The following is a 144,179-nucleotide window of genomic DNA, read 5'->3' on the forward strand; positions in this document are numbered from 1 at the left end:
CCATCCCTATCACACTCCACTCCCCTCCACCCTCTTCCCTCCCTCTTATCTTGGCACCTCCTGGGTGACAGGTCATCCCGGCATCTTGTCCACTGCCCTGGCTCAGAAGCAGTGTTGCAAGACACAGCACATCCACAGCAAGGCTGCTTCATTAAATTGGTGACTCCTCCCCCTGTCCATCCCCTCATGCAGAAAAGGAGAAGACAGGGAGAAATCCTTTCGGGCTGCATCAAATTTTACTCACACATACTCCCTCACCCCCCATCTCCCACAAAAATTCCATTTCATGCATCACAACATGCTCTATATACCACCATTCTCCATTCACCCCTGTCTTCTGTCCTCTCCCATCCTTCCTCAACAGACATTCCCCCTTTCCCGAAAGCCCTCCGCACCCCATCCATCTATCCCATCTTAGGTCGCCCCCTCATGTTCACTCCTTCCACATCTGCCCTCCACATCTCCCTTACCAGTCTTTCTTCACTCATTCTTTCCATGTGTCTAAAGCATCCCAATACTCCTTCATCCACCCTGTCTCCCAACTCCCTTTCCACCCTATCTCCTAACTCCCTTTCCACCCTATCTCCTAACTCCCTTTCCACCCCTGTTTGCCTCCTCACCTCCTCATTTCTCACTCCATCCATCCTAGTAACCCCTATCATACTTCTCAGACACTTCATCTCAAACACATTCAAACTCCTTCTCTCTTCATCTCTTATGTTCCATGTTTCTGCCCCATACAGTGCTGTTGGCACAATCACTCCATACAATCTCTTAGCATCCATTCCCAAATGTCTATTTCTCATTACACTTTTTAATCCACCAAGGCATTTACTTGCTTCTCTCAATCTACATTCTACCTCCACTCCACCCTTTCCTGCCACATTTGCACCCAAGTATCTTAAACTACCCACTTCCTCCAGTCTCTTTCCCTTAATACTCACTTCCCGTCTGCTGCCACTTTCACCCCTTGTACATCTTATCATCTCACTTTTAACCACATTTACTTCAGCTTCCATCTTTCACACACTTTCCCAAACTCTGTCACTAATTTCCTCAATCCCTCCTCTGATCCTGCTACAAGCGCAGTGTTGTCTGCAGACAACAGCTGGCTCACCTCCCACTTTTCTCCATTTTCTTTAACCATCTCCAATCCCTGACCCACCACCCCCGCATTTACCTTTTGTACCACCCCATCCATGTTTAAATTGAACAGCCAGGGTGACATAACACATCCTTGATGAAGTCCCACCTTTACCTCAAACCATTCACTCGCTCCATTTCTAATCCTGACACACGCTCTACTACTCTTGTAAAAACTCTTGACAGCTAAAAGCTTTCCTTCAATCCTGTACATCTGCAATACCTCCCACAGTGCCTTCCTGTCTACCCCGTCATAAGCCCTTTCCAAATCCATAAAAGCCCAAAAAACATCCTTACCTTTTCTTATAGCTTTCTTATGTATCTGTCTCACCACAAAAATCCGATCTATGCAACCTCTACCTGTCCTAAACCCACATTGTTCCTCACTGATTACTTCCTCTGTTCCTCTCCTAATCCTCTCAATCAAGACCCTCCCATAAGTCTTCCCAACCACACTCAACAAGCTAATTCCCCTGAAACCACCACACTCTTACTTGTTCTCTTTTCCCCTGTAAAGTGGAACCAGACAGGCATTCCTCCAGTCCTCTGGCACTCTACCCTCTCTGAAACAAACATTAAATAACCTCACCAGCCTGTCCACCATCACTGTACCTCCTTTTTTCAGACATTCTTCTTGACATCCATCCAGACCAGGTGCCTTACCTGCTATCATCATCTTAACAACTGCCTTCATCCTTCCTTATTTCTCCTCCCTTTTCCTTACCCACCATGGTCATTCTCTTAGCACTTCCCACTGCAACTACCTTTCCCTCCCTATCCTCCTTCACATTTAGCAACTCCCTAAAATACTCTGCCCATCTTCCTCTTACTGCCTTCTCTTCCATTATCATCTCTCCATGTGCACCTTTTACCTTTTCTTCTCTACTTGATTCGCCTCCCCTTCCTCTTTTAATTTCTTTCCAAAACATCTTTTCATTACTTTAAAAAATTTCTGTCATACTCTTACCCCATTTCACATCTGCTCTCCTCTTTGCATCCTTTATCTTATGCTTTAATTCTCTTTTCTTTGTACCTCTCATATGATTCCCTCATCCTATTTTGTAACCAATCTGTGAAATTTCGCTTCTTCTCTCTTCTTCTCTTTTACAATTTTCTTTACTTCCTCATCCCACCACTCTTCTATTTCCTCCTGTCCTCCTTGTTCCACATACCATCTTTGCACACCCTGTGACTCCCTCCTTGAACCATCCCCACTCCTCCACTCCTAGTTCTACTCTATCCATCACTTTCTTCCAATCCTCTCTCAGCTTCTTCTTATACTCCTTCTCCTTTTCTTTCTCATTTAAGCTGTTCACTCTAAGCACCTCCCTACCTTTTGTCCTTTTCATCTTTTTCCATCTATTCTCCACTCTCAACTTACCTTCCACCAAAAAATTATCTGATATTCTCCCACTCTCTCCCCTTAGAACATGTACAAGCTTAACTATTCTAATTATGCTCCTATCTATCACTACATAGTCCATTAACGCTCTATCTACCACCTTTCCATCCACCACCCTCTTTTATGTTTACTTATGCTTGACTTTTTTCCTAAACACTGAATTTGCTATCAACTCTCTAGACACATCACCATCAACTCTCCACTACAATTCCTAGAACTCCACATTTCCCAACCACTTCATCTATTGGTTCATTTCCTAGCCTAGCATTAAGGTCTCCCAATACTACTACATTGAAATTTCTCCCTAATCCCTCTATGCACTCATTTAAGTCTATCCAAAAAGCCTCCCTTTCTTCTACACTCTTCTCACTACCAGGACCATATGCACTTACAAACACCCACACCTCCTTTCCCAGTTTCACCTTCATCCACATTAACCTTGAAGAAACCTTCCACTCCACTACATGTTTACCTATCTCTTCACTTACTAGTATAGCCACCCCTTCTCTCCCTCATCCTCTCTTCACTCCTGAGAACCTCCCAACTACACTCCCAAACTCACACTCACCCCTCCCTTTTAACTTAGTTTCACTCAAAGCCAACACATCCATCTTCTCACAAACATACTGCCTATCTCTCCCCTTTTACTCTCATCTGTACTACATCCACACACATTAAAAGACCCAAACCTTAGGGTACTGGTTGGAAAACTCCTAGACTCTCTTATACCTTTACTTTTTTTTTTTAGGAATGTCCCCTGTGGGGCTACAGGGAGAAGGCTGCCTAGTCCTAATCCCCATCCCATTTTTCTTGTCTCTTATGATTCAAGTGGGAATTCTTGGTGGCAGCATTCTATCCACCACAGGGTATGCAAAAAAAAGGAAATGAATATTCAGGGAAATGGTACAGGACAGCAATAAGGGGTTGGGGGACAGCATAACGGAGGGACAGTCACAGTATAATAAAAGTGTCATCATTTCTCTGTGCACAGAGTCCTCCTCTAACACAGACAAAATGATGTGTGGCTCTGGTCCATAGGGGCATCCCATATAGACCCTAAAGTATCAACTGCATGCTACTTTGCTACAATAACATGCTGCCAATACCCCATATGGGGGTGTGCAATTTCTCGATTTCTTCACCCATATCCTGTCCCTCTTCATGAATCTTCTTCAGAATTGTTTTAGTAATCTCTTTCTCCTCTTTTTCTCTTAGATATCTAGGTACATCATGTTCCTCTTTAATACCATAAACTACAATGCACATTTTTTTATCCACTGTGTCCCTGACCAAATTTCCTTTTTCCTTAATTACTTTGATTACCATTTCTTTGGTATTTTCCTTCACTTGTTGCTCTACTATTTCTTTGATTTTTTTCCCCCCCACTTTCCATTGTTTCTTTATCTCTTGATCATGTCTTCCACTTTGTCAGTCACTGCCTGTATTTACTCCTTCAGCCCCTTTTTTTTAAGGCCTCTTTTTTGTTTATACCCTCATTTTTCATTCATTCTCTCCCCTGATCATATTCAGTTCCTTTTTCAGTTCATCAAGCTCCCTGTTGGTCTCTTCATTAGTTTTTTTTTTAGTTGAGCTATTTCTCTGTACATTGCTCTGTGCTCATTTTTCAATTCAATTATTTCATCTAACAAATCATTAATCTTCCTCTTTCTCAAAATACATTTGTACCTAGGCTCTCTATCCATTTGTACCCCTCTGTCCAAAATTCCACGTTCTCTTGCAAAACCGGAAAAAGCATAGTTCTCAAATCTTTGGTATGATTTTGGAGTTTTGTTCAAACATGCTCAGTTGAGAATTACCCCCAGTGGCAATTCCACCCTACTTATGACCAGACATCTCTTTGCTGGTTCGTTTTTCCATAATTCACTATTGTTTTCTTTCATTTTTATGTACATACATATACCAAAGGCTTTTTCCCCCATACAAGGGAGGTAGCCAAAAAACAAAGGCATAAAAACCATTCTCACCTATTCCATCCCTAATTACACTCTATTCCTCTCCACCCTCTACCCTCCCTCCTATCTTGGCACCTACTGCATCTTGTCTACTGCCCTGGGTCAGAAGCACTGTCGCAAGACACAGCACATCCACAGCAAGGCCGCTTCATTAAATTGGCAACCTCCCTCTCTGTCCCCTCATGTAGAAAAGGAGAAGATGGGGAGAAATCCCTTCGGGCTGCATCAAATTTTCTCACACATACTCCCTCACCCCCCATCCACCTCATGCATCACAACATTATCCATATACAACCATTTTCCATTCACCCCTGTCTTCTGTCCTCTCCTGTCCTTCCTCAACAGACATTCCCCTCTTCCCCAGAGCCTCTTTCACCCCATCCATCCATCTCATTCTAGGTCGCCCCCTCATGTTCACTCCCTCCACATCTGCATTTCATACCTCTTTTACTAATCTATCTTCACTCATTCTTTCCATGTGTCCAAAACGGGTTCCCAAACTTTTCAGTTCATTGACCCCCTAGTAAAGTTTAAGATTTTCTATAGACCTACAAACTATTAATTCACAAATTATGTCAGTTTATTATTAGTATTGGTGTTATTGTTATTAATGCTAGTAATATTATTATAGTTATTAGTTTTATTATTATTACTATTGCTATTATTACTACTATTATTACTATTATTATTATTACTATTGCTATTATTACTACTATTATTACTATTATTATTATTACTATTATTACTATTACTATTGTTATTATGACTATTATTATTATCACTATTATTATTATTACTATTATTATTATTACTATTATTATTATTACTATTCTTATTATTACTAATGTTATTAGTACTAATATTATTATTACTACATACATATACCAAGGCTTTTTCCCCCTTACAAGGGAGGTAGCCAAAAAGGAAAAGGCATAAAATCATTCCCACCCATTCCATCCCTAAATACACTCCACACCCCCTCCACCCTCCCTCTTATCTTAGCACCTCCTGGATGACGGGTCATCCCTGCACCTTGTCCACTGCCCTGGGTCAGAAACAGTGTCACAAGACACAGCACATCCACAGCAAGGCCGCTTCATTAAATCGGAGACCCCCCCCTCTCAGTCCCCCCATGCATGAAAGGAGAAGACGGGGAGAAATCCCTTTGGGCTGCGTCAAATTTTGCTCACACATACTACCTCATCCCCCATCCCCCCGTCCATTCCACCTCATGCATCACATCATCATCCATACACAACCATTCTCCATTCACTCCTGTCTCCTGTCCTCTCCCGTCCTTCCTCAACAGACATTCCCCTCTTCCCCAAAGCCCCCTTCACCCCATCCATCCATCTCATCCTAGGATGTCCCCTCATGTTCAGTCCCTCCACATCTGCCTTCCATACCTCTTTTACTAGTCTTTCTTCACTCATTCTTTCCATGTGTCCAAACCATCCTAATACCCTTTCATCAACCCTATCTCCCAACTCCCTTTCCACCCCTTTTCTCCTCCTCACTTCCTCATTTCTCACTCTATCTGGCCTAGTAACCCCCATCATACTTCTCAGACACCTCATCTCAAACACATTCAAACTCCTTCTCCCATCCTCTTATGTTCCATGTTTCTGCCCCATACAGTGCTGTTGGCACAATCACTCCTTCATATAGTCTCCTTAGCATCCATTCCCAAATGTCTATTCCTCATTACACTCTTCAATCCACCAAGGCATTTACTTGCTTCTCTCAATGTACATTCTACCTCCACCTTCACTCCACCTTTTCCTGCCATATTTGCACCCAAGTATCTAAAACTATCCACTTCCTCCAGTCTCTCTCCCTTAATGCTCACTTCCAGTCTACTGCCACCTTCACCCCTTGTACATTATTATTACTATTATTATTTATTATTACTATTATTATTTATTATTATTACTATTATTGTTTATTATTATTACATATACCAAGGCTTTTTCCCCCTTACAAGGGAGGTAGCCAAAAAGGAAAGGGCATAAAATCATTCCCACCCATTCCATCCCTGGATACACTCCACACCCCTCCACCCTCCCTCTTATCTTAGCACCTCCTGTGATGGGGGAAAAGAATACTGCCACCAAGTATTTCCACTTGGATCGTAAGAGGCGAGAAGAAAGGGACGGGGATTGGGACTAGGCATCCTTCTCCTTGTAGCCCCACAGGGGACATTCCTAAAAGAAAAAGTAAAAAAAGAAAAGAAAGTATTATTATTACTATTATTATTATTATTATTACTATTATTATTATTATTACAATTATTACTATTACTACTATTAATATTTCTATATTATCAGTTATTATTATTACTATAACTATTATTATTACTATTATGATTATTATTACTATTATTATTACTATTACTATCATTACTATTTTTATTACTATTATTATTAGTATTACTATTATTATTAATCATTATTGTTGTCATTACTATCGTTGTTATCATTATTATCATTATTATTATGATTTTAGTGTTACTATCATCATTATGATTGTTATAATTTTTGTTGATATTATTGTTTTAATTCTCTACTGTAGTTCTTGTTTAGTCTCAAATCACTTGTGGTAATTCTAAAGTACCATAGTCACAGTTTTTGTGTTTGTGAATTTTACTTATTCTATAAATTTATTTTTCTTTATTTTTTTATTATTTTGATCCGTTATAAAAGGGCCAAATGGCAACATTCATCAAGGCGAGGGCATTCCAATAATGATACATTTTCACATAAACATAATTTACCAATAGCTTTAAGAGTGATATTATATATTCTTTATTATATTACTATAAGTAATATTCAAGCCAATAATATTACACAAGCTCGTCATTTTGATGTTCATTCAGGATGTGGTTGTGTATGTGAGATTCTCCCTACATGCACAGAATGGGGAGGATTTTTGTCTCTGAGTGAACTGACATGGTTTTTCTTCAAGATTAGATATTGGTTGGTTGATTATTCTTGCTCTTTCAGTATGGGAAGAGAACTTTTCTTCAAGATTAGATATTGGTTGGTTGATTATTCTTGCTCTTTCAGTATGGGAAGAGAACAGGATCATTTCATGCTAACCATTTAATTTTAAAGACTGCATTTTGACCCCATAGTAATTTACTGACCCCTTTGACCCCTTGGATGGTCTCATTGACCCCTAGGGGGTCAATATTGACCCCCTAGCAATCTAATGACCCCTTTTCGACCCCTTGGATGGTCTCGTCGACCCCTGGGGGTCAATATCAATCACTTTGGGAACCCCTGGTCTAAACCATCCCAATACTATTTCATCCACCCTATCTCCCAACTCCCTTACCACTCTTGTTCTCCTCCTCACCTCCTCACCTCCTCACCTCCTCATTTCTCACTCTATCCATCCTAGTAACCCCCATCATACTTCTCAGACACTTCATCTCAAACACATTCAAACTCTTTCTCTCTTCCTCTCTTATGTTCCATGTTTCTGCCCCATACAGTGCTGTTGGCACAATCACTCCATACAATCTCCTGTTAGCATCCATTCCCAAATGTCTATTTCTCATTACACTTTTTAATCCACCAAGGCATTTACTCACTTCTCTCAATCTACATTCTACCTCCACCTCCAGTCCACCCTTTCCTGCTACATTCACACCCAAGTATCTAAAACTATCCACTCCTCCAGTCGCGCTCCCTTAATGCTCACTTCCAGTCTGCTGCCACTTTCATCCCTTGTACATCTCATCACCTTACATTTACCCACATTTATCTTTAACTTCTTTCACACACTCTCCCAAACTCTGTCACCAACTTCTTCAATCCTTACTCTGATCCTGCTACAAGTGCAGTATCGTCTGCAAACAACAGCTGGCTCACCTCCAACTTTTTTCCATTTTCTTTAACCATCTCCAATGCCTGACTCACCACCCTTGCATTTACCTCTCGCACCACCCCATCCATGTATAAGTTGAACAGCCAGGGCGACATAACACATCCCTGACGAAGTCCCACCTTTACTTCGAACCACTCACTCTCTCCATTTCTAATCCTGACACATGCTCTACTACTCTTGCGAAAACTCTTGACAGCTCCTAAAAGCTTTCCTCCTATCCTGTATATCTGCAAAACCTCCCACAGTACCTTCCTGTCTACCCTGTCATAAGCCTTTTCCAGATCTGTAAAAGCCAAAAAAAAACATCCTTACTTTTTCCTATAGCTTTCTCACATATCTGTCTTACCACAAAAATCTGATCTACGTAACCTCTACCTGTCCTAAATCCACACACTTCCTTGCCAATCCCTCTGTTCCTCTCCTAATCCTCTCAATCAAGATCCTCCCATAAGCCTTCCATACTACACTCACACTTGTCCCCTTTTCCATTGTAGAGTGGAACTATACAGGCACTCCTCCAGTCCTCCGGCACTCTACCGTTTCTCCAATAAACATTAAATAACCTCACTAGCCAGTCCACCATCACTGTACCTCCATTTTTTAGACATTCTGCATGGCATCCATCCAGACCAGGTGCCTTACCTGCTCTCATCATCTTAACAACTGCCTTCACTTCATCCTTCCTTATTTCTCCTCCATTTTCCTCACTCATCATGGTAATTTTCTTTGCACTTCCCACTACAACTATCTCTCCTTCTCTATCCTCCTTCAACTTTAGAAACTCCCTAAAATACTCTGCCCATCTTCCTCTTACTGCCTTCTCTTCCATTATCATCTCCCCAAGTGCACCTTTTAGCTTTTCTTCTCTACTTGATTCACCTCCTCTTCCTCTCTTCCTCTCTTTATTCTTTTTATTACTTTCAAAATTTTCTGTCATACTCTTACCCATTTTACATCTGTTCTCCTCTTTGCCTCCTTTACCTTGTACTTTACTTCTCTTCTCTTTTCTTTGTACCTCTCATACAACTCCCTCGTCCTATTTTGTAACCAATCTGTGAAAGCTTGCTTCTTCTCTTCTACAACCTTCTTTGTTTTCTCATCCCACCATTCACTACCCTTCCTTCTATTTTTAAGTAATCAGCACTATATTTTACAAAGATTACTCCATTTCAGTCACTCGAGATTCACAACTCCCTTTCCTATTGTAAACACAATTAGTGCTGTTCCAACATTTTCTAGCAACAAAGCACTGCTTAGCAACTGTGGAGCTCTTTCCAGACATCTGACTGTGACCGCTGCATGTGTGTGTATGGATGACGCTGTGATACATGGAAATGGGTGGGAAATGAGGGGGGTGAGAGAGTATGTGTGAAAAAATTTTGATGCAGCCTGAATGGATTTCTCTCCATTTTTTTTTTTTTTCTGCATGAGGGGACAGAAAGGGGGATGGGTAGTGAATTGAATGATGGATGTGCTGTGTCTTGCTGCATTGCTTCTGACCCAGAGCAGTGGGTGAGATGCAGGGATGACCTTTCATCCTGGAGGAGTCAAGAAATGAGGGATGGGTGGTGAATGGGAATGGAGTATGTGGGGATGAAATGGGTGGGAGTGGATTTATGTCTTTGACTTTGGCTACTTCCCTTATAAGGGGGAAAAAATTCTTGGTATATGTATATATTTCAGGTCTATCCATTTTAGGGCTGTTTCAGCTTGTATTCTTAGATTTTCCATAGCAATTCTTTATACCTTTTAAATTCCCCATTTCTTTGGGAATGTTGAGAATAGGGTATTGATTTGTGATTAGGTTACAGATGCGGATAGCCCGGAGAGGACTGGAAATGTTGACTGTTGGTGGAATGATGGTCTACTCCACTTGCTCTCTTAACCCCTTAGAGGATGAAGCAGTCATTCACCGTATTCTCGTTGAAGCCAGCGGTACATGTGAACTTGTCGATGTCACTGATAAATTGCCAGGACTGAAGGTAAAGGCAGGATTGTTTGGATTAAAGTTACTCTTTAGAAAAACAGTAAAAGAGCCTTTGGCATAAGATCAGGCTGGTCACTAGTCTTTTTTTCAGAATTATAAGGAGCAGGGGCTAGTAATATGTACCTGCATGATTGATTATGCAGGAAGCCCATTAACGCTCACTACCATATACATATATGGGATGCTTGCTGGTCAAAAGAGTATCACTATTTGGGTACAAGTTTGAGGTGAAGGTGATTTGAGGCTGCTTGAGTAGGCAAGGTAATAAGGGCATACTACATTAATTCTCTGCTTCACAAAGTTTTATATATAATATGAATGTGTGTGTGTGTGGAAGGCAGATGTGGAGGGAGTGAACATGAGGGGACGTCCTAGGATGAGGTGGATGGATGGGGTGAAGGGGGCTTTGGGGAAGAGGGGAATGTCTGTTGAGGAAGGACGGGAGAGGACAGAAGATGGGTGAATGGAGAATGGTTGTATATGGATGATGTGATTGCATGAGGTGGAATGGACGGGTGGATGGGGGATGAGGTAGTATGTGTGAGCAAAATTTGACGCAGCCCGCAGGGATTTCTCCCCGTTCTCTCATTTTATGCAATGGGGGGACGGAGAGGGGGGGTCGCCGATTTAATGAAGCGGCCTTGCTGTGTCTTGTGACACTGCTTCTGACCCAGGGCAGTGGACAGGCTGCAGGGGTGGCCCGTCGTTCGGGAGGTGCTGAGATGAGAGGGAGGGTGGAGGGGTGTGGAGTGTATTCAGGGATGGAATGGGTGGGAATGATTTTATGCCTTTTTCTTTTTGGCTACCCCCCTTGTGGGGGGGAGGGAGCCTTGGTATATGTGTATATATATATATATATATATATGTATATATATATATGTATATATGTATATATATATATACATATATATATATATATATACATATATATATACATATATATATACATATATATATACATATATATATACATATATATATACATATATATATATATATATATATATGTATATATATACATATATATATGTATATATATACATATATATTTATATATATATGACTTATTGACCCACTGTCGAAGAATGAGATAAGATGGACACAAAATCTGTATGTTTCGACCACTATCTGTGGTCCCCCCTCCACATAGTGTGGAGTATGGGAGTGTATATAGCTAAGAGGTGTACATTTGGGACTGGGAAAAGGTGGAACTCAGGTTATATGTCCCCTCTTAGCTATAAATACTCTCATACTCCACACTATGTATCATTCTGCTGAAGAGGACCACAGATAGTGGTCGAAATATACAGATTTTCTGTCCATCTTATCTCATTCTCTGACAGTGGGTCAATAAGTCTTAATTTACAAATGTGCTACTACATTGAACCTTCATATATGTATATATATATATATACATATATATGTATATATATATATATATATATATATATATATATATATATATATATATATATATATATATATATATGTATGTATATATATATATATATATATATATATATATATGTATATATATATATATATATATATGTATATATAAATATATATATATATATGTATATATATATATATATATATATATATATATATATATATATATATATATATATATATATATATATTTATGTACAAGGTCTGTCCAGAAAGTATCCATCCATTTACAGTTTCAAGAAATGCTTCTAATCTAGGACAATGGCACCCTACTCTCCTTCAAAATAGTCTCCTTCAGCCCTCACACTTCTCCCAGCATCCCTTCTATGTTTCAAAACATTTTGCAAAGTCCTCTTTTGGGATCTTCATGAGCTGGCTCATCACATTCTTCTTAATTTTGTCTGTGGACTGAAATCTCCTTCCTGGGTGATTTTAGCTTTGGGAAAACCCAGAAATCACAGGAGCTGGATCTGGGTTGTAGGGGGGGCTGAACACTGGGTGATGGAATATTTTGCCAAAAATCCCTGCCCAACACATGAAGAATGGGCAGGTGCATTATCATGATGAAGGATCCAGTCTCCACTAGTCCATTGCTGCAGCTGTTTTCTTCTCACTGCACCCCTCAAACGGTGAAGCACTTAGATGTAATACTCCTTCATTATTGCTTGGCCTTGAGGAGTGCACTTGTGGTGGACAACACCCTGATATTAAAAAAAAAAAATCAACATGACTTTGCTTCGACTTTGCTGTGCCTTTTTCGGATGTAGAGATGCAGGTGACATCTATTGACTAGACTGGGCTTTTGTTTCTAGGTCATAGCTGTAGACCCACAACTCATCTCTGGTTATTACTTGTTTTAGGAAATTTGAGTCATTTGTAGCAGCTTGAAGCATGTCCTGTGAATTTTTTAGCATGAAACTCCTCCTGGTCATGGGTCAGGAGATGTGGGACGAATTTTGCCGCCATGCATGTCATGCCAAGATCTGTAGGACCATGCTCATCTTCTAATTCTCTGGCTGTCAATTGCTGATTTTCATTGATTGCAGTCTTCACACATTCAACATTTTTGGGTGTTCTGCTTGTTGAAGGCCTACCAGAATGCAGATCACTTTCGAGAGATTCTCAGCCTTCTTTGAAGAGTTTGTACCACATCTTTATCTGTGTTTCGCATGTTGGATCATCCTGGAATGCCTTCCTAATAATTCAAATAGTTTCCACTGATGAATATTCAAGTTTGCAGCAAAACTTGACAGATTTGCTGATCTGCTCATTCAGTCATTGTCAATGCAACAGTCAAACAGTACACACCATCACTCAACTGTGGCTGTTAACTGAGTTGTCACATGGGACTATGGTTGCTCACACATACAGAGTAAGGTCTTCTGTCAGTGTCTGCCAACTTTTGTTAGGATTGCCAACCAATTCTGCAAATATTCATAATGGCTGGATACTTTCCAGACAGACATCATGTATTTACCTACTTGTATTTTATGGGATGAGAGCTGTGCTTGTAGTGACCCGTTTTCGTATCTCTCCGCATCCAGTATATTCTTAAAATCGTGTATAATTTTGGCATTCACTGTTTCTCCATTTAGTTTGTTCCAGACATCAATCACTCTATGTGGGAAGCTATTCTTTTTCAGGTCTCTTCTATAAGTGTCCTTTAGTTTTTTTTTCGTGTCCTTGTTTCTCTTCTGTCCCACTTTAACCCCTTCCATACGGTGCCGCACACGTAGGCGTCATGGACTTAGATCTCGGTGGCAGCAGCCAATGCCAGCCGTACGACGTGTCGTAATAATACTCGCATCATAAAATATAGTCACCGCTTATATCGATCGTTCTCTCTTCACCCGTGAATTTTGATAACCATAGAAAATGCGATTACAAAAGAATTAGAAAGAATGTCATTATGGAGGGGCGACTACAATAAATATAATAAAGACACCGATATGGCAGCCTCGCGAATACACTCGCTCCCCATGACGCCTACGTGTGCGGCACCGTATGGAAGGGGTTAATAAGTCATCTCTATCAAGAATTTCCATCCCTTTCATAATTCAGTAAATGGTCAATAAATCACCTCTTTCTCTTCTCTGTTCCAGTGATGACAGATGTAATTTCTCCAATCTTTGTTCGTATGTCAGATTTGACAGTGTAGGTGCCATCTTAGTCACTGCTCTTTGGATTCTTTTCAATTGTCTTCTGTTCTTCTTTGTGCTGGGTGCCCACAATGTTGCTGCATATTCTAGTTTTGGTCTTATCAATGTAACCACTATTTTTTTAACCATCTCCTCATCAGTGTAGTCAAAGGCCACTTTCATTGATCTTACTAAGTTAAAAGTCTCTCCAAATAATTTATTGACATGTTTATCAGGTATCAAGTCGCTTTAGATGATTACTCCCAGGTCCGTTTCTGAATTGACTTTTTTGACTTCTTTGTTTCCAATTTTATATTGACCCGATACTCTATTTTTGCTTTTTCCAAATTCTATTGTGCTACATTTCTTAATGTTGAAGTTCATCTCACATTTCTGATTCCATTCCCATATTTTGTCTAGGACTTCTTGTAGCGATCTACAATCTTCTTCTGTTTTTACTCTCTTGAGTAATTTGGCATTGTCAGCAAAGAAGTTCATGTAACAATTTACTCCCTCATCCATATGATTTATATATATGGCAAACATTAAAGGAGCCAATACAGAGCCTTGTGGGATGCCACTTTTCACATCTTCCCAGTTTGAATTATTGTCTCTAAGTACCACTCTCATTTTTCTTCCAATTAAGAAATCCTTCATCCATTCCAGCAGTTTACCTTGTATTCCTCCTATTATTTTAATTTTTCTTATTAATTTTTTATGTGGTACCTTATCTGCCTTCTGCAAATCTAAGAAGGTGCAATCTACCCAGCCATCTCTTTCTTGTATTATCTCAATTAATCTTGAGTAAAAGCAAATTAGGTTTGTGGTACACGATCTTCCACTTCTAAAGCCAAATTGTTTAGGGTTTACTATTTTCTTTTCTTCCAAGTGTTTGGTCCATTTTTTTCTGATGACTTTTTCACATATTTTTGCTACTGTGCTTGTAAGGAATAGCAGTCAGAAATTTGTAGGATCTTCCCTATTTCCTCCTTTGTATATTGGTATTATGTTTGCATCTTTCCAATCTTGCAGTACCTTTCCTTCTTTGAGGTCGAAGTCTATTATCTTGTATAGTTTGTCTGTCAGTTCATCTATACACTCTTTCAGTATCCAATTTGCAATTCCATCTGGTCCTTGTGATTTCCTGACATCTAGGTTTTTTATTTGATCTCTTATTTCTTTTTGTGTTACCTTTACTTCTTTCATTTTGGGTGATCTTTCTTGTTTTCTATCTTCCCAAAATTGTGAGCTCTCAATTGTAAAAACAGACCTGAAATGTCTGATCATGACTTCTGCCATTTCTGTGTCATCTATATATTCTTTATCTCCATGCAATTTCACTATTTCGTGTGTATGTATATATATATATATATATATATATATATACACTCACCCTTGATTTAGCAGACCTTGAATTTGCGGACTTTTGATTTACCGGACAAAAAAAGTGTGTCCGGTAGTAACAGTGAAAATCCGGACCAAGTCTGTAAAATGAAAATTTGTCCGATAGGTGTCCGGTATTAATAGTCAAATACCAGACAAAGTCCGTAAAATGAAAATTTGTCCGATGGGGATCCTGTACTGTGCATATGTAAATAGCAGCAACTAGATTTAAGGTAAGAAATGGTTCAATTTCTTCTTTATATGATATGTACATCATTATACATATGTACTGTAGCTTTTTATTACATATCTAATACATATGTGCACGCCAAATCCTAACGGACAATTTTCTACGTAACGGACCTTATGTCCAGTATCGGTAACAGATGGGCCCGATTTTCAAATAATGAACTTTTGCAAATAACGGACAAGGGTCTGCACACATTTGTCAGTTAAATCGAGGGTTAAGTGTGTATATATATAAATATTTATTTCTCCCCATCTTCTCCTTGTCTGCATGAGGAGATGGAGAGGGGGATCGCCAATATGAAGCACACTTGCTGTGAATATACTGTGTCTTATGACACTACTTCTGACCCAGGGCAGTGGACGAGATGCAGGGATGATCCGTCATCCAGATGGTGCCAAGAGGGTGGAATGGGGTGGAGTATGTTAGGGATGGAATAGGTAGGAGTGGTTTTTATGCCTTTGTTTTTTGGCTACCTCCCTTATAAGGGGGAAAAAAGCCTTTGGTATATGTATGTATATACTGGTATATATTGGGAAAAAGGGGAATGTCTGTTGAGGAAGAAAGGTAAAAGACAGGAGATAGTTGTGAGTGGAAAATGGTTGTGTGTGGATGATGCTGTGATGCATGGAAGGGAGTGGCTGGAGGATGGGGGTTGAGGGAGTACAGTCAAACCTTGCTGAACGAGTACCTTACATAATGAGTGATTTGCATAACAAGCAAATTACATATATATACCAAAGGCTTTCCTCCCCCTTACATGGGAGGTAGCCAAAAAACAAAGGCATAAAAACCATTCCCACCCATTCCATCCCCAATACACTCCATTCCCCTCCACCCTCTACCCTCCCTCTTGTCTTGGCACCTCCTAGATGACGGGTCATCCCTGCATATTGTCCACTGCTCTGGGTCAGAAGCAGTGTTGCAAGACAAGGAAATTAAAAAAAGAAATTTTTGACCCATTTAATGAGCAGTGTTTCATGATTCATATGCCCTGCACAAAGGTTCCTTTATGCCTAGCTAGTCATGAGGAGCATCTTCTTGTGATCCATGGCTAGCTTGTTCCCATCTGCTTCTTGGCCAATGTTGCCATTGCTTGAAATTTTCTACTAGATCTTGGATTTTTTACTTTGACCATGGAGCCTTGAATTTTTTTTCATAAAATCCAGTAAATCTTGTAGTTTTCAAGTAACTCATGTGATGAGTGCATGAAAAATATCCAGTATTACACCCGCTGCAAATTCATTTATAAAACCATGATCGTCTATTATTTTGGACTATTTTAACACACCCTTCTTCTATGGCATTTCCATAGTAAATGGCTTGTTTTTGAGTTATGCCTATTTTCTTTCTAGCCAGTCATATGTAACCATGTGTCCTGGGACTCTTTCTGCCAATCAACATTTACCCTGTGGGGCCGTGACTCCTGCCTTTAGTTTGAACACGGTGACTATAATGCTAGGTTATGTATATGTGGAATTGGGTAGGCTAGGTTAGGTTTGGTTTAGTTGGGTAGATTAAAATTAAACACTCATCTTTTTCTTCCCCACCGGAACCCCTGCCCCCAAAGAGTTTTAGAGTTGCCCACAATGTTATAAATCCCCGTTTCTATTTCCAAACTTAGAATATTTTACCGGTATAATTGTAGAGGTGGGTGGTGCATAACTCGAAAATGCAACATTTTCGACAAAAATATCATAGAAGAAAAGTGTCTTAGAATTGTCCAAAACAGTAGAAAACATGTTTTTATAGTAAAATTTTCTGCAGGTGCAATTCTGGATATTTTCCAACCATATTGTAATAATTGCATTGTGGTAACTAAGTGGATCATGAAACAAAATTGGAAACTAAACAAATGTTAATGTGGTGATTGATTAGTGATGAAATAATGTTTCATAGATTGGTTTGTTATATACATTCATTATGAAGCCAGTGATGGGAGCTGGTCATGTATTATATGTATAGGAAGTGACTATTCTGTTCATGTTACTGGGAAGCTCGTCTATCAGTCTGTGTTTAGCACTCATTCTGCCAGCATCTTAGTGTCATTTGTGATCATACATATTCCAAACTTGTGTTCAGACACATTATTTGTGATTTTTTTATTATTATTATTTTTTTGGAAAGGGAGTTGGGATATAGGATTGATGAAAGAGTATTAGGATGGTTTGGACACATGGAAAGAATGAGTGAAGAAAGATTAGTAAAAGAGGTGTGGAAGGCAGAGGTGGAAAGAGTGAATATGAGGGGGTGTCCTAGGATGAGATGGATGGATGGGGTAAAAGGGGCATTACAAAAGAGAGGAATGTCTGTTGAGGAAAGATGGGAGAGGACAGAAGATAGGGGTGAATGGAGAAGGATTTTGTATGGATGATGCTGTGATGCATGAGGGAGAGTGGGTGGGGGATGGGGGGTGAGTAAGTATGTATGAGAAATAATTTGACACAGCCCGAAGGGATTTCTCCCTGTCTTCTCCTTTTCTGCATGAGGGGACGGAGAGGGGTGGTCGCCGAACTAATGAAGCGGCCTTGCTGTAGATGTGCTGTGTCCTACAACACTGCTTCTGACCCAGGGCAGTGGACAGGATACAGGGATGACCTGTCATCCAGGTGCCAAGATGAGAGGGAGGGGAGTGGAATATGTAGGGGATGGAATAGGTGGGAGTGGTTTCTATGCCTTTTTCTTTTTGGCTACCCCCCGTGTAAGGGGGGAAAAAGCCTTTGGTATATGTATGTATGGTAGACTGGCTGGTGAGGTTATTTAATGTTTGCTGGAGAGAGGGTAGAGTGCCGAAGGACTGGAGGAGTGCCTGTATAGTTCTACTTTACAAGGGAAAAGGGGACAAGTGTGAATGTAGTAGTTTCAGAGGGATTAGCTTGTTAAGTGTAGTTGGGAAGGCGTATGGGAGGATCTTGATTGAGAGGATTAGGAGAGGAACAGAAGGAGTAATTGGTGAGGAACAGTGTGGATTTAGGACGGGTAGAGGTTGTGTAGATCAGATCTTTATGGTAAAACAAATATGTGAGAAAGCTATAGGAAAGGGTAAGGATGTTTTTTTGGCTTTTATGGATCTGGAAAAGGCATATGATAGGGTAGACAGAAAGGCACTGTGGGAAGTTATGCAGATATATGGGATAGGAGGAAAGCTAGGAGCTGTCAAGAGTTTTTATGAGAGTAGTAGAGCTTGTGTCAGGATTAGAAATGGAGAGAGTGAGTGGTTCGAGGTAAAGGTGGGACTTCGTCAAGGATGCATTATGTCGCCCTGGCTGTTCAACTTATACATGGATGGGGTAGTGCGAGAGGTAAATGCAAGGGTAGTGGGTCAGGGATTGGAGATGGTTAAAGAAAATGGAGAAAAGTGGGAGGTGAGCCAGCTGTTGTTTGCTGACGACACTGCGCTTGTGGCAGGATCGGAGGAGGGACTGAGGAAGTTGGTGACAGAGTTTGGGAGAGTATGTGATAGAAGAAAGCTAAAGATGAATGTGGGTAAAAATAAGGTGATGAGATGTACAAGGGGTGAAAGTGGCAGTAGACTGGAAGTGAGCATTAAGGGAGAGCGACTGGAAGAAGTGGATAGTTTTAGATACTTGGGTGCAAATGTGGCAGGGAAAGGTGGAGTGAAGGTGGAGGTAGAATGTAGATTGAGAGAAGTGAGTAAATGCCTTGGTGGATTGAAGAGTGTAATGAGGAATAGACATTTGGGAATGGATGCTAAGAGGAGACTGTATGAAGGAGTGATTGTGCCAATAGCACTGTATGGGGCAGAAACATGGAATATAAGAGAGAAGGAGTTTGAATGTGTTTGAGATGAGGTGTCTGAGAAGTATGATGGGTGTTACTAGGCTAGATAGAGTGAGAAATGAGGAGGTGAGGAGGAGAACGGGGGTGGAAAGGGTGTTGGGAGATAGGGTTGATGAAAGAGCATTAGGATGGTTTGGACACGTGGAAAGAATGAGTGAAGAAAGACTAGTAAAAGAGGTATGGAAGGCAGATGTGGAGGGACTGAACATGAGTGGATGTCCTAGGATGAGGTGGATGGATGGAGTAAAGGGGGCTTTGTGGAAGAGGGGAATGTCTGTTGAGGAAGGACGGGAGAGGACAGAAGACGGGTGAATGGAGAATGGTTGTATATGGATGATATTGTGATGCATGAGGTGGAATGGGTGGGGGGATGGGGGGTGAGGTAGTATGTGTGAGCAAAATTTGACGCAGCCCAAAGGGATTTCTCCCCGTCTTCTCCTTTTATGCATGGGGGGACGGAGAGGGGGGGTCGCCGATTTAATGAAGCGGCCTTGCTGTGGATGTGCTGTGTCTTGCGACACTGCTTCTGACCCAGGGCAGTGGACAAGGTGCAGGGATGACCCGTCATCCAGGAGGTGCTAAGATAAGAGGGAGGGTGGAGGGGTGTGGAGTGTATTCAGGGATGGAATGGATGGGAATGATTTTATGCCTTTTCCTTTTTGGCTACCTCCCTTGTAAGGGGGAAAAAGCCTTGGTATATGTATGTATGTATTATTTATTTATTTATTTTTTTTTATTTTTTTATTTTTGCAATGCTTAACCCTTGGAAGAATGTCCCTAAAGAAAAAACAGCAAGAAGACTGGGATAAGAGAAGACAAATCAGTGTAGAAGCCAAACATAAATCATGGAGAAGTGAGAATGAGGTGTGAGTGTGGCTGACCTGGCATGCACATACAATTGGAGTACATCAACAATTTGCGTTATCCTCAAGAATATGGGCAAGATTGAGGAGATAGGTGCTTCAAAGGGAGTGACAAGAATATCTGCAATGGCCACATATTCTTGACAATTTTGGAAGGTTGCTTCTCGTATAGATTGATGAGAAATAAATGCAAGGTGACACTATTAACAAGAGCATAATTTCTGAGAAGGCGAAAGTAATTTTCACCAATCTCGTTTAGAAAATGCCAGGAGCAGCAACAGACAAAGAAGAAGCGTTAAAGGCAAGTCGTGGGTGGTTTGAGAAGTTTAAAAAAAGAACTGGCATCCACAGCATTGTTAGGCATGGCGTAGTAGCAAGCTCTGACACAAAGGCAGCAGAGAACTTCGTCAGTGACTTTAGGGAGCTTGTGGATTCTGAGGGTTACCTGCCACAGCAAGTTATTGCGATGAGACAGGTCTTTTCTGGAAGATGCTAAAGTGAACCTGTATAACAGCAGAGGAGAAGGCATTGCCTGACCACAAGCCAGTGGAAGACTATCTCACACTGTAGTTTTGTGCCAATGCTCATTTATCATTCAGAAATCCATGAGCCTGAGCCTTCAAGAAGTGTAAAATCTAGAAGAGCATGCTAAGTGTGATGTGGAGGTCCAACAGCAAGGCTTGGGTAACATGTGACCTTTTTACTGATTGGATCAATGAGGTGTTTGGTCCTTCTGTGAAAAAATATTTGCTTGAGATGAATCTGCCACTTCATGTCTTGCTTGTTATGGACAACACTCCTGCCCATCTTCTAGGTCTAGAAAATGATCTTGATGAATTTCAATTCATCAAGATCCAGTGCCTCCCAACACCACTCCTTTACTCCAGCCCATGGACCAGTAGGTCATCTCAAACTTTAAGAAGCTCTACACTAAAGTGCTCTTTGAGTATTGTTTTGAGGTGACTAAGGGGACCAATCTCACTCACAGAGAGTTTAGGAAAGACCACTTCCACATAGTTGCATGCCTCAAAATGATCAACCAAGGCATGGGAGGGGGTCACCAAGAGAACCCTTATATTGGCTTGGAAGAAGCTTTGGTTGGACAGCGTTGTCGAATGTGACTTTGAGGGATTTGAGTCAGTGCTTGAGGAGCCTGTAGTTGATGAGATTGTGTCTTTGGCCAAGGCTGGAGGTGGATAACAACATTAACCCCTTCCATACGGTGCCGCACACGTAGGCGTCATGGGGAGCGAGTGTATTCGCGAGGCTGCCATATCGGCGTCTTGATTATATTTACTGTAGTCGCCCCTCCATAATGACATTCTTTCTAATTCTTTTGTAATCGCATTTTCTATGGTTATCAAAATTCACGGGTGAAGAGAGAACGATCGATATAAGCGGTGACTATATTTTATGATGCGAGTATTATTACGACACGTCGTACGGCTGGCATTGGCTGCTGCCACCGAGATCTAAGTCCATGACGCCTACGTGTGCGGCACCGTATGGAAGGGGTTAACAAGCTTCTGGAAGAGCATAGACAGGAGCTGACTACCGAAGAGCTTATGGAGTTGCCTTTCTCTTTCACAGCAAGAAGTTGTTGAGGAGATTTCATCTGGGGAAGAGGATGTAATAGTCTCAACAGAGCAACAACCATCCAGTGCAATAAGGGAGATCCTTAAAGCATGGGAAACTTTCATCGTACATTCAGAAGTATCACCTTAATAAGGGAGTGGCTATGTGCATTATTTTATAATAATTTTGTGTCACATTTTTGCCAAATTTTGAAGTGTTGGCAAAAACAGATGTCTAGACAACTTCATAGTTAAAAAGGCTTCTAAAGAAAGTGTCAATTGTGCCAATGTTTCTAAAATATTTCAAGCTAGTGAGTCAGTCGAGACTATTGTAGCAGCAAGTGAAGAGGAATCTGGATTATTGGAAGAATCTTCACCTTAACCACTTCCATATGGTGACGCCTACGTAGGCGTCATGAGGAGCAAGTGGGTACGCGATGATGCCGACATCGACGTCTTGATTACATTTATTGTAGTCGTACCTACGTAACCTCCATTCTATCTAAACTGGCTTCATCATATTTTCTATGGTTATCAAAATTCACGGGTGAAAGAGAACGACGATTGAGCACTGACTTTATTTTTTATAATGCGATTATTATGACGCAACATTGCACGTCGGGCAGCTAATGCTGCCAGACGTGCGATGTGCCCCGGAGTGAAGAGGTTAATAATCCTCCCTGTCTCCATCTCCCTTGCACTAGAAGCTACTTTTTTCCATAAATTGTAACAGTATTTGTATTTAGGTTATTTTATCTTACAAAAATAGGATGGGGATAGGACTAGGCATCCTTCTCCATGTAGCCCCACAGGGGACATACCTAAAAAAAGCAAAAGCATAAGAGGGTCTGGGAGTTTTCCAACCAGAACCCTAAGGTTTGGGTCTTTTAATGTGTGTGGATGTGGTACAGAGGAGAGTAAAAGGGAAGAGATAGGCAGTATATTTGTGAGAAGAAAGATGGATTTCTTGACATTGAGTGAAACTAAGTTGAAAGGGATTGGCGAGTTTGAGTTTGGGAGTGTAGTTGGGAGGGTGTCAGGAGTGAAGAGAGGACGAGAGAAGGGGTGGGTATACTAGTAAGTGAAGGGATAGGTAAATGTGTGGTGGAGTAGAAGAAGGTTTCTTCAAGGTTAATATGGATGAAGGTGAAACTGGGAAGGGAAATGTGGGTTTTTGTAAGTGTATATGGGCCTGGTAGTGAGAAGAGTGTAGAAGGGAGGGAGGCCTTTTACATTAATGCTAGGGTAGGAAAAGAACTAATAGACAAGAGTGGTTGGGAAGTGTAGAGTTCCATGAAAAATTCATAGTGGAGAGATGATGGTGATGTGTCCAGAGAGATGATGATAGCAAATATAGTATTTAGGAAGAAAGTCAAGGATAAGTACACATGGGAGAGGATGGTGGATGGAAGGGTGGTAGATAGAGTAATGGACTATATAGTGGTACAAACATACATACTTACATATACCAAAGGCATAGAAACTACTCCCACCCATTCCATCCCAATAACACTCCACCCCCTTCCACCCCCTTTCCTCCCTCTTGTCTTGGCACCTCCTGGGTGACGGGTCGTGCCTGCATCTTGTCCACTGCCCTGGGTCAGAAACAGTGTCGCAAGACACAGCACATCCACAGCAAGGCCACTTCAAATCGGCAACCCCCCTCTCCGTCCCCCTATGCAGAAAAGGAGAAGACAGGGAGAAATCCCTTTGGGCTGCATCAATTTTTTCTCACACATACTCCCTCTCCCCCCACCCCCCACCTATTCCATCTCATGCACCACAACATCATCCATACACAATCATTCTCCATTCACCCCTGTCTTTTGTCCTCTCCTGTCCTTCCTAAACAGACATTCCTCTCTACTCCAAAGCCCCTTTTACTCCATCCATCCATCTCGTCCTAGGTCGCCCTCTCATGTCTCCTTCCTCATCTGCCTTCCACACCTCTTTTTTACTAGCTTTCTTCACTCATTCTTTCCATGTGTCCAAATCATCCCAATACCCTTTCATCCACCCTATCTCCCAATTCCCTTTCCACCCCCATTCCCCTCCTCTATCTCCTCATTTTTCACTCTATCCAGCCTAGTAACCCCTATTATACTTCTCAGACACCTCATCTCAAACACATTCAAACTCCTTCTCTCTTCCTCTCTTATGTTCCATGTTTCTGCCCCATACAGTGCTGTTGGCACAATCACTCCTTCATATAACCTCTTCTTTGCATCCATTCCCAAATATCTATTCCTCATTACACTTTTTAATCCACCAAGTCATTTACTCGCTTCTTTCAATCTACATTTTACCTCCACCCCCACTCCCTTTCCTGCCACATTTGCACCCAAGTATCTAAAACTATCCACTTCCTTCAGTCTCTCTCCCTTAATGCTCACTTCCAGTCTGCTGTCACTTTCGTCCCTTGTACATCTCATCACCTTACTTTTACCCATATTTATCTTCAATTTCCTTTCACACACTTTCCCAAACTCTGTCACTAACTTCCTCAATCCCTCATCTGATCCTACTACAAGTACAGTGTTGTCCGCAAACAACAGCTGGCTTATCTCCCACTTTTCTCCATTTTCTTTAACCATCTCCAATCCCTAACCCACCACCCTTACATTTACCTCTTGCACCACCCCATCCATGTTTAAATTGAACAGCCAGGGTGACAACACATCCCTGATGAAGTCCCACCTTTACTTCAAACCACTCTCTCCATTTTTAATCCTGACACATGCTCTACCACTCTCGTAAAAACTCTTGATATAAGCCTTTTCCAAATCCATAAAAGCCCAAAACACATCCTTACCTTTTCCTACAGCTTTCTCACATATCTGTCTTACCACAAAAATCTGATCTACACAACCTCTACCTGTCCTAAAACCACACTGTCCTAAACCCTCTGTTCCTCTCCTAATCCTCTCAATCAAGACCCTCCCATAAATCTTCCCAACTACACATAACAAGATAATCCCCATGAAACTACTACACTCACAGTTGTCTCCTTTTCCTTTGTAGAGTGGAACTATACAGGCACTCCTCTAGTCTTCTGGTGCTCTACCCTCTCATAAACAAACATTAAATAACCTCACCAGCCAGTCCACCATCACTGTACCTCCTTTTTTCAGACATTCTGCATGACATCCATCCAGACCAGGTGCCTTACCTGCTCTCATCATCATAACAACTGTCTTCACTTCATCTTTCCTTATTTCTCCTCCATTTTCCTCACTCATCATGGTCATTTTCTTAGCATTTCCCACTGAAACTACCTTTCCCTTCCTATCCTCCTTCACATTTAGCAACTCCCTAAGATACTCTTCCCATCTTCCTCTTACTGCCTTCTCTTCCATTATCATCTCTCCATGTGCACCTTTTAGCTTTTTCTTCTCTACTTGATTTGCCCCCTCTTCATCTCTTTATTTCTTTCCAAATCATCTTTTCATTACTTTCAAAATTTTCTGTCATACTCTTACCCATTTCACATATGCTCGCCTCTTTGCCTCCTTTATCTTATGCTTTACTTCTCTTCTCTTTTCTTTGTACCTCTCATATGATTCCCTTGTTCTATTTTGTAACAAATCTGTGAAAGCTCGCTTCTTGTCTTCTACAACCTTCTTTAACTTCCTCATATATAGGTAACCAGGAGAATAGTAGGAAGAGTTAAGGATGTACATGTTCTAAAGGGAGAGAGTGGGGGAATATCAGATCATTTTTTGGTGGAAGGTAGAGAGTGGAGAAAGAGGAAAAGGATGAAAGGTAGGGAGGTGCTTAAAGTAAATTGCTTAAATGAGAAAGAAAAAGAGAAGGAGTATAAGAAGAAGCTGAGAACAGAGTGGGAGGGAGTGAAGGATAGAGTAGAACTATGAGTGGAGGAGGAATGGGGGTGTTTCTAGGAGGGAGTCACAAGGTGTGCAAAGATGGGCTGTGGAACAAGGAGGATGTGAGGAAATGGAAGAAAGAATAGTGTTGGGATAAGGAAGCAAAGGTTGTAGAAGATGTTAGTTAATGAATGGAATAAACTTCCTGCACAGGTAGTGCAATGTAGTTCAGTTCGAAGCAAGATGTTGTAATGATTATAATTTATTTTATATTATTTGTTTTTGTTTTGTTATCATTTGTCTGTTTGATTTTCATTTATTATTAGTTATATGTCAATTTGTTATTATTTACTATTTACCTGTTTGTTTATTATTTATCTTTGTTATTTACATTATTATAGTTTTTATTTATTATTTTATTATTATTATGATTTTTTTTTGCATCCAACCTAGATATGGACCAAAAGGTCTCCTGTCGGTATGCTCCGCCTTTGTAATCCTTTGTAATCCTTCACAGATTGGTTACAAAATAGGATGAGAGAATCATATGAGAGGTAGAAAAAAAGTTTCCCTGTTTTTGCTAAGATATTCTATGCTGTCGTTTGTGATCTGAATTTGATCTTAATTGGTCTGGTCTTATCTGTATTGTGTTTCCCTATTCTATATATTTCTTCAATTTCTTTCACTGTTTCTTGTTCATCCTCTTGAACTACTTCTAATATGTTGTTTACCTTTTCCTTCTCCTACTCTTGTGGTCCTAATTGGATTATATTTCTCTTCCATCCCTAATATAATTATACATTTCTTTTTGTCCGCTAAGTCACTATATTCTCCTTCTCTCTCATCACTTTAATGACTGTATCCTTAGTTCGTTCTTTCATCTGTTGTGTCACTATATCTCTAAATAATTTATTTTTGTTCTCTTGGACTTTTCTCCAACCCTGTGCTTCTTTTGCGATGGACTCTTTATTCTTCTTTAATTCCTCATTCTCATCTTTTACTTCTTTTAACTGTCTTTTTAATTCTTCTATTTCTTTAGTTAGGTTTTGGTTCTCCTTCTTTAGTTCTTTCAATTTATCACCTCCTTGCGTAATCTGTGTAAGCTGGCTGAACCTAAACTCCCAATGTTTGGTCATTTTCTTTAGTTTTTCCTCTAGACTTGCTAATCAGGGGAGATTGGCATCACCCCCCCTCATTAAATCCATGGAAATTATTATCTCCACTTTCTATATAGTTGCTCTTATCTGTATTTCTAAATTGAATGCTTTTACTGCTATTTTTTACTTTACCTGCATCGTCTGCAGCTCTCTTGTCGACATTTCTTCTGATGTCTGGGGGAGCCCGTTCGTCTCCTTCCTCATTTCCTTCCATTTCCTTCAGTAATCCCTCCCTTTCTCTTTTCTCTTCACCTTCCCACTACACCACGAGCTTTCCCCTTCCCTACCAATACAACAAAGGTACTGCCTCATCATTGAGATCCATGTAAATTGCACTTCTTTTCTGGAGTTCTAATCTTGATTGAGAAGATTAGAAGAACAGTGTGGGTTTAGGACAGGTAGGGTTGCTCATGGTAAGGCAGATATGAGAAAGCTTTAGGAAAAGATAAGGATGTTTTTTTGGGTCTTTATGGATTTGGAAAAGGCTTATGACAGGGTAGAAAAGAAGGCACTGTTGGAGGTTGCAGATATATGGGATAGGAGGAAAGCTGTTAAGAGCAGTCAAGAATTTTTACAATAGTAGAGCATGTATTATTAGAATTAGAAATGGAGAGAGTGGTTTGAGGTAAAAATAGGAATTAACCAGGGATGTATTATGTTGCCATGGCTGTTCAATATGTACATGGATGGGAAGGTAAATGCAAGGGTAATGGGTAGGGGACTGGAGATGGTTAACCTGTATGTCGCTGGGCGAATGGAGCCAAAATTGATTTTTTGTATTGTGTAAATCAACTCAGTGATGTAAAACCAACAAATCTTGCTTATTTTGATTCACCTTAGCCTAGAAGTGGAGAAACTGGGTCGATTTTGTCAAAGGATTACAAAGGCAGAGCATGCCGACAGGAGACCTTTTGGTCCATATCTAGGTCGGATGCAAAAAAAAATCATGATAATAAAATAATAAATAAAAACTATAATAATGTAAATAACAAATAAAATACATAAATAAATGCATAGGTATAGTTAAGTAATAAACAAACATGTAAATAGTAAATAATAATAAATTGACATATAACTAATAATAAATGAAAATCAAACAGACAAATGATAACAAAACAAAAACAAATAATATAAAATAAATTATAATCATTACAGCATCTTGCTTCGAACTGAACTACATTGCACTACCTGTGCAGGAAGTTTATTCCAAATGAAAATCAAACAGCTTAAAGCTTCGAACTGAACTACATTGCACTACCTGTGCAGGAAATTTATTCCATTCATTAACAACACAGTTGGCAAAGTTGTTTCTACCTACTTCCAAATTGAATCTATTTCCGGACAGTTTGAGACCATTGTTTCTTGTCTGATTCTCATTCAGTGTGAAAATTTTGTCACTTTTGATGTCAATTCCCTTTAGAATTTTAAAGACCTGTATCAAGTCACCTCTGAGTCGCTTTTTTAGGGAAAACAGATTCAAGATATGCATGCGAAAGTTTGGTAGAACATCCGTAGACTTTCTTTCGCTCCTCATGTGGGTTGAACAAGGTCATATTTTTTCGGGGAAGCCCATGATAGTCTGACATGGAAAACATGTTTATAAATAGTTTTTGTGGATTTTTTGGCAAATATTTATCACCTTGTTATGAGGTGAGGGAAAGGTAGTTGCAGTGGGAAGCGCTAAGAAAATGAGAGTGATGAATGAGAAAAATGGAGGAGAAATAGGGAAAGATGAAGTGAAAGCAGCTGTTAAGATGATGAGAGCAGGGAAGGCACCTGGGTTGGATGGATACCATGCAGAATGTCTGAAGAAAGGAGGTACAGTTATGGTGAACTGGCTGGTGAGGTTATTTAATGTTTGTTTAAGAGAGGGTAGAGTGCCAGAGGACTGGAGGAGTGCCTGTATAGTTCCACTTTACAAGGGAAAGGGGGACAAGTGTGAGTGTAGTAGTTTCAGAGGGATTAGCTTGTTGAGTGTAGTTGCGAAGGCTTATGGTAGGGTCTTGATTGAGAGGATTAGGAGAGGAATAGAGGGGATAATTGGTGAGGAACAGTGTGGATTTAGGACAGGTAGGGGATGTGTAGATCAGATTTTTGTGGTAAGACAGATATGTGAGAAAGCTATAGAAAAAGGTAAGGATGTTTTTTGGGCTTTTATGGATTTGGAAAAGGCTTATGACAGGGTAGACAGGAAGGCACTGTGGGAGGTACTGCAGATATATGGGATAGGAGGAAAGCTGTTAAGAGCAATCATGAGTTTTTACGATTTTAGGATTAGAAATGGAGAGAGTGAATGATTTGAGAGACTGGAAGAAGTGGATAGTTATAGATACTTGGGTGCAAATGTGGCAGGAATGGGAGGCATGAGAGCAGAGGTAGAATGTAGATTGAGAGAAGCAAGTAAATGCCTTAGTGGATTAAAAAGTGTAATGATAAATAGACATTTGGGAATGGATGCTAAGAGGAGGTTATATGAAGGAGTGATTGTGCCAACAGCACTGTACGGGGCAGAAACATGGAACATAAGAGAGGAAGAGAGAAGGAGTTTGAATGTGTTTGAGATGAAATGTCTGAGAAGTATGATAGGGGTTACTAGGCTAGATAGAGTGAGAAATGAGGAGGTGAGGAGGAGAACAGGGGTGGAAAGGGAGTTGGGAGATAGGGTTGATGAAAGAGTATTGGGATGGTTTGGACACATGGAAAGAATGAGTGAAGAAAGATTAGTAAAAGAGGTGTGGAAGGCAGAGGTGGAAGGAGTGAATATGAGGGGGCGTCCTAGGATGAGATGGATGGATGGGGTGAAAGGGGCATTACAAAAGAGAGGAATGTCTGTTAAGGAAGGACGGGAGAGGACAGAAGATAGGGGTGAATGGAGAAGGGTTGTGTATGGATGATGCTGTGATGCATGAGGGGGAGTGGGTGGGGGATGGGGGGTGAGGAAGTATGTATGAGAAAAAAATTGACGCAGCCCGAAGGGATTTCTCCCCGTCTTCTTGTTTTCTTAATAAGGGGACGGAGTGGGGGGGTCGCTGAATTTATGAAGGAGCCTTGCTGTGGATGTGCTGTGTCTTGCGACACTGCTTCTGACCCAGGGCAGTTGACAGGATGCAGGGATGACCCGTCATCCAGGAGGTGCCAAGATAAGAGGGAGGGAGGAGGGTGGAGGGGAGTGGAATATGTAGGGAATGGAATGGGTGGGAGTGGTTTCTATGCCTTTTTCTTTTTGGCTACCCCCCTGTGTAAGGGAAAAAACCCTTTGGTATATGGATGTACAACCACTCCTCGTTTAACGACGACAATTGGGACCAGCGCGCCGTCGTTAACCGAATTGGTTGTTAAGCGAAAGTGTATACATATACGTACATGTACTGTATGTACAATGTCCAGCAATACATGTATCTTTATTTTTGTGTATTTACTGTTTATTTACGGTGGTTATGTTCCCGAAATTACCGTATATGACCAAATCCGTGTATGCTGACATTCCATATTGAATACAGGGGTATTTTTTTAGTTTCGACCATGGGCGCAATATAGCAATAGAAAACTAATTATTAAATTTGTAAATTAAAATGTATCAACGTAATATGCAATTTTGTGGGCGGATATGAAAGTAAAAAATACCTTGCTACAAGAAAATGTGCTCATGAACGAAGTCGGTAGCATAGGATTGGGACGCCATCTTGTTGTCTGCCAACGTCTCTCACGACGACGACAACGAGGACGAGCCGGATGACATTTAATTTGCAGGTAATGATTTATCAAACACAGGTTAGGTTAGTTTAGTTTAGGTTAGACGAATTTATCATCCTTTCATTTCCTCGACATCGGCATCTATCATAACAAACATGGTGTACCATTCGTCCGACATGACTTCGTTACTTACGAAATTTGTTTTAGCACCTTTTTTTTATTTCTGCTCACAAAATTGCATATTACGTTGATACATTATAATTTACAAAATTAATAATTAATTTTCTATTGCTATATTGCGCCCTCGGTCGAAACTAAAAATTTACCACTACCGGTATACACTGTACCCCAGGTAGTTTTTGCAGCTTGCAGGATGGTAATGTAGACCTAAGCTTCAGAACACTTTACCTCACAGGTAATATCCACCGTACAAGTTCATTTATAACATCATACAAATTTGCCTCAGCCAACTTAATTATCGTACACAACGTCGTAACTTCGGGAGATTTACGTTAAACGAATGTCATAAAGCCCGTCGTTACTCTGAGTTGTCGTTAACCGAGTAGGTCGTTATACGAGGAGTACCTGTACGTACATGTACTGTATGTACAATGTCCAGCAATACATGTATCTTTATTTTCGTGTATTTTCCCTCTTTTATACAGTACAGGTAAACGTCGACTTACGATGGCATTAGGTTTCGATAGAGCCATCGTAAGACGATCTCATCGTAAGTCGATCCCCACTCTGTTCCGTGGTCATTGTACCTAGCCTACCTGTATATTAACCACCAGAGATACTGAATATAGCCTATTAAACATGTACAGTAGTTTATTTAATTATTTTTATCCTTTTTACCATATTCAAACACTATAATATGTATTTTCAGTACGGAACTTAAATCTCGCGGGCAGCACCCAATGCCAGCCGTACGACGTGACGTAATAATACTCGCATCATAAAATATAGTCACCGCTTATATTGATCGTTCTCTCTTTCACCCGCGAATTTTGAAAACCACAGAGAATGGGATTTTGGGCACATTTGAGAGAATGTAAAAACACAGGGGCGACTACAATAAATATAATCAAGACGCCGATATGGCACCGTCGCGAATCCACTTGCTGCTCATGACGCTTACGTGTGCGGCACCGTATAGAAGGGGTTAAATTATCATATCGTCGTCGTCGTCGTCGTCATCGTAAAGTCGAACAATCGTAAGTCGCGGCCATCGTAAGTCGACGTTTACCTGTACATTAAAGCTTTATTTACTGTTTATTTACGGTGGTTAGGTTCCTGAAATTACCGTATATGACCAAATCCGTGTATGCTGACATTCCATATTGAATACAGGGGTATTTTTTTAGTTTCGACCATGGGCGCAATATAGCAATAGAAAACTAATTATTAATTTTGTAAATTAAAATGTATCAACGTAATATGCAATTTTGTGGGCGGAAATGAAAGTAAAAATTACCATGCTACAAGAAAATATGCTAATGAACGAAGTCGGTAGCATAGGATTGGGACGCCATCTTGTCGTCTGCCAACGTCTCTCACGACGATGACAACGAGGACGAGCCGGATGACATTTAATTTGCAGGTAATGATTTATCAAACACAGGTCAGGTTAGTTTAGTTTAGGTTAGACGAATTTATCATCCTTTTATTTCTTCGACATCGGCATCTATCATAACAAACATGGTGTACCATTCGTCCGACATGACTTCGTTACTTACGAAATTTGCTTTAGCCCCCTTTTTTTTTTTATTTCCGCTCACAAAATTGCATATTACTTTGATACATTATAATTTACAAAATTAATAATTAATTTTCTATTGCTATATTGCGCCCATGGTCGAAACTAAAAATTTACCACTACCAGTATATACTGTACCCCAGCTAGTGTTTGCAGCTTGCAGGATGGTAATGTAGACCTAAGCTTCAGAACACTTTACCTCACAGGTAATATCCACCGTACAAGTTCAATTATAACATCATACAAATTTGCCTCAGCCAACTTAATTATCGTACACGACATCATAACTTCGGGAGATTTACGTGAAACTAATATTGGTCTGTCATAAAGCCCGTCATAACTCCGCGTCGTCGCTAACCGAGTAGGTTGTTAAACGAGGAGTACCTGTATGTGGTAAATTGATTCTTCGATACCCTTTTTTTTATAATTTCATGGAGGATAAGTGATTGTGGTGTTTCTTATTGTTTTGGTAAATATTTTAGTAAGCATCCATCACACCATTATTGCCCGGCCACATTTTGTATAACGCATTTATTACAAAAATTGGCAGTGTGAAATTGCCAGTTCTATACATCTGAATACGTACTAAATACCTGCCTAACTGTCGAAGTACAACTTCAGCTCTTCATACTTTGTTTCGTACACCAGAATCACCAAAATTACGTCCTAATGGGCGATTTTATATGCCAAGTTACCCCCGAAAAATTGCTGCCAGGGTTGCCAGTTTTGTCAATAAATAAAAAGAATTTAGGTCATGACTTTTATAGCCTACGACATCATGCCTATTTTTGGTGAATTTTTTAAACTGCAGCATATGGTGTATGCTGCTGATGCTCAATCCATAAAACAATTGCAGTATACAATGTATGCTGCTGATGCTGTAGGGGTTAAGAAAATTGAGAAAAGTGGGAGGTAAGTCATTTTTTGTTTGCTGATGACACTGCACTAGTCACTGCAGAGGGGGAATTAGAGAAGATAGTAACATATTTTAGGAAGGTGTGCAAGAGGGGAAAATTGAAGGTGGATTGTAAAAGTAAGGTGATGAGATGTCCAAGGGGAAATGATGGCATAAATTTGGAAATTAGTATAAAAGAAGAAAGGCTGGAGGAAGTGGATAGCTTTAGATACTTAGGGTTGCATGTGGTGGGCAAGGGAGTGGAGTTTGAGGTAGAATACTAGATGATGGGTCATCCCTGCATCTTTGACACTGCCCTGGGTCAGAAGCAGTGTTGCAAGACACAGCACATCCATAGCAAGGCTGTTTCATCAAATCGGTGACCCCCCCCCTCTCCATTCCCTCATGCAGAAAAAGAGATGGGGAGAAGTCACTTTGGGCTGCATCAATTTATTTTTCGCACATACTCCCTCACCCCCCATCCCCCAGCCACTCCCTCTCATGCACCACAGCATCATCCAGTACACAACCATTCTTCATTCACCCCTATCTTCTGTCCTCTCCCATCCTTCCTCAACAGATATTCCCCTCTTTCCCAATGCCCCTTTTACCCCATCCATCCATCTCATCATAGGTCCCCCTTATGTTCACTCATTCCACCTCTGCCTTCCACACCGCTTTTACTAGTCTTCACTCATTCTTTCCATGTGTACAAACCATCCCAATACTTTTTCATTGACCCTGTCTCCCAACTCCCTTTCCATCCCTCTTCTCCTCCTCATTTCTTGCTCTCTCCAGCCTAGTAAACCTTATCATGGTCAGAGAGTAAGAAAATGGTTCATATACTAAATCTTGGAAGAAGATTACATCTAGAAATTTAGATGATTTATAATTAGTAGAATTAATGTTAGATGATTACTTAAGGGAAACTAAACCATACATTCATGCTTAATTGAAACAAAGCTAAAGAAAAATTTTGAAGTTCAAATATGTTAAGGTGAATAAGAAATATTGAAAAGGGACAGGAGAGAAAAAAACTGGAGGAGTGATGATAATGGTAAAACGTTGCATAGAAGTGGAAGAAGAGAAAATGGGAGAAAGTATGGCCAAAATTATGAATGCTTGTTAGGATGTAGAACAAACGAATATGTGCATATATAACAGAATTGGAGGGGTGGTGTTCTTCCATGTCTAGCCACTTCACATTACAGGTAATGACTTACACATTGAAAAAAAGCAATTCAATACATTTGACAGTTGTGTCTTTCTGCCTCCCCCCAGTTTACTAAAGGACTCAGTGATTGGACAATAATGAATAGAGAATTGGAGGTAATTGAAACTCCTGGTGATATTCCTATAAAGAACACAAATCTCTTCAACAAACATCAGTTCCCTCCAGCACCAGAGGACAGAGACAAATTCAAACTGAATAGATGGTAAGTATGAATTAAGATTTTGTTTGAAACTTTTGTTGCCTCTTGAATTTCAATTGGTGGGCTACAGCTGGCAGTGACTTAGAGGGTGAGGAACCTAAACTAGGTGGCTTGTAGCTGCAGATGAAACAGTCACCTTAGTCCTATGCTCTTGGACTGCTGGGAATTGGAGAGACATTAAAGACTCAAACCCACAACTAAGTGAATGCAAGACCAGCATGCTACTGATTACATCACCAATGCATTAAGGCAGTGACATACTTGCCCTGGAAGTCCAAGTACATTTGGCAAGGATGACCTTGGTTGCATTGAAGCATCATCTAATGTGAACATTTTAACAATGTAGTTGATATACATATAGACGTGTCAAAGGCATTTGCCTTCATACAATAAGAATGACCAAGTCAAAACATAAACCCATCCCACACCAATTCAAATATCATTCATTGCCCATTCCATTATAGTACATCATGGGTCTGTAACCATTACCTATAACCTTACATATTACAACATTACATATGAAAAACTACAGCACACATACAAACATCCATCCATGCCCTAAGGTATCAGAGAGAAAGAGAGGAAAAAGAGATCGCAAAAAGAGATTCTGAAGGAGATTCAAGAGGAGGATCAAACCTTGGATAAAGAAATTGAGGAAACATAGAATAGGTAGATACTCAAAAGAAAAACAGTATAGGCTACTAAAAGTAAAACTTAGGCCACAAATGATAGCAGAGGAAGTACTACCCAGAACAGCAAAACTAGCAAACAGTGAAAATCACAAAAATGTTTAGATAAAGAAAGAAATGAGTGATGAAGTAAAAGAAAAAGAAAAGGAGCTTAGAAATGAAGTGAATGAAAAAAAGATGAAAAAAAGAACTGAGACTGAAAAGAATTATTTTTTTGGAAAGTGGTGGACCTGAGGCTGAGAAAATGTTATATCACAAAAAGGGAAACAGATATAAGAACATAAGAATGAAGGAGACTGCAAGAGACCATAAGGCCTACACTAGGCAGCTCCGTATCCATCACCACCTGTCATCCCCATCCATAAAGTTGTCTAATAATTTCTTAAAACAACTGATAGTTTCAGCACTTACTACATGGTTACTAAGTTTATTCCATTTGTTGACCACCCTATTAGTAAAACAATTCTTGCCTATTTCCTTTTTTAATCTAAATTTGTCTAGTTTATTACTTAATATCATATGAGCCTGAAATTGTGGACAAAATGAATTACAAAACACCAATTGGGAAAAGTGACCACATACTAATAGAGTTCAAACTAAATTAACAAAATTATGTGAGAAGAAATGAGAAACATAGAGAAGATTAATGTACAACAAAACTGACTTTGTAAAACTTAGAAAAAAAATCCAAAACACTAACTGGGAAAAAATTTCAAATGAAGAAACAAGGATGGAAGAGAAATGGAACATATTTAAAAAAAAATACAAGGAGGGAACAGATAAATATGTACCTAGGAAGAAACAAAAATGGGTTTACATAAAGTTTTGGTATAACAAGAAATGTAGTGAGGCAAGATAGAAGAGACAGCCTAGAAAAGATGGAAAAAAGACAAAAAATAACCAAATGGCAAACATACATCAAACTAAGAAACGACTATGTAGATATATGCAGGGAGGAAAAAAGAAACTACAAAAAAGATATAATAGATAAATGCAAAGACCAACCTAAACTATGTTGCAGATATGGAAATGATAAACTAAAAGACAAACACAAAATAGTGAAACTGCGTGAAGGAAGTAAAGAATATATAGAAGATGTAGAAATGGCTGAAGTTATGATCAGGCATTTTAGGTCTGTATTTATAGTTGAAAGCCCACAAATTTGGGAGGAAGCATAGTGAGGAAGATTCCCAACAATGTAAGAAATAATGATAACACAGAAAGAAAGAAATAAGGGACTAAATAAAAAATCTTAACGTCAGAAAGTCACACGGGCTGGATGGAATTGCAAATTTGATATTGAAAGAGTGTATAGATGAACTAACAGACAAAATACACAAGATAATTGACTTCTCACTCAAAGAAGAAAAAGTACCACAAGATTGGAGAAAATGCAAATATTGTACCAATATACAAACGAGACAAAGAAAATCCAACAAGCTATAGACCAGTATCCTTTACAAGCATAATTGCAAAAATATGTGAAAAAGTTGTTAGGAATAAATGGATTAAATGCTTGGAAGAGAACAAAGTACTAAATCCTAAGCAATTTGGTTTTAGAAGTGGAAGATCATGTACCATAAACTTGATATGCTTTTACTCAAGATTAATATAAATAATACAAGAAAGAGACAGATGGGTAGATTGTGCTTTCTTGGATTTACAAAAGTCTTTTGACAAAGTACCACACAAAAAGCTAAGAAAAATTGAAATAATAGGTGGAATACAAGGAAAAATATTGGAATGGATGAAAGATTTCTTGAATGGGAGAAAAATGAGGTTGGTACTTAGAGACAAGAACTCAAATTGGGAAGATATGATAAGTGGAGTCCAACAAGGCTGTGTACTGGCTCTGTTAATGTTTTCCATTTATATAAATGACATGGATGGTGTGGAATGTTATATGAACTTCTTTGCAGATGATGCAAAACTACTAAAGAGAGTAAGTACAGAGGAAGACTGCAAATCACTTCAAGAAGACCTAGACAAAGTGTGGGAATGGAGTTAGAAGTGTGAAATGAACTTCAACATTAAGAAATGTATAATGGAATTTGGAAAAAGTAAAAAGTAAATATTGGATCAATATAAAGTTGGTACAAAGGAAGTTAAAAAAGTCAACTTGGAAAGGGACCTGGGAGTAACTGTCGCCAATGACATGACACCAGACAAACATGTCAACAGATTATTTGAAGAAACTTTTAACTTATTAAGATCAATAAAAGTAGCCTTTGACTACATGGATGAATAAATTGTAAAGAAAACATTAGTTACACTGATAAGACCAAAATTGGAATATGCTGTGACACTATGAACACCTAGTTCTAAAGAAAAATAAACTAGAAAAAATTCAAAGAGCAACAACAAAGATAGCACCAACACTCTCTAATTTGACATACAAACAAATATTGCATAAACTAAATCTACCAATTCTGGAACAAAGAAGAGAAAAAGGTGATTTGCTAACCATCTAAAGAATTATGAAAGGGATGGAAATTCTTGATAGGGACGACTTGCTAAAGTGGGACAGAAGAAAAACAAGAGGACACGAGAAGAAACTTAAGGACAGTTACAGAAGAGATCTGAAAAAGAAAAGCTTCCCACACAGAGTGATAGATATCTGGAACAAACTGAATGAGGAAACAGTGAGCACTAAAACTATACAAGATTTTAAGAACAAACTGGATGCGGAAAGATACAAAAGCGGGTCATTATGAGCATAGCTCTCTTCCCGTAAAATACAACTAGGTAAATACATACAGAATTATGAAATGGTTGGAAGTCCTTGATAGAGATGACTTATTAAAGTGGGATAAAAGAAAGACCAGAGGACAAAAAGAAACTTAAAAAGGATAGTTACAGAAGACATCTAAAAAAGAATAGCTTCCCACACAGAGTGATAGATATCTGGAACAAACTGAATGAAGAAACAGTGAGTGTAAAAATTATACAAGAATTTAAGATCAAACAGGATGCTGAAAGATACAAAAGTAGGTCACCACGAGCATAGCTTTCTTCCCGTAAAATACAACTAGGTAAATACACACATGCAATCATACTTTCTAATTCTTTTACAGTGTGCGCATCTTACCTCACCAGCAGGACACTGGTGGATTTTTTGTGGCCTTAATACGAAAGACAAAGCCTCTGCCAGGAGAGAAGATCTATGTGGAGAAAGAACCCAATAGTGTGACTCAGTTGGCTACTCATACACAGAGGACAAAACAGGTAAATACAACATTACTTTTCATTGAATCCAAGTGATACTGAAGTGCCACCTTGTATTTTTATGCTTGTTAGATGCAAATGAAATTGATAAGTAAATGTTTTTTTTTTTTTATGATACCATTAACCCCTTCACTCTGCTATACTCTACAGATTTTATTCAAATTCCAGACTATTTCATCTTGAATGACTACATTAGTTGAATTTTTTTTAACATGTCTATCTGGATACCAAGGTCTTCTTTCCATCTATAAGGGACAGGCAAAAAGTCAAGAAAGGCAGAAAAGAGAAGCTTAAATGTATTTATCTAGTTGTATCTTAGGGGAAGGGGAGCTATGCTTGTGGTGTCTTGTCTTTGTATCTTGCAGTGTCTAGTTTGCTCTTAAATTTGTGTATATTTTTTGTACACACTATTGTTTCGTTCAGTTTGTTCCAGACATCCAACACTGTGGGAAAACTTTTTTTTTTTTCCAGGTCTCTTCTATAACTGTCCTTTTTGAGTTTCTTTTCATGTCCCCTTGTATTTCTCTTATCTCAATTTAGTAAGTCTTCTCTATCAAGGACTTCCATGCCTTTCATGATTCTGTAGATGGTCAGCAGGTCTTCTTAGTTTCATACATACATACATACCAAGGGAGGTAGCCAAAAAGGAAAAGGCATAAAATCATTCCCACCCATTCCATCCCTGAATACACTCCACACCCCTCCACCCTCCCTCTCATCTTAGCACCTCCTGGGTTGGTAAATTCAGTTTAGAGAGTCTCTCCTCATATGACAGGTTTGAAAGTGTTGGGGCCATCTTCGAAGTTGCTCTCTGGATTCCTTCAATTTTCTTTATATTCTTTTTTTGTACTGGGTGACCATAGTGTTGCAGCATACTCCAGTCTAGTTCTTATTAGTGTGACTAGTATTTTTTTCACCATTTCTTTGTTCAAATAGGTAAAAGCCACCATTATTGATCTTAGCAAGTTGTAGGATTCTCCAACAATTTTGTTTATCTGTTTATCAGGGGATATGTCATTTGTGATGATTACTCCCAGGTCTTTTTCAGATCCCACTTTCTTTACTTCCTTTGTTCTGATTTTATATTGTCCTGATATTCTTTTTTTACTTTCCGAATTCCAATATGCTACATTTCTTGATGTTGAAGTCTACTTCCCAGTTCTGACTCCATTTGCAAACGTTGTTCAAGTCTCTCTGCAGTGATTCACAATCCACTTCAGTATTCACTTTTCTCTGTAATTTAGTGTCATCTGCAAAGAAGCTCATGTAACATTTCACATCTTCATCCATGTCATTCACATAAATAGCAAACATTATTGGAGCCAATACTGATCCCTATGGAACTCCACTAATCACCTCCTCCCAAGCTGAACTCTTTTCTCTGAGCACTACCCTCCTTTTCCTTCCATGCAAGAAATCCTCCATCCAGTTTAGTAGTTTACCTTGTATCCCTCCTATTTTTTTTTTTTTTTTTTAATAATTTTTTATGTGGTACTTTGTTGAAGGCTTTTTGTAAGTCTAGGAAAATACAATCAGCCCATCCATCCCTTTCTTGTATTGTATCTATTAGTCTTGAGTAGAAACAGATAAAATTTGTGACACATAATCTTCCCTGTCTGAATCTAAATTGTCTCAGATTTATTATATTGTTTTCTTCCAGGTGTTTTATCCATCTATTCTTAATAACTTTTCCACAAATTTTTGGCTGCAGTGCTTGTAAGGGAAACTGGTCTGTATTTTATTGGATTGTTTTCGTTTCCTCCTTTATTTATTGGTACAATATTGGAATTTTTCCAGTCATTTGGTATTTTTCCTTCTTTGAGTGAGCAACTTATTATATATATTTTGCTCAACAATTCTTCTTTACATTCTTTAAGTATCCAATTTGCAATTTTGTCTGGGCCATGTGATTTCCTGACATCAAGGTTTGTTAATTGATCCATTATTTCTTTTTGTGTTATTTTTATTTCCCAGAAGGGAAGGGATCGCACTTTACTCCCTTCATCCCAATGCTGTACTTTTTCTCTTGTGAAAACCAACTTGAAGTGATTGTTTATGAATTCAGCCATTTCTAATCTTATGTGTACTCTATATTTTCATGACATAGTTTCACCATTTCCTATTTATTTTTAAGTTTACCATTCACATATCTATAGAATAGCTTAGGTTGATCTTTACATTTTTCTATGATGTCTTTTTCATAGTTTCTTTTTTCCTCTGCACACTTTTACATATTCATTTCTTTGGTTGATGTATATTTGCCACTTTCCAGGTTTTTTATCTTTTTCCATCTTTTCCAAGCTGATATTATCTTTACTATCTTTTGCCTCACTGCATCTTCTGTTGAACCACCACTTAATATACACCTTTTCCTGTTTCTCTCTTGGTATGTATTTATCCACTCCATTATAAATTTCCACCAAAGTCATCCATTTCTCTTCCATTTGTGTCTCTTCATTGTAGAATTTTTCCCAATTTGCATTTTGAAAGAATTTCTTAAGTTTCCCAGAGTCCGTTTCATTGTACACAAGTCTTCCTTTTCTGTATTACTCATTTCTCTCTATAATTCCTCCTTTAGTTCAAATTCTATTAATATGTGATCACTCTTCCCAAATGGTGTCTAGTATTCAATTTTATCCACAATTTCAGGTTCTGTTGTAAATATTAAATTTAGTCTTGATGGTTCATTACTTCTATATTTGGTATTTTCTTTTATCCATTGTGTCATTTTATCCATAGATCCTCTCCACCTTTCACTGTCATCTCTTCCCAACAGATTTCTTTGCTGTTAAAATCTCCCATAAGTACCAGGTTACCTCCATCCTTCAGCATCTTGTTAAATGAATGCCTTGTATCTTCAAACATTTTTGAATGCTTGGCCTCTTTCCAAGAGCCCATTTTTAGTGGCACATAAATCACCATAAACTTTCTACTTTTCATGTCACTGTCTTCAACTTTTATCATGATCATTTCCACACTGTTTTTACCCTGTGTAACCTTCATCACATTAAAGTTTTTCTTGACCAGAAACACGATTCCTCCGCCCTGTTTCTCATCTCTATTTTTAATCCAGTGATTATATAATCCATGTCCAACACTATTTGGTGGTAGTGTATTTACCTAGTTGTATTATACGGGAAGGGAGCTATGCTCCTGGTGACCCATCATTGTACCTTTTAGCATCAAGTGTTTTCTTAAAATTTTGGGTTGTGTTTGCACACACTGTTTCTTTATCTAAATTATTCCAGTTATCCAGCACTCTATGTGGGAAGCAATTTTTTTCAGATCTCCTATAGTTATCCTTTTTGAGTTTCTTTTTGTGTCCTCATGTTTTTCCATTGCCCTATTTTAGTAAATAATTTCTATCTAGTATTTCCATTCCTTTCATGATTCTATAAATAGTCAGCAGATCTCCTCTTTCTCTTCTTTGTTCCAGAGTTGGTAATTCCAACTACAAAAAACAGTTTCTCTAAATTCATTTTAGTTTCTCTAAAATAAATTTGTTGTACATTGGTCTTCCTATTCTATGTTTTTCATTTATTTTTAGGTTCTCAGCCTCAGGTCCACCAGTCTGGAAAACAACAAAAATCAGTCTCAGTTCTTTTAATTTTTTTTTTTTTTTTTTTTCCCCCTTCATTTCTAAGTTCCTTTTCTTTCTCTTTTTCTTCATCACTCATTTCTTTTTTTATCCAAACATTTTTGAATGTTAATTATTTGCTAGTTTTGTTCTAGATAGTACTTCCTCTACAATCATTTGTGACCTAAGTTTTACTTTTAGTGGCCTATATTGTTTTTCTTTTGAGTATCTTCCAATTCTATATGTCTCTTCAATTTCTTTATACTTTGTCCTTCCTCTTGAATTGCTTTCAGAATTTCTTTAGCAATCTCTTTCTCCTCTTTTCCTCTCTGATATCTAGGAACATCATGTTTCTCTTTAATACTACAGATATGCATCTTTTTTTATCCACTGTGTCCCTAACCAAATTACCTTTCTCTTTAGTTAATTGGATTACAGTTTCCTTGGCATTTTCCTTGACCTGTTGCTCCACTATTTCTTTAAAAGACAGTTTTTTACTTTCCTGTTCTACTTTCCACTGTTTATTTCTTGGAAGTCATTTTCTTTTATCTTTTCTTCCATTTTCTCGGTCATTGCCTGCATTTGATCCTTCATCTCTTTCTTTAATGCCTCATTCCTATTCATATCTTCATTTTTCAATGTTTCATTTTCTCCCTTTATCCTATTTAGTTCCTTTTGCAACTCAGATTATTTCCCTATTATTTTCTTCATTGGCCCTTCCTAACAGGGCTACCTCTTTGTACATAATTTTATATTCACTTTTGAGTTTGATTATTTCATCTAACAAGTCATTGATTTCCCTATTTCTCATTATATTTTTAAACCTGGGTTATCTTTCCATTTCTATCCCTCTATACATAATTTCCCTCTCTCTGTTAAAACCAGAAAATAATTTTTTATTAAACCTTTGGTATGTCTTTGGTGTTTTGTTCAGGTATGTCCTTTTTGGATTACCCCCAATGGAGATTTGACCCTACTTATGTCTAGGCATCTTTTTATTGGTTCTTTGTCCCTTGGGTTTCTGTTTTTCCTTCCATTTTTTTTAAGTAACTAACCATGAAAAAATAAAAATAAAGACACAAAGACAGTTACATTATCAGTCACTCGTAATATACTTCTCCCTTCTCATTTATGTAAACAACTAGGTAGGGTTGGTTCCAAATTTGTTCGTCAGTGAAGCGCTGCATAGCGCTTTGGAGCATGTTTTTCCATACGTGTTACTTCAACTGCTGCTGGTGTGTGTTGACCCCATAATTTTGTCTCTGCAATTCCCATTATGTCTGGTTTATCTTTTGACAGGTAATCATTTAGTGCACTTAATCCTGAGATCAATCCATCTATGTTAGTATAAGCCACTTTTAATTTTTTTCCTTCTCCATCTCATTTTCTGTTCCTTTTGTTTTGCTTACCGAAGCATACCATTTCCTCAGCCTCATGTCTAAGACTTTCCAATAGAACTCCTTTCTTTCAGTCTCCATTCTCTTCGCATTTTTTTTCCTTTAGCTTTACCTTTTAGTGTCTTCTCTTTCCTTGACATTCATTTCTCTTTTTATCTATATATTGTTGTAGTGTTCACTCTTTGCTAACTTTCCTGATATTGCTAGTATGTCTTTCTACCATTTGTGACCTTAATTTTATCTTTAGAGGTTGATTTCTTTTGAATATTGTCCCATTCTATATACTTCTATTTCCTTTTCTGCTTCTTGGTCTCTGTCTTGTACTGCTTTTAGAATTGTTTTTGCTATTTTTCTGCTTTTTCTCTCAAATGCCTAACCAGGCCATGTTTTTCCTTTAATCCATATTTTACTGTACACTTTTTTTATCCACTATATCTCAACCCCAATTTGCTTTTTTTTTTTTTTTTTTTATTACTTGAATAATTGTGACCTTTGCACTTGCCTGCATTTGTTGTTGTACTATTTCTTTGAAGGCTATCTCTTCATTTTCTGTTTTCATTTTATTTCTTAATCTGCAAATTTTCCTCTCCTAACTTTTCTTCAGTTCTTTCAGACATTGCCTGTATTTTGTAATTTACCTTTTTTTTTTCCCTCACTATTGGCGGTATCTTTGTTTTTATCGTTTCATTTTCACAGTTAACCTCAATTAGTTATTTTTTTAATTCATTTAGTTCATTATTTATTTCAGCATTCTTTTTCTTTAAATCACACACATCTTTGTTTACCTTTAAGTAGTCCTATCTTAAATTCATAATACCTTTCTTTAGTTCCATGAATTCTCTATCCCATGAGTTTCTATTAAAACTCATCTCCCTTTCCATGTCTATGATTTGACTCAAATTTCTTTCATACTTACCAAAACCAGAAAAAGGATCATCAGTTCTTAGCCTCAGTGGTCCCCTTGGCATTTGCAGGCCTCTATTTACATTAAATTTCAGTATAGTGCCTCCAGAGGGCTCTGTGATCGTGTCGACTTTCAGTTCAAACTCATCGCCATTTTCACTTGATCCTTCTTGATTTCTTTGCATTTTCTCTTGATAGCCATTACTAGCACTGCTCTAGATTATCTTGGGCAACCACAAGTGCTCCCCCTCCCACTCAATACAACCCAGGCCTCCTGCTGTCCTTGCACTATTAAGAATTTTGGTTGTATTTGGTAGCCTGCAGAGCTCTAGTTTGAGATAAAGTGTCTGAGAAGAATAAAAAGTGTTACAAGGCTGGACAGAGTGAGAAATGAGGAGGTTAGGAGGAGAGTGGGAGTGGAAAAGGAGCTGGCAGAGAGGACTGATGAAAGAGTATTGGGATGGTTTAGACACATGGAATGAGTGAGTGAAGAAAAGTTAGTAAAAGAGGTATGGAAGGGAAAGGTGGATGGAGTGAACTTGAGGGGATCACTGAGGATGAGAGTGATGGATAGGGTGAAAGGGGCTTTGAGCAAGAGGGGAATGTCTGTTGAACAAGGAAAGGAGAAGGCACAGGCTAGGGGTAAGTGGAGAATGTGTATGGAAAATACTTTGATGCAGCCCAAAGGGATTTCTCCCCATCTCTGTTTTCTGCAGTTGGGGATGGAGAGCGGGAGGCTGCCAATTAAATGAAGTTGCCTTGCTGTGGATGCACTGTGTCCTGCTGCATTACTTCTAACCTGGGCAATGGGCATGAGACAGGGATGACCCTTCATCCACAAGGAGCTAAGATGAGAGGGAAATAGGGGTAGTGGATGGGATTGGAATGGGTGGGAGTGGGTGCATACCTATGACTTGGTTACCTCCCTTATAAGGGGGAAGAAGCTCTTGGTGTATAGCCTAGTCAAGGCACATATCCATTCCACTCCCTTTGATTCCCTTTATTTTATTTATTTTTATTTTTTTTCCTTTCCCTTCTAACAAGTCACCACTCATATTTTGTGTATATAATTGATAATGTTATCTCAAATTTGCAACTAGCCCCCAAAAAAGAAGAGAAGGCAAGGGTTTAAAGAGGAGCCATACTTCTATTTCACCAAAGAGGAAGTTATTTGGCCTACTATTCATGAATTCTATGGGCTGAAAGAGGATGTGGACCTAACCCTTTTCTTGGCAAGAACAAAAGACGGCAAGAAGAGGAACGTTTATTTTACAAATGCTCTTGTCAAGGATATTGTTTTAAATAATGAAGATCATATTAAGGTAAGGAATTGGTGTTGACTTTATTCTTAGTGATAATGTCTTTCAATCCATCAAATGTTTTGTGTTAGCAATACTATTACCAGCACTGTTTAACATGTTCATGAATGATCTACCCACACCAAATCTAGAACATATTATCAAAAATCTCATGTATAGGACCTACGCATCATAGCCTAGCACAACTACAAAACAGCTACCAGTCAGTCATTCAATCAGTCAATCCATCCATGGCACCAGGTAACTAGTAACAACCAATGTATCAACCCATAAGTCATTCAAGGAAGAAATATTTTGTATGGGTACGCCAAAGGTGGGGCAGTGTAAGATGAGTTATTTGGTATTTTGTGTGTGATGAAACCATGCTGATTGGGGCAGGTAGGCATTTCTGATTTGATTCTTGTTGCTACCAACCTTCCCATCAGCTTGAATATTATGGTTAATAGATTATTCTGTGTGATGTGGAGTTTTCTGGAATTTTGCTTGGTTTTAAGATTGATATTATATGAGCTATAAGCTCTTTTTCCAAATGTTTGGGATGTTATTGTTTAGCCAGGAGTAATTGAAAATATTGTTAAGGCTCTTGCAGTTTGGCCTTGGTGTTTGAAATGGATATTTGAGATCTTGTCTGGTCCTTCAGCTTTGGAGTTTTTTATTTATTTTATTTTTTTGTCTCTTCTGTGCCATTCTACAAGGGGATGTCCCCCAAAAAATAGAATTCTGTCATATAATTGTATTCAGATATTTTTACATGTCTACACTTTTACCACCTTCAAAGTAATCTCCATGTGAAGCAATGCACTGGTCCAGACGTGTTTTCCATTGTACAAAACTGTTCTGGAACTCTTGCAAAGATATGCCATTTAATGCCTCTGTTGTTTTCTTCTTAACCTCTTCCACATCTGCAAAATGTTTTCCTTTGGGGACTTTCTTCATTCAGTAGGGGAAAAAAAAAAAAAAAAAAAAAAAAATCACAGGGAGCAAGAGTGGGTGAAATGGGAGGGTGTGTTAGTGGGGTCATGCCATTATTGGTGAGAAATTGTCTCACACTCAGGCAGTGTGCACTGAAGCATTGTCATAATGAAACTGCCACTCTTTATGTTCCCACAGGTCAGGGCATTTCTGTCTCACTGCATCTTTCATACGCTCTAGAACTGCCAAATAAAAGTATGGTTAACAGTTTGACCAGGAGGAACAAATTCTTTGTGGACAATTCCTCTCACATTAAAGAAGCAACATCATCTTGACATTGGACTTTACTTGATGCGCTTTTTTGGATCATGATGTTGGATGCTTTCATTGACTTGATTGCAGCTTCATATCTGGGTCCTAGCTCTAGCACCAGCTTTCGTCACCAATCATTTGTGACTTTTTTTGGTGATCTGTGAGTAAGTGAGTCACCAATTTCACTGCAACTCTTTTCATCCCCAATTCCTCAGTCAAAATTTGTTGGCAGGAGCTCCAGGACACACCAGTCAAATCAACAAGTCTGTCAGTTGTTCGGCGACGGTTCTCCAGTTCATGAATTTTTGTGATGTTTTCATTCATTTGGGAAGTTGACAGTTGCCCTGAATGAGATGTGACTTCCAGAAACAATTGACTATTCCTAAAGTGTGCAAACCACTCATAAACTTGTGTTTTGCTCATGGCAGCATCTTTGTAAGCTGTTTGAAGCACGATAACTGTTTTGGCTGCCGCTTTCCTTAGCAAAAAACAGAATTTCATGGCAGCACTTTGCTTCCTTTTGTCCATCTTAAGAATAGATGAAATGGCATAAAGCACTTCAAAACAATGGTGAACCATGGGACCTATGTCTTTCCAATACGACCCCAGTGAGCAGACTGATGCCTAATGGTTGTCTCATGTAGCAACTAGTGGCAGAAACCTGAACAATATATTATGGGTTTGTCCCACAGAAAACAATTTTGGTTACTTTTGGGTACCTCCTCGTATGTGATCAACATGCAGAAGGTGAAGGAGAATAGGTGCTGGTATGTTACTCTCCTTAACGGAAAAAAAAAAGGATACAGGGATATTAGTGTTGTGAAAGAGTGGGCATTGGGCCTGTTCCAGAGACCAAATACCATTCCCTTTGGTTAGGAATGCTCTTCTGTAGTGCCTGTGGCACTCTGTCCTCCTTCCATTGCATCACTGTTACCTGTTGAAGGCACTTATTAGAATATTCAATCTTGAGATCAGCAATATTATTTACATGGTTTTACCATTATGTCTGCATGTATAATATTATTCATATTTTTTAGTTGAGTTGACAAACTTTGTTTTACTGGCAGATCATCAATACTGGAGTCAAAGTTTTGGTGCGAAGTGACAACAAGGGAGCCAAGTGTGACTTCAGATTAGCCCAAGAGGTAAGGGGACTATGGGAAAAGTGGTTTTATTCTGTCTGTCATCATTCAGTTATATTCACCTTATAGTACAGCGGATAACCATAACAATTGTGCAAATTATGACTAAAGCATGCATTTTTTACTAGTGTTAGTACATCCCATAAGGTTCATTTTAAGATCGGGAGGTAAGTCAGATTTGACCTCTGAGGACCGTGAGAGGTCAATGACCTCTCGCGGTCCTCAGAGGTCAAATCTGACTTCATGACTGAATGACACACTATTCAAATCCCTAAGGCTGTTTTGTTTGAAGAGTGGGAACAAAACCGATTGCATGATATGGTGAACCTCATTGACAAACACCCAGATGTTGGGAAAAAGGATTGTGGTACTCCCCAAGGTAGGCGTAGCTCCTCTTGGGGATCGGTGCCTCCTGCGTAGAGCCGGTGGCCAGGGGTGGTTGCTGCCGTTTGGCCCCCAACTCTTGGGGTTGGGGGGTGGTCCTACGACGTAGACGCTGCAGCTCCAAACCGAAAAAAGACCCAACAATCCCAACATCGCACCGCCCAATCACACTTCTCTGCACCCCCTCCAAAGTCATTGAACGCCTAATACTTAAACTTGTCACACCACATATTCCCCTTGCTGACTCACAACACGGTTTTAGGCCACTACACTCCACAAACACCCTTCTGACAAACCTCACACAAAGAATTTTAGATGGCATCAATTCAGATAGGCCCCACCAAAGAACACTTCTTATAACATTAGACATTAGTAAAGCTTTTGATGCTATCCCCCGCCACAACCTAACAAATAAAATATATAACACAGACATGCACAATAATACCAAAAGATGGCTGGCCAATTATCTGGCAGGTGGGAATGCTTACGTGTCATATAATGGCCAATCATCGCACATCAGAAACATTAAGAACGGAGTACCACAGGGCTCAGTTCTATCCCCCACACTATTTAGTCTATACATGCATGACTTACCCACACCAGACACCTCAGAAATACAAATCTCTTCCTACGCAGACGACATAACAATCACATGCACACATCGTAACACAGACAAAGCTGCAGAAATAATCCAGCCATACCTTGACACACTCAACACATGGTTCATCACAAACAGACTCAAAATAGCTCCAACCAAATCTACAGCAACACTTCTCACCAACTGGACAATAGAACACAAATACATACCTCATCTCTACATCAACAACACTCTAATACCACACACAAACACACTGAAAATTCTTGGTGTAACATACGATACATCCATGTCTTTCAAACAACACATCACAAACATAAAAAACAAATGCACACCCAGACTTAACGCACTTAAGTCAATCACTGGAACAACATTTGGACAAAACAAAGAAACTAATATAACAATATACAAACAATGCATACGCTCAGTGTTGAATTATGCGAGTCCTGCATGGGCTCCTAATCTCAGTGAGACACACCACAACACCCTTCAAATCATACAAAACAAAGCCCTAAAAACAATTACAGGCTGCACAAATACAACACCTACAGACCATTTACACCATGAAACAAAAGTCCTCAAAGTCGAGGACCACCTCGACATGAGAGGCACACAAACACTTGCCGCAGCCACCACAAACACATTACACCCGCTACACTACATAGCAGAACACCCACACACACCAAGAAACATTAAAACAACACCCAAAGACCTTTATCATGCACAGATACTCTCTTCTCTTCCTCCACAACCACCAAATACCAGCCTCCGGAAACATATTCATAATCATATCACTCACCACTCCATTAACACACTGAAAGACAACACACTGCTGCATGCCAGACCCCCTGATATCCACCCTTCTGAATCCTCTCTCCCACGAAAGGACAGAGTCCACTTGGCCAGACTGCGGTGCGGTCACCACCCAGCACTTCTAAGCTACCAGAAGAGGCTGGATGACCGCATTGTGAACAGCTGCCCAGGATGTAACACTTCACCCCATACCATACAACACATAATGGAAGACTGCATTATACACAATCATGCACGCAAACAACACAACATACGCTCTATAAAGGATTTGTGGGAAAACCCAGTTTCGGCTATGGCATTCCTTGGGGAGACGGGACTGCTCGGACAGACAGTCTAGGGAACGACAACAACAACAACAACAACACCCAGATGTCCTGACAGACTTCAAGTCTGGGAAGTTTGTGGTACACAAGACCAGCAACAAGTTCTCTGCCATGGCAATTGACCAATGTCATGAGCAGAACATCGCGTTGGTCAAAGGGTCTGGTGGAGCTATTGGACTGACAGGAAACCCTGGGGCACTCAGACGCTGGATGGTGGCAGGGCCAGAAATAGCCAGGATCACGACAGAGTTTGAAGAGATGGCGGTAAGAGGACATAGCGGTGCTCACGACAGTGGGCATCTTCATCATGACCAGAAACCTGGAGTGCAAGCAGCCTATATGAATGATGTCAGAGCACTTATAGCAGTGTTTCAAGATATGGGAAATCCCTTCCTAGAGAACACTCAAGATCTACTGGTCCTTGACATGAGAGACATCATGGAAACCCCAGTGGCAGAAACTGTGAGGAAGATTGAGTCGCTTGGTGAGGAGCAATACACAAAAGTTTGTTCAAGAAAGACTGGAACTATGCATGAAGCCAGTTACAGACAGACTGCCCCAGAACAAGTTGCCACTCTTCAGTCGGCCACATACCAAAATGCAGTCAAAGCAGCAGATGCAACTGGCTGCAGTGAAGAGTGACTGTAGTCTCTTCTCGAGGCTGTATATTGCATGTCAAACATGTGATGGCGATCTTGACCAGTTCTTCTGCCACGAGAACCAGGCAGCCCCACCTGCATTATCAAACAACACCTCCCAAACACCTCACAAACACCTCCCTAACACCTCCCAAACACCTCCCAAACACCCCACAAACAACACCTCACAAACATAAAAAACAAATGCACACCTAGACTTAACGCACTTAAGTCAATCACTGGAACAACATTTGGACAAAACAAAGAAACTAATATAACAATATACAAACAATGTATACGCTCAGTGATGAATTATGCGAGTCCTGCATGGGCTCCTAATCTCAGTGAGACACACCACAACACCCTTCAAATCATACAAAACAAAGCCCTAAAAACAATTACAGGCTGCACAAATACATCACCTACAGACCATTTACACCATGAAACAAAAGTCCTCAAAGTCAAGGAACACCTCGACATGAGAGGCACACAAACACTTGCTGCAGCCACCACAAACACATCACACCCGTTACACTACATAGCAGAACACCCACACACACCAAGAAACATTAAAACTACACCCAAAGACCTTTATTACACAAAGATACTCTCTTCTCTTCCTCCACAACCACCAAATACCAGCCTCCGGAAACATATTCATAATCATATCACTCACCGCTCCATTAACACACTGAAAGACAACACACTGCTGCATGCCAGACCCCCTGATATCCACCCTTCTGAATCCTCTCTCCCACGTAAGGACAGAGTCCACTTGGCCAGACTGCGATGCGGTCACCACCCAGCACTTCTAAGCTACCAGAGGAGGCTGGACGACCGTGTTGTGAACAGCTGCCCAGGATGTAACACTTCACCCCATACCATACAACACATAATGGAAGACTGCATTATACACAATCATGCACGCAAACAACACAACATACACTCTATAAAGGATTTGTGGGAAAACCCAGTCTCGGCTGTGGCCTTCCTTGGGGAGACGGGACTGCTCGGACAGACAGTCTAGGGAACGACAACAACAACAACAACAACAACAACAGGAGGAAAAATGCGCCCTGCAGTCAAAGCAGATCTACTACACTGCCTGAAACCAGACCAACCAGAAATCACAAGCGCACCTGGGGTTGATGCCACAATCCTTGACGGAGCAGCTATTGTTCAAATGCTCAATCCTGTAGCGGCCAAGACCTTTCAAGAATATGGGAACATAGTCTTTGCACCTTACATCTCCACTCAACTAGGAAAGGTCCACAGACTGGACCTCGTCTGGGATGTATATCTACCTGACAGCCTGAAAGGCACGACCAGAGAGAAGAGGGGCAAGGGCGTCAGGAAGAGAATGGCTCCCTCTACCATCATGCCTAAGGACTGGAAGCCCTTCCTTCGTGTTGATCAAAACAAGACTGAGCTCTTTGGTTTCCTGTCACGAGAAGTCATTCGTCTTCCAATAGCTGATGGCAAGGAAATGTATGCAACATGTGGAACTGAAGTCCTATGCTCTCCTGCCGAGTCCGACTTGACCAGCCTCGCACCATGTTTACACGAGGAGGCAACACTCGCATGCTGCTACATGTGGCAGATGCTGTGCAGAAGGGAATGAGGAAGGTGGCCATACGCACTGTGGATACTGATGTTGTGGTACTGGCTGTGGCTTCTTTCAACAACATCAATCCTGATGAGCTGTGGATAGCTCTTGGTACTGGATCCAGCTTCCGGTACATAGCTGTTCACGAACTGGCTGCCTCCATGAACCCAAGACAATGTGCTACTCTCCCCATCTTCCATGCCCTCACAGGGTGCGACACTGTGTCTTCATTCACTGGCAGAGGGAAGAAGACTGCGTGGGAGATTTGGAAAGTATTCCCAGAGGTGACTGATGCCTTTGAAGAACTCTTACGCATGCCAAGTGATGTTAGTGACGAGTCAATGTCACTGCTGGAGCGCTTCATAGTGCTGATGTATGACCGCACCAGTGACATCATGAAAGTCAACGATGCTAGGAAAGAGCTCTTCGCACACAAGTCTAGGGCTCTAGAAAACATTCCCCCAACGCAGGCAGCACTCCACCAGCACATCAAGCGTGCATCTCTCCAGGGCAACCGCTGGAACCAAACTCTGGTCCTGAATCCTGAGTTACCAAGCCCATCTGACTGGGGTCGGAAAAATGAGGACTCTGGGTGGCAGCCTCTTTGGACGACACTTCCAGAGGCATCAAAATCTTGCCACGAACTGATCCACTGCGGCTGCAAGAAGGGATGTACCGGCCGCTGCAAGTGCACCAAGGCTGCACTCAAGTGCACTGCATTATGTGCATGTTCGGGAGACTGTTAGTTAAATGTGTACTATACATTTGACTGAGGTCACTACCATCACTGTACTTTAAGTTTATATATATCTTTTGTGCAATGCGCATTGAAAATTAAATTTACACAGATTATCTTACAGCACGATGTCATGCAGGCTGTTCTGAACACCACAATAACCTAAATGTATATTTCAATACATTTGTTTTCTGAGGTCATTGATTTCATTTTATGTCCAGAAAAAAAATTGTGTTAGTACCAGCCACCACAAAAGTTATGATTTTTTAAACTTTGAATCCTTACGGGTTTTTTGTTTAAAGAGTGGGAACAAAACAGATTGCACCATTGGATTCAGCGTGGAATTTGCTATAAAGTTATGGAGAGCAATTCGCTAATTTTGAATATTTTGTATTCTTTATTTATGATAAACTAGAAAAATCCTTAATTTTCCAGATTTTTTTTAGAAAAACTTTTTTATAAAATTCAAAAAAACAAATTCGAGAAAAAACTCTATACTTTTATAGCGAATTTGACGCTGAATCCAATGGTGCAATCGGTTTTGTTCCCACTCTTCAAACAAAAAAGCCGTACGGATTTGAATAGTGTGTCATTCAGTCATTAAGTCAGATTTGACCTCTGCGGACCGCGGAGGTCATTGAGCTCTCACGGTCCTCAGAGGTCAAATCTGACTTACCTCCCGATCTTAAAATGAACCTTATGGTATCTACTAACACTGGTAGAAATTTCATGCTTTAGTCATAATTTGCACAATTGTTAGGATATGAAAGATTATCCGCTACACTATTAAGAAAGTCTCAGACCTGGTTGATTCATCATGCCTCTGCCAAGATTTATAGCTTCTTGTATTTTATTTTTGATGTGTGCAAGCTATTTTGATAGTATTGATTTTTAGAACATTTATTTGGGGTACTGTAAGGTACTGTACCTAACCTTCACATTTTTCATCCCATCCCTCCTTGTAACTACTTTGATATTTCCCAAGAACTTCATCTCTAACATGTTAAGGTTCTTCGTTTCTGCTTGACCTTCTCATTTCTCACACTGTTCTCATAACAACTACCATACTTTTCAAATACTTCATCACAAATATGCTAATGCTCTTCCTTCAAATTCCAAGTCTGTTGCACACAGTGCCATGGGCACAATCACTCCCTTGTACAACCTTCTCTCTGCAGTCTGGAGAGACCATCCAGCCTTGCTATGCTACCAGAACAGACTGGATGACGGCATGGGAGATAACTGTCCAGGATGCAACACTTTATCCCATACTATACAGCATATTATGGAAGACTGTATTGTAATCATGCATGCCAGCCACACAATATACACTCTAGAAAGGATTTGTGGGAAAACCCCTTTCCAGCCGTGACATTACTCAGGGAGACAGGACTGCTTGGCCAGACAGTCTGGGGAACAACAACAATAACCTTCATTTTGTATTCATTTTCCGCCCTAGATATTTATTTGCTTCCTTTATTCAGTAGTTCACCTAAGCCTCTATTTCTCCATTCAGTGCCCCAGTACTTAACTCTCCACTTCCTCCATTCTACCTTCATCGTCACTTTTTATACATCTCATCACCTTAGTTTTGCTCACATTTACTTTCACCTGTCTCCTCATACAATATCTCAAACACTGCCACCAGATGCATTAGTCTATACTCAGACTCAGCCACAAGCTAATTGTCATCCACAACAAATGGCTCACTTCCCACTTCCCTCTCTTCCTCACCAACTCCAAAACCCATTGTAGCACTCTTGCATTTAATTCCTCTTCTTTGCTCTAGAGTCGGTAACTCCACTTTAGTCAATCTGTCCTTATATGACAATTTTGCAAGTGCAGGTGCCATTTTTGTTGCTGCTCTCTGGATTCTTTCTATTTTCTTTATATTCTTTTTAGTACTGGGTGACCACAATGTCACCGCATATTCTAGTCTAGGTCTTATCAGTGTGACCAATATTTTTTTAGTCATTTCTTCGTCCAAATATGTAAATGCCACTTTTATTGATCTTAGCAAATTGTAGGATTCTCCGACAATTTTGTTTATCTGTTCTCTCCCGTCCTTCCTCAACAGACATTCCTCTCTTCCCCAAAGCCCCTTTTACCCCGTCCATCCATCTCATCCTTGGTTGCCTCCTCATGTTCATTCCTTCCACACCTGTTTTACTAGTCTTTCTTCACTCATTCTTTCCATGTGTCCAAACCATCCCAATACTCTTTCATCCACCCTATCTCCCAACTCCCTTTCCACCCCTGTTCTCCTCACCTCCTCATTTCTCACTCTATCCAGCCTAGTAACCCCTATCATACTTCTCAGACACCTCATCTCAGACCCATTCAAACCCCTCCTCTCTTCCTCTCTTATGTTCCATGTTTCTGCCTCATACAGTGCTGTTGGTACAATCACTCCTTCGTACAATCTCCTCTTAGCATCCATTCCCAAATGTCTATTTTTTTATTACACTTTTTAATCCACCAAGACATTTACTTGCTTTTCTCAAACTGCATTCTACCTCCACTCCCACTCCTCCCTTTCCTGCTACATTCACCCCCAATTATCTAAAACTATCCACTTCCTCTAGTTTCTCCTCCTAAACACTCACTTCCAGTCTGCTGCTACTTTCACCCCTTGTACAACTCATCACTTTACTTTTACCCATATTTATCTTCAACTTCCTTCTTTCACACACTTTCCCAAACTCTGTCACCAACTTCCTCAATCCCTCCTCTGATCTAAAAATCATCCATTTTTCTTCCACTTGTGTTTCTTGTAAAAAAATTTCCAGTTTGCTATAAGAAAAAAATCAGAAGTTTTTCAAAGTCCATTTTGTTGTACATCAATCTTCTTTTTCTTTGTTATTCATTTCTTTTTATATATATTTCCTCCTTTAGTTCTAACTCGAGTAGTATGTGGTCACTTTGCAATTGGTGTTTTGTATCAATTTTGTCTACTAATTCAGGTTTTGATGTAAATAATAAATCTAGTCTTCATGGTTTTTCATTATTTCTAAATCTAGTGTTTTCTTTTACCCATTGTATCATTGTATATTCTATAGTCATGTCGAGTAATATATTTCCCCATTGATCATCACCTTTCACTCTCATCTCTTCCCAAAATATTTCTTTGCAATTAAAGTCTCCCATGATTACTGCTTTGTTTCCATCCTTTAGCATCTTGTTTAATGAAGATTTCGTATTCTGTAACATGGAATAATCTCTATCTCTTCAAGCCCTTGTTTTTGGGGTCACGTAAATCACTGCAAACTTTCTGCTTTTCATGTTGCTATCATAACTCATATTGAGATCATCTCTACCCTGTTCTCTTCATATGTAACTTTCGTCACAATTCAATTTTTCTTAACCAGGAGTATGACTCCACCTTGTTTCTCCTTATTTCTAAGCCAGTGATTTTATAATTCATGACCACCACTGGTACTAGTGGACCCCTTAATTTTGTCTCCACAATTCCCATTACTTTTTTTTTTTTTTTTTTTTTCTTTATACAATTTTTTGTCTCATATCTAATACTCATACTCTCCAATAGAACTGTGTTGTCTTAGTCTCTGTTCTTTTCTCATTTTTTTTTATTTTTTTTTTTTTTTAAGCTTTGTTTCTTAATGTCTTAATTTTTTCTCTTTCCTCATCATTCATGCCTCTTTTTATGCATATATATTTATAGTTTTCGTTACATGCTAATTTTCTTATTCTTGCTAAGATTTCTTCTGCCATTTGTGACCTTAATTTAATCTTTATTGGTCAACATTTTCCTTTTCCTTCTTCATATTTACCAATTCTGTGCACTTCCTCTATTTCCTTTTCTGTTTCTTGTTCTTTATCTTGTACTACTTTTATAACATTTCTTGCCAATTCTTTGTCCTCAATCTCTCAGGAACCAATTTGGGATATATTTTTCCTTTAGACCATATATTACTACACACTTTTTTTTTTGTCTACTGAATCTCTAAGTTTTCTTTGTCTTTAATTACCTTAATAACAGCATTTTCGGCTCTGTCCTGCATTTGCTGATGAACAATTTTTATTTTTTTTTATTTGTCTTTTTTCCAATTATTTCTGAGCTGTTGCAAATTGTCTTTTCTTATGGTTTTTCCTGGTTCCATGGCCATTGCTTTTATCCATTCATCCACCTGTTTCCTTATGGTCTCATTATTTGTGTTTTCATTATTTTTCAATCTCTCATTTTCACTTTTTACCTTGGCCAATTCTTTTATTAGGGCACTTAACTCATCTTTTATTTCTGTGTTTACTTTTTTTTAAGTCATTTACTTCCTTGTTTACATCTTTGTTCATCTTCTGTAGATTGTCAGTTTCCTGCCTCCACAAATTGCTCCTATTTCTCATACCCCTCTCTATGTCCATAACTCTACTAAAGAGCTTGTTTATGTACCCACTAAATCCAGAGAAATGACCCTCATCGCCATTATCAAGTAGAAACCTTTTTGTGCCTATTGGTGATCTTAAACCTATGGTTTTTGCTTCGCTCTTGCACAGGTAGGTGGCTCTGGGTACACATTTACATTGTAACATAACAGACTTCCATTGTGTGGTTTCTCTGGCCCATCCTCACTTTCTTCCATTTCACTTCAATTTCACACTATTTATGTTGTAAATTAATCACTCTGGATATCCACGAGCACTCCCCTGTCCATATATCAAACTCTAGGTTTTCTATAATTGTATCACTGTTAAGATTTTTTTTTTATATATATATTTCAGGAGTGCCAATATATATGTGTTGTCACTATGACAAAGATGTTTGAGCCAAGGTGCCTGAGAAAAATGATAGGGGTTACTAGGTTGGATAGAGTGAGAAATGAGGTGAGGAGGAGAATGAGGGTGGAAAGGGAGTTGGGAGATAGGGTTGATGAAAGAGTATTGGGATGGTTTGGACACATGGAAAGGAGTGAAGAAAGAGTAGTAAAAGAAATGTGGAAGGTAGAGGTAGGAGTGAACAGGAGGGGGCAACCAAGGATGAGATGAATGGATGTGGTAAAAGGGGCATTGGGAAAGAGAGGAATGTCTGTTGAGGAAGGATGGGAGAAGACAGAAGATGGGGTGAATAGAGAATGGTTGTGTGTGGATGATGCTGTGATGCATGAAAAGGAGTGGGTAGGGAAAGGGGTGAAAGAGTATGTGTGAAAAATAAATTGATGCAGCCTGACGGGATTTCTCCCCATCTCCATTTCTGCATGAGGGGATGGAGAGGGGGGGGGGGATTGCTGATTTAATGAAGAAGCCTTGCTGTGGATGTGCTGTGTCTTGCGACACTGCTTCTGATCTAGGGCAGTGGACAAGATGTAAGGATGACCTGTAACCCAGGAGGAGCCAAGATAAGAGGGAAGGAGGGGGGTGAATGGGAGTGAAGTATATGGGGATGGAATAGGTGGGAGTGGATTTTATGCCTTTGTTTTTTGGGTAGCTCCCTCCTAAGGGGGAAAAGTCTTTGGTGTATGTATGTACATATATGCAGTGCTTGTCACGGCATTATGTTGGGCTAGCACTGCGACATAATGCTGTGACGAAAAACAATGGCCTGCCATACAGGGGGGTCTGCTTCTGTCATAGAATTATGCCGGGTCCCAGCCCTTAGCACAACGTCACTGCCTCCCAACAAACACCACATACAGACTCAGTGCCCACGTGGCTGCTGTGGTGAGAGGAAGTGTTGTGCCTTTGTTCTCTCATTTGCCCCATCTTTTGTTTCGGTTTCCGTTGGTTTCTGGTCTATCTTGGTGACTATGGGTAAGAAGAAGTCATTAATGCCTGTAATTATAGCTCAGATCATAGGGCTTTACAAAGCTGGGCTTCAGACAAGAGAAATAGTGGTGAATGTTGGTGTGAGTGAGCAATATATGAGAAACTGGGTGAAGCATTTCAAGGCTAACGGTGGTGACGAGTTACTGTCTGCTAAACCTTGGCCTGGCCCCTTGAAGAAGACATCTGTATGTAATTTGTGCTCAGAAAGCAGCTAGAGAGTACAGCTACCATAAATGCTAGAGAATTGAAAAAAAAAAAAAAAAAGTTTGTCTGCATTCTAAGGTGTCCATAAGAACAGTCAGCAGGCGGGTGGCCGAGCTGGGCTACAGTAGCCACCAGCAGGTTAAGAAACCTATCCTTACCAAGTGGCAGAAGAAACATAGGCTGGATTTTGCACTTAGATATCGTAATTGGACTCCTCAACAGTGGTCTGAGGTACTTTGAAGTGATGAAGCCACCTTCACTGTCACCTGTAACCATGGTGGACATGTGTACTGGGCCAGAGGTAGCAACCCACTAGACCCACAGTACACCTGTGGGACCACCAAACACCCAGACTGGCTCATGGTTTGGGGGTGTTTCACTGTTCAGTGTTGGTGAATTTATAGTGCTCTCCCAAAAACCAGTATATAAACCAATATAATTATCTGGAGGTGTTGTGTGACAATTTACCTGATACATTTGACAAGTGTGGGGCTACAGTTTTTATGCAGGATGGTGCACTGTGCCACACTGCCAGATCTGTAGTTGGGTGGCTTAAGGACTGTGATGTGAGCTTCTTTAATGACTAGCTAGGCATTTCCCCTGACCTGAACCCCTTTGAAAACCTATGGTCAATAGTGTAGTGAAGTGTGATTGGCAAGGATATTAGTTCTATTTCATGGCTTGAGTCTGCTGTACATGAGACATGGATTAATATACCTCCCCAGACCCTCAGGAATTTGTGTGAGAGTCTTCCTAAATGGATGAGGGATGTGGTGAAGTGTAAGGGAGGCAGCACCAAGTATTAGAACCTTGGCAAGTGGTACTCCCCCAGGTAGGTGTAGCTCCTCCTTGGGGATCGGTGCCATCTGCGTAGAGCTGATGGCCAGGGGTGGTTGCTGCTGATTGGCCCCCAACTGATTGGCCCCAAACAACACAACATACACTCTATAAAGGATTTGTGGGAAAACCCAGTTTCGGCTATGGCCTTCCTTGGGGAGACGGGACTGCTCGGACAGACAGTCTAGGGAACGACAACAACCTTGGCAAGTGTGCAAATATATTTTTATGGTATGTATTTACCTAGTTGTATTTTACGGGCCTGGAGCTATGCTTGTTATGACCCGTTTTTGTATCTCTCTACATCTAGTTTGCTTTTGAATCTGTGTATATTTCTGGCACTGTTTCACTGTTCAATTTGTGTGGGAAGCTGTTCTTTTTCAGGTCTCTTCTATAGCTGGCTTTCTTTAGTTTCTTTGCATGTCCTCTTGTTTCTCTTTTGTCCCATTTTAATAGGTCATCCCTATCAAGAACTTCCATTCCTTTCATAATTCTAAAGATGGTCAACAAATCACCTCTCTCCCTTCTCTGTTCTAGTGTTATCAGTTGTAATTTCTCCAATCTTTGTTCATATGTTAAATTTGATAGTGTAGGTGCCATCTTGGTCGCTGCTCTCTGGATTCTTTCTAATTTTTTGATGTTTTTCTTTGTGATAGGTGCCCACAATGATGCAGCATATTCTAGTTTCGGTCTTATTATGTGTTTGTGTTTAGTGTGTGGGGGGCTGTCATAATGCCATGACAAGCACTGTAATGTATGTATACAATATACATATATAATACATATATACATATATACATGTATATATATATATATATATATATATATATATATATACACACATGTGTGTATGTATATATATATATATATATATATATATATATATATATATATATATATATGTGTGTATATATATATATATATAGTTATACACTTATAAATATACATATAGTAAATGATAGTTATGTATTGAAGCTAATATATATATATATATATATATGTATGTATGTATGTATAGTACTAAACCTTCTAATGTCCCTCAAGTTTCTTAGGTATTTCTACTATTGTACACCAGATGTTTGGCTATTGTATGACTAAGCTTTCTAATGTCTCCTCAGGGCTGTCAGGTATTTCTACCATTGCATACCCAGCGAAAGATTGAGGTAAAGAAGGAAGATCTGATTGTGATGCTTCTTAACAATGACATGGAATTACCTCCAGAAATTTCAACACTTCATGCTGATACACAGAGGGCCTGTGCTTTATTAGGTTGGTATTAAATTAGAGCAGGACAAAGGCATTTTTGTATGGTTTATAGCATTGTATTGTGCTTGATTTTTTCCCATATACATGAGTAAATTCTGTAGTCATGATGCACTTATAATGAAATATTAGATTTTAGTATACATAATTTTTTCTCACACTTCTGCCTTACCAGAAAAATCTGATCCATGTGACACCTACTTTTCCTAAACCCACACTGTTCCTCACCATTTATTCCCTCTGTTCCTCTACTAATCCTCTCAAAACCCTACCATATGCCTTCCCAAATACACTCAACAAATTGATCCCTCTAAAACTACTACACTCACATTTGTCCCCTTTTCTCTTGTTAAGCAGAACTATGCAGGCTCTCCTCCAGTCCTCTGGCACTCTACCCTTCATTAGACACACATTAAATAACCTCACTAGCCAGTCCACAATTACTGTACCTCCCTTCTCCAGACACTCTGCATAAGACCCATCTAACCCAAATACTTTACCTGCTCTCATCATTTGCAAAAGTACTTGCACCTTATTTTTTCTTATTTTTCCTCTATTTTCCTCTCCCATCACCATCATTTTCTAAGCACCTCCCACTGCTACCACCAATCCCTCTCTATCTTCCACATTCAACAACTCTCTAAAATACTCTGCCAGTTTTCCCCTTACTGTCTCCTTTTTTTTGTTAACATCTGTCCATCTGCTCCTTTTACCTTTTCTTCTCTACATGATTTGCCTCTCCTTCCTCTCTTAACTTCCTTCCAAAACATCTTTTTATTACTTTCAAATTTTTCTGTCATACTCCTCCCCATTTTACATATGTTCTGCTTTTTGCCTCCTTTATCATGTACCTCTCATATGTTTCTCTTGTCCTACTTTGCAACTAGTGCATGAATACTCTCCTCTTCTACACCCTCTTCACTTCATCCCGCCACTCATTACCCTTCCTTCTATTACCTCCCATCTCCTCCTTGTTTCACAAACCATCTTTGCACACCTTGTCACTCCTTCCTTGAAACACCCCCATTCCTCCTCCACTTCTATCTGTACTTTATCCTTCACCACCCACAATTATCTCAGCTTCCTGTACTTCTGCTCCTTTTCCTTCTCATATAAACACTTTACTCTAAATACCTCTCCCTTTTCCTTTTTCTCCATCTATCCTCCACTCTCATCTTACCTTCCACCAAAAAATGATCAGGTATGCCCCCACTCTCTCCCCTAAGAATATGGACATCCAGAACTCTTCCCACTCTTCTCCTGGATACCACTACATAGTCCATTAATGCCTTATCAACCACCCATCCATCCATCCACCACACTCTCCCATGTGTACTTGAGCTTGATTTTTTTCCCTAAACAATGTGTTAGCTTTCATCAACTCCCTTTTGAAACACAGTTCCACCATTAACTCTCCACTATGAGTTTTACCTGGCATTCCACACTTTCCAGCCGCTATAGGTTCACCCCCTATGCTAGCATTAAAATCTCCCAAAACCACTACATTGACATTCCTCTCAAAACCCTCTAAGTACTCATTTAAATCTATCCAAAAATCTTTCCTTTCCTCTACACTCTTCTCACTACCAGGCCTATATGTGCTTACAAAGACCCACAACTCCCTTCCCAGTTTTACCTTCATCCACATTAACCTTGAAGAAACCTCCACTTCACCACATGTTTACCTCCAATCTTGGTCTTATCACACTGATAAGAACAAGCTTGGAGTGCACTGTGACACTATGGACACCCAGCACAAAAAAGAATATAAAGAAATTAGAAAGAATCCAAAGAGCAATTACAAAGATGGCACCAACACTGTCAAAATTGACATACAAAGATTGTCCAAACTGGAACTACCAACCCTGGAACAAAGAAGAGAAAGATATCTACTGGCCATTTACAGAATTATGAAAGCGATGGAAGTCCTTGACAAAGAAGACTTATTAAAGTGGATGTCTGGAACAAATTGGATGAAACAATAGTCTGTGCAAAAACCATACAAGAATTTAAGAACAAACAAGATGCGGAAAGATACAAAGACAGGTCACTATGAGCATAGCTCCCCTTCCCATATAATACAACTAGGTAAATACTTAATAGTAGAGCCACTTCTTCCCTCCCTCATCCTCTCCTTACTCCCAATGCCCTCCCCACTACTCTCCCAAGCTCAAAATCGCTCCACTCTTTCAATTTAGATTCACTTAATGCCAACACATCCATTTTACTTCTCACAAACATACTGCCTATCTCTTCCCTTTTACTCCCATCTGTACCACAGCCACACATATTAAAAAACCCAAACCTCAGGGTTCTATTTGGAAAACTCCCAGACCCTCTTATGCCTTGACTTCTCTTAGGAATGTACCTTTTAGGGTTACAGAGGGCAGGACACTTAGTCCCATTACTTTGTCCCATTTTAGCCACCTTTACAACCCGAATGGGAAGACTCGGTGGCAGTATTCTTTCTTACCCCTACCACAGGGAACAAAGGCAAAAATGGAAATATCTACTCAAAGAAGTGGTACAGGACAGTATATAAATAGGGAGAGAGAGCACAATGGAGGGACAATTGCAGTACAATAAAGTAGCATAATATCTCGGAGTAAAGATTTCCACTAACATAGACAAAATGTTTTGTGGCTCTGGTCTGTAGGGCTACCCTATACTGTATAGTCCCTAAAGTATTAGTTGCATGCTACAGTGCAACTTATACTGCATAATGACATACAGTTCATACCCCAGATAGGTATGTGAGAAAGCTTTTCCAAAAGGTAAAGATGTTTTTTGGGCCTTTATGTATTTGGAAAAGGCTTATGATAGGGTAGACAGAAAGACACTGTGGGATGTATTGCAGTCATATGGGATTTGAGGAAAGCTGTTAAGAACAGTCAAGAGTTTTTACAAGAGTAGTAGAACCTGTATTAGAATTGGCAATGGAGAGAGCTAGTAGTGTGAAGTAAAGGTGGGACTTTGACAGGGATGTGTCATATTGCCATGGGTGTTCAGTGTGTACGTGGATGGGGTGATGTGGGAGGTAAAGGTGAGGGTTATGGATGGGAGACTGGAGATGATTAAAGAAAATGGAGAAGAGGAGATGAGCCAGTTGTTGTTTGTTGATGACACTGTACTTGTGGCAGGGTCAAACGAGGGACTGAAGGAAACTAGGATGGTATGCAATAGGAGAAAGTTGAAGGTAAATATAAATACATACCTACATATACCAAAGGCTTTCTTCCTCTTATCATGGGAGGTAGCCAAAAAGAAAAAGGCATAGAAACCACCCCAACCCATTCCATCCCCTACATACTCCACTACCCTCTTCCCTCCCTCTTATCTTGGCACCTCTTACATGACAGGTCATCCCTGCATCTTGCCCACTACCCTGGATCAGAAGCAGTGTCGCTAGACACAACACATCCACAGCAAGGCCGCTTCATTAATTTGGCAACCCCCCCTCTCCATCCCCTCATGTAGAAAAGGGGAAGACAGGGAGAAATCCCTTCAGGCTGCGTCATTTTATTTCCCATACATACTCCCTCACCCCCCATCCCCCACCCACTCTCCCTCATGCATCACAGCATCATCCATACACAACCATTCTCCATTCAACCCTATCTTCTGTCCTCTCCTACCCCTCCTCAACAGACATTCCCCTCTTTCCCAATACCCCTTTTACCCCATCCATCCATCTCATCTTAGGTCGCCCCCTCATATTCACTCCTTCCACCTCAGCCTTCCACACCTCTTTTACTAATCTTTCTTCACTCATTCTTTCCATGTGGCCAAACCATCCCAATACTCTTTCATCCACCCTATCACCCAACTCCCTTTTCACCCCTGTTCTCCTCCTCACCTCCTCATTTCTCACTCTATCTAGCCTAGTAACCCCTATCATATTTCTCAGGCATTTCATCTCAGAAGATATAGAAATGGCAGATATTATGAACAAACATTTCAAATCTGTATTCACCAAAGAGGAAAAAAAATCTACAAAAATGTGATCAAAGAATTGAAGTAAGATTTCCTCCATTGAAGAAATTAGATATTACTCAGAATGAAATAAGGAATCAAATATTAAAGCTTGGCCTGGACGGAGTTGCAAACTGGATACTGAAGGAATGTATTGACGAACTAACAGGAAAAATATACAAAATAATTGAATGTTCACTCAAAGAAGGAAATCTACCAGGAGACTGGAAAAATGCCAATATATAAAGGGGGAAATAAGGAAGACCCAACAAATTATAGACCAGTGTCCCTAATGAGTACAATAGTTAAAATTTGTGAATCATTAAAGATAGATGGACAAAATATCTGGAGGAGAATAATATACTGAACCTGAGGCAATTTGGATTTAGAGAAGGAAGATCATGTATCACTAATTTAATTTGTTTCTATTCAAGATTGATAGATATATTGCAAGAAAGAGATGGCTGGGCAGACTGTGTATTCCTGAACTTACAAATGGCATTTGATAAGTTACCGCACAGAAAATTATTATATAAACTGGAAACAATAGGAGGCATACATGGAAAAGTATTGAATTGGATGGAGGACTTCCTACAAGGAAGAAAAATGAGAGTGGTGTTCAGAGACAAATATTCAAAATGGGAAGAAATGAGACATGGAAGAAGACAATGATAGTTACATGAACTGCTTTGCAGATGACGCAAAATTATATTAAAGAGAATAAACTCTGAAATAGACTGTGACTCATTACAGAGTGATCTGAACAAAGTCTCAGTAGAGCAAGAGATGGGAGGTAGAATTCAAAATTAAGAAGTGCAGTATAATTGCATATGGAAAAAGCAAGAAGAGAATATCAGGACAGTATGAAATTGATGGAAAAGAAGTAAAGAAAGTAAATTCTGAAAGGGACCTAGGAGTAATCATCACCAAAGGCATGTCGCCAGATAAACATATAAATAAAATAGTCGGAGAAACATACAATTTGTTGAGATCAATAAAGGTGGCCTTTAAATACCTGGATAAGGAAATGATAAGAAAATATTACAAACACTGATAAGGCCAAAACTGGAATATGCAGTGCTGATATGGTCACCCAGTACAAAAAAGAATATAAGAAAATTAGAAAGAATACCAAGAGCAACGACAAAGATGCCCCCCACACTTTCAAACCTGACATATGAACAAAGACAGGCCGAACTGGAATTGCCAACCCTGGAACAAAGAACAGAACAAGGGGACCTACTAACCATCTACAGAATTATGAAAAGTAAAGAATGCCTTGATAGAGAGGACCTATTAAAGTTGGACATAGGAAAAACAAGAGGACATGCAATGAAACTCAAAAAAGATAACTACAAAAGAGTTATAGATATATGGAACAAATTGGATGAAAAAATAGTGTGTGCAAACACAATACAAGAATTTAAGAACAAACTTGATCTTGTGAGATACAAAAACGGGTCACCACGAGCATAGCTCCCCTTCCTGTATAATACTAGGTAAATACATTCAAACTCCTCTCTTATGTTCCATGTTTCTGCCCCGTACAGTGCTGTCAACACAATCACTCCTTCGTACAATATCCTCTTAGCATCCATTCCCAAATATCTATTTTTCATTACACTTTTTAATCCCCCAAGGCATTTACTTGCTTCTCCCAATCTACACTCTACCTCCACTCCCTTTCCCTCCACATTCGCACCCAAGTATCTAAAACTATCCACTTCTTCCAGTCTCTCTCCCTTAATACTCACTTCCAGTTTCCTGCCACTTTCTCCTCTTGTACATCTCATCACCTTACTTTTACCCATATTTATCTTCAACTAATTTCTTTCGCACACCTCCCCAAGCTCTGTCACTAACTTCCTCAATCCCTCCTCTGAACCTGCTACAAGCGCAGTGTCATCAGCAAACAACTGGCTTATCTCCCACTTTTCACCAATCCTTGACCCACTACCCTTGCATTCACCCCCACCCATTCCACCTCATGCATCACAGCATCATCCATATACAACCATTCTCTGTTCACCTCTGTCTTCTGTCCTTTCCCATTCTTCCTCAACAGACATTCCCCCCTTCCCCAAAGCCCCTTTTACCCCATCCATCCGTCTCATCCTAGCTTGCTCCCTCGTGTTCTTTCCCTCCACATCTGCCTTCCATACCTTTTTTACTAGTCTTTCTTAACTCATTCTTTCCACGTGTCCAAACCATCCCAATACTCTTTCATCCACCCTATCTCCCAACTCCCTTACCACCTCCATTCTCGTCCTCACCTCCACATTTCTTACTCTATCCAGCCTAGTAACCCCTATTATACTTCTCAGACACCTCATCTCAAACACAGAAATGGCAGAAGTCATGATCAGACATTTCAGGTCTGTTTTTACAATTGAGAGCTCACAAATTTGGGAAGATGGACAAGAAAGACCCCTTAAAATAAAATAAATAAAGGTAACACAGAAAGGAATAAGAAACCAAATAAAAAACCTAGATGTTAGGGAATTGCATGGACCAGATGAAATTGCAAATTGGATACTGAAAGAGGGTATAGATGAACTGATGGACAAATAGACTTTTCACTCAAAGAAGGAAAGGTACCACAAGAATGGAAAGATGCATATTACCAATGTATAAAGGAGGAAACAAAGAAGATCCTACAAACTTCAGACCGGTATCCCTTACAAGCCCAGTAGCAAAAATATTGGAAAAAGTTATCAAAAACAAATGGATCAAACACTTGGAAGAGAATGAAATATTAAACCCTAAACAATTTGGCTTTAAAAGTGGAAGATCGTGTACCACAAACTTAATATGCTTTTACTCGAGATTGAGATGATACAAGAAAGAGGTGGCTGGGCAGATTGCGCCTTCTTGGACTTGCAGAAGGCTTTTGACAAAGTACCACATAAAAAGTTAATAAGAAAAATTGAAGCGGCCTTGCTGTGGATGTGCTGTGTCTTGCGACAATGCTTCTGACCCAGGGCAGTGGACAAGGTGCAGGGATGACCCGTCATCTAGGAGGTGCTAAGATGGGAGGGAGGGTGGAGGGGTGTGGAGTGTTTTCAGGGATGGAATGGGTGGGAATGATTTTATGCCTTTTCCTTTTTGGCTACCTCCCTAGTAAGGGGGAAAAAGCCTTGGTATATGTAAGAAAAATTGAAATAATAGGAGGAATACAAGGTAAACTACTGGAATAGATGAAGGATTTCTTAAGTGGGAGAAAAATGAGTGGTACTTACACTTACAGACAAAAATTCGAACTGGGAAGTTGTTAAGAGTGGTGTCCCGTAAGGCTCTGTATTAGCTCCTTTAATGTTTGCCATATATATAAACGATATGGATGAGAGAGTGAATTGTTACATGAACTTCTTTGCTGACGATGCCAAATTACTCAAGAGAGTAAGCACAGAAGAAGACTGCACATCGCTACAAGAAGACCTGGACAAAATATGGGAATGTAGTCAGAGGAGTGAAATGAACTTTAACATTAAGAAATGTAGCATAATAGAATTTGGAAAAAGCAAAAATAGAATATCGGGTCAATATAAAATTGGAAACAAGGAAGTCAAAAAAGTTGATTCAGAAAGGGACCTGGGAGTGATTATCTCAAGTGACTTGACACCTGATAAACATGTCAATATTATTAATATGATTTTTTTTTTTTGCATCCGACCTAGATATGGATCAAAAGGTCTCCTGTTGGTATGCTCCGCCTTTGTAATCCTTTGTAAATTATTAAGATCAATGAAAGTGGCCTTCGACTACATTGATGAAGAAATGGTAAAGAAAATAGTGGTTACACTAACAAGACCTAAACTAGAGTATGCTGCTACACTATGGGCACATAAGAAAATTAGAAAGAATTCAGAGAGCAGCGACAAAAATTGCACCTACACTATCGAATTTGACATACGAACAAAGATTGGAGAAATTACATCTATCAACACTGGAACAGAGAAGAGAAAGATGTGATTTGTTGACCATTGACAGAATTATGAAAGGGATGGATATTCTTGATAGAGATGACTTATTAAAATGGGACAGAAGAGAAACAAGAGGACACAAAAAGAAGCTAAAGAAGGACAGTTTCAGAAGAGATTTGAAAAAGAATAGCTTCCCACATAGAGTGATTGATGGAGAAACTGTGAGTGCCAAAACTATACAAGATTTTAAGAATAAACTGGATGTGTTCGGAGTGATAAGAAAACAGGTCACCATGAGCATAGCTCTTGTCCCGTACAACTAGGTAAATACATTCAAACTCCAAATAATGTGTTATTCCAACATAAATCATTATACAACCATCATATTGATTGGTCTAAGGCAACAATTTTAGCTAAAGGAAAAAGCTTGCAAGAAAGAAATATAATAGAATCTTGCTTAATATCAGGCACGTTTGACAAAAATATAAACTTAAGCTATGGCCATTTTAAATGTGATAAATTGATAACCCAAATGGTCACCGCGATCTTTCCACCAGATTGACCCTTATGTGTTGGTCAGGTCGATAGGGGTAAGGTCATCCCACTTCCTCACATTGTATTGTCTCCCCCCTTCCCCCGCTATGGTTGCCACCTGATACTTATATTTAAACCCTACTCTGTATCTCTGTCATTTAGTCTGAAGATGTAATATATGAAAGTACTTACTGTCTACAAGTTTCCTTCTCCTGTGGTTATTTTGCATTTTTGTATCACGGTGATGTGATTGCTTGCATATATATATATATATATATATATATATATATATATATATATATATATATATATATATATATATATATATTTTGTATGGCAGGTTACTTTGTCAGTTGCCATGCTTGTGTGTGCACTGGTGGTATAATAGAAAGTAAGCTGGTTTCACATTCACTTAGTTGTGGGTTAAGATCTTACAGTTTTCTTTGATTCCTAATAGTGACTGTTATCTGCCCCAACACCTAAAGCACAGGGCAAAGGTGACAGCCTCAGCTGCAGTCATGTACATCACTAACTACCATGACCATTTTTTCTGGTGGGGCTTTCTTGTTGAATCCTTCCAGCACTTGTTGGGAGATGTTTGCTAGCAGTATGGTGTTGGAGTGTCCCTTTTTTGAATCCATGTTGGGTAGTTCTTGATAAAAGTCTGTATAGATGGTATGCATATTTTCTACACTGTGTGCAAAGCTCAATAGCAGTGTGGTACATACATTTTATTTATATAGAGAATTTCAGTTAAGAATATGAATAAGATTTGTAACTTGATTGATTGATTATATAGAGAATTTCAGTTAAGAATGTGATTAAGATTTGTAACTTGATTCATCCAGGAGGTGCCAAGATAAGAGGGAGGGAGGAGGGTGGAGGGTAGTGGAATATATAGGAAATGGAATGGGTGGGAGTGGTTTCTATGCCTTTTTCTTTTTGGCTACCCCCCATGTAGTGGGAAAAAGCCTTTGGTATATGTATATATGTAACTTGATTCCTGTATTTACAGAGACTGGAAGTGCTGCTTTCACATACAGGGAAGGAGACATCAGTATAGATCTTGTTGGGTGGAAAGGCAACAAATCAGTCCGAGCTTATGTTGCACGAAATGAGAGAATGCATCACTTACGTCTACTGGGAGCAGATGCATCTAAGTATGAAAAAAACAAGTTTCAGTTGCAAAAATTGACAAAGAATGGAAAAATGGAAATAGATGATGGAGTGGAAGCACCTGAAGAAAAGGCAGAAGATAAGGATGGAGATGAAGATGAAATGTTGGATGGAAATGATAAGAAAACACAAAACACTATTAAAGAAAAGGAAAATGAGTATTTTGAAGACACTGAGAGTATAGAAAATACCACCCAGGGAAATTGATAATGGTTGTTTAAGTGGAGTTTGACGGTCTTAGGGCTTAATGTCTTGGAATGAATTTTTTTTTTTCCTCCAAAATAATTAATCTTTTTTTATTTTTTATTTTCAAGAGCTGATGATTTTTATATGTTAGTGTAAGATTTGTACCTATGAGTGGTCTACTTCTTGTGCTAATGTTAAAATCCTCATTAAGCCAGTGAAGCAGACTAAAGTATTACATTTATAAAATTACTCAGAATTTTTAATATCCTATATATACCAAAGGGGATGGCAAAATTAAAACATATAAACAAATGAAGCCCATTTAGTTACCCCTCCTATTTCAGTGCTTTGTGGATGAAGGGTCATCCTTTCCTCCCAACCATCCTGCTTAGGTCAGAAGCAATGCAATGAGGTAGAGCTTTTTCACAAGGTCTGAGAGCCTGAGCTGGTTTACCTTCACTACTTCCATATAACAACTCCAGTCCACATCCATTCAAAGTAAATTTAAAACCAAATGAGAAGATTTAATGACATTCTCATGGACCAATCATGCATCATCCTTCTATATTAACAAGACAATTGTAGAGGAATGCCAAATCACTTTTTAAGGGGGTTGGTCTGCTAGTTCAGAGAGGGGATGGCCCTCCAACCTAAGACTTTGGGATATAATGGGAGTCAATTACAGCATGAAAAATCAAATCCGTAACGTCTTGATTTTTCATGAAATTGAATCTCAAAAATATTGAAATTCTATCTAAAATAATTGTTCAAAATTTATCAAAGTTATATGGTGTATGGAATATAAAAATCTACAAAATTAAGAGTTTTTTTTTAATGCAATTGGTTTTCAAGAAAAAAACAAAACAAAAACATATCTGTTGAGGTGTCCTCATACTATCTCACGACCCCTTGACCTGCACAATACCCCAGGGAATCATTTGTACCTCCTGGCTGTGTGGGTCACACAAGTGATTCTTTGAGGAAATGCATGTGCAGTACCCAGCTCCATCTACCTTCCATTCTTGCTAGGTCACCAGCCTGGGAACAATACACCCTGTTAGCTCGTATGATGATCCAAAGGGAACACCTACACCTTGGCTGGCTGCATCAGGACAGACAGGTTCTTTGAAGAAGATGCATGCAGTACATAGCTCTATACATTCTATCCTGGCTAGATCAATGGCCTAAGAATATATTGCATCTAGCTTCCCAGGCATAGACACTTTTCCCTAGCATTCCATTAACCACTTCAGTACAACTCAAATTCTCATGTGCAGCATCAGCTGCCACATGTAATTTGCATCATACTACTCATATTATAAAATATAAAGTCACTGCTGTATATACTCGGTGTGCCTTGATGTCATTCCTGTGTATGACACACCGAGTATCAAACTTGCTAGTGGTTCATGTAGATACTCACGGCCACTTACCAGACTGGGACAGAGTAGAGGTGCTGCAGAAAGGACTTCCTAAGAAAAGAAGAAAAATAACTGAAGCAGCTTACATTGCTTCCCATCCAAACAACAACCACCGCGATGGGTTTATTAAATTAACAAAGACGGCCAGCCGCTTGATACTTCGCGAGGCAGAGCGTAGGAGGACGAGAGGTCAGGTCGATCATGGTGGAACGCAGATAGATTCGGCGGGTATTTAGGGGGTGAATTGTTTGAATGTGCATGTACTCTGAAGAAGTCCTGGTAAGGACAAAACGTCAGAATAAATCCTTAAACGGTCCCCTGTGTTTATCTCGCCACCCATCCACTCATCTGTCTTACATATTTCAACATATATATATATATATATATATATATATACATATATATATATTTCTATACATATGTCTATACACCAAGGGCTTTTTCCTTGTTACAAGGGAGGTATCCAAGTCAAAAGGCAAGTACCCACTCCCATCCACCACCCTTTCTTATATACATATATATATATATATATATATACCATCTAGGGCACTGGATGCATGTTATTGTGAAGATAAGATCTGCTTGGTACCATGCAGCTGATACTTTTGGGTCTACCTGGGGTGGCCCTATGGACCAGAGACACACATTATTTTGCCCGTGATAGAGGAAATCTCTATTCATAGAGAAATTATACTACTTTATCATAGTGCAACTGTTCCTCCGTTATGCTGTCCCCCCTCTTAATAATGTCCTGTACCATTTCTCTGAATATATGTTTCCTTTTTTGCTGAACCCTGTGGTAGGGGAGAAAGAATACTGCCACTGAGTGTTCCCACTGAAGTTGTAAATGGTGACAAAAATGGGACGGGAACAGGACTAGGCATCCTACTCTGTAATCCCAAAAGGGGACAATCCTAAAAATAGTAAAGGCATAAGAGGTCTGGGAAGAGTTTTCCAAATGGAACCCTAAAGTTTGGGTCTTTCAATGTATGTGGATGTGATACAGATGAGAGTAAAAGTGAAGAAATAAGCAATATGTTTGTGAGAAGAAAGATGGTTGTGCTGGCATTGAGTAAAACTAAGTTGAAAGGGAGGGACAATTTTGAGTTTGGGAGTGTAGTTGGGAGGGTGTTAGGAGTGAGGAGAGGACGAGGGAGAGATAGGGTGGCTATACTGATAAGTGAAGAGATAGGTAAGCATGTGGTGGAGTGGAAGGAGGTTTCTTCAAGGTTAATGTGGATGAAGGTGAAACTGAGAAGGGAGATTTAGGTCTTTATAAGCGCATATGGGCCTGGTAGTGAGAGGAGTGTAGAGGAAAGGGAGGTTTTTTGGATAGATTTAAATGAATGCATATAGGTATTTGGGAAATATGTCAATGTAGTGGTATTGGGAGATCACAATGTTAGGGTAGGAGATGAACCAATAGATGGAGTGGTTGGGAAATGTGGAGTGCCTGGCAAAATTTATAATGGAGAGTTATTGGTGATATGTCTAGAAAGTTGATGATAGCAAATACAGTGTTTAGGAAAAAGTCAAGCATAAGCACACATGGGAGAGGGTGGTAGATGGGGCTTTAATGGACTACACAGTGGTAACCAGGAGAAGAGTAGGAAGAGTTTTGGATGTACACATTCTTAGGGGAGAGAATGGGGGAATATCAGATAATTTTTTGGGGGAAGGAAGTTGAGAGTGGAGAGATGGAGAAAGAGAAAAAAAGAGAGAAGGTAGGGAGGCACTTAGAGTAAACTCCTTAAATGAGAAAGAAATGGAGGAGTACAAGAAGATGACAGAAGAGTGGGAGGGAGTGAGGGATAGAGTAGAACTAGCAGTGGAGGAGGTTTAGGGATGTTTCAAGGAGGAAGTCACAAAGTGTGCAAAGATAGTGTGTGGAACAAGGAGGATGGGAGGAAATAGAAGGGTAGTGAGTGGTGGGATGAAGAAGCAAAGAAGGTTGTAGAAGAGAAGAACAAGCATTTACAGATTGTTTACAAAATAGGATGAGAGAATCATATGAGAGGTACAAAGAAAAGAGAAGTAAAGCAAAAAGGAGAGCACATGTGAAATGGGGTAAGAGTATGACAGAAAATTGTGAAAGTAATAAAAAGATGTTTTGGAAGGAAATTATGAGAGGAAGGGGAGGCAAATCAAGTAGAGAAGGTAAAAGGTGCAGTTGAAGAGATGATAATGGAAGAGACAGCAGTAAGAGGAATATGGGCAGAGTATTTTAGGAAGTTGCTAAATGTAAAATGGGATAGGTAGGGAAAGGTAGTTGCAGTGGGAAGTACTAAAAAAATGAGCATGATGAATGAGGAAAATGGAAGAGAAATAAATGAGGTGAAAGCAGTTATTAACCACTTCTGTACAATGACGCCCATGTAGGCATCATGAGGTGCGAGTGGGCATATGAGGATACCGGTGTTAGTGTCTTGATTATTTTTGTAGTTGTATGTTAGTTACCCCCGGATTCTGTGAACTGGTTTGATAACATTTTCTGTGTTTATTATTACTCAGACTAAAATAGAATGAGTAATACAGCAAAGACTTTATATTTTATAATGTGAATAGTGTGATGCATAATTCATATGGCAGCTGATGCTGTGGGCAAAAATTTGACTCATACTAAAGTGGTTAAAATGATGAGAGCAGATAAGGCACCTGGGTTGGATGGGTGTCATGCAGTTTCTAAAAAAGGAGAGGTACAGTGTTGGTGGACTAGATGGTGAGGTTGTTTAATGTTTGTATAAAAGAGGGTAGAAGACTGCCCATATAATTCAAATTTACAAGGGAAAAGGGGACAAGCATGAGTGTAGTATTTTCAGAAGGATCAATTTGTTGAGTGTAGTTGGGAAGGCTTATGGGAGGGTTTTGATTGAGAGGATTAGGAGAGGAACAGTGTGGGTTTAGGACAGAGGGGTTGCGTGGATCAGATTTTTGTGGTAAGGCAGATGTGTGTGAAGGCTTTGGGAAAAGGTAAGGATGTTTTTTTGGGCCTTTATGAATTTGGAAAAGGCTTATGACAGCATAGACAGGAAGGCAATGTGGGAGGTATTGCGGATATATGGGACAGGAGGAAAGCTGTTAGGAGCAGTCAAGAGATTTTACGAAAGCAGTAGAGCCTGTGTTAGAATTAGAAATGGAAAGAGTGAGTGGTTTGAGGTAAAGGTGAGACTTTGCCAGTGATGTGTCATATTGCCATGGGTATTCAATATGTACATGGATGGTGTGTTATGAGAGGTAAATGCAAGGGTAATGGGCAGGGATTTGGAGATGCTTAAAAAATGGAGAAAAATGGAAGTTGAGCCAGTTGGTTGCTGATGACACTGCTTATAGCAGGATCAGAGGAGGTATTAAGGAAGTTAGTGACGGAGTTTGGGAAGGTGTGCAAAAGAAGGAAGTTGAAGATAAATGTGGGTAAATGTAAGGTGATGAGATGTACAAGGGGAGAGGATGGTAGCAAATTGGAAGTGAGTATTAAGGGAAAGAGACTGGAGGAAGTGGATAACTTTAGATACTTGGGTGTGATTGTGGTGGGAAAGGGAGTGGAGGTAGAATGTAGATTGAGAGAAACAAGTAAATGCCTTGGGGGATTAAAAAGTGTAAGGAGAAATAAACATATGGGAATGGATGCTAAGAGGATTATTGTATGGAGTGACTGGCGACAGCACTGAAGGGGGTTGGGATGTGTTCGCTGATTAAATGAAGCAGCCTTACTGTGGATGTGCTGTGTCTTGCTGCATTGCTTCTGACCCAGGGCAGTGGACAAGATACAGGCATGACCCGTCATCCAGGAGGGGCCAAGGAAAGGGAGGGAGGGGTGTTGAGTGGGAGTGGAGTATGTGGAGTTGAAATGAATGGGAGTGTAATATGCCTTTGGCTACCTCCCATATGTGGGGGAAAAACCCTTGGTATATGCACATATATATATATATATATGAAACAATTGAGTATTGATGTAAAAATCTTGGTTATAGGATAATAAAGAAAAGAACATTTTCATACAGTAAATGGGTCTATATATTGTACTATACAATACACACTTAGCCAAACATTCTAGTCTAGTCCACCTTTAAATGAAAAGTACAAACATGAATGCACTTACATCGTTTTAAGGGTAAGATTCTAAATATAATGATTTAATCAAGTAACTGGAAACATTCCAACATGAGAACAATGTCAAGAAGGAAAAGGGGAGAAAAATGAAAATAACAACAATAATAACAAAAATAATAATGTTAAATGAAAATAATGATGACGGTCTTGTGGTCCAATGGTCATACATTTGAATTACTGAAACCAATTTTACCAACTGCATATTTCAGCATTTTCTCTTCTTAAGATTGACCTTTCCCAAATGACATTTACCCCTTGGCTACATTGACTGAGGAAAGTCATTAATTGTGGTAATCATAGCTAAGCAATCTTGGTATCCACTATAGTTATATTATTTCTACATTATAAATTTCCACATCTGTAAATTAATTGTGGAAATGAATGGCTAAATTGTTTAAGCCCTTAAACATTATAGCATACTTGATAGATTTTATTCTGGATAACAATACATAATTTCACTCGGGTGAAAGGACAAACTTAGACAGAAGGAGACCTGAGTTATTCAAAATGCCCTTCGTTTTTTTTTAATGGTATACTATTTGACAGCCAAAACAAAATCTGCATAGTATGCTATCAAGTCTAAGGGATTAAGCCTTTCAATATTGACATAAAATTTGGTTCTGGCCAATGACTGTTTTACGCACCTGAAGGGGAGCACTCTATAGCTTGACAGGATCCTTGATTAACCATGACCCCTGTCATGTCATAATCCCCTCAATTACATAAAATCATGTCCTTTGCCAGAATACAATCTATAAAACACACCACTATATCAAAAGCATTAAAAACTGTGAAAAAGTGATACTGAAATTAGAATTTAGAAGGAAAACATGGGAAAAAATTTGATTAGCCATAAGCTCCAACAGGTTACATGTGTATACCGATTTAAAAATAATAAACAGTATCAAGAAAATGTTTGACAGGAAAAGAATTGACTACTGTACCATTAACCCCTTCAGTTCTATAGTGATTTTTTGTTTTTATTTTGTTTTAGCAAATACCAAACAATTCTATCAAATAAAAATAACCATCAGGTTAAATCTCACTGATGAAACCCACAGCCCCACAACTGTCTTTGGGCCTTTCCATAGATCTCTTTGGGAAGAAACATTGGACTGTCTGTGTTGTATCAGTGTGGGACTGTTTCCATGTCACCAGCAAGGAAGAGCAGGAAGGGAGGAATTACCAGCTATCAACTTTGTGTGTCAACAAGTGGAGAAAATACAGTAAAGGATGATAAGAGTGACCCTGGAGCTGGTCTGCTAACAAAAAGCCAGTCCCTGAAGGCTGTACCACCAGATGGAGGTGATTCTCTCTCACATCTGTTTTATACAATCACCAAAACACACAACCAACACTGATCTCAACAATTCTATCAAGCTGCAGAGATGAACTGGTTATTGTCTTGACTGATCCCTGGCACAATGAAATTTGTGGTGCCAAGATAATGAAGAAGTTAAATAAAATTTTAGATCCCAAAATTAAGCACTATAGATTATCTGCCACCTGCTTAGAAAAAATATAGCTACTCTTTTGGGGGTATTCAGGACAGGAGGAGAGAGGGAGAAAAAAAAAAAAAAAAAAAAAATATATATATATATATATATATATATATACATATATATATATATAGCTGCTGATAATATATATATATATATACTGTATATATATATATATAGCTGCTGATTACGAAGAAATTAATGTTATGATTATGCCCCACATCATGTTTCTAAACTTCATAACAATCTGAAATTAGCAGTCTAACGTCTCCACTTATTGTTTAATTCTCTCTAATATTTGAATAAATCTATATGGCATTTACTAGGATAAAATAATTATGAATATTTCCCAATTCCTTTTAACCCTTTGAGAAATTCCACTCTAGCTCAATGTGTGAATGACCTGAGTTAAACCCTGGGTTGACATAAAAATAGGTGCTGCACTAGAACAAGTAATTATCATGTTTGCAAATTTTAATAAACATCAAAATTTAGCAGTCCCATGATCTCTAAGAAGTGGAGATTTCTCTTATTTGAAAAAATTCTTATGGCATTTGTGAATTTTAATAAACATCAAAATTTAGCAGTCCCATGATCTCTAAGAAGTGGAGATTTCTCTTATTTGAAAAAAATTCTTATGGCATTTTATAAAAATAAAATTTCCAGGAGTAATGACATTCCTCAATGAGGTAACTGAGATTCCCTTTGAGGAACTTCAGGTGGCTTAAGGATAGCATTTTTGCTTTATGTGCAAGTGATCCAAGTTAAACCCCCTGGGGTTGAGACACAGAACGGGTGCTGGTAGTGAAGCTTTATATATAACCACTACAAATATTTGCACTGTGTCAGGCTCGCCTAATACCTTATGGAGACAACATATATGTGCATGCACATCCACTCACACACAGCATTAAATACATAAGCAATATTAAGAAGATACAAGGGGCAGCAACCAAAATGGTTTCCAGCCTAGCTGCCATATAAGAAGAATATTGGATTTGCCAACATTGAAAGATTGATGAGAAACAAAGAGACTTGATTACAGTTTTCAGGTCACTAAGGAGAGTAGATTAGTGACAGAAGAAATCTATTAGGGACAGGAGGGGGGTTTAAGAGGTCATGAGAACAAACTGAGAAACAACAAATGACTAAAGGATGGAAAGAAATGCAGTTTTGCAAAAATTTGCATAATTACTTGGAGTAATTTGTATGGCAATATAGCCCAAGTTGGAACCATATAAGAATTTGAAACTAGGTATGATAACTAGAGAGTAAGGGACAGGACCCCACAAGTGGTGCTCCTTTCCTGTATATTACAATTAGGTAAACACATACACAAGATAATGAACATAAGAATTACAAGTACAGTGTGTTGAAAACAAGACAGTGCAATGGCATTACACCCTTTCAAAAACAAGGGGACAGAATCAAGTACAAAGGATCAATAAGAAACAACTGAACCTGAAAAAAGTATATATATATATATACATATATAAAACTCTGATGAGTGCCTTTAACTGTGGGAAGAATATGAGACGAATGGAAAACAGATGGAAGTGAGGAATCAGAATAGATTATTCAACACAGCAACAGATAATACTACAACTCAATGGGTAAAGGAATTATGACAATATAGTGATAAATATACATCTGCAAGACTGTCCACCAATCAATTGTTGCCTTGAGTTTCACTAATTGGAAAACCCACAACCCCATAGTGGCCAGCAACAGTCCTTGGAACCTCCCACTGATCTCTCTGGGAAGAAACTTTGGACTGTTGTCTGTGTTGTATCTCTATGTCACTGACTCAAAGTAGTGTTGAGAGGAGAGCAGTTGCTGGTTATCAGCTCTCATGTATGAAAAAGTGTATGAAATACAGTTGAAGTTGATAGAGGGAGATCTTGGGTCTAGTCTGGAGACTGAGTGCACCTGGTGAGGAGGTTTAACAGGCTTTGAAAATTGGTGATTGTAACATTGAATTACTGGTGCATTTACCTCTTGTATCACCCTATCCAGTAAACATTGAACATCTATGGCCACATAACACACCCTAACACAGCCCCACCTTTTCTTCAAACCACTCACTCTCACCACTTCCAATCTTAATACAAGCTTTATTACTCACATAAAAATTCTTGACGGCTCCTAAATGCTTCCCACCTCCCTAGTATATCTATCTATATACCAAGGGCATATGTGGAAGGGGTTATATGGGAGGTGGCCAGTATACACACACAAAAAGCCAGTCCAACATCATTCTACCCCATGCACATACCTTTACTCTAAAGCCTTCTGTATACAGACATGCCTGAGCATGCCTGGGTGAAGGAGGGCCATACCTATATGGCAGATAACACATCCTCAGCCCTTGGGTTTCCACAAAGGTTTCCCAATGAAGTGGGACCTTTAACAGTACAATAAAACAGGCTGCAACTATGAGAAATGGACGGTTCTGGTGGCACAATAAAATCATCTCACATTTGTCAAAAAAAAACCTTTACCCCTATGAGGAAGACAGGTTTCTCTGAGCTACATAAAACTTTCTTGTATTAACAAGAATAAAACCTTTAATCCATTCCCTTCCAGGTGGCACTTATCCTTCTGTCCTGACAAGTTTTTTATTCCACTTTGTGGCATCACTTTGAAAATTACTAAACCTATGAAATGAAAATGAAGGCAGTTAAGATGATGAGAGTAGGTTAAGGCACCTGGTCTGGATGGATGCCATGCAGAAAGTCTGAAAAAGGAGGTACAGTGATGGTGGACTGGCTGGTGAGGTTATTCAATATTTGTTTGAGAGAGGGTAGAGTGCCAGATGACTGGAGGAGTGCCTGTATAGTTCCACTTTACAAGGGAAAAGGGGACAAGTGTGAGTGTAGTAGTTTCAGAGGGATTAGCTTGTTAAATGTAGTTGGGAAGGCTTATGGGAGGATCTTGATTGAGAGGATTAGGAGAGGAACAGAGGGAGCAATTGGTGAGGAACAGTGTGGATTTAGGACAGGTAGAGGTTGCGTAGATCAGATCTTTGTGGTAAGACAGACATGTGAGAAAGCTATAGGAAAAGGTAAGGATGTTTTTTGGGCTTTTATGGATCTGGAAAAGGCTTATGATAGGGTAGACAGAAAGGCACTGTGGGAGGTTTTGCAGATATACAGGGTAGGAGGAAAGCTTTTAGGAGCTGTCAAGAGTTTTTACCAGATTATCAAAGCGTGTGTCAGGATTAGAAACGGAGAGAGTGAGTGGTTCGAGGTAAAGGTGGGACTTCGTCAGGGATGTGTTATGTCACCTGGCTGTTCAACTTATATATGGATGGGGTGGTGTGAGAGGTAAATGCAAGGGTGGTGGGTCAGGGATTGGAGATGGTTAAAGAAAAGTAGGTGAGCCAGCTGTTGTTTGCGGACGACACTTGTGGCAGGATCAGAGGAGCAATTGAGGAAGTTGGTGACAGTTTGGGAGAGTGTGTGAAAGAAGGAAGTTGAAGATAAATGTGGGTAAAAACAAGGTGATGAGATATTCATGGGGTGAAAGTGGCAGCAGACTGGAAGTGAGCATTAAGGGCAATTGGAGGAAGTGGATAGTTTTAGGTACTTGGGTGTGAATGTGGCAGGAAAGGGAGGAGTGGAGGTAGAATGTAGATTGAGAGAAGCGAGTAAATGCCTTGGTGGATTAAAAAGTGTGATGAGAAATAGACATTTGGGAATGGATGCTAAGAGGAGATTGTATGAAGGAGTGATTGTGCTGACAGCACTGTATGGGGCAGAAACATGGAACATAAGAGAGGAAGACAGGAGTTTGAATGTGTTTGAGATGAGGTGTCTGAGAAGTATGATAGGGGTTATTAGGCTGGATAGAGTGAGAAATGAGGTGAGGAGAACAGGGGTGGTACAGGAGTTGGGAGATAGGGTAGATGAAAGAGTATTGGGATGGTTTGGACAAATGGAAAGAATGAGTGAAGAGAGACTAGTAAAAGAGGTATGGAAGGCAGATGTGGAGGGTGTGAACATGAGGGGGCAACCTAGGATGAGATTGATGGATGGGGTAAAAGGGGCTTTGGGGAAGAGGGGAATGTCTGTTGAGGAAGGATAGGAGAGGACAGAAGACAGGGGTGAATGGAGAATGGTTGTATATGGATGATGTTGTGATGCATGAGGTGGAATGGGTGGGGGATTGGGGTGAGATAGTATGTGCAAGAAAAAACTGATGCAGCCTTAAAGGATTTCTCCCCGTCTTCTCCTTTTCTGCATGGGGGGATGGAGAGGGGGGGTCGCCGATTTAATAAAGCGGCCTTGCTGTGGATGTGCTGTATCTTGCGTCACTGCTTCTGATCCAGGGCAGTGGACAAGATGCAGGGATGACCCGTCATCCAGGAGGTGCCAAGATAGGAGGGAGGGTAGAGGGTGGAGTGAAATGGAGTGTATTGGGGATGGAATGAGTGAGAATGGTTTTTATGCCTTTCTTTTTTGGCTACCTCCTTTGTAAGGGGGAAAAAGCCTTGGTATATGTATGTACAAAATGAAAATTATTAAACCTATTCAATTAACCACTTCCACATAAAGAAGTCTTTCAACTTCCTAGTTGAAAGTTAGTTTCATATTTCAAGTTCCTAGTGGTAACTGTTCCTTGCCCCAGTAGTCCATGTGAATAAAGCAAAGATGACCACTTCAGCTGTGATTCAATTGCACTTCCTCCACCTTTTCACAAAAGGAGAGCTGACAACTGGTGAATGCCTCAACCTACTATTCAATGCCAATGACATTGAAACAGTCCTACACAAATACACCACAGACAAGAGTCATAATTTTTTCCCCAGAGAGATCTGTGGAAGGGCCCGAGGACTATTACAAGCTGCACTGAGGTGCAAGAGGTTTCAGTCAGTGAAACTGAAGGCATGGTTGAAGGAGTTGAATGGGAGGTGAGGATGTTCCTCTACCATGCCTAGTCATCTTGTTTTGTGGATAATGGATAATTGGAGGATTATTATTATTATTAATAATGTTGCTCAATAGTTGACTTGTAATTTTGAGATTACATTGAATTCCTGTTTTTCATCATTTATAATTATTTCTTTTATGTTCATGTGCTAGATTCATTTGGTCTGATACTCCCAACAGTTTATACAATTTTGGTTTTCAGGTGAATATGTGCAATAACAAGAGAGAGGTTAATGTTTGATTTATGTGTAGTTTTGTTGACTGATCTTTGATAGAGCAGTAAGTGATAAGTAAAGTTAATATATGTAGAAGCACTTCAATAATTAAGTCTTTAACCAGTGTTTGTGTTACTACATGATTAAGGCCATAAACTAAATGCAGTACATTGTTTAAATGAATCCTTCAACACTTCAATTCCTTTGAGGAAACTAATATCAAGCAAAGGGACTAACATGTGGTGGTCCTGCAAAATGGAAAGCAGAGCTGCCTATTTTCAAAACCTGTCAATACCCTCACCTTTATCAGGAAGTGCAGCATCGAAGGTCTGACACTCCATCTCTGGATTGGGCCTAAGTTCTCTCTGTATCAACTTCATCTGTATTTCTTACACCTTTTCACACATAGAGAGCTGACAACCAGTAATTCCCCTCCTACCAATTTTAGTTGGTGACAGAAAGTCCCACCCAATCACAACACGGACAACTATCTAAGGTTTCTTTCCAGAGAGATCTGTGGGAGGGCCCAAGAACCATTGCCAGCTGCTGTGGAGCTGTTGGTTTCCCATTAGTTTTGAGGCAACAAATTTATTAACATTATCAATATCAAGCAAATATATTCAGTTCCAACCCACAAAAATATAATGATAGGGGTCTCAAATCATCATGACTTTCACTACAGCTGCTGAATAAAACTGTCTTTATCCCAAACAAAATCTATAAAGTATGCCATTAATGTCAAAACTAATGCAATTCTAGGCTCTTAGCTAACTCCAAAAATATAACAACAAATGCAGTTTTAATCTTCAATAAAGAATTAATGGAAATATCTACAAATGCTTGCACAACATTTTCCAACCAGAACGACACCTTGTCAAACAACTGTAGCTTTACCCAAGCCCTTTCAAACTCTGCTACCTTTACCCATTATTAATAATTGGATTTGATTTAAAGGTACACAGGTCAGACACGGCATAGGATGAATTATGATGGAGAGAGAGAGAGGGAGAGGGAGAGAGAGAAAGAGAGAGAGAGAAAGAGAGGTGGATAGACAGAGGGGAGAGAGAAAGGGGGAGAGAGAAGGGGGAACGATAGAGAGAGAGAGAGAGAGAAAGGGAGGGAAGAGAAAGAGAGGGGAAAGAGAGAGAGAGGGAGAGAAGGGAGAAAGAGAGAGGAGAGTTAGAGAGGGGATAGTGAGTGGAAGATGGAAGAAAGAGGGTGAGCAAAGGGAGAGTAAGAGAGAGAGAGAGAGAGAGAGTGTGAGAAAAAGGGAAGAGAGAGGAGGAGAGGGAGAGGCACAGGGAGATGACATTAATAATACAGCAAAATAAATAAATTATAAACTTAGGTAAGATAACAGCAGAAAATTTCAGGTCAAACCTGGTTAATTAGGCTTTATTTGGCTGGCTAAGATAACATGAATGGCAGCTGGCATTTTGGTTTGGTTAGATGAAAACTGCCTACATTCGATTATTTTATTTTAAGAAATAGGAGGGACCAATGTGGTGCCCCTGCTAGATGGTCAGTGAAGCTATTCATTTTCAAAACCCATCAACCTCTTACCTCTATCAGAACTTGGCACTTAGTCTCTAGATGGGGCCCAACATCTATGTTCACTTCAACTGTATTTCTTACTTTTCAAACATGGGGAGCTAACAACTGGCAAATGCTCCCATCACTCTACCATTCTCAGATGGTGATAAAGAAACAGTCCTATACTAATGCAACAAGGTGGCAGTCCAAAGTTTCTTTCCACAGGAAGAGGAGGACTCAAGGACCATAGTCACCTACTGTGAGGCTGCAGTTTTTCCACTTGGTGAAACTTGAAGCAACAATTAAATCAATTAAGAAATAAGAGGGGTATCTGCATGAGTTTTCACTATGATTAAGGTGTGCATTGTTTCTAACATGGGCAATACTCCAGGGACAGAGATGACTTTTTTTCACAAGGAGCTATGATAACAGGGGCAACAGATGAGTGTTAGAAGTATTAAGGATGGGTGCAGACTCTAGCTGCCACCCTCTATATCTGGAGGAGAGCCTTTTGGTATATGCATTTATGTAATGTATATAATATACATACACACATATTCTATCTATACACCAATAGGTTTTCCCTCCTTATAAGGGAGGTAGACAAGTCAAAGGGATATACCCCATCCTCCATCTCATCTTAGCTCCTCATGGATAACATGTCATCCCTGTATCCTGCCCTCTTTCCTGGGTCAGAACCAATGTAGCAAGACACACGCACACACACACACACACGTCGGTCGATGTGACAGTGAAGTTTGGAACTTCAGGAAAACTTCAAGTTCCGTCAAATTCAACAATGAGGGAGTACCTTTATTGTATTAGTAGGGAAAGCTCGTGGTGTAGTGGGAAGGTGAAGAAAAAAGAGAAAGGGAGGGATTACTAAGGAAAATGGAAGGAAATGAGGAAGGGGATAAACGGGCCCTGGACGTTAGAAGGGGTGTCAAAAAAAGGTGTGCACGACACACAGACGAGGTAGACCAGGGGAGCAGAGGTGTCAAAAACAGCTCAATGGAAAGAGAAGATAACTGCTTTTATGGATTTAATGAGGGAGATGACAACCTCCCCCAACTAGTAAATCTAGAGAGAGAGAGATAGAGAGAGAGAGAAAAAAAAAGAAGCATGGGAGGTTAGGTTTAACCAATTTACACTAGTTACACAAAGAGTTGATAACCTGATAACCTAGAAGAACAAAAGGAGAATCAAAACCTATCTAAAGAAATAGAAGAATTAAAAAGACATGAGACGTAAAGGATGAGAATGAGGAATTAAAGAGGAATAATAAAGAGAATAAAGAGTCCATAGCAAAAGAGGTAAATGGTTGGAAAAAAGTACAAGAGAACAATAAAATCTAATTTAGAGATATAGTGAAACAACAGATGAAAGAAACTAAGGACACAGTTATTTAAGTGATGAGGGAGAAGGAGAATATAGTAAGAGACTTAGTGGATAAAAAGAAATGTATAATTATATTAGGGATGGAAGAGAAGCATAATCCAAATAGGACTACAAGAATAAAGGAGGAAAAGGAAAAAGTAAATAAGATATTAGAAGTAGTTCAAAGAAGTAGTTCAAGAAGATGAACCAGAAATAGGGAAAGAAATAGAAGAAATATATAGACTAGGGAAATACAATACAGATAAGACCAGACCAACTAAGGTTAAATTCAGGTCACAAATGACAGCAGTTTATATCTTACCAAAATCAGGGAAACTAGTAAACAGTGATCAATATAAACAGGTATGGATAAAAAGAGAAATAAATAAAGAGGAAAGAGAGGATGAGAGAGCAAAGACTAGAGGCTAAGGAAAAAAACGAGAAGAAGAACAGTGTCAGACAAAGAGAAATTCTATTGGAGAGTAGTGGATATGAAAGTGAGGGAATGGTTCATAGCAGAGGAAAACAGAAGGGAAACAGAAAACACGATGGGAATAGCAGAAAATTAAAAATGTCTTACACAAATATAGATGGCCTAATACCAGGCTTGAATGAACTGAATGATTACCTGAAGGAAAAAGAACTGGACATAATGGGAATTATAGACACAAAATTGAAAGGTCCACTACCACCCAACAGTGTAGGACATGGTGCATATAATTATTGGATTAGAAACAGAGAGGTAAAACAAGGGGGTGGAGTTACTAAGAAGGATATAAATGTGAGGAATGTCACATATGGAAAGAATAGAGTTGAGATGATTATGATGGATGTGGAGGACAGGGATGGGAAGAGCAGGAAGTTTGTGGTAAATTATGTGCCTCCTAAAATGGCTTCATGGGAAGAGAGAGAACACAAAAATATGTTAGAAGACACAAGGATAACACTAAATAGGATAATGGATGATGGAGGAAGAATAGTTATATTGGGTGACTTTAACTGTAAAGAAATCTGTTGGGAAGAGATGACAGTGAAGGGTGGAGAAGACCTATGGGGAAATGTACTACTTGATATGATTATAGAACATACAATGACGCAATGGATACAAAAGAATACTAGGTATAGAAATGGGGAAGAACCATCAAGACTGGACCTAATAATCACATCAGAACCTGAAATAGTGGACACGATTGAATATAAGACACCAGTAAGGAAAAGTGACCACATATTGGTTGAACTGGAACTAAAAGAGGAAAAATACATGGAGAAAAATGAATAATATAGAAAGGGAAGACTGATGTATGGATTTTTTTTTTTTTTTTTTTTTAATAAAATGAGACAATTTTTTCAAAAAGCAGACTGGGAAAGGATACACAAGGAGGAAACAACAGTAGAGAAATGGAATATTTTGACAACCACGACAAAAACAAGAAATAGTGTAAAGTGCTGGTACAACAAAAGATGTACGGAGTTAAAAGACAAAAGGGATAAAGTTTGGATAAAATGGAAGACAAAAGACCTGAAAAAATGGAAAATATATACTAGTTATAGAAATGAATACGTAAAAGTGTGCAGAGAAGAAAAGAGAAAATACGAAAAAGATGTCATAGAAAAATGTAAAGATCAACCAGAACTTTTTTTATAGATTTGTAAACAACAAACTGAAAAACAAACAAGAATTAGAGAAACTATGACAAGGAGTTGAATACACAGAGAAAATAGAAATGGCAGAAATTATGAACAAGCATTTTAAATCGGTGTTTACGAGGGAGAACATATAACTTAAGAGATATCGAGTGGAAGGAGGAAGTCCCCCCTATGAAAGAGAAGTAACAAGGAAAGAAATAATGAATCACTTGAGTAATTTCAATGTCAGAAAATCACATGGACCAGATGAAATGACAAACTGGATTTTGAGAGAATGTTGGAACGAACTAACAGATAAAATACATAGTCTAATAAGCAGTTCATTGAAAGAAGGAAAAGTTCCTGAAGATTGGAAAAGAGCAAATACAGTACCAATATATAAAGGGGGAAACAAGGAAGACCCTACTAACTATAGACTGGTCTCTCTTACAAGTATGATAGCTAAAATTTGTGAAAGAATTATCAAAATTAGATGGGTAAGGCATATGGAAAAAAACAATATACTAAATCCAAGGCAATTTGGATTTAGACAAGGATGATCATGCATCACAAACTTAATGTGTTTCTATTCAAGGCTAATAGATGTAATACAAGAAAGAGATGGATGGGTTAATTGTGTATTTCTAAACCTGAAAAAAGTTTTTGATAAGGTACCATATACGAAATTGCTAAAGAAATTAGAAACTGCAGGAGGAATACAGGGCAAACTGCTGAAGTGGATGGAAGACTTCTTGCATGAGAGAAAAATGAGAGTGGTGATAAGAGACAAACATTCTAATTGGGATGAAGTGATTAGTGGAGTTCCACAAGGAACAGTTCTGGCCCCATTAATGTTTGCTATATATATTAATGATATGGATAAAGGAGCTGAAAGTTATATGAGCTTCTTTGTGGACGATGCAAAGAAAAGAAAAGAAAAGAAGAAGAAAAAAAAAAAAAACATTGTAGAAGATTGTGAGTCTCTGCAGAGTGATCTCAACAAAGTATGGGAGTGGAGTAGGAAGTAGGAGATGGAATTAAATATTAAGAAGTGTACTATAATGGAATTTGGAAGAAGCAAAAAAGAATAGTGGGATCATATAAATTGGGAGAGGAAGAAATTAAAAAAGTAGAAAATGAGAAGGACCTGGGAGTCATTATTTGCATAACATGTCTCCTGAGAAACATATAAACAAAATTTTTGGAGAAACTTATAATTTAATAAGAACAATCAAAGTGGCATTTACATACCTGGACGAAGAAATCGTGAAGAAAATACTAGTCACTTTGATAAGACCAAGATTGGAGTATCCAGTGATGACGTGGTCACCAAGTACAAAAAAAATGTATAACAAAACATGAAAGAATACAAAGAGTAATTACGAAATTGGGACCAACACTCTCAAAACTATCATATGAGGAGAGACTAGCAAAACTTGAGCTACAGACATTAGAGCAAAGAAGAGAGAGGAGACTTGATAACTATTTATAGAATCATGAAAGGCATAGAAACTATTGATAGAGAGGATCTAATAAAATGGAATAGTAGAGATACAAGAGGACATGGAAAGAAAATCAAGAAAGAGTTATAGAAGAGACCTGAAAACGAACAGCTTTCCCCACAGATGTTTGGAATAAGTTAGATGAGAATGTGGTGTGTGCAAAAACAATACATGAATTTAAAAACAGTCTAGATAAAACGAGATATGAAGACGTGACACCACGAGCATAGCTTCCCTTCCTGTAAAATACAACTAGGTAAATACATATATATATTCACACAAACATATATATACATAAAACTTTATCACTCATAATTATTTCACATACCCTTCCAAACTGTCACTAATTGCTTCAATTTCTCCTATGAATCAGCCAAAAATGTAGTGTCACCTACACATAATTTCAGAATAGAGTAAGTGTTTACAGGTTTTAGAAATGGGATTAACACATACTGGCACCTACTGCTCGTCTTTAGCCAGAACAAAACCCTTACAAAACATTATTGTGTGGAACAGGCTCAGGGAATGAGGACAACAGTAAACAATGCATTAAAATGAGAACCTCCATTTTCCTAAATACTTTTTGTGATCTAGGAGGGAGGGAGGGAGGGAGGGAGGGAGGGGTTAAGAAAAGAGTGAGGGAGGGAAGAAAGACCGAGAATGAAAGAAATATATTGAAACAGTAAAGTAAATGGGATAAAAAACTAAATGCAACTTGAACCCTTCATCTTAATTTGATTTTACCCTCATTGTAATTACCAAACTTTTCAATACTTGACAAGTTTCCTTACTGTTCAGTATTTCTTATCCTTAAGATAAAATGTGATTATGTACTTATGCCTAATATATACGGAAGAACTAAATATTATAATTACCTAAAAAGGTAAAAAGCCATACTTTTGTGGCAAATATAAACAAGAATGAAGTCAAAGAACAATTTGAAAGCTGTCAAATACTAATGGAATGAAAGCAAGTGGCAAACAAAGCTATACAACAACCCCCAAATAACATAAAAAAAACTCAACCACTGCATGTTACTACAAATTTTGAAAAATGTGTTCAGTATATATGAATGGTTGTTCCAATGCAATTAACAAACTCTTATCACTAATTGTGACAATCAGAACTGGCACCACTGCTAATTTTAGCACAAATGGATTTCTGATTGTACTCAACAATTACAATACATGTGAAGACAACCACCAGTGCACAACAACAATTAATACTTAATGCCCAAAAATGTACAAAACAAAAATTACTCTTCTGGAACAAGATGAATGAAATGAAATAAAAAAAGAAAGAAAGAAAGAAAAGAAAAAGAGAGAGAGAGAGAGACAGAGAGAGAGATAGAAGGGAGGAGGGGGAGAAATGGGGGAAACAAGGAAAAAGAACAAGAGAGAAAACAAAAAGTTGGCATTTACTGGCCATTACATAACAGATTCATGGATAGGAATCACACTTGAATGATAATTCTAACCCACAAAGACAGTGAGAATGGAAGGAAGGAAAGAAGGAAGGGAAAAGCAACCACACACAAATAGAAAATGAGGGTACAGACAAAAAAGAAAAAAGAGAAAAGGCTTTCAAAATCAAGAAAGAATGAAAAATTCAAGGGAGTTGAAACATCAAATTAACATATATATAAATACATATATATATAAATGTATATATATATATATAAATATATATATATAAATATATATATATATAAATATATATAAATATATATATATACACATACGCAGCACATACTATTATTCATCACACAGCAGCCAAAGCCTTGCCAATTAATGATTTTTTTTTAATATTGCAGCATGGGGGCATGGCCAAAGAGGCAATTGTTTTTGGCCATTATACAGAGAGGAGTGACTGATGCCAAGTGGCCAAGAGATACAGGCTGTCCTGACAACACATGAGCTTCTAGTCAGCCAATGGTTGTGTCAGGAGTGCATGACATATGATGGTTTTGCAACTCATGCTGTTTAACAGTATCTGGTTCAAGGCTTACTAGCTGGCAGAACAATGAATATGAGCCATTTTGCAATGTGGAATTTTGCAGATTAATTAAATGGATTTGATTTTATTTCAGTTGTGTTTGTTGCTGAAATCAAGTATTAATGCATGCCAAATAATAAAACAACAAATAATAGGGTGTAATGCATATATATATATGTGTATTTGGGGGAGGGGGAGAAACAATACACAAGTGAGAGATAGAAATAAAAGCAGGGAAGTATGAAGACATCCAAAAAAGCTTCGCAAATTTTTAAACTATCCAATAAGAATTCAAAATACAACCACTAAGAGATTCTAAAGAAGTCTATTTCATTAGACACCAGGGATAGTATCTCTGTTGGGGTAAAAGAAAACAATACAAGAACTAACATGGCAGGAACATCATTTCAATGAGATAAATTTTTTGTGCAGGAAACATATCTTTAGAACTAGTTTTAGGAAGCAGAAAGCTGGTGTAAATACAAATACAAAGACATTTTTCCTGATAGTATTGTGAAAAACCATACTATTGGCCTCGGATATTTAGTGATTATGTACCAAATAATCACTTCAAATACAAAATGTAGACATATTTGTAAAAAGTTGTATTAAAAATGGCAGTTATAGTAGTGACAAATTAACAATGCCCATTTCTACATTTGTTCTAGTCATAGAACTTTTCTATTTGGTAAGTATTTTGTACAAGAGATATATAATGTTTTAGATTTTCACTGTCTTTTCAAAATGGTAAATACATTTCTAAAGTACTTTCTCACACCTTAGAATTGGTGGAGTTATGATTGTTCCAAAAAAAAAAAAAGTAATCATGTCATGTTTCAAAACTATATTTTAGATAACAAGCTCATTTAAGACTTATCGCTCATATCCTCTATCTTGTGCATTTTTTTCAAGTGACGGATAAAATGGTCATTCCGTTGAGCTGAGAAATCACAGTGAGTGCACTTAAAGAGAGGCCTGTGGATCTTTTTGTGGTTACGTAGCTCATGGAACGTCTTTGCTTTAAATGTGCAATCACTACAGGTGTAAGGCTCTGTGTCATGTTCTTTCTGCATGTGACGGGTGAGGTGGTCCACTCTGCTGCACTTCTTTCCACAGAATTTGCAGGTTAAATCTTCAATTGTGAGAGAAGGCTTCTTGGTATGAGAACTCCTGCTCTTCTTTGGTTTTGGGGGCTGTGAGAGGAAGACATAAAACCAATGTTACAGACTTCAAGTACATATATACATACATAAATACATATCATACAATCTCCATGACCGTCGCGCAGAGGATTCGAACCACTGTTTATGGACCCAAGAGAGGCTCCACAACACCCGCCTTTGACCACTCAACCACAGACGATCTAAAACCGTATGAACTCATAATCTATCTGATTACCGAGATTGGGGAGGGCGCTAACTGCTCCCCCATATAACCCCCATTTTACCATATGGCTAATCACACCAGTGGGAATGGTAAGGACTAGAACGAATCCCCCTTACTCCTCCGGCACTCTACCCTCTCTCCAGCAAACATTAAATAACCTCACTAGCCGCCAGTCCACCATCACTGAACCTCCCTTTTTCAGACATTCTGCATGGCATCCATCCAGACCAGGTGCCTTACCTGCTTTCATCATCTTAACAACTGCCTTCACTTCATCCTTCCTTATTTCTCCTCACTCATCACTCTCATTTTCTTTGCATTTCCCACTGCAGCTATCTTTCCTTCCCTATCCTCCTTCACATTTAGCAACTTTCTAAAATATTCTGCCCATCTTCCCCTTACTGCCCTCTCTTCCATTATCATCTCCCCATCTGCACCTTTTACCTTTTCTTCTCTACTTGATTCACCTCCTCTTCCTCTCTTAATTTCTTTCCAAAACATCTTTTTATTACTTTCAAAATTTTCTGTCATACTCTTACCCCATTTCACATCTGCTCTCCTCTTTGCAACCTTTACCTTTTGCTTTACTTCTCTTTTCTTTTCTTTGTACCTCTCATATGACTCCCTCATCCTATTTTGTAACCAATCTGTGAAAGCTCGCTTCTTCTCTTCTACAACCTTCTTTGTTCCCTCATCCCACCATTCACTACCCTTTCTTCTATTTCCCCCTGTCCTTCTTGTTCCACACACCATCCTTGCACACTTTATGACTCCCTCCTTGAACCATCCCCATTCCTCCTCCACACCTACCTCTACTCTACCCTTTACTCCCTCCCACTCCTCCTTCAGCTTCTTTCCATACTTCTTCTCCTTTTCATTCAAAGAGTTCACTCTAAGAACCTCCCTACCTTTAGTCCCTTTCCTCTTTCTCCATCTATCCTCCACTCTCAACTTACCTTCCACCAAAAAATGATCTGATACCCCCACCCTCTCCCCTTAGCACATGTACATCCTTAACTCTTCCTATCATAATCCTATTTACCACTACATAATCCATTAGCGCTCTATCTACCACCCTTCCCTCCACCACCCTCTCCCATGTGTACTTATGCTTGACTTTCTTCCGAAACACTGTATTTCCTATCATCAACTCTCTTTCTAGACACATTCCCACCATCAGCTCTCCACTATGATTCTTTCCTGGAACTCTACATTTCCCAACCACTCCATCGATTGGACCATTTCCTACCCTAGCATTAAGGTCTCCCAGTACTATTACATTGACATTTCTTCCTAAATCCTCTATGCACTCATTTAGATCTATCCAAAAGGCCTCCCTTTCTTCTACACTCTTCTCACTGCCAGGCCCATATGCACTTACAAAGACCCACATCTCCTTCCCCAGTTTCACCTTCATCCACATTATCCTTGAGGAAAACTCCTTCCACTCCACTACCCGTTTACCTATCTCTTCACTTACTAGAATAGCCACCCCTTCCCTCCCTTGCCCTCTCTTCACTCCTGATAACCTCCCACTTACACTCCCAAACTTACACTCACCCTTCCCTTTCAACTTAGTTTCACTCAAAGCCAACACATCCATCTTTCTTCTCACAAACATACTACCTATCTCTTCCCTTTTACTCTCATCTGTACCACATCCACGCACATTAAAAGACCCAAACCTTAGGGTGCTGGTCCGAGAACTTCCAGACCCTCTTATGCCCTCTCTTTTTTGTTTAGGAATGTCCCCTGTGGGGCTACCAGGAGAAGGATGCCTAGTACCAATCCCCATCCCTTTCTTCTCGCCTCTTACGATCCAAGTGGAAATACTTGGTGGCAGTATTCTTTTCCCCCACCACAGGGAATTCCCCCATCACAGAAAAAGAATACTCAGAGAAATGGTACAGGACAGCAACAAGGGGTTGGGGGACAGCATAACGGAGGGACAGTCGTAGTATAAAAGTGTCATCATTTCTCTATGAACAGAGTTTTCCTCTATCATAGACAAAATGATGTGTGGCTCTGCTCCGTAGGGGCGCCCCATATAGACCCTAAAGTATCAACTGCATGCTACTTTGCCACAATAACAAGCAGCCAATACCCCAGATGGAAGGGAGTAAACCCCTGAGATGTGAGCTTTCAACCTGTGGTGAACATATACAACTTTTTTATAAACAGTTTTCGGGTAATTATGAATCAGATTTACCTTATCTTTGGGAAGAAATTTGGACAAGTGGCTCTGAAACGGGAATAATAAGGGGATGTTGTAACACATTTGGCTTTGTGGAAGGGGAATAAAAGAAGCTGATTCTGGCTTGGCTGGGGGCTTTATCCAGAAACCACTGAGGGTAAACTAATTTTGTTAAAAGGGAACTGAAGGAAATTAACTTATGGTCTAAAAATTGGGGGCTACAGATCCTGAAAACCAAATGTATTCCAAAATTCCCTTGTTATTCCCTTTTCAGTCACTTGTCCAAATTTCTTTCCAAAGATAAGGTAAATAATTCAAATTACCAGAATATTATTAATAAACCACGCTGTTATAGGCTGCATGCTATTGTGGGGTTAAAAGCCGCTCAGTAGCATGCAGCTGATACTTTAGGGTCTATACAGGGTGCCCCAACAGACCAGAGCCACACATCATTTTGTCTGTGATAGAGGAAATCTCTATTCATTGAGAAATGATGATACTTTGTTATACTGCGACTCCCTGTTATGCCATCCCCCACTCTTATTACTGTCCTGTACCACTTTTCTGAGTGTTCATTTCCTCTTTTCGCTGAACCCTTTGGTGGGGAAGATGAATAATGGCACTGAGTTTTCCCAACCGAGTCGTAAAAGGTGACAAAAACAGGATGGAGATAGGACTAGGCATCCTATTCTCTGTAGCCCCAAAGGGAACATTCATAGAAAAAGTAAAGGCATATGAGGGTCTAGGAGTATTCCAAACAGATCCCTAAGGTTTAGGTCTTTTAATGTGTGTGGATGTGGTACAGATGAAAATAAAAGGGAAGAGATAGGCAGTATGTCTGTGAGAAGAAAGATGGGTCTGTTGGCATTGAGTGAAACTAAGTTGAAAAGGAGGGGCGAGTCTGAGTTTTGAAGTGTAGTTGGAAAGGTGTCCAGAGTGAAGAGAGGACAAGGGGGAGAAAGGATGGGAGATAGGTAAATGTGTGGTGGAGTGGAAGGAGGTTTCTTCAAGGGTTATGTGGATGAATGTGAAACTGGGTGGGGAGATGTGGGTCTTTGTAAGTGCACATGGGCCTGGTAGTGAAAAGAGTGTAGAGGAAAGGGAGGCTTTTTAGATAGATTTAAATGAGTGTATAGTGGGTTTTGGGAGAAATGTCAATGCAGTGGTATTGGGAGACCTTAATGCTAGGGTAGGAATTAACCAATAGACGTAGTGGGTGGGAAGTGTGGAGTTCCAGGAAAAAATTGTAGTGGAGAGTTGATGGTGGAGATGTGCCTAGAGAGTTGATAATTGCAAGTACTGTGTTTAGGAAGAAAGTCAAGCAAGTACACATGGGAGAGAGTGATGGATAGAAGGGTGGTAGATAGGGCTTTAATGGACTACATAGTGGTAACCAGGAGAAGAGTAGGAGGAGTTTTGGATGAACATGTTCTAAGGGGACAGAGTGGAGGAATATCAGGTCATATTTTGGTGGAAGGTAAGTTGAGAGTGGAGGATAGAAGGAGAAAGAGGAAAAAGACAAGGTAGGGAGGTGCTTAGAGCAAACATCTTAAATGAGAAAGAAAAGAAGTACAAGAATAAGCTGAAAGAGGAGTGGGAGTGAAGGATACAGCAGAACTAGGAGCGGAGGAGGAATTGGGATGGTTAAAGGAGGGAGTCACAAGGTGTGTAAGGTTGGTGTGTGGAACAAGGAGGACAGGAGGAAACAGAAGTAAGGGTTAGGGAGTGGTGTGATGATGAAGCAAAGAAGGTTGTGGAAGAGAAGAAGCGAGCATTCATAGATTGGTTACAGTATAGGACTAAAGAATCATATGAGAGGTATAATGAAGGGAAGAGAAGTAAAGCATAAGATAGAGGAAAAGAGGAGAGCATTTGAAATGGGATAAGAATATGACAGAAAATTTTGAAAGCATCAAAAGATGTTTTGGAAGGAAATTAAGAGAGGAAGACAAGGCAAACCAAGTAGAGAAGAAAAGGTAAAAGGTGCAGATGGAGAGATGATCATGGAAGAGATGGCAGTGAGAGGAAGATGGGCAGAGTACTTTAGGGAGTTGCTAAATGTGAAGGAGGATAGGGAGGGAAAAGTAGTTGCAGTGGGAAGTGCCATGAAAATGACTGTGATGATTGAGGAAAATTGAGGAGAAATAAGGAAAGATGAGGTGAAAGCAGTTAGTAAAATGACGAGAGCAGGTAAGATACCTGAATTTGATGGGTGTCATGTGGAGTGTCTAAAAAAGGGAGGTATAGTGATGGTGGACTGGCTGGTGAGGTTGAATTTTGTCTAAAAGAGGGTAGAGTACCAGAGGAAAAAGGGGACAAGTGTGAGTGTAGTTTCAGAGGGATCAGTTTCTTGAGTGTAGTTGGGGAGGCTTATGGGAGGGTTTTGATTGAGAGGATAAGGAAAGGAACAGAGGGAGTAATTGGTGAGGTACAGTGTGGGTTTAGGAAAGGTAGGAGTTGTGTGGATCAGATTGTTGTGGTATGGAAAAAGTAAGGATATTTTTTGGGTCTTTATGGATTTGGAAAAGGCTTATGGCAGGGTAGACAGGAAGGCATTGGGGGTGGTATTGCAAATATACAGGATAGGAGGTAAGCTGTTAAAAGCAGTCAAGAGTTTTTATGAGGGTAGTAGAGCTTATGTTGGAATTAGAAATGGAAAGAGTGAGTGGTTTGAGGTAAAGTTGGGACTTCTCCAGGGATGTGTTATGTTGCCTTGGCTGTTCAACTTGTACATGGATGGGGTGGTGCAAGAGGTAAACACAAGGGTAATGGGCCTGGGATTGGAGATGGTTAAAGAAAATGGAGAAAAATGGGAGATAAGTCAGTTGTTGTTGTCGTTCCCTTGACTGTCTGTCCGAGCAGTCCCGAGTCAGTTGTTGTTTGCTGTGCTTGTGGCAGGATCAAAGGAGGGATTAAGGAAGTTAGAGACAGAGTTTAGGAAGGTATGTGAAAGAAGGAAGTTGAAGACAAATGTGGGTAAAAGGTGATGAGAGGTACAAGGGGAGAATGTGGCAGCAAATTGGATGTAAGTATTAAGGGAGAGAGACTGGAGGAAGTGGATAGCCTTAGATACTTGGGTGTGAATGTGGCAGGAACGGGTGGAGGTGGAGGTAGAATGTAGGTTGAGAGAGGCAAGTAAATACCTTGGGGGGTTAAAAATTGCAATGAGAAATAGACATTTGGGAATGAATGTTAGGAGGAGATTGTATGAAGGAATGATTGTGTCGACAGCACTGTATGGGGCAGAAACATGAAACATAAGAGAGGAAGAGAGGAGGGGTTTGAATGGGTTTGAGATGATATGCCTGAGAAGTATGGTAGGGGTTACTAGGCTGGATAGAGAAATGAGATGAGGAGGAGAACGGGGGTGGAGCAAGAATTGGGAGATAGGATTGATGAAAGAGTATTGGGTTGGTTTGGACACATGGAAATAATGAATGAAGAAAGATTAGTTAACCCCTTCCATACGGTGCCGCATACGTAGGCAGCATGAGGAGCAAGTGGATACGCGAGGCTGCCATATCGGCGTCTTGATTATATTTATTGTAGTTGCCCCTGCGTAATGACATACTCTCTAAACTGTCTTCATCATGTTTTCTATGGTTATCAAAATTCACGGGTGAAAGAGAGAACGATCAATATAAGCGGTGACTATATTTTATGATGCGAGTATTATTACGACACATCGTACGTCTGGCAGCTAATGCTGCCTGCGAGATTTTGGCCCGTACTGAAGAGGTTAAAGAGGTGTGGAAGGCAGAGGTGGAAGGAGTGAACATGAGGGGGTGACCAAGTATGAGATGGATGGATGGGGTAAAAGGGGCATTGGGAAATGGGGAATACCTGTTGTCATATTCTATGACGTGTCATGACATATCACAATGACACAAAGAGACATGGGTGTGGTGTAGTAATGTATAGTTTGTGTTATGTAACCTAAGCCCATGCATCCTGGCATGACTTATATTGCTAGCTGCCCTTAACCCCTTCCATACGGTTCCGCACACGTAGGCGTCATGAGGAGCAAGTGGATTCGCGACGCTGCCATATCGGCGTCTTGATTATATTTATTGTAGTTGCCCCTGTGTTTTTACATTCTCCCTAATCTGCTCTTAATCCCATTCTCTGTGGTTTTCAAAATTCACGGGTGAAAGAGAGAACGATCGATATAAGCGGTGACTATATTTTATGATGCGAGTATTATTACGACACGTCTTACGGCTAGCATTGGCTGCTGCCCGCGAGATTTAAGTCCCGTAGTGAAGTGGTTAATGAAAATGCACATTAATGTTAAATTCAACCAACTAATAGGTTATCTTAAATTAGATAATAAGATGTGAAAAAGAATAGGCTCTCAATGAAAATGCACATTAATGTTAAATTCAACCAACTAATAGGTTATCTTAAATTAGATAATAAGATGTGAAAAAGAATAGGCTTTCTCTAACATAAATGTTCCAGTTGCGGGGGACTTACAAACCAGTAGCAGGAGTACACAACTGGGACATTTTGTGACTGAGGTCAAAGGGAATCATAACAATGATGCAGAAAATTAGTGCTATCTCAAATCATGATGAAATTTTGACATGATTCAAATAGACAGAATCTGATCAATTGTAAACCTTCTTCACACAAAAATAAATGAGTGGATGGATTGTGTGAAGCCAGGTAAATAGGAATAGACTAAGTTTATAGATGAAAGAAATTGGCACCAGTGTTGTGCTCCCCTTACAAAAAGGAGGGATGCGGGCCTTGACACACTACTTCCACATCTGTATCCTCTGTAGTAGAGTAAGTCAATCTTGTATATTTTCATATTATGTAAATTAGTTATTTTGCATCTCACCTTTATTTTCGATCCCAGTGTAAGACAGAAAATCCTAATAAAAGGCATTAAGCATGCTAGCAACTCAATACAACACTACAACATGCTAGACTGTGACATAAATGGGGGCCTTCTGTCTGGGATAAATTTTCTTCATTGAATGAAATAATTGGTGAGTGCAAAATAATCAAAAGGAAATAGGAAGAAAGGTAAAGATAGAAAGTTAGGTCACATCGAGTGAATTCAAACCGTGATCAATCATAAAAACAGAAGCACATCCACCATATTTGTTGTTTACATATGGTAGGCTTACCAAGGAAGAGAATGTCTCACTCAAGCAGTTTAAGTATATTATCAACAATAATTTTAACTTCGAGGGATTCCCACAGGTAAGAGAAAGATTCTATAATATGGAAACCAATAGGAGTTAAGGTAGAACAGATGATGAATATAAAGATGAGAGACAGAGCGATCTGAAACGAAGGGCAGATTTTCACAACTTCGAGGAATTCCCACAGGTAAGGGACAGATATCATATGGAGGATAACTGGAGTGAAAATAAGATATGTGAGAGATTACTAAGGGTAAGAGAGAGATATTACATGGAGGAAAATAGAACTGAAAGTAGGATGAGACATAAACTCAATCTAAGATAGGGGGCAGAATTTCATGACTTTGAGGAATCCCCACAGGTAAAGGACAGATATCATGATATGGAAGATAACAAGAGTGAAAATAGGATAGGTGAGAGATTACTAAGGGTAAGAGAGAGATATTACAATATGGAAGGAGAGGAGTTTGAATGTATTCAAGATGAAATGCCTGAGAAGTATGATAGGGGTTACTAGGCTAGATAGAGTGAGAAATGAGGTGAGGAGGAGAATGGAGGTGGAAAGGGAGTTGTTGTTGTTGTTGTCGTTCCCTAGACTGTCTGTCCGAGCAGTCCCGTCTCCCCAAGGAATGGCACAGCCGAAACTGGGTTTTCCCACAAATCCTTTATAGAGTGTATGTTGTGTTGTTTGCGTGCATGATTGTGTATAATGCAGTCTTCCATTATGTGTTGTATGGTATGGGGTGAAGTGTTACATCCTGGGCAGCTGTTCACAATGCGGTCATCCAGCCTCTTCTGGTAGCTTAGAAGTGCTGGGTGGTGGCCACACCGCAGTCTGGCCAAGTGGACTCTGTCCTTTCGTGGGAGAGAGGATTCAGAAGGGTGGATATCAGGGGTTCTGGCATGCAGCAGTGTGTTGTCTTTCAGTGTGTTAATGGAGCGGTGAGTGATATGATTATGAATATGTTTCCGGAGGCTGGTATTTGGTGGTTGTGGAGGAAGAGAAGAGAGTATTTGTGCGTAATAAAGGTCTTTGGGTGTTGTTTTAATGTTTCTTGGTGTGTGTGGGTGTTCTGCTATGTAGTGTAGCGGGTGTGATGTGTTTGTGGTGGCTGCGGCAAGTGTTTGTGTGCCTCTCATGCCGGTGGTCCTTGACTTTGAGGACTTTTGTTTCATGGTGTAAATGGTCTGTAGGTGTTGTATTTGTGCCCTGTAATTGTTTTTAGGGCTTTGTTTTGTATGATTTGAAGGGTGTTGTGGTGTGTCTCACTGAGATTAGGAGCCCATGCAGGACTCGCATAATTCATCACTGACCTTATGCATTGTTTGTATATTGTTATATTAGTTTCTTTGTTTTGTCCAAATGTTGTTCCAGTGATTGACTTAAGTGCGTTAAGTCTAGGTGTGCATTTGTTTTTTATGTTTGTGATGTGTTGTTTGAAAGACATGGATGTATCGTATGTTACACCAAGAATTTTCGGTGTGTTTGTGTGTGGTATTAGAGTGTTGTTGATGTAGAGATGAGGTATGTATTTGTGTTCTATTGTCCAGTTGGTGAGAAGTGTTGCTGTAGATTTGGTTGGAGCTATTTTGAGTCTGCTTGTGATGAACCATGTGTTGAGTGTATCAAGGTATGGCTGGATTATTTCTGCAGCTTTGTCTGTGTTACGATGTGTGCATGTGATTGTTATGTCGTCTGCGTAGGAAGAGATTTGTATTTCTGAGGTGTCTGGTGTGGGTAAGTCATGCATGTATAGATTAAATAGTGTGGGGGATAGAACTGAGCCCTGTGGTACTCCATTCTTAATGTTTCTGATGTGCGATGATTGGCCATTATATGACACATAAGCATTCCTACCTGCCAGATAATTGGCCAGCCATCTTTTGGTGTTATTGTGCATGTCTGTGTTATATATTTTATTTGTTAGGTTGTGGCGGGGGATAGCATCAAAAGCTTTACTAATGTCTGATGTTACGAGAAGTGTTCTGTGGTGGGGCCTATCTGAATTGATGCCATCTAAAATTCTTTGTGTGAGGTTTATCAGAAGAGTGTTTGTGGAGTGTAGTGGCCTAAAACTGTGTTGTGAGTCAGCAAGGGGAATATGTGGTGTGACAAGTTTAAGTATTAGGCGTTCAATGACTTTAGAGGGGGTGCAGAGTAGTGTGATTGGGATTGTTGGGTCTTTGTTCGGTTTTGGAATGGTGATTATTTTACCATGCTTCCAGATGTCGGGTATAGTGTTGTGTGAATAGCTATAGTTTGCAATGTTTGTGAGTGCATGTATACCATGTGGTCCAATGTGTTTTAGATGGATGTTGCTTATGTTATCAGGGCCACAGGCAGATGAGTGCTTGAGATTATGTATTATGAGTTTTGTCTGACTGTCTATGGGGAAGTCTTTCTTACGTCGAATGGTGCGTCGGTCGTCAGGGTGAGAAGTGAGATGGCTTGTCTGTGCAAAATGACGTATGAGTGCGTTTGCTTGTTGTCTGTTTGAGGGTAGAATATCTGTTGTTGTGATTATTGCTGCGTGAGAGCGTGTAGTGTTACTGTTGGATAGTGTAATGCTGTTGAGTGTTTTGTACAATTTGCTGGTGTTTGTTTTGTGATCAAGTGCATTGATAAAGTTTTGCCAATTTTGTGTTTTTTGTTCGTGTATTTTATTAGCAATCACAGTGTTTAGTGTTCGTATTTGGTCTGCTATGTTTTGAGGGATAGGTGTGGGGGTATCGTGTTTAAGTGTGTCACGTTGTCTGATGAGGTCTTGGATTTCTGGTGTGAAGTTGGGGTTGTGTGATTTTCTGTTGCCTCTAGGGATGTATCTCTTGTTTGTGTTTTGTATGATTGTATTAAAAGTGTGCACAGCATTGTTTATGTTTGTGATTGGTGTACAGGTAAACGTCGACTTACGATGGCCGCGACTTACGATTGTTCGACTTTACGATGACGACGACGATGACGACGATATGATAATTTAACCCCTTCCATACGGTGCCGCACACATAGGCGTCATGAGCAAGTGGATTCGCGACGCTGCCATATCGGCGTCTTGATTATATTTATTGTAGTCGCCCCTGTGTTTTTACATTCTCTCAAATGTGCCCTAAATCCCATTCTCTGTGGTTTTCAAAATTCGCGGGTGAAAGAGAGAACGATCGATATAAGCGGTGACTATATTTTATGATGCGAGTATTATTACGTCACGTCGTACGGCTGGCATTGGCTGCTGCCCGCGAGATTTAAGTTCCGTACTGAAAATACATATTATAGTGTTTGAATATGGTAAAAAGGATAAAAATAATTAAATAAACTACTGTACATGTTTAATAGGCTATATTCAGTATCTCTGGTGGTTAATATACAGGTAGGCTAGGTACAGTGACCACGGAACAGAGTGGGGATCGACTTACGATGAGATCGTCTTACGATGGCTCTATCGAAACCTAATGCCATCGTAAGTCGACGTTTACCTGTACTGTTAAGTGTTTCAAAATGTTGTTCTGTCTCTTCAGTAAAAGCTTCCCAGTTAGCTCTCTTGTAATTGGTGTATGTGTGTCTGTGGCCAACTGGGGTGCATCTTGTTTTTGTGGTGATGATGATTGGAAGGTGGTCAGAACCAAGGGTTCCGACCACTCTCCATGATGTTGTTCGGGTTAGGCAGGGGGAGCAGAAGGTGATATCAGGAGAGGAGGGAGTGTAGAGGGCTTGGTGTGGGATATGTGTATGATTATGTGTGTTGTTCATGATAGTCAATGAGTCAAACTGAGTCTGTATATCAAGCCCTCTGTCTGTGTCAGGGTTGTCGACATACCAGGCAGACGACTTGGCGTTGAAGTCACCACCCATGATCAGGTTGGGGATTGAGGCTAGTTGGCTAAATTGAGGCCTGAAGGTGTTTGGAACTGTGGGGGATGATTGGGGGGGAATGTACATGTTAACTATTGTCAGTGTTGATTTGTTGCCTGTGCGGATTCGAATGGATTGGATTTCTGTTGTGTGTTATCTGTGGTAGGGAGGAGAATTTTGGTTGTGGCACTTGTGTCCACAAAACAGATGGAGTGGTGGATCAGGGTGATGAGTCCACCGCCATTGCCGTCGGTCCGGTCTTGTCTGATGGTGGTGTAATTATGAAATGATGGTGTTTTGTGTGAGTGTCTTAGTTTTGTTTCTTGTATAATCGCAATGTGTATGTTGTGTTGTTTAAGAAAGTGTTCAAGTTCATGTTTTTTCGTGTTAATACCGTCAATGTTGTGTTGTGATATGTTGATGTTGTGTGTTTTGTACGTGTTGTATGTTGCTGTTTGGGGTTGAGGTTGGGGTGGTAATGGGGAAGGTGTAGGATCTGGGTTAGAGGGGGGGGAAGGAGAGATCGGGGACAAAGGAAGGGGAGTACTGATTGGGGTAAGGGCAAAGGGAAATTGGGAGTGGGTAAGGGTGCTGGCTGTGGTTGGGGAGGTGGGAGTGGGGTTGCTGGAGGGCAGGTAGAACATGTCCAAGTGTTTGTGTATTGGTTTGTGTCAGCAAGTGTTGTATGAGTGAGGTGGGCCCAGTTTTTGCACATATTGCACTGAAGTGAGCCCTTTGTCTGTCTGCTCGAAGTAATGGGTTTAGAGCATGTTGGGCATGTGTATTTTGTGGTGGGCCCAGGGAGTTGGGAGATAGGGTTGATGAAAGAGTATTGGGATGGTTTGGACACATGGAAAGAATGAAGAAAATTGAGTAAAAGAGGTGTGGAAGGCAGAGGTGGAAGGAGTGAACATGAGGAGGTGAGGTAGGATGAGATGGATGGATGGGGTAAAAGGGGCATTGTTGAAGAAGGACGGGAGAGGACAGAAGATTAATGAAGCGGCCTTGCTGTGGATGTATTGTGTCTTGCGACACTGCTTCCAACCCAGGACAGTGGACAAGATGCAGGTATGACCCATTATCCAGGAGGTGCCAAGAGAAGAGGGAGGGAAGAGGGGAGAGGGGAGTGGAGTATGTTGGGGATGGAATGGGAGGGAGTGGTTTCTATGCCTTTGTTTTTTGGCTACCTCCCATGTAAGGGGGAAGAAAGCCTTTGGTATATGTATTTTCCTATTTCATCACTGTATTTTCTTAGCACTTTAAAATGCAACTGCCTTTCCCCAATTCCTCCTCCATTCCTAGTTCTACTCAATCCTTCATGTCCTCTCACTCTTCTTTCAGCTTCTTCTTGTACTCCTTCTCCTTTTCTTTCTCATTTAAGCAATTAACTCTAAGCACCTCCCTACCTTCCTTACATTATCCAAACAATAACATACGATAAAACAGAACTTGTGGAGGTAAAGGGTGATCATAACAAGCAGAGATAAAATTAAATTGGACAGTGTGAAGCAATGCAATGGATATTTGACGGGTGAAGGGAAGGTGCACCCTTGGCTGGCTACCTTCCTAATCGGAGGAAGAATCCTTTTGCATGTAGATAAATTTATTGGAAATAACCAGTGCTTCCATCATTTGTGGTCAATACTGCACTGAGGGGGTAGAGTCAGTGGTGGTAAAGGCGAGATTTAAAAAGGGCAGTAGAATGGAGGGATAGAAGTTAAAAGTGACCAATATTCTACTTTGAGTGGAGATGTCTTCAATCATGAAAAAAGTGCTGTGTTACTCATATTTGTAGGGATATTATGTCCCTAAACTACAGACCACACAAAACTTATGCATTCAATACCCCATATGAGGCGAGAGACATGGATGGGGAGGGGGGGGGGAGATGAAAACCCTTATCAAACTCTCTAGATGACAAATGTGAAATGGTTCATATAGGTTTGTATGTGTAATCTTTAATTAATCTAAAGACTACTAATGTTGATAAGAAGATAAAATCAGAAACTTTAAATTGATGTTTTGAAAATTAAATACCTGAGGAACTGGAGAATGATGACTTGGAGAAATCACCTGCAAAATAGGAATTGAAGAATTAGTTGAAACATATTTGTCGACTCACCCACAGATACATTCTACTATAATTAAAAGTTCTGTGTAATGGTATTTTCTTTCCTATTCTGGCTATCCAATAAAAGTACATATCATTGAAGAAGTATGGAAATGGTAGGAACTTATTGTTTTTGTGTAACAAACTTTGGGGTGATCCCATTATAGATGTAGAATTCAAGCCAAAGTCTAATTTGAATTGAATAAAGTGGAGAGAAATTACAATTATGTCAGAAATAACAAGTGTTTCTATCCTTCTGGACAGAATTGCACCGATGAATTGGTAAAGCAGAGGTTAAAGAAAGGTAGCAGAATTGAGGGATAATGAAAGTTGAGTAATCATTCTTTTTTGGAATAGAGATACATCCATATATCTATGTACAAAAAGCCTTTTTTCCCCTTACAAAAACAAGGGAGGTGCCAGCCAAGGTATGCACCCACCCTCATCCCATCCCACACCTATACATTTTTCCTTTTATCTTAGCTCCTTATTCATGTACAGCCATCTCCTGCCTCCATTGTTAAGCACTTGTGATTTTGGAGGGTTTTTTTTTTTTCCCTACTGAAATTACTTACCTTGGTTTGTGTAAAACCTTAAATTAGCCATTTGTTATGTAAAAATGACATTTGGTAATGTAAACAAAATCTATTTATGTCTAACTTTTATTTCATATTGTGAATGATGCTTAATTTTTTTTTATTCCTCCCAGACTTTTTCTATAAATCAGACCCACCAATTTTATGCACCAACAATGACCCTGAACTTTCTTGCTCCCCCTTGTGTACTCCCTGATAAATATTCTAAATCTGAGGCCTTTAAAGTGTGCATCTATGTGTGTTTTTTTTACCTGATTGTAATATACAGGAAAGGAACAACACTCGTTGGGTCCCATCTACTCTTTCATTGATCATACCTGACCATTTCATAAATTTCAGAGACATCCCTGTGACCATCATTTAGATTGCAACCATAGATTTGGGAGCCAGGGTTTGTGCTAACCATCTGGCACATTGCCATTAGCAATTTTTAACCATGTGTGGCTATCTGAAATTTGTCCCAAATTGCCACACTGGCAAAGATACTTGTCATGTTGCCAATGGCAACTGGTAAGTTTTGTCTGATTGGCTGCCAACTGCCACAGGTTGTAGTTGATTCAAACACTCTACTCAAGTAGATTTCTGTGCATGTGAAGGAATCAGTGGGAAATACCTCTGAAAATGATGTCTGCATGCAGTGTACTGTCCCATAGTTCCAGTTTCAAAGTCTTCTAGCATGAAGAATGTGAAATCCAAGGCTAAGAGGTTAAGCAATATATCAGCCACAATGGTTACTCAAGGCCCACTGTGGCTAAGACACTTTTTCATTTATTAGCCACAATGGCCAAAAAGATTTTTGGGCCAATGCTAACCCTGGGAACCATTGGTACAAAATATGACTAACTCAAGTAATACAAATTGTAAGATGTACCTTGTCCTCTCTGCTTCTTGACTTGGGCTTTACACAACCAAGAGATGATGTGGAAGAGGAAGATGACAAAGACGTAGCTCCTGATGTAGGTGGATAAGATCTATGTGGTGGGGTGGCTTTTGGGGCCACTGGTGATCCTTCTGGGAACTCATAAACTGTGGCATCCTGTTTCTAGGGAAGAAACATATGGAATTAATAAATATCCAACATCTAATTCAATGGTTAACAATAAGTACCTACTTGCAGTGGTCCAGAAAAATGGTTGGTGAAAAGAACCATTTCCCTGATATCCAACTTCAAAATGTATCAACACCTTCATCTGGAGGTGCAGCTCTAAGGAACTGCCATTTGTTCTCCTGACCTGGACCAAAATATCTTTTAACTATTTCTGTCCCCTGACCTCACCTCTACATTTTTACTTACAGTGAGCTAACAACAAGTGATTGTTCTTCTTCTCCTGTTAGCCAAACACATAGGAATAGACCTATAGAAACAACAGTACAAATTTTCCACCCCAGAGAGGACTAATGAATAGCCTAACAAAAATAGATAACTACTGTAGGGCTGTGGTTTTCCAGTCTGTGTATTTACCTTCCTGTATTTATGTAATTGCAGCATACAGGAAAGGAGCTATGGTTGTGGCAGACTGTCTTGTTATCCAATTAGCAAACCTAGTTTGAAATTCATGTACAGTTCCAGGTTGAGCTATTTGGGCTGCTCCAGAAGTTTATACATCTGTACGGGAAAGAGTACTTCACACCCTTTACAAATCTGGCCTTTCTTCATTCCCCGCTCTATGACTCACATACCCCTCTCATTCCAAACCAACAGATTTTCTCTGTTAGCTTTGTTCATCCTCTCCAGACACGTGAAAACTGCAATGAAGTCACCCCTTATTCTTCCTTGCTTTGACCATGACAGGTTAAGTGCTTTCCATCTCTCTTTGCATGTTGTATCTGCAAGACTGGGATCCATTTTAGTCAGTGCACTTTGTATTCTCTTCAGCTTGCTAATCTTTCACTCTGTGCAGGGGCTGGGGGCTCTGTACTGCTGGCAAGATGCTTTTCTGTCTTCAGGGTAAGTATAATGACTTGAGAAGAACCCAGCTCCCCACTAAAAATAATGCCACACAGAAGAGGACAAAATAACCCACTTCCACAAGAAAGTGCAGACCTGGTCTTCAAATAAGACCCAGAAACTATTATTTCTATCACTTGTAACCAACTGTATCCTTTTCTTTTATTTTTCACATGGTACTGACTGCCCTCCCACACCTAATAGCTGAGACATGGAAAACAACACAAGCCCATACGCATGTCCAACATGAGCAAAGTCAATACACTTTACACATACATCCATCAAATGCAATGTATGCCACACATGTATCCAGCTCACTACACTTACCAACACAAACCAGTGCACAAAGCATTGGAGCTTAAGTATCCACACAACTCGAATATCTACATACACTATCTATATACCAAGGACTTTTTCCTCCTTATAAGGGAGGTAGCCAAGTTAAAAGGGAAGTACCCACTCCCACACATTCCTCTCCCATCCACTACCCTTTCATCTTAGCTCCTTATGGATGACAGGTTATCCCTGCATCACACCCACTGCCCTGGGTCAGAAGCCATGCAGCAAGACACAGCACATCCACTGTAAGGCTGTTTCATTTAATTGGCAACCCCCCTCTATGTCCCCTCATGCAGAAAAAAGAGAACATTGGGGAGAAATCCTTTGGGATACATCAAAATATCATTCATACATCATCACTTTCTATCCTACCCCCATCCCCCACAACCCTCCTTTTCTTACATCACAATATCATCTGTTCAGAGCTATTCTCCACTCACCCCTATTTTCTGCTTTCTCCCTTCCTTCCTCAATGCCCCTTTCACCCCATCCATCCATAGCATCCTTACTTTCCCCTCATGTTCACTATCCATCTCTGCCTTCCACACCTCTTTTACTAATATTTCTTCACTCATCCTTTCCATGTGTCCAAACCAAATACTCTTTCACCAGCCCTATCTGCAATCATCTTTTCCTCCCCCCACTCTCCTCCTCATTCCCTTGTTTCTCACTCTATCCAACTTTGTAACCGCTACCATACTTCTCAGAAATTTGATCTCCAATACATTTACACTTTTCCTCTCTACACTTCTGAAATTCCAGGTCTTAGCCCCATACAGAGCTGTTGGCACAATCACCCACTTATATATTTTCCTCTTTGCATCCATTCCCAAATGCCTATTTTTCATGACACTTTTTAATCACCTAAGGCATATATTTCACCTCCATTCCTCCCTTTCCTGTCACATGTGACCCCAATTACTAAAATCTATCCACTTCCTTAAACCTCTCTCCTTTAAGACTTAATTCCAGCTCACTGCCATCCTCTACCATTGTACATCTAATCACCTTATATTTACTCACAGTTACCTTCAACTTTCTCCTATCACATACCTTTCCAAACTCTGTCACTAATTCCTTTGACTCTGTCACCAACAGTGTCATCAGCAAACAACTGGCTCATCTCCCACTTTTCATCATTTTCTTTAACTATCTCCAGTCCCCTGCCCATTACCCTCACCTTTACCTCCTACACCACCCCATCATGTACACATTGAACAGCCATGGAGATATCACACATCCATATCTTGGTCTCACCTTTATCTAAAGCCACTCGCTCTCTCCATTTCCATTTCTAACACAGGCTCTACTACTCTCATAAAAACTCTTGACTCCCCTTAACATCTTTCCTCTAATCTCATATCTGCAATACCTCTGACAGTGTCTTTTTGTCTACCTTGTCATAAGCCTTTTCCAAATCCATAAAGGCCCAAAAAAACATCCTTACCTTTTCCTAAAGCTTTCTCACTTCTCTGTCTTACCACAAAAATCTGATCCATTCAACCCCTACCTTTCCTAAAACCACACTGCTTCTCACCAATTACTCCCTCTGTTCCTCCTCTTCTAATTCTCTTAATCAAAACCCTCCCATATGCCTTCCCAACTACTCAACAAACTGATCCTTCTGAAACTACTACATTCTACCTCCAATCCTCCCTTTCCTACCACATTTGCACCCAAGTATCTAACGCTATCCAATTCCTCCTGTCTCTCTCCTTTAATACTCACTTCCAATTTACTACCGTCCTCTCCCTTTGTACATCTCATCACCTTACTTTTACCCACATTTATCTTCAACTTCCTTCTTTCACACACCTTCAAAAGCTCCGTCACTAATTTCCTTAACCCTGCTCAGGTAAAGCTTTTTTGGGGAAACACCTCAGGTAAAGCGGGGTCTGACAGACCCCAAACACAAAAAATACAATAAAAATACTTTCACTGCATTTAGTGACATAGAAATCAAAACATATGTACTTCAACTTATCTTCTTCCATTTACATGCTTGAAAGTGACTATAATTGTTAGAAATATTTTTTAATGAAAATTACAAAAAAATGATGAAAAATAAGGTATTGCTGACTTTAGAGGGTACTTGACTGAAAACAGGAAATGTGAAGTGGTTGGTCATCATCATTTTGTAGAGACCAATGTCCCAACTACCTTTAAGGAAAAACAGAGCTATAACAAATGAATAATAAATCTTAAAAAATCGGAGGTAATTTTTTTTTACCCCAAACACAAAAAATACAACAAAATATTTCCACTTCATTTAGTGACATAGGAATCAAAACATATGTACTTCAACTTATCTTCTTCCATTTACATGCTTGAAAGTGACTCTAATTATTAGAAATATCTTTTTTTTTTATGAAAATTACAAAAAAAAATGATGAAAAGTAAGGAATTGCTGACTTTAGAGGGTACTTGACTGAAAACAGGAAACGTGAAGCGGTTGGTCATCATCATTTTGTAGAGACCAATGTCCCAACTATCTTAGGAAAAGTAGAGCCACAACAAATGAATAATAAATGTGTTTCATAAACCATAAAATCTGAAAAAAATTGGAGGTTCTTTTGATTTTGTGATACTGAAGAATCTAATTGCAGTCATTGCAGATGGGGGTTGAATATTCCTGACACACTGGTCTTTTGCAGTGTAGGCAATAGTTACCCAGAATAACGGAAAAAAAAAAATAAAATAAATAAATAAATAAATAAATAAATAATAATAATAATAATGAACATAAAACTATGATTCCCTAGTCAACACAATTACGATGCATTCCAAATAATACCATCACCATCGAAAACAAACAAAATTCGACATGTCAGTCATAAAAAAGGATAAAAAAGAAGAAATTCTTATTTACCCATAAGTATAAATTATAAAACATTTATATGACACGAAAAAACCTCAGGTAAAGTGGGTTCTAACAAACCCCACGCTACTCACACCTAAGGTAAAGTGGGGTCTGACTGGCCCAAAAGCTCTATAAAGCTTATATAGAGCAAGATTCAGGAATGCCCCTATCACCCCCTTAAACTACTCCACTCATCAAGAAGATATAGGGGAGAACATATCTATATGCAATGTATTAGTATATTAAAAGTAAAAAACAAAAAAGCATGGGGTTTGTCTGACCTCACTTTACCTAAGCCAGGTTAATCCCTCCTCTGATCTTGCTATAAGTGCAGTGTTGTCAGTAAAAAAACAACTGGCTTATCTCCCATTTTTCTCAATTTTCTTTAACTATCTCCAAACCCTGGCTCATTAACCTTGCGTTTACCTCTCACACCACCCCATTCATGTATAAATTGTACAACCAAGGAGACATAACACATCCCTCACACAGTCCTATCTACCTCAAACCACTCACTACAGCTTTCCTCATATCCCATATCTGTATTAACTCTCACAGTGCCTTTCTGTCTACCATGCCATAAGCCTTATATATATATATATATATATATATATATATATATATATATATATGCTAATAAGAACACGGGTACATGTGTTCACTTATGCAAAGTAGACCACTTGGAAAAAACTAACAAAGCAGAGTGCTTTCATATATTACATCTTCACTTTTTGCACTGAAGATATAATATATACAAAAGCACTATGCTTCGTTAGTTTCTTTTTCCAAGTGATCTACTTTGCATATATATATATATATATATATATATATATATAAGCTTTCTAACATATCTGCCTTACCACAAAAATCTGATTCCTGCAACCCCTACCTGTCCTTAACACACACTGTCCCTCACCAATTACTCCTTTTGTTCCTTTCCTAATCCTCTTAATCAAAACCTTTCCATAAGCCTTCCCAACTGTTGAAGTGTTCATTTGTTGTCATTTGGCTGAGGGCAGCCATATTGGATTTTTGTGTGGTTTAATGAATAGACACCAAGGGGCAGTGTTGTTGAGCTGCTATGAGGAGTGTTGGGTCCCCAGTGTAAAGGAAGAGGTGACTGGGGCAGGATTGGAGAAAAGACTGATTGGAGCTAATACTGGTAGTAGAGCATGAAATGGCCTCTTCTAAGTGCCTTTCAGTTTGACAATGAGTCTGAATATGAAAATTGGAAAAAGGATATAAGCATATGGAGTGAGTTAACTGATTTAACAAAAGATAAGCAGGCATTGGCTATATACTTGTCATTAACTGGTTGGGCTAGGATGGTATCTGAAATTGAATTAACAGTTCTGAATAGTGAAGATGGTGTAAAGAGCATTATTTAGAAACTGGTCGACGTCAATTTGCAGCATTTCATAATTTGTATAATTTCAGAAGAAATAACATGAATATTAATCAATATGAGAGTGAGTTTGAACATAGATACTTTAAGTTTGCCCAGGAGGGAATGACACCATCAGAATCTGTGATGGTTTTTATGCTTCTTGCTTCAAGCGATTTAGCTGAGCGTGAGACTGAAATTGTGATGTCAGCAATCTCCGAAATCAACTATACTAGTATGAAATCTACTTTAAAACTTGTCTCCTTGGTCATCAATTGAGTGGAAGAATAGTGAGGCGGGGAGGTAAAGCTAAAGGAAAAGATAAAAATTGGTTCAACTTCCAAAAAGATTCTGATGGGAGAATATGTGGATTTTTTGGATGTTGCAGAACTGGAAGCAGTCCCTGATGAAGTGGAGATGTTTGCATTTTACTCAAATGAAGAAGTGATAAAAGCAAAGGAGCTGGAAGAAGAAGAAGAAGAAGAAGAAAAAAAAAAGAGGTGGATCACAGAGGACACGAATTTATATCTGTGCAGTGGGTTATTACAGAAAAAGTGAAAGATAGAAGCCCTATAATCAAGGTACACCTTGTAACAAGGGGTTTTGAGGTCACATCCAGCTTTTGGAAGGACTCTCCCGCTTGTTCTAAAGAATCTATTTGATTGGCTCTGGCAACAGCTTCTGGGTTTGGTTGGGAGTGTCACAGCCTGGATGTGAAGTAAATTTACATTTCAGGGCAACTACATAGAGTGAGAGGTTTACTTGCATTCTCCCCCAGAATATTATTGTGTTCAGGTTTGGAGACTGAAAAAGACGGTGTACAGTCTATGTGACACAGCAAGAGTGTGCCCACTCGAACCATCCTTATTTTCTTGGTATTAAGGTGGTGAACTTTGTGGTATCATATGTGTATATGTGGATGATTTTCTCTGGATGGGCACTGGGGTGTTCCAGAAAGTTATTGATGTTCTTCAAGGAGAGTTCTGTACTGGGAGCATGGCATCATCTACCTTCCAGTAGATAGGTTTGGAAGTGGGCACTACAGCTGAAGGTATAATGGTTGGCCAGTATAGCTATTCCAGTCTGCTCACATCACTGAGTTTGGCAGCTAAGTCCAGTGAGCTGTCAGACAATGAGAAGAAGGAATTCTGTGCTCTGATTGGTCAACTGAGCTGGATAACTACACAAACAAGACCTGACATTGCCTTTGATGTGAGTGAACTGAGTAGAGATTGTAAAAATGCCACAGTGGCTGATGCTGTGCGACTCAATAAAATTATCAACAGAGTTGTGGGCGACCATTTTTTCTTGCTGTTTAGAAAGCTGTCAGCTGTGGAGGACTGTATAATCGAGTGCTTCTCAGATGTCTCCTTTGGGAAGCTATCTGAAGGTGGCTCCCAGGGAGGATTTATGATTTTACTCAGGGATGGGGAAGGAAGAAGATGCCTCATTCATTGGCAATTGAGGAAATTGCGCTGATTGGTGAAATCCATATTGTCTGTTGATACCTTGGTGCTCATTGAGTGTACTGAGGCTGCTTCCTATCTTGGACGGATTATCAGGGACATTATCAAATGCCAGACCTTAGCTGTACACTGCTTGGTTGACAACAAGAGTTTGGTGGAAGCCTTGAATTCTTCTCATGGTGTGGAGGACTGGTCTTTGCATCAACACTGCACTGCTGAAGGATATGTTGTGTGGTGAGATTAACTCTGTTTTTTGGGATGGAACTTCTGAGCAACTTGCCAACTGCCTTACTAAGAAGGGGTCTCAGCCCAGTGTTTGTGAGCAGTCCTCTCTGGTCAATAGGATTCCTTGGCTTATAAATAATGTAAATAGGTTGTAAGAAGTTTTTAGCTATGCAGACATTCATAAAATAAGCAAGATTTTATTCCATAACAATAAATTGGCCTTGGCCATGATTTTTATGGACCTTCAGTTTTATCTTCACTTGGAGAGAGAGAGAGAGAGAGAGAGAGAGAGAGAGAGAGAGAGAGAGAGAGAGAGAGAGAGAGAGAGAGAGAGGAGAGAGAGAGAGATGACCGAGCATTGTTCCAATGTTCATGTGTTGTCATTTGGTTGAGGGCAGCCATATTGGATATTGTGTGGTTCAGTGAACAGACACAGGTGGCAGTGTTGTTGACCTGCTATGTGGAGTGCTGAGTCCCATGTAAAGGAAGATGTGACTGGAGCAGGGCTGGAGAAAAGACTGATTGGAGCTAATACCAACTACACTCAACAAACTGAGCCCTCTGAAACTACTACACTCACACTTCTCCCCTTTTCCCTTGTAAAGTGGAACTATACAGGCAGTCCTCTAGGACTCTACCCTTTTTTACACAAATATTTGACAATCTCACCAGCCAGTCCACCATCACTGTACCTCCCTTTTTTAGACACTCCACATGACCCATCCAGTCCAGGTGCCTTACCTGCTCTCATCATTTTAATAACTGATCTAACCTCATCTTTCCTTATTTCTCCTCCATTTTCCTCATCAGTCATTTTCTTGGCCCTTCCCACTGCAACTACCTTTTCCTCCATATCCTCCTTCACACTCAGCAACTCCCTAAAATACTCTGCCCATCTTCTTACTGCTGTCTCTTCCATTATAATCTCTCCATCTGCACCTTTTACTTTTTCTTCTCTACTTGATTTGCCTCCTGTTTCTCTCTTAATTTCCTTCCAAAACATCTCTTTTATTGCTTTCAAAATTTTCTGTCATACTCTTACTCCCTTTCACATCTGCTCTCCTTTTTGCCTCCTTTATCTTTTGCTTACATAGGTGTCATCATATGGAAGACTTTAACCTTGAAGAAACCTCCTTCTACTCTCCCACACCTTTACCTATCTCCTCATTTACTAGTAAAGTTACCCCTTCCCTCCCTCATCCTCTCCTCACTCCTGACACTCTCCCCATTACACTCCCAAACTAAAAATCCCCCGTTTCAACTTAATGCCAATACATTCATCTTCTTTCTTACAAATATACTGTCTATCTCTTCCCTTTTACTTTCATCTGTGCCGTACCCATGCACATAAAAAAGACCCAAAACCTTAGGGTTCTGTTTGGAAAACTCCTCCCAAGACCCTCTTCTGCCTTGACTTCTCATAGAAATGTACAGAGAGCAGGATGCGTGGTCCCATCACTCTGTCCCATTTTAGCTGCCTTTACAACTTGAATGGGAAGACTCCAGAGGTGAAAATGCAAATATATACTCAAAGAAGTGGTACACAGTATTAAGAGGGGGGAAAGCATAATGAAGGTACAGTCACAGTACAATAAAGTAGCATCATTTCACTATGAGTAGAGATTTCCTCGAACATAGACAAAAACATATTACAAATAGACATAAATGTAATTTAAATCTAACACACAATGCTGGATGGTGTCCGGAGTGCAATCTTAATAGTGTTGTTCTTACTAGATGTGGGATTTTTTTTTTCCTATGGGGCTTATGTCTGGAGGTTTTTGGTGTATGAGTTTGGTGGTGTCTTGAAGGTATTTAGTGATCTGAGAGTGTGTGTTTTTGTATGAATATTTTGTGGTACAGATGGGTGTTGTATATATTTGAAGTAAGCTCATTTTTTGTTCACATCATAATTTTAATTTGGCTCATATTTACTTTTAACTTTCTTCTTTCGCAAACCCTTTCCAATCTCAAGACACCAACTGCTGCAATCTCTCCTCAGAAATACATTAGTAAATTCAATTGCTTACAGTGTGCTCAATTTACTACTTAAGTAAGCAATATCTAAACATCACAATACTAATCTTTCCAAAACTATTCACAAAAACAAAGCAAATGACCTTTGCTTCATATTCCAAGGTGACAAAAGGCCACTTTACTTTTGCAAAACAACTATCAGTAGTTTATATAATCACGTATATAGAGTGATTCCTTGGTAGAGAAGGGTTAGGTTCCAAGACCCCTAGTGATCAATAATAGTAATAGTGGCAGGATCGGAGGAGGGATTGAGGAAGTTGGTGACAGTTTGGGAGAGTATGTGATAGAAGAAAGCTAAAGATAAATGTGGGTAAAAGTAAGGTGATGAGATGTACAAGGGGTGAAAGTGGCAGTAGACTGGAAGTGAGCAGTAAGGGAGAGCGACTGGAGGAAATGTATAGTTTTAGATACTTGGGTGCAAATGTGGCAGGAAAAGGTGGAGTGAAGGTGGAGGTAGAATGTAGATTGAGAGAAGCGAGTAAATGCCTAGGAGGATTGAAGAGTGTAATGATGAATAGACATTTGGGAATGGATGCTAAGAGGAGACTGTATGAAGGAGTGATTGTGCCAACAGCACTGTATGGGGCAGAAACATGGAACATAAGAGAGGAAGAGAGAAGGAGTTTGAATGTGTTTGAGATGAGGTGTCTGAGATGTATGATGGGGGTTACTAGGCTAGATAGAGTGAGAAATGAGGAGGTGAGGAGAAGAACAGGGGTGGAAAGGGAGTTGGGAGATAGGATTGATGAAAGAGTATTAGGATGGTTTGGACACATGGAAAGAATGAGTGAAGAAAGACTAGTAAAAGAGGTATGGAAGGCAGATGTGGAGGGAGTGAACATGAGGGGACGTCCTAGGATGAGGTGGATGGATGGGGTGAAGGGGGCTTTGGGGAAGAGGGGAATATCTGTTGAGGAAGGACGGGAGAGGACAAAAAACAGGGGTGAATGGAGAATGGTTGTATATGGATGATGTTGTGATGCATGAGGTGGAATGGGCAGGGGGATGTGGGTGAGGTAGTATGTGTGAGCAAAATTTGACGCAGCCCGAAGGGATTTCTCCCCGTCTTCTCCTTTTATGCATGGGGGGACGGAGAGGGGGGGTCGCCGATTTAATGAAGCGGCCTTGCTGTGGATGTCCTGTGTCTTGCGACACTGTTTCTGACCCAGGGCAGTGGACAAGATGCAGGGATGACCCGTCATCCGGGAGGCCAAGATAAGAGGGAGGGTGGAGGGGAGTGGAATATATAGGAAATGGAATGGGTGGGAGTGGTTTCTATGCCTTTTTCTTTGTGGCTACCCCCCCATGTAGGGGAAAAAGCCTTTGGTATATGTATGTTTAAATTATGTTTTAAATATAATAATACTTTAATAAAATCATGGTAAAACAGAAGGTAGGGAGGTGCTTAGAGTAAACTGTTTAAATGAGTAAGAAAAAAGGAGAAGGAGTACAAGAAGCTGAGAGAGGAGTGGGAGGAGTGAAAGATAGAGTGGAACTAGGAGTGAAGGAGGAATGGGGATGGTTCAAGGACAGAGTCACAATGTGTCCAAAGATGGTGTGAGGAACAAGGAGGATGGGAGGAAATAGAAGGAAGGGTAGTGAGTGGTGGGATGAGGAAGCAAAGAAGGTTGTAGAAGAGAAGAAGTGAGCATTCACAGATTGGTTACAAAATAGGATGAGAGAATCATATGAGAGGTACAAAAAGAGAAGTAAAGCATAAGATAAAGGAGGCAAAAAGGAGAGCAGATGTGAAATGGGGTAAGAGTATGACAGAAAATTTTGAAAGTAATAAGATGTTTTGGAAAGAAATTAAGAGAGGAAGAGGAGGCAAATCAAGTAGAGAAGAAAAAGTAAGAGGTGCAGATAGAGATATCATGATGGAAGAGATTGCAATAAGAGTAAGATGGGCAGAGTATTTTAGGGAGTTGCTAAATGTGAAGGAGGATAGTGAGGGAAAGGTGGTTGCAGTGGGTAGCAGTAAGAAAATGACAGTGATGAGTGAGGAAAATAGAGGAGAAATAAGGAAAGATGAGGTGAAGGCAGTTAAGATGATGAGAGCAGGTAAGGCACCTGGGTTGGATGGGTGTCATGCAGAATATCTTAAAAAAAGGAGGTACAGTGATGGTAGACTAGCTGGTGCGGTTATTTAATGTTTGTTTAAGAGAGGGTAGAGTGCCGGAGGACTGGAGGAGTGCCTGTATAGTTCTATTTTACAAAGGAAAAAGGGAAAAGTGTGAATGTAGTAGTTTCAGAGGGATCGGTTTTTTAAGTGTAGTTAGAAAAGCTTATGGGAGGGTTTTGATTGAAAAGATTAGGAGAGGAACAGAGAGTAAATGGTGAGGAACAGTGTGGGTTCAGGACAGGTGGGGGTTGTGTGTATCAGATTTTTGTAGTAAGATAAATATGTGAGAAAGCTTTAGGAAAAGGTAAGGATGTTTTTAGGGCCTTTATGGATTTGAAAAAGGCTTATGACAGAATAGACAGTTAGGCACTGTGGGAAGTATTGCAGATATAGTAAACCCTCGACATAACGGATCTCGATATACTGGATATGGGATATAATGGACAAAAAATCTGACTGGACAAACCCTTGCTATAACAGATTTTCATCCATAGTGAGGGATCCTCAGTTATAATGGATCTTTGGATATAACAATAGACCTCCATTCCCATATCGTCCATTATATTGAGGATTTACTGTAATTTCTAATACTACTAATTTCTAATACCGGACAAACTTTGGGATATAACAGATCTGTCTGGTATTTCCATCGGATATAATGGATCCCTGTCCCCATATTGTCTGTTATATCTAGGGTTTACTGTATATGGGATAGGAGGAAAGCTTTTAAGAGCAGTCAAAAGTTTTTATGATCAATCAATCAATCCATTGCCCCAGATCTCTCTTGCAGGAGACCCATGGCTTCCAGGAAACTGACTACATCTTTTGTATGGACCCATAAGTCACGTGGGGAAGATATTATACTGTGTTGTAGTCATGGGACTGTTAGGGTGTGGCACTGTAGAATGATGTGTTTTGTGTCCTCTGTGTGGTGGTTGCATCTGAGGCAGTTCCATTCTGTGGTGATAATGTCTTAATGCTGGATGGTGTCTTGAACACAAGTGTGTCAGTATGGTTCTTACTTCTATCAGTATGGTTCTTACTTCTACTAAGTGATTTTTTTGTGGGACTGATGTCTGGTGGTTGTGGTGAAGTAGAGTTTGGTGATCTTTCTTGAGCTTGATTGGTGATCTCAGTGTGAATGTATTTTTATGTGGAATATGTGGAACTGGTGGTAGGTTGTTGCATATGTTAATGTTTTTCTTTATTGATTCAGCTGGTAGTGCTTGTGTGATATGATAAGATAGATGTGTGGAGTTCAAGTATTCTTACATAAAACTGCGTACCTATCACATTCATATACTCCTCTATAGAGAGGATTCTTGTTTCTGTATGCAGTGTTCTACTGGGGTACTTTTGAGCAACCTGTCAATCTTACTGTAGGGTGTATGGTATATGTGAAGTGTATACAGAAAGAAAAATAAATGGGTTCTGGATAAGTGTGGATGTATGTATGTATGTTTTTTTTTTTTTTTTTTAAGGGAGAGAAACCCTTGAAAAGGAAGACAGGAGGAGAGGTAAGATAGGATGATACCCATTTTTTTTTTAATACAGGTCATCCCTGAATCTTGTCCACTGCCCTGGGTCAGAAGCAGTGTATATATATATATATATATATATATATATATATATATATATATATATATATATATACATGTGTGTGTGTGTGATTGTTGCAACTACTGTTAGTGGTTTTGCAGAAGTAAAAGTAGCCTTTTGTAATTTTATATTACATATTGCTTCATCTTCCACCTGAAAATACAGCTACAACTAACCTGTACTTCAGTTCTCACATTCATCTGTGAGTCTTCTTTTACATTTGTGAATTCCACAAATGGCTCCAATATCTCTGGGATGCGAGCCTCAGGGTCGTCTGGGATTTCTAATTTTGTGATGTTATTCTCTGCATCTAGTAGAGGGTTTGCATGAAAGGTTGGACATGTGGGTGCTAAAGGAGTTTCTGGAATAGAAATCTGAGGTGCTGAGATAGGTGAGGGTACACAAGGTGGGGGTGTCTGCTGTAGACTGGTAGTTGCATGGGAGGTTACATCTGGGAGAGTGCTATTTGGGTGGGGATTGCGGTTATGGTGTTGGTGGTGATGCTGATGCTGATGATGCTGGTGATGCTGGTGATGATGGTGCTGTTGGTCCATGAAGGTTCCTTGAGTTGGGGGTTGAGCACTGTTGTGAGAATGATGGAGATTTTCCATTTGTGGCTGCTGAGGCTGTAGCTGTTGTTGTGGCTGAGGTTGTGGAGGCTGAAGTTGCTGTGGCTGATGTGGTTGTGGTTGCTGTGGCTGTGGTTGCTGTGGCTGTGGCTGTGGTTGCTGTGGGTGTGGTTGCTGTGGGTGCAGTTGCTGTGGCTGCTGAAGTGGTTGGTGTGGCTGTGGGTGTGGTTGCTGTGGCTGTGGGTGTGGTTGCTGTGGCTGCGGGTGTGGTGGCTGTGGCTGGGGTTGGTGTGGCTGGGGTTGGTGTGGCTGCGGTGGCAGTGATGGTGTCATGGATGATGAAGTTTGAGGAAAAGGAGAATGTGTCATGGGCATGACTTTTTTCCTACTTGTGTCATCCTTTTTCCGTTTCTTGGCTGGACTACCCAAGTCTGATCGATCATCAGATTCTGGCACCATTGGGAACCTTTCAGATGGTTTTTCTGTATTATTGTCCAATGACAATGCCAAGCCCTTGATCCTGAGACATTCTGCAGCTCTGAGCAATGTAGAAACCTGAGGTTCATTGACGTTGACAACACCAGTGTACATGAAATCTAAGAGGAATTCCAGGTCACGGCATGAAATGCCATTAATGACTACCACTGGATTGACACAGGGGGTCCACTCAAAGATGTCACTGAAGTATTCACTACAGGTTGAGAGGATGAACTTATGCACTTTGTAGAACTTCCCCTCACATGCCAAGGAAGCATCTGTATACATAAGCTGGAACGAGAAGAAAGAAAACCAATGTTAAACTAGTTAATGGCTGTGTTTAGGAAAAATACATATATACACCAAAGGCTTTTTCTCCCTTACAAGGGAGGTAGCCAAAAAACAAAGGCATAAAATCCACTCCCACCCATTATATCACCATATACTCCACTCCCATCCACCCCCTCCCTCCCTCTTATCTTAGGTCCTCCTAGATGACAGGTCATCCCTGCATTTCACCCACTGCCCTAGGTCAGAAGCAGTGTTGCAAAACACAGCACATCCACAGCAAGGCTGCTTTATTAAATCAGAAAAAACATCCCTTCATGCAAAAATGGAGAAGACAGGGAGAAATCCCTTTGGGATGTGTCAATTTATTCTTCACATATATTCCCTCACCCCCCCATCCCCCTCATGCATCACAGCATCAGCCATATACAACTATTCTCCATTCTAAATTACCATAACAAAATAAATCCAAAATAAATATATCCTAGAGAGAGAGAGAGAGAGAGAGAGAGAGAGAGAGAGAGAGAGAGAGAGAGAGTGAGAGAGCGGAGAGAGAAGAGAGAAAGAGAGAGAGAGGAGAGAGAGAGGAGAGGAGAGGAGAGAGAGAGGAGAGAGAGAGAATAATAATAAGGAACTGAAGCGAGAGGATGAAAGGTGGCCTTGACTGGCCACTTCCTTATAAGAGGGAACAGGTCTTTTGGAATATGTAGATGACTATTACTCTCATTCCAAAAATAGTAGAAGCATTGCAAAATATGCTGAGTAATCTGAAAAAGTCTCAAAATAGGTCTGAAAATGAATAAGAGAAAAACCAAAGTAATGTTGAATTTGAAGGTTCAAACTAAAGCAATTATAACTGATGAGTTGAAACACAAAGGCAAAAGCCGACAAGACTGTGAGAATCAACACTGAGAGATCGAAACCTTTATTGGTACGACGTTTCGCTTGTTACAGCTTTTCCAAGTACAGACATATGGCAAACACTCTGAGTACATATAGGACGATGGGGAAGGAACTGGGAGAGGTTATCAGGGAGGGGTGGGTGGTAGGGGGAAGGGCGGAGGGGGGTTGTGTGGGAAGGGGACGGGTGGTACTTGGTGAAGAAAAAGGAGGACATTTCATACATTTGTGTAATGCGGGTAACAGATGGATGATAGGAGGGGCGATGTTGAACATGCCTCTGTTCTGCTCAATGGTTTTGAAGCTTTGAATGGCGGCCGCTTCCAGGCATTTCCTCCTCACTCTGTCTGGTTCACTAAAAAGAAGCTCTGCGTTATCCCAATCCATCAGGTGGTCGTTGGTGTTCCAGTGGATAACACAGGTGCTGGTGGTGATGTTGTTCCAGGAATCGTAGCGATGCTCCCGGATCCGGGTCTTCAGGTCACGGGAGGTCTGGCCGATATATACTCTATCACATCCAGCACAGGGTATGCGGTAGACACCAGCGTTTTTCCCCCACATCTCGTCCTGGCTGTCACTCCTTCTGGAGAGCTCTTTGATAGTCCTGCTGGACTGGCCCACTACCTGAATGTTACAACGCCCAAGTGTCCGGGTGAGGGTGGTGGTGACGCTGCTGGCTGGAAGGATAAGCCTCCTAGCTGGATTTTTCGTTGGCTCCCACCCTTCCATTATTTTGAGTGCCTTTTTCTTGCACTGGTGGATGATGCACTCTTGATGTTTTAATTTCTGAAAAACCTCCTTTAGGTGCCTAAACTCGTCCTCTAAGAATTCAGGGCTACAAATTCTGAGAGCTCTGAGGTAGAAACCTATAACTATACCTTTCTTAATACTGAGGTCATGGTGGGAAAGGAAGTGAGTCAAATCGTCCTTGCCAACCTGTTCATGGAAATTCTGGAAGCAGGGCCTTTCTCAGATATCGTTCCTAGCAACGTAGTATGGCTTCGCTATGTGGATGACATACTACTAATTTCCCCGACGGTTTGACATCCCCAAACTCCAAGCGGCACTGAACGAGGTTGAGCCATCCATCCAGTTCACCGGAGGAAGAAATCAATGATTCCCTTCCATTTTTGGATACCCTTATTATCAAACATGATAATCTTTTAAAATTTACAGTCTACAGGAAACCAACCAATAAGGATGATTTGACTCACTTCCTTTCCCACCATGACCTCAGTATTAAGAAAGGTGTAGTTATAGGTTTCTACCTCAGAGCTCTCAGAGTTTAGGCACCTAAAGGAGGTCTTTCAGAAATTAAAACATCATGAGTGCATCATCCACCAGTGCAAGAAAAAGGCACTCAAAATAATGGAAGGGTGGGAGCCAACGAAAGATCCAGCTAGGAGGCTTATCCTTCCAGCCAGCAGCGTCACCACCACCCTCACCCGGACACTTGGGCGTTGTAACATTCAGGTAGTGGGCCAGTCCAGCAGGACTATCAAAGAGCTCTCCAGAAGGAGTGACAGCCAGGACGAGATGTGGGGAAAAAACGCTGGTGTCTACCGCATACCCTGTGCTGGATGTGATAGAGTATATATCGGTGAGACCTCCCGTGACCTGAAGACCCGGATCCGGGAGCATCGCTGCGATTCCTGGAACAACATCACCACCAACACCTGTGTTATCCACTGGAACACCAACGACCACCTGATGGATTGGGATAACGCAGAGCTTCTTTTTAGTGAACCAGACAGGGTGAGGAGGAAATGCCTGGAAGCGGCCGCCATTCAAAGCTTCAAAACCATTGAGCAGAACAGAGGCATGTTCAACATCGCCCCTCCTATCATCCATCTGTTACCCGCATTACACAAATGTATGAAATGTCCCTCTTAGTCCATTTCAACAAACTGTCTGAAATGTCCTCCTTTTTCTTCACCAAGTCCCACCCGTCCCCTTCCCACACACACACCCCCTCTGCCCTTCCCCCTACCACCCACCCCTCCCTGATAACCTCTCCCAGTTCCTTCCCCATCGTCCTATATGTACTCAGTGTTTGCCATATGTCTGTACTTGAAAAAGCTGTAACAAGCGAAACGTCGTACCAATAAAGGTTTCGATCTCACACGGTGTTGATTCTCACAATTATAACTGATGCTATACCTGCAAGGTCAGATATTGAAACTGACAAAAGATCATGAAAATTAGATAAAAAGACCATGAAAATGAGATAAAAAGACATATCAAATTTGGTTGGACAACGTTTGATAAATACAAGAACAACATCAAAAGCTCTAATGGTGTCTGAAACACAAAGTTTATAAGTGTATAATGCCATCAACAATATATGAGTGTACATACATATACCAAGGGCTTTTTCCCCCTTACAAGGGAGGTAGCCAAAGTCAAAGGCATCCACTCTCACCCACGAAAAGAAACTTAAAAAGCATAGTTACAGAAGAGATCTGAAAAGGAACAGCTTCCCGCACAGATCGATAGATACTTGGAACAAATTTGACAACGAAACAGTGTGTGCAAACACTATTCAAGATTTTAAGAAAAAACTTGATGCAGAGAGATACAAAGATAGGTACCGTATATACTCGTCTATAGGTCGAAATCTTAAGGAAAAATTCTTAGGCCAAAACCTAGGGGTCGACCTACATACATACATATACCAAGGCTTTTTCCCCCTTCCAAGGGAGGTAGCCAAAAAGGGAAAGGCATAAAAACACTCCCACCCATTTCATCCCTAAATACACTCCACACCCCTCCCACCCTCCCTCTCATCTGAGCACCTGGATGACGGGTCATCCCTGCACCCTGCCCACCGCCCTGGGTCAGAAGCAGTGTCGCAAGACACAGCACATCCACAGCAAGGCCGCTTCATTTAATCGGCGACCCCCCCTCTCCGTCCCCCCTTGCATATAAGGAGAGGACAGGGAGAAATCCCTTCGGGCTGCGTCAAAATTTACTCACACATACTACCTCACCCCCACCCCCCCGCCCATTCCTCCTCATGCAATCACAACATCATCCATATACAACCATTCTCCACTCACCTCTGTCTTCCGTCCTCTCCCTTCCTTCCTCAACAGACATTCCCCTCTTCCCCAAAGCCCCCTTCACCCCATCCATCCACCTCATCCTAGGACGTCCCCTCATGTTCACTCCCTCCACATCTGCCTTCCATACCTCTTTTACTAGTCTTTCTTCACTCATTCTTTCCATGTGTCCAAACCATCCTAATATTCTTTCATCAACCCTATCTCCCAAATCCTTTTTCACCCCTGTTCTCCTCCTCACCTCCTCATTTCTCACTCTATCCAGCTTAGTAACCCCCACCATACTTCTCAGACACCTCATCTCAAACACATTCAAACTCCTTCTCTCTTCTTCTCTTATGTTCCATGTTTCTGCCCCATACAGTGCTGTTGGCACAATCACTCCTTCATACAGTCTCCTCTTCGCATCCATTTCCAAATGTCTATTCCTCATTACACTCTTTAATCCACCAAGGCATTTACTCGCTTCTCTCAATCTACATTCTACCTCCACCTTCACTCCACCTTTTCCTGCTACACTTGCACCCAAGTATCTAAAACTATCCACTTCCTCCAGTCGCTCTCCCTTAATGTTCACTTCCAGTCTACTGCCACTTTCACCCCTTGTACATCTCATCACCTTACTTTTACCCACATTTATCTTTAGCTTTCTTCTATTACATACTCTCCCAAACTCTGCCACCAGCTTCCTCAATCCCTCCTCTGACCCTGCCACAAGCGCAGTGTCGTCCACAAACAACAGCTGGCTCACCTCCCACTTTTCTCCATTTTCTTTAACCATCTCCAATCCCTGACCCACTACCCTAGCATTCACCTCTCGCACCACCCCATCCATGTATAAGTTGAACAGCCAGGGCGACATAACGCATCCTTGACGAAGTCCCACCTTTACTTCAAACCACTCACTCTCTCCATTTCTAATCCTGACACAAGCTCTACTACTCTCATAAAAACTCTTGACAGCTCCCAAAAGCTTTCCTCCTATCCCATAAATCTGCATAACATCCCACAGTGCCTTTCTGTCTACCCTATCATAGGCCTTTTCCAGATCCATAAAAGCCCAAAAAACATCCTTCCCCTTTCCTATAGCTTTCTCACATATCTGTCTTACCACAAAGATCTGATCTACACAACCTCTACCTATCCTCAATCCACACTGTTCCTCACCAATTACTCCTTCTGTTCCTCTCCTAATCCTCTCAATTAAGATCCTCCCATAAGCCTTCCCTACTACACTTAACAGGCTAATCCCTCTGAAATTACTACATTCACACTTGTCCCCTTTTCCCTTGTAAAGAGGAACTATACAGGCACTTCTCCAGTCCTCCGGTACTCTACCCTCTCTCCAGCAAACATTAAATAACCTCACCAACCAGTCCACCATCACTGAACCTCCCTTTTTCAGACATTCTGCATGGCATCCATCCAGACCAGGTGACTTACCTGCTTTCATCATCTTTACAACTGCCTTCACCTCATCCTTCCTTATTTCTCCTCCATTCTCCTCACTCATCACTCTCATTTTCTTCGCATTTCCCACAGCAGCTATCTTTCCTTCCCTATCCTCCACATTTAGCAACTCCCTAAAATATTCTGCCCATCTTCCCCTTACTGCCATCTCTTCCATTATCATCTCTCCATCTGTACCTTTTACCTTTTCTTCCCTACTTGATTCGCCTCCTCTTCCTCTCTTAATTTCTTTCCAAAACATCTTTTTATTACTTTCAAAATTTTCTGTCATACTCCTACCCCATTTCACATCTGCTCTCCTCTTTGCCTCCTTTACCTTTTGCTTTACTTCTCTTTTCTTTTCTTTGTACATCTCATATGACTCCCCCGTCCTCTTTTGTAACCAATCTGTGAATGCTTGCTTCTTCTCTTCTACAACCTTCTTTGTTTCCTCATCCCACCATTCACTACCCTTTCTTCTATTTCCCCCTGTCCTTCTTGTTCCACACACCATCCTTGCACACTTTAAGACTCCCTCCTTGAACCATCCCCATTCCTCCTCCACACCCATCTATGCTCCATCCTTTACTCCCTCCCACTCCTCCTTCAGCTTCTTTTCGTACTCCTTCTCCTTTTCCTTTTCATTCAAGGAGTTCACTCTAAGAACCTCCCTACCTTTTGTCCCTTTCCTCTTTCTCCATCTATCCTCCACTCTCAGCTTACCTTCCACCAAAAAATGATCTGATATTCCCCCACCCTCTCCCCTTAGCACATGTACATCCTTAACTCTTCCTATCATAATCCTATTTACCACTACATAATCCATTAGTGCTCTATCTACCACCCTTCCCTCCACCACCCTGTCCCATGTGTACTTATGCTTGACTTTCTTCCGAAACACTGTATTTGCTATCATCAACTCTCTTTCTAGACACATTTCCACCATCAACTCTCCACTACGATTGTTTCCTGGAACTCCACACTTCCCAACCACTCCATCGATTGGACCATTTCCCACCCTAGCATTAAGGTCTCCCAGTACTATTACATTGACATTTCTTCCTAAACCCTCTATGCACTCATTTAAATCTATCCAAAAGGCCTCCCTTTCTTCCACGCTCTTCTCACTACCAGGCCCATATGCACTTACAAAGACCCACATCTCCTTTCCCAGTTTCACCTTCATCCACATTATCCTTGAGGAAACCTCCTTCCACTCCACTACCTGTTTACCTTTCTCCTCACTTACTAGAATAGCCACCCCTTCCCTCCCTCGCCCTCTCTTCACTCCTGATAACCTCCCACTTACACTCCCAAACTTACACTCACCCTTCCCTTTCAACTTAGTTTCACTCAAAGCCAACATATCCATCTTTCTTCTCACAAACATACTACCTATCTCTTCCCTTCTACTCTCATCTGTACCACATCCACGCACATTAAAAGACCCAAACCTTAGGGTGCTGGCCCGAGGCCCTCCAGCACCCCTTATGCCTTCACTTTTCTTTTTAGGATATGTGCCCCGTGGGGCTACAGGGAGAAGGATGCCTAGTCCCTCTCCCCGTCCCTTTCTTCTCGCCTCTTACGATCCAAGTGGGATACTTGGTGGCAGTATTCTTTTCCCCCACCACAGGGAATTCCCCCATCACAGAAAGAGAATACTCAGAGAAATGGTACAGGACAGCAACAAGGGGTTGGGGGACAGCATAACGGAGGGACAGTCGTAGTATAAAAGTGTCATCATTTCTCTATGAACAGAATTTCTTCTATCATAGACAAAATGATGTGTGGCTCTGGTCCATAGGGGCGCCCCATATAGACCCTAAAGTATCGACTGCATGCTACTTTGCCACAATAACAAGCAGCCAATACCCCAGACGGGTAATAATCTTGTTAGGTTGAAATCCAGACATGACAAGAAAGGCTAGGAAGAACTCTTACCTTTTCTTTAGGTTCAGAAATCAAAATATTTACCTACTAGTTACTACCAGTAAACAATGGGGACATAAAATACACGGTACATACCAAAACATGTGAATTTCCTTCTAGATACGGTAACCCCATACTGTGGTTTTACCTGTTTGTTAAAATTCTTAGCACAGGCGAGCTTATTATATCACGTATACTATTATAGTACCCATAGTTTTTTAAAAATAATGAAATGCTGTGATATTCTCAAATTTGGGTATTTTTTTAGTTTCGACAATGGGCGTAATATAGCAATAGAAAATTAATTATTAATTTTGGGGTATTAGCTGCTTGTTATTGTGGCAAAGTAGCATGCAGTTGATACTTTAAGGTCTATATGGGGCACCCCTATGGACCAGAGCCACACATCATTTTGTCTATGATAGAGGAAAACTCTTCATAGAGAAATGATGACACTTTTATACTACGACTGTCCCTCCGTTATGCTGTCCCCCAACCCCTTGCTGCTGTCCTGTACCATTTCTCTGAGTATTCAATTTCTGTGATGGGGGAATTCCCTGTGGTGGGGGAAAAGAATACTGCCACCAAGTATTTCCACTTGGATCGTAAGAGGCGAGAAGAAAGGGACGGGGAGTGGGACTAAGCATCCTTCTCCTTGTAGCCCCACAGGGGACATTCCTAAATGAAAAAGTAAAGGCATAAGAGGGTCTGGGAGTTTTCCGACCAGCACCCTAAGGTTTGGGTCTTTTAATGTGTGTGGATGTGGTACAGATGAGAGTAAAAGGGAAGAGATAGGTAGTATGTTTGTGAGAAGAAAGATGGATGTGTTGGCTTTGAGTGAAACTAAGTTGAAAGGGAAGGGTGAGTGTAAGTTTGGGAGTGTAAGTGGGAGGTTATCAGGAGTGAAGAGAGGCTGAGGGAGGGAAGGGGTGGCTATTCTAGTAAGTGAAGAGATAGGTAAATGTGTAGTGGAGTGGAAGGAGGTTTCCTCAAGGATAATGTGGATGAAGGTGAAACTGGGAAAGGAGATGTGGATCTTTGTAAGTGCATATGGGCCTGGTAGTGAGAAGAGTGTAGAAGAAAGGGAGGCCTTTTGGATAGATATAAATGAGTGCATAGAGGATTTAGGGAGAAATGTCAATGTAATAGTACTGGGAGACCTTAATGCTAGGGTAGGAAATGGTCCAATTGATGGAATGGTTGGGAAATGTGGAGTTCCAGGAAAGAATCGTAGTGGAGAGTTGATGGTGGAAATATATCTAGAAAGAGAGTTGATGATAGCAAATACAGTGTTTCGGAAGAAAGTCAAGTATAAGTACACATGGGAGAGGGTGGTGGAGGGAAGGGTGGTAGATAGAGTGTTGATGGATTATGTAGTGGTAAATAGGATTATGATAGAAAGAGTTAAGGATGTACATGTGCTAAGGGGAGAGGGTGGGGGAATATCAGATCATTTTATGGTGGAAGGTAAGTTGAGAGTGGAGGATAGATGGAGAAAGAGGAAAGGGACAAAAGGTAGGGAGGTGCTTAGAGTGAACTCTTTAACCACTTCACTCCGGGCCAAAATCTCGCGGGCAGCATTAGCTGCCAGACGTACGATGTTGTGAAATAATACTCGCATCATAAAAAATAGTCACCGCTTATATCGATTGTTCTCTCTTTCACCCGTGAATTTTGATAACCATAGAAAATGTGATGAAGCCAGTTTAGAGAGTATGTCAGTTTTGCAGGGACAGCTACAATAAATATAATCAAGACGCCGATATGGCAGCCTCGTGTATCCACTTGCTCCCCATGCCGCCTATGTAGGCGGCACCGTATGGAAGGGGTTAAATGAAAAGGAAAAGGAGTACAAGAAGAAGCTGAAGGAGGAGTGGGAGGGAGTGAAGGATAGAGTAGAGCTAGGTGTGGAGGAGGAATGGGGATGGTTCAAGGAGGGAGTCACAAAGTGTGCAAAGATGGTGTGTGGAACAAGAAGGACAGGAGGAAATAGAAGGAAGGGTAGTGAATGGTGGGATGAGGAAACAAAGAAGGTTGTAGAAGAGAAGAAGCGAGCTTTCACAGATTGGTTACAAAATAGGATGAGGGAGTCATATGAGAGGTACAAAGAAACGAAAAGAGAAGTAAAGCAAAAGGTAAAGGAGGCAAAGAGGAGAGCAGATGTGAAGTGGGGTAAGAGTATGACAGAAATTTTTGAAAGTAATAAAAAGATGTTTTGGAAAGAAATTAAGAGAGGAAGAGGAGGCGAATCAAGTAGAGAAGAAAAGGTAAAAGGTGCAGATGAAGAGATGATAATGGAAGAGAAGGCAGTAAGGGGAAGATGGGCAGAATATTTTAGGAAGTTGCTAAATGTGAAGGAGGATAGGGAGGGAAAGATAGTTGCAGTGGGAAATACTAAGAAAATGACCGTGATGAGTTAGGAAAATGGAGGAGAAATAAGGAAGGATGAAGTGAAGGCAGTTGTTAAGATGATGAAAGCAGGTAAGGCACCTGGTCTGGAGGGATGCCATACAGAATGTCTAAAAAAAGGAGGTACAGTGATGGTGGACTGGCTGGAGAGAAGGTAGAGTGCCAGAGGACTAAAGGAGTGCCTGTATAGTTCCACTTTACAAGGGAAAAGGGAACAAGTGTGAATGTAGTAGTTTCAGAGGGATTAGCTTGTTAACCTCTTCACTCCGGGGCACATCGCACGTCTGGCAGCATTAGCTGCCCGACGTGCGATGTTGCGTCATAATAAATGCATTATAAAAAATAAAGTCAGTGCTCAATTATTCGTTCTCTTTCACCCGTGTATTTTGATAACCATAGAAAATTGATGAAGCCAGTTTAGAGAGAATAGAAATTACGTAAGTACGACTACAATAAATATAATCAAGATGCCGACGTCGGCATCATCGAGTACCCACTTGCTCCTCATGCTGCCTACATAGGCGTCACCGCATGGAAGTGGTTAAGTGTAGTTGGGAAGGCTTATGGGAGGATCTTGATTGAGAGGATTAGGAGAGGAACAGAGGGAGTAATTGGTGAGGAACAGTGTGGATTTAGGACGGGTAGAGGTTGTGTAGATCAGATCTTTGTGGTAAGACAAATATGTGAGAAAGCTATAGGAAAGGGGAAGGATGTTTTTTTGGGCTTTTATGGATCTGGAAAAGGCTTACGATGGGGTAGACAGAAAGGCACTGTGGGAGGTTATGCAGATATATGGGATAGGAGGAAAGCCTCTAGGAGCTGTCAAGAGATTTTATGAGGATAGTAGAGCTTGTGTCAGGTTTAGAATTGGAGAGAGTGAGTGGTTCGAGGTAAAGGTGGGACTTCGTCAAGGATGCGATATGTTGCCCTGGCTGTTCAACTTATACATGGATGGGGTAGTGCGAGAGGTAAATGCTAGGGTAGTGGGTCAGGGATTGGAGATGGTTAAAGAAAATGGAGAAAAGTGGGAGGTGAGCCAGCTGTTGTTTGCTGACAACACTGCGCTTGTGGCAGGATCGGAGGAGGGATTGAGGAAGCTGGTGACAGAGTTTGGGAGAGTATGTAATAGAAGAAAGCTAAAGATAAATGTGGGTAAAAGTAAGGTGATGAGATGTACAAGAGGTGAAAGTGGCAGTAGACTGGAAGTGAGCATTAAGGGAGAGCGACTGGAGGAAATGGATAGTTTTAGATACTTGGGTGCAAATGTGGCAGGAAAAGGTGGAGTGAAGGTGGAGGTAGAATGTAGATTGAGAGAAGCGAGTAAATGCCTAGGAGGATTGAAGAGTGCAATGAGGAATAGACATTTGGGAATGGATGCTATGAGGAGACTGTATGAAGGAGTGATTGTGCCAACAGCACTGTATGGGGCAAAAACATGGAACATACGAGAGGAAGAGAAAAGGAGTTTGAATGTGTTTGAGATGAGGTGTCTGAGAAGTATGATGGGGGTTACTAGGCTAGATAGAGTGAGAAATGAGGAGGTGAGGAGGAGAACAGGGGTGGAAAGGGAGTTGGGAGATAGGGTTGATGAAAGAGTATTAGGATGGTTTGGACACATGGAAAGAATGAGTGAAGAAAGACTAGTAAAAGAGGTATGGAAGGCAGATGTGGAGGGAGTGAACATGAGGGGATGTCCTAGGATGAGTGGATGGATGGGGTGAAGGGGGCTTTGGGGAAGAGGGGAGGTGCTAAGATGGGAGTGGAGTGTATTCAGGGATGGAATGGGTGGGAATAATTTTATGCCTTTTTATTTTTGGCTACCTCCCTTGTAAGGGGGAAAAAGCCTTGGTATATGTATGTAAATTAAAATGTATCAACGTAATATGCGACCTGTACTTGAGGTATATGGAAAATTCCAGATTTTTTGGCCAAAAATGGGGGGTCGACCTTTACACGAGATTGACCTATAGACAAGTATATACAGTAACCACGAGCATGGCTCTCTTCCCGTATAATACAACTGGGTAAATACAACCTCCCCTTAGCATCCATTCCCAGATGTCTATTTCTCATTACACTTCCCAATCCACCAAGGCACCCACTCACCTCTCTCAATCCACATTCCACCCCCACCTCTCCCCCCACACTCGCACCCAAGTATCTAAAACTATCCACTTCCTCCAGTCTCTCTCCCCTAACGCTCACTTCCAGCCCGCTGTCACTATCTCCCCTTGTACAACTTATCACCTTACTTCTGCCCACATTCATCTTCATCTTCCTTCTTTCACACACCTTCTCAAACTCTGTCACTAACTTCCTCAATCCCTCCTCTGATCCTGCTACAAGCTCAGTGTCATCAGCAAACAACTGGCTTATTTCCCACTTTTATTGCTCTCAGTAAGTTGTAGGTTTTGCAGACAATCTTGTTTCTATGTTTGTCTGGGGATATATCATTTGTGATAATCACTAGTCCCAGGTCATGTCTTCATTATATTTAATTTGTAGTTGTAGCTGAGTGACCCCCATATTCTGTGAACTGGCTTGAACTGTGAACTGTGGTTATTACTTTTTAGAGTGAAAGAGATCAAGTAATACAGCTGTAACTTTATATTTTATATCACAAGTATTGTGATACAACATCGAATCATTATTCATTTTACCTCCACCTTTACTCCTCCCTTTCCCACTACATTTGTTCCCAAGTATTTAAAGCTACAGTGAGTCCTCCTTATACAGTAATTCTTTATCCGGTAAATTCAGTTACAGTATTTGGTAATTACTACCCTTGATTCTATTTACGGTAAGAAAAATTCACAGATACAGTATCCGCTCGTGTTTTCTTTACACCGTACCATAGCGCCACCATGCCATGCGGCCACCACAACAATCAGTCTCTTCCCGCATTTTCCCTTTGAACACATGTTAAATCCTTACAGTGTGTTATTTGTGGATATTATTATCATGACACACAGTGACGCACCCATAATGGCCACTAAACGTTCTGCAGACACTGCTGGAGTTGAAAAGGCAAAACGAAAGAGGAGTAGTCTGACATTGGAGGTAAAATTAGATATTTTGAAGAGGAAAGAGCAGGGAGATGGGTACGTCTGCCATAAGTTGAAACTTGGGCCTAGCCCAATTGACAGTCTGGACGGTGTTGAAGAATCGTGAGGCTATAAAAAAAGCTAGGGAGAATGCAATGCATTTGCAGAGCAAATTGCTAACAAAACACTGCGAGCCAATAATGGATAAGATGGAAAGGTTGCTCAAAATGTCGATCAATGACCAGAATCATCAAAATATGGCTCTGTCTTTGAATTTAATCTGTCAGAAAGTATTGTCCATTATTGAAAGATTGAAGGTAGAAATGGGAGTGGAAGACTTTGAATTTAAAGCAAGGAAAGGGTGGTTTGATACATTCTGGTGATGTTCAGCTCTCCATAATACCAAGGTCACAGATGAGACTGCTTTCATGTCTGTAGGGGTCACGTGACTTTCGACGTGCTGGAACACATATCCTATTACCCAATGTCCATGGGTTCGGTAATTTCAACTTGTGGTGAGGTTTTCAGGAATGCATATGTACCATATAACAAGGACTTACTATATCTACTTTCCCCAGTGTTTCTCCCTTAACCCCTACAGTGTCAGTGGCATATGTCGTATGCCACAATTTTTTATGGGTTGAGTGTCAGCGGCATATGTTGTATGCTACAATTTAAAAAATTCGCCATAAATAGGCATTACGTCGAGGGTCAAACCTGTGGTAATGATCAAGTAGCTCTATCCATTGGCTATAAAAGTCATCCATGGTGACATGTCACACATCCCTGGCAAAGTCCCACCTTCACCTGAAACCACTTGCTCTCTCCATTTCTCATTCTACACAGGCTCTTCTACTCTCATAAAAACTCTTGACTACTGTAAACAGCTTTCCCCTTATCCCATATATTCATAATACAGGTAAACGTCGACTTACGATTGTTCGACTTTACGATGACGACGACGACATGATAATTTAACCCCTTCCATACGGTGCCGCACACGTAGGCGTCATGAGGAGCAAGTGGATTCGCGACGCTGCCATATCGGCGTCTTGATTATATTTATTGTAGTCGCCCCTGTGTTTTTACATTCTCTCAAATGTGCCCTGAATCCCATTCTCTGTGGTTTTCAAAATTCGCGGGTGAAAGAGAGAACGATCGATATAAGCGGTGACTATATTTTATGATGCGAGTATTATTACGTCACGTCGTACGGCTGGCATTGGCTGCTGCCCGCGAGATTTAAGTTCCGTACTGAAAATACATATTATAGTGTTTGAATATGGTAAAAAGGATAAAAATAATTAAATAAACTACTGTACATGTTTAATAGGCTATATTCAGTATCTCTGGTGGTTAATATACAGGTAGGCTAGGTACAGTGACCACGGAACAGAGTGATACACAAATTGGAGATCGACTTACGTGGATTTCGTCTTACGATGGCTCTATCGAAACCTAATGCCATCGTAAGTCGACGTTTACCTGTACCTCTTTACAGTGCCTTCCTGTCTACCCTATCATAAGTCTTTTCCAAATACAATGCTAAAAAAAAATATATATATATATATATATATATATATGTATATATACATTTTAACAACCACAATGCACTTTAATTCTAAGCCATCAAAGGCCGACATGCAGAAATTGAAATGCGGTACTGCCAAGGACTCAAACCCAGCAACCACATGACAAGTGCCGTAGTAACTTACCAACTAGGCTATCAAGATATATATATATACATATATTTTCCTAAAGCTGGTTTACTAAATGGGTGTAAATGGGTGATCAATGAATGGAATATGCTTAGTAACCATGTAGTAAGTGCTGAAACTATAAGTTGTTTTAAGAAACGGTTAGACAACTTTATGGATGGGGATGACAGGTGGTAATGGACATGGGACTGCCTATGTAGGCCTTATGGTCTCTTATAGTCTCCTTTGTTCTTATGTTTTCCTCTCAGCTTCATTCTCATTTAAGCAATTTACTCCAAGCTCCTCCTTGCTTCTGTCCTTTTCCTCTTTCTCCATATATCCTCCAATCTCAACTTACCTTCCACCAAAAAATTATCTGACATTTCCCCACACTTTCCCCTATGAACATGTCCCAAAACTCTTCCTACTATTCTCCTGGTTACCACTATATAGTCATTTAAAGCCCTATCTACCACCCTTCCATTGACCACCCTCTCCTATGTGCACTTATGCTTGACTTTCTTCCTAAATAATGTGTTTGCTATCATCAAGTTTCTCGACACATCAACACCAACTCTCCACTACAATTTTTTTCCTAGAACTTCACACTTCCCAACCACTTCATCCACTGGTTCATCTCCTACCCTAGCATTGAGATCTCCCAATACCATAACATTGACATTTCTCCCTAAACCCTCTATGCACTCATTTAAGGGGAGGCACTACAGTGAAGTAAAAATATTATAAAAGAAAAAAAAAAAAAAAAAAAAAAAAAAAAAAAAAAAAATTTATAAATATTTTTTGTTCACTTTCAGGTTTTGTTTAAAATCTAGACACATGTTTTGCCAAAATAAGAACTTGTTGTGTTATGATGTCATACTGATGTTAAGACTTCATAAGTAAATGAAAATCGTAATATTTGTCCCAGAGACCCCAGCTTTTGCATGGTAATATTTAAATAACATATAAACACCCTGTAGTTTTATTTTTGTTAAAATTGTCCATATGCCGCAAGAAACTGCTGTTGCAAATATGTGTATTTTTTTTTATGATGTCCATATTTTTCGTAAATTAAACGCTCCCGAGGCTTAACTTTGCACTTTATAAAGAAAAGCAAAACTACATGATGTACACACACAAATTATATAACTATGAGAATTTTTAAGAAGCTCTAAATGTTTCTCTTTTTTTGGTGAATTTTTAAAAGTGCATTTTTCTCATTTTGAGAAAAAAGGGATTTATAAGTTTCAGTGTCATGTATCTTGGGTAATTATCGTACGATTTGTATTATTTTCACACACATGATTGTATAACACATAGTGAATACAATTAGCAAAAATCAACTTTTTACTACGAGAAAGTGTCGTAAAAGTAGGGTCACGATGGATCATTTCACCAGATGTTGACGGCAGTGAGGTCTCCTCCAGTTCATGTTGCCTCCCAATGTCCATTTTTTCTAATTTCTTTTTTCTACGTACCTCAATCATTTTCTTGATTTTCTGCTTTGCAGTAAGTTTTTTGCTGTTTGATCTATCCATTATGACACAATTTCTTTGTAAAAACATTGCGCAAGAGAATATGAACGAATATGGTGTGAGAGAAAAAGTACACACAATTAGGGTAACTGATGTATGCTTCATAAATAAGCCAATAACCAATTCATCATACATCTGGCAGCCTTGTAGTCCAGTATACGGCACTCGACTTGAAGGAGACACAGCACGTAAAAACAAGGAAAATGAAATGATGATTCCTATTGCGCAAGAGTTAAATCCCTGTGCGCCATCTTTAAATGGATAAGCCCTTATGGCCTTTAGACCGTTGTACATGTCTGCTCTGGTAAAAAATTTCTACCGCAATAGCTTCGTATTACTTTAAGGTGCATAAATCACATAAAAAATAAAATTACATTTTTAAACAATATTTTGCCTATTTCATTGTTGAGTACTCCCTTAAATCTATTCAAAAAGCCTCCCTTTCCTCTACACTCTTCTCACTACCAGGTCCATATGCACTTACAGATCCACATCTCCTTTCCCAGTTTCACCTTCATCCACATTAACCTTGAAGAAACCTCCTTCCACTCCACCACACGCTAACCTATCTCTTCACTTACTAGTATAGCCACACCTTCTTTCCCTCATCCTCTCTTCACTCCTGACACCCTCTCAACTATACTCCCAAATTCAAACTCACCCCTTCCTTTCAACTTAAGTTTCATTCAATGCCAACACATCCATCTTTCTTCTCACAAACATACTGCCTATCTCTTCCCTTTTACTCTCATCTGTACCACATCCACACACATTAAATGACCCAAACCTTATGGTTCTGGTTGGAAAGCTCCTCCCAGACCCTCTTTTCCCTTTGCTTTTTTCTAGGAATGTCCCCTTTCGGGTTACAGAGTAGGATACCTAGTCCTATCCCCATCTCATTTTTGTTGCCTTTTACGACTCAAGCAGGAACACTCAGTGGCAGTATTCTTTCTCAGAGAAGTGGTACAGGACAGTATTAAAAGTGGGGGGACAACATAATGCAGGGACAGTTGCAGTATAATAAAGTAGCATAATTTCTCCATGAATAGAGATTTCTCCTATCACAAACAAAATGATGTGTGGCTCTGGTCCATAAAGGCACCCCATATATACCCTAAAGTATCAGTTGCATGCTACTGAGCAATTTTAACCTCACAATAACATGCAGCCAATACCCCAGACAGGGTATGTGAATGTGAAACTTGGAAACTGACAAAAATGATGGAGACAAAACTAAGGAGTGCACAGAAGAGAATGGAAAGATCACAGCTGGGAATGACACTCAAAAACAGGAGGCCAAGCTGAAAGGAACAGGAGCGTACCATCCAAGGGGGCTTAAAAATGAAAATCAACCACTGGTATATTTTGCAACCAGCAGATCCAAATACACTGAGAATAGGTATGGGTGGATTATCTGGTTTATACATTTTTATTAAACCATACATATGAGGCAGTGATGGGGACACTGTAGTTAATTTCTTATCATGGCCTTAACCCCTTTAGTACGGGCCAAAATCTCGCGGGCAGCATTAGCTGCCAGACGTGCGATGTTGCGTCATAATACTCGCATTATAAAAAACAGTTACCGCTTATATACCTTGTTCTCTTTCACCTGTGAATTTTGATAACCATAGAAAATATGATGAAGCCAGTTTACAGAGTATGGGGGTCACGCAGGTACGACTACAAAAAATATAATCAAGACGCTGACATCGGCATCCTCGCATACCCACTTGCTCCTCATGACGCCTACGTAGGCGTCATCGTATCAAAGGGGTTAAGAAAAAGTGGAGACTGGAGTGGTGAAGGATAGATTCAAGGAGGCAGACCAGGTGAAACAAGTCTAGTAATTAGTCCATAACAAAGTTCATTGCTTCTGACTTGGGCAGAGGGCAGGAGACAGGGATGACCCTTCATCCATGACAGCTAGTTTGAGAGAGAAACATGGGTGGTGCATGGGAGTGGAATGGTTTGATTTATGAAATTTTTTGGCTCGAAGGCCAAGTGCCGGATGGGAGTGGAATGGGTGGCAATAGTTGTGTGCCTTTGCCTTAGCTACCTCCCTTATAAGGGGGAAGAAGCCTTTGGTATATAGATGGATAGATATGTACAATGGAAGACTTACCTGTTTCCTGAGCTTGGTTACAGCTTGGCTGAACACATGCTGATGCTCCATCCACTGAATAGACAAGACAACACTCTCCATTGTACTTTCTGAAAAATAAGCAATAACTTATTATTGTGATGCTTTTATGTCCAATCATTCTTTCAGTTATCTGGCCCACAGTGAAAAAAGTTTGGTGACCCCTGGTCTAGATTATCATACTGTATCATATCTGGTCCCCCATGTCAGTCCTTTGGCTGACGCACCAGTAACCACCTGAATAAAGTGCTTAAGCCACACTGAGTGCTAATCTCTCCCTGCGTCACTAGTCCAGTAACATACACCCGTATGTTACATAGGTGGTCTCTTAGTATGTTTTCATGTATCCTGTTATTATTCTCAATGCTATTACATAATCATTCACAATAAATAAGAGTAAAACCAAAGTAATGATCAACTTGATTTTTCGAAGTCAAGCAATTTGAATTGATTATGAAATTCTTAAAGTTAGATTATACAATATAACTAGGTCGGATACTTAATGACTAAAGATTGTGAAAATAAAATAAAAAGTACCCAACATCATAAATGGTTGGAAAATAATTAACATAGGGACATCATAAAAAACTCTAATCTATGCCTGACATGTAAATCTTAGTCAGAGCATAATCCTACCTACATACATACACCAATGGCTATTTCCCCCTTACAAGGGAGGTAGCCAAAAAACAAAGGCATAAAATCCACTCCCACCCATTCCATCCCCCCACATACTCCACTCTAATTCACCCCATTCCTTCCCTCTTATCTTGGTTCCTCCTGGATGACAGGCCATCCCTTCATCTTGCCCACTGCCTTGGGTCAAAAGCAGTGTAGCAAGCCACAGCTCATCCACAAGGCTGTTTTGTTAAATCGGCGACCCCCTCTCTCTATCCCCTCATGCAGAAAAAGATAAAATCTTACCTAAGATTTATAAATATGTGACTTGGATGTTGACAAAGGTGATGAGTGTTTACGGAATAATAGTAAGAGGAATACTGGGAATTATGCTGACAGGAAAAAAAGGCAGGCAGAGAGAGCAGATTAATGCGAAAGACATTATGGAGACAATAAAGGAACAGAAATGGATGTTGGCAAGAAAGGCAGCTTCAAAGGATGAAAGGAGATGTGTCACACGTGTTTCTTCTCCTCCCGAATAATATCACCTTAGAACTCCTTGCCATCTGATGTTAAGTGTCCTCATTATACCAATTTAAACATAGACTTAACTCTTTCAAGGGGAACATATTCATTGAGCCCCAAAACTCTAGTAATATATGACCCACTTGGTATACGAACCAGCCTGATGAGTTCGTAATTACCATTTTCTTATACATCTGGCTATCAAGCCTTTTTCAATACTGGGCTACTCACCAGAGCCACACATGCCTCAAGATGGGAAATATGGATATGGGACACCAAGCAAAAATTAGGGTAAAATATTAGTTGTGCATACCTACGCAATATAACAAAAGAAAATTAATCATTTAGTAAATTATAACAGATAAATGTAATATGCAATTTTCTTGGCAGAAATCAATAACAAAATAGTTCCTAAAATGTATTTTCTAACAAAGTTGCAGCAATTGAATGATACGCCATGTTTGTTTCGATAGGTGCCTAGGTCGAACGTAACCTATGTAACCTAACCAATGTTTAGTAATTCGGTACACTCAAAATCCTTAAGATTATTTGGGTCGTCGTTACGGATGCTGATGGCCTGATTAGTATTGTACCTCGGGCAACTAACAGATGATGGCAGAACCCCGTGTCCTCTCATAAACTCCAAGGAAGCCCTACTGTCTTTGTAACAGCGCTTATTAACGTAATCTGGAGTTGGAGAACACCCAGTCCACAACGTCAAAGCCGTTGTCTGAGAGTAACTGGACTGGCATGGCATCCGTACCATATCCTAGCGGCTTTGTTCGTTTGTAAATTGGTTTGTTGCAGGGTTTTTTGTTTTCTATTTCCTCCAAGAAAATCACACATTATATTCATGTGTTATAATTTACAAAAATTAATATTAAATTTTCTAATACTATATTGGGTAGGTGTGCACAACTAAAATAATACCAAAATTAGAGAGGCCATTTACAGGAGTAATGTGGCAAAGGTTGGTGTAGTTGTTCGATGAATGGAGGAGTTTGGGAAAGATGTTTGTTCAACAATCAACTCCAAATGGCTGACTGGTTAAAAGACAACTCTAATTACCATAACCAAGAGTGTGCTCCATCTATAATGTCTTTTAGTTATATCTAAATTTATGTCATTTGGTTAAATCTGAATTTAATCTTGCATTATGCACTCTAAAAGCATACCTCACTGATGATGACTGTAAACATGCTCTTCTTCACAATCTGTTTTTATGAATGACTGGGGTGACTGAGTAGATAAAATAGACATCTTTGAGAGCAGCACAATAGGGAAGTGTAAAACCAATTTCCAACAGAAAATGAGTGACCTTCAATTTCAAATTTCTTCAGTTATGTAATCCAATACTGCTACTATCATGTCCAACTGCCTAATGAAAATAATTTCCTTAATTATCTTGTCAATCATTCTCCATTTTCTTTTCCATGTAACATTCTTTTCAATTGCCTTACAAGATGATCCAAGTTAGTCACTTAACTTGTACATTTTACCATTTAGGTGGGACGGTTACCGAGGCACCAGTACTCTAAATTATGTAATTATAATTAATTATAAATAGCTAACAACTATTTGGTTGGAGGAAAAAAGTTGCACACATTACATTAAATATTACACTCCCACTCAAGTAACGCCAACAAGAAACCCAGAACTTGTGTACTCGTTACTTCTTAATGCAATGATATATATGTAATTCAGTTCTTTATTCAGTAGAAATATACATTTAAACAGAAATATACAACTTAATACCATGTCCCTCTACACGTTATATACCGAAAATTAACGAACCTCTTGTACCACCAGGATGCATATCAAATCTTCAATTGTTTGTAAACAGACTAGAGACATCTGTTGAGCGCTTGGTGAAACAAAAATTGGAGCGAATTTCGAATGATTAGCAATATTCAACGTATAATTACATAATGTGTTACGAAAACCTCTACTGTAGAGATGAGTACACTGTTAAAATGAGATATACAAATATACTCAAATATATGATTTATCATATGCAATTCTGATGAAGATAATCAGTCAATAAATCTTTTCCTGCCTAGCTACTTCTAACTACCGTACAACGGTAGGAGGAATGAGGTCAGGATATGGAGGATGCAAAAATAGACAAAAAGTAGATTTATAATCCCAGTGAAAAGAGCTTACACCTGAAACCGATAATGGCAAATATGGAATTTATAGAAGGAAAAATCTTAACGAACGTGTTTTTGGGTGAACAATTTTGTCCGGCTTCCATTTCAATTCACACATGTCCTTTACGCAATCAGCCGTAGCTATGTCGCAGATAAATATTATGACAATTGTTTGGCTCTTAAGGTCATATTCATACAGTATTTTTAAATATACAAATATGATATCCGTCTAAAAGAAAATAGGGATTCAGAAAAGAAGTACGTAAACTACGTGACATTAAACACGTAACATACAAGTCACTTTCCAGGATGAAATAATAAGAATAATAATAATAAATAATAATAATAATAATAATAATAATAATATAATAGTAATAATAATAATAATAATAATAATAATAATAATAATAATAATAATAATAATAATAATAATAATAATAATAATAATTAAAGATAATAATAATAATAATAATAATAATAATAATAATAATAATGATAATAATAATAATAATAATAATAATAATAATAATTAAAGATAATAATAATAATAATAATAATAATAATAATAATAATAATGATGATGTTAATAATAATAATAATAATAATAATAATAATAATAATAATAATAATAATAATAATAATAATAATAATTTGGCATTGAATCATACATGATGTGCAGATAATGAAAATAACACAGTTCGAAATAACAATTACAAATGCCAAGGACAACACAAAAAGCATGTAAATTTATTTCCATTGTGGTCCTCAACATGTGTGATTTGATAGAGGTTTGAATGAAAATTAGAATAAAAAGGCAAACAGCATCTTGTAATTTTGCATTTATCTC

General features: G+C 39.8%; 2 protein-coding genes across 3 annotated transcripts; one reads left to right on the forward strand and one right to left on the reverse strand.

Annotated features, from left to right (window-relative positions):
- The first annotated feature begins 10,218 nt into the window (after positions 1 to 10,218).
- On the forward strand, positions 10,219 to 71,308 carry Nsun2 (tRNA (cytosine(34)-C(5))-methyltransferase Nsun2). Its single transcript, XM_076193129.1, has 7 exons — positions 10,219 to 10,391; positions 34,464 to 34,618; positions 38,379 to 38,529; positions 45,507 to 45,728; positions 48,017 to 48,094; positions 61,124 to 61,274; positions 70,713 to 71,308. The coding sequence occupies exons 1-7, from the start codon at positions 10,221 to 10,223 to the stop codon at positions 71,078 to 71,080; spliced, it is 1,296 nt and encodes a 431-aa protein (XP_076049244.1). The 5' UTR covers positions 10,219 to 10,220; the 3' UTR covers positions 71,081 to 71,308.
- An 18,570-nt stretch (positions 71,309 to 89,878) lies between these two features.
- Positions 89,879 to 143,018, reverse strand: LOC143029923 (uncharacterized). 2 transcript variants are annotated; one of them, XM_076193128.1, is made up of 6 exons: positions 142,977 to 143,018; positions 140,022 to 140,110; positions 120,714 to 121,874; positions 107,429 to 107,593; positions 105,889 to 105,924; positions 89,879 to 92,461 (listed from the first exon to the last, which is right to left on the reverse strand). In XM_076193128.1, exons 1-6 carry the CDS (start codon positions 142,996 to 142,998, stop codon positions 92,135 to 92,137), a joined length of 1,800 nt encoding a protein of 599 aa, XP_076049243.1. In that variant the 5' UTR covers positions 142,999 to 143,018; the 3' UTR covers positions 89,879 to 92,134. The 2 variants fall into 2 exon arrangements, with proteins under 2 accessions (XP_076049243.1, XP_076049242.1); XM_076193127.1 differs by having other exon boundaries at positions 107,429 to 107,599.
- Between the last annotated feature and the right edge of the window lie 1,161 nt (positions 143,019 to 144,179).

Source organism: Oratosquilla oratoria, chromosome 11 (genome assembly GCF_046742065.1).
Source record: "Oratosquilla oratoria isolate Oo_2021 chromosome 11, ASM4674206v1, whole genome shotgun sequence".
NCBI lineage: Eukaryota > Metazoa > Arthropoda > Malacostraca > Stomatopoda > Squillidae > Oratosquilla > Oratosquilla oratoria.

What these genes read in the sequence shown, in the direction of transcription:
- LOC143029923 (XM_076193127.1), bottom strand. Translation starts at nt 142,998, where the DNA reads ATGCATCCTGGTGGTACAAGAG. An exon ending in TAACCAAGCTCAGGAAACAG is followed by an intron (nt 121,875 to 140,021) that starts GTAAGTCTTCCA and finishes TTCTCGTTCCAG; the next exon opens with CTTATGTATACAGATGCTTC. An exon ending in ATCATTCTCCAGTTCCTCAG is followed by an intron (nt 92,462 to 105,888) that starts GTATTTAATTTT and finishes TTCCTCTCACAG; the next exon opens with CCCCCAAAACCAAAGAAGAG.
- Nsun2 (XM_076193129.1), top strand. Translation starts at nt 10,221, where the DNA reads ATGCGGATAGCCCGGAGAGGACTGGAAATGTTGACTGTTGGTGGAATG. An exon ending in ATACACAGAGGACAAAACAG is followed by an intron (nt 38,530 to 45,506) that starts GTAAATACAACA and finishes ATTTGCAACTAG; the next exon opens with CCCCCAAAAAAGAAGAGAAG. An exon ending in GAGGGCCTGTGCTTTATTAG is followed by an intron (nt 61,275 to 70,712) that starts GTTGGTATTAAA and finishes CTGTATTTACAG; the next exon opens with AGACTGGAAGTGCTGCTTTC.